This window comes from Furipterus horrens, unplaced genomic scaffold (genome assembly GCF_987537825.1).
Source record: "Furipterus horrens unplaced genomic scaffold, mFurHor1.1.pri manual_scaffold_2, whole genome shotgun sequence".
In the NCBI taxonomy this organism is placed as follows: domain Eukaryota; kingdom Metazoa; phylum Chordata; class Mammalia; order Chiroptera; family Furipteridae; genus Furipterus; species Furipterus horrens.
Genome location: NW_028327172.1, coordinates 31,927,490 through 32,063,374, shown reverse-complemented (window position 1 = coordinate 32,063,374; position 135,885 = coordinate 31,927,490). Strand labels below are relative to the sequence as shown.

Below are 135,885 nucleotides of genomic sequence, written 5' to 3'. Positions count from 1 at the left end.
ACTCTTACAGCCCCCAGTATATTTTCCTTTATAAAGCCTTCCACAGACACAATAGCTAACATATGAGGGAGGTTGCCCCCCCAAAAAAACCCTGGGATTATCTTCTGGAGGGCAGGTCCCTTGTAGTACAGGCTTCCTCCCCTGGTTAATGTTCTAGGAACCCATCTATATCAGTGTACCAGCTGGCATTGTTCAGAGGCTATGTTTGGCTTCAGTGAATTTTTTTTGAAGACTCAACCTGTTTGCTAGTTTCATAATGGGTGATTTAGGAGTGCACATGCTCACACAGCACTGAGCGTTCAGCAGTTTTTGACCCAAAATGGCATGAACCCCATGTCCCATCCTTCCTAGTCACCTGATCTTGCCCCAAGCAACTTTTTTTCCCCCCGAGATTAAAAAAAGTTCTCAAAGAGAAACATTTTGCCAATGTGGAAGAGGTGAAACAAAAAATGGCAGAAGCACCAAAAGGCATCAAAATCAATGAGTTCAAAAAGTTTTGAGCAGTGGAAAAATATCTCGCTAGGTATATTGCATCAAATGGAGATTACTTTGAAGGTGACTGAAGTTTAAACATGTAAGAATAAATACACAATTTTTTATAAATTAATTCCAGTTTTTTTAAGTCCCTCCCCCCCATATATTGAGCCCTTAATATATACTAAGTACTTGACATGGATCATATGATTTAATCATAGGTGCCTATAGTAAGGCACTTGTTACTATTTTATAAATGAAAAAAAACTGAGGCTTGAAGAGATAAAATAACTGGACTAGTATTGTACAGCTAGTGAATGGGAGAAACAAGACAAATCTTTGAGAGATTAGCCACCATACTAAATTGCCTCTTTATATTTCAATTAATCTATTTGAACTAGTATAAATGCATACACATAAAATTATAGATAATTTAAGAGAGCTTGGATTAGTTCGTTACTCAGAATCACTAAGAACAACCACTAGAGGAGGAAATGAGGTAAGAAAGAGGAGAAATTTTCCTGTAACCATATAAGAGAAAATTTATATCACTGAATTCATCAAATATTTCCTGAGAAACTACTGGACATACTGCGCTAGATACAATACAAAGAAAGGAAAGACCCAGCTCTTGCGTGGATATGAACACAAATAACAATGATGAAAGACAGAGAGTATTAACTGCATTAGGGGGTAAAATGTATTGAGGGGGTGTGGTTGCCAGATTAAGCAAATAAAATAAAATGTCCAGTTAAATTTTAATTTCAGATAAACAAAAAGACTAAAAATAATTAGTTGTTTATTTAAACTTAAGGTTTAATGGCTGTCCTGTATTTAATCAGTCAATCATAGAAGTGATGGAATTCCGGGTAAAACAATAACAAAGAAAGAATCTTAAAATCAGCAAGAGGAAAGAAGAGATTTATATACAAAAGAATTCCCATATGACTATCAGCTGATTTCTCAAAAGAAACTCTGCAGGCAAGAAGGGACTGGCAAGAAGTATTCAAAGTCATGAAAAGCAAGGACCGACAAGCAAGATGATTCTATCCAGCAAAGCTATCATTAGAATGGAAGGGCAGTTAAATTGCTTCCCAGACAAGGTAAGACTAAAGGAGTTCATCATCCCGAAGTCCTTATTATATGAAATGTTAAAGAGACTTATTTAAGAAAAAGAGGATCAAAACTATGAACATTAAAATGACAACAAACCCACAACTATCAACAACATAACCTAAAAAAATAAAAATAAAAACAAACCAAGTAAACAACCAGAATAGGAACAGAATCATAGATATAGGGATTATTTGGAGGGTTATCAGCTGGGAGGGTGAAGGGGAGAAATGAGGAAATGGTGCAGGGATTAAGAAGCATAATTGGTAGGTACAAAATAGATGGGGAGGTTAAGAATAATATAAGAAAAGGTGAAGCCAAAGAACTTATATGCATGACCCATGGACCTGAACTAAGGGTGGGTGGGATTGCTGGAGAGGAGGCGGGTAGTGGACAGACAGGAGAAAAGGGAAAAGAAATTGGGACAACTGTAACAGCATAATCAATAAATTATATTTAAAAAAAAAGTGACCAAGGAGGAGGGGACAACTTAATAGATCTAGGCTTCAAATATCAAATGCTACAAGGAGGTTCAGTAGGAATAAGAGGTCACTGAATTCAGCAATTGAATAACAATTATGAAAATTAAAACCACAATAAGATACCTTTTACGCCCATCAGACTGACGAAGTTCAAAAAGTTGGAAAATAAGCATTGTTGGTGATGGTCAGAGAAATAAGACACTATGGTAGGAACATAATTACTTTAACAAAAGTAACTTGACAAAATAATAAATTGATACAATAAAGGCTAATGCTATGTGTTTATTGCATGGCAGGCATTCTAATAGTTTTTGTATATTAACTCATCAAATTTTCATAGCAACCCTATGAGGGATGGAGTAACTGTGGCACGGAGTGATTAAGGGACTCTTCCAAGTTCACCCAATGAATAAGTGGCCACGCCAGCACTTGGCTCCAGACTGTGTTCTACTACAACGTACTGGCTTTATTCAGTCAAAACCTAAAATCCAATCCCTCTGACACAGAAATTCCTTTTCTAGGAATATGTTTTACCAGAGGATTCCACATGTGTGAAAAGACAATTGAACGAAGTTATTTACTGTAGCATGATTTGAAAAACAATCTGAATGTCTAGGAGACTAATTAAATACATTTGGTACAGCCTTAGAGTAGGAAATGATGCGAAGAATGAGGCAGAGCTACGTGTATGATACGGAATAATCTCTGAAATACATTAAGTAAAAAATGGCAAGACACAGAATGTGTGCTACTACTGGGGTAAACAAAAAAGTGAACATACATGTATATACACACATATATGCTTGCATATATAACATTATCTCTGAAAGAATGGGTGCCAAGAAGATGATATAGGAGATGGTTCCTTCTGTGGAGGAGAGAACTCAGTCACCTGTGAAAGGGAGGGTTACTTTTTACTGCATTTTCTTTGGTGCTATTTGAATGTTTTTCCTTGTGCATATACTGCCTTTTCAAAACAAAACAATTGTTTTAGTTTTAAAAAAAGAGATTATAACAGCCAACGGTATGCAGCGTTTTTCACTTTATAAATATGCACTCAACTTGCATGCATTTCTTTCATCTTCCAACAGTTTCGAGGAAAGCCTCATTTACCCTTTTCTGGGAAGTCATTGTACAGCCATGAAATACTCGTTCAGAGATATCCGTCTGGAATGGACTCTCTAGAGCGTCAGAGCTGCTGCAGTGGAGTTTTATTATCGTTAGTGACAGGAATGGGCCTGGGCATGGCAAGCCTGAGTGTTTAGCTGTCTCAGCACTCAGAGGTCCTCCGGTAATTAAGCAGCCCAACCCTGAGGCCAGACTTTGTAAGCAGTTTTAACAATGTGACACTGGGAGGACAGAGCCACTTACAGGTTAATGGGGTGGGTGGAAAGCTGGGTGATTATGGCATTTGAAGATATTTGGTGATGAAGGAAAGGTGAGAGCCATGCAGTAATGAGGGTGGGGGGTTGGGGCTGTTTGGGAGAAAGGTAAACTCAGAGAGGTTGTGTGGACAGCGAATAATGGAATGAACTAGGTCTTTGCAGACAACAGCTCTAGGCTTTGATTTTAGTGCTGACGTGGAAGGGCTTTGTGTTCTTAGGCAAATTACTTTTCTTTTTTTCTTTTTTATCCTTGCTCAAAGACATGTTATTGGTTTTAGAGAGAGGGGAAAGGAGGGAGAAATAGAGAGAGAGAAACATGGGTGCAAGAGAGAAACGTATATCAGTTGCCTCTTGTACACGCCCCATCTGGGACGGAAACCACAACCAAGACATGTGCTCTGACCAGGAATCAAACTTGTGACCTTTTGGTTTACAAACCAACTATCCACACCAGCCAGGGCCTTTTTGGTCATTTTTTAAGTGTGTATTGAACAGTATTTGAATATAATGCCTGATGTAAAAAATTTGCAAGCAATACAAATAACGTAAGAGTCCCACTCAATTTCACTCCTCTCACCAGAGGAAAACTGCCATACCAGATTGCTATGTGTTCTTCTGAGGTGTTTCAATATGTACAGTTATGTCTAATGTACAATATACATGTAAGATACATAAGTAAAGGTACAATAAATGTATCTACATAGAGTAGCATATACAAATATTTGCATTAGCTATACAAATTTAGAATATTTATATTTGGAAACATAATTTGGTTTGTTTATAGAAATGAGATCATTATATATATATATATATATATGGATTTTTTTTTCAGTTTAAAATGTCTTGGAGCTCTTTTCATGTCAGTACATATTGATTCACTTTATTTTTTATAGCTGCTGTATCATATTCAATAGTATGTATTTAGCATAGATTATCTAACCACACTACTGTTAATGAGTTGCAAAGCTTCTTACAATTTTTTACTATCATGAATAGTGCTGCAATGAATAGCCTTATAAATACTGTTTTTGTGTGTGTGTAAGTAGTCCGTATGTTTTTCTGTGTTAGATTTTATATACCTAGAAATTGGATTGCTGGGATAAAGGATATTCACAATTAAGATTTTGATATCTACTACTTAACTGTCCTCCAAAAAGGGCCTACCAATCTAGATTCCCACCAGCAATATATTAGAGCACCCTTTTCTCTATACAACAGCTCTGGATAGTACTAAACTTAAATTTTTGTCTATTTGATAGGTGAAAAATATCTTATTGTCGTCTTATTTTTCTTGCCCTCAATTACTAGCCAGCATGAATTACTAGCCACTTTTCATATGCTAATTGTGATTTGTTGGTTTTTTTTTTTTTTTTTTCTTCTTCTGTAAATTGTTCACATCTGCAAGGGATATTTTGATTATTTTGCTGGTATCCATCCCACTCCCTGTCCCATTGTATAGCAGAAAATCCCATCTGGGTGGAATAAACCCTACTTCCAGCTCTAGTGAGTGTCATAATCTAATCAGCATAACCTCACTGACTTTCCAAGTGATTGAGTTAAAAACCCCAGTGGATTCCATTGTAAATAAATAAAGCAGGAATGAATATTCCTCAGGCATAGTAGGCACAGTGCCCAGGGTCCAAAATCTTTTTAAGGGCACGTGAAAATGCCTTAATTTCTTCTAAAATCAAAAGGAAAAAAAAAAAAACCTTTCAGGTTAAAGAAAATGCTTTAGTACATTGTGGATTGAATTGTGTCTTCCCCAAATTCCTATATTGAATCCTAATTCCCAATATGACTGTATTTGAGGATAGGGCCTTTAAGATTAAATTAGGTTTTAAGGTAATTCATGTTAAATGAAGTTTTAAGACTGAAGCCCTAATCCTCCGTCGTCGTCGGCAGCCGTTCGTCTCGAGAGACGATGGTGTAGCTTCTTAAGAGTCTATCTGCACCTCCGAGAATGGCTGTGCAGTCCGACTCGGGAGTGACACGGTATCTGTCTCCTCCCGTGTTGAATCGACATCTTGCGATGACGCTGGAGTGTCCTCTCCAGTGAAGCTGAAGCTACAGAGCCTGGGCAGGGTGATATGGAGGGTCTGCTGTTGCCCATGCAGCAGACCCCCCCTCTCTTCGCAGCTGAAGGGTCCAAGGGAAAGACGGAGTCAATACAGCTTGGCTTCAGGTGCGCCGCAGGAGTTGCCGGTGTTGACTACAACGTCAAACCGCCTTAGGGACTCCGGCTCCGGATTTTCTGTCGGGGTTTACTCCCTTAGCCTTTCCCCTGAAGAGGTATGCTGCAAGGCAGCGGAGGTTTTTTTGGAGTCAGAGTTTTCCTTCTCTAATGTGCCCTGACTGGAGGATCGAACCAGCGACACTTAGCTCGCAGGCCGACGCTCCATCCACTGAGCTAAACCAGCCAGGGCGAGCCCTAATCCTATATGACTGGTATTGACAAGGAGAGAATTCTGAGAAGTTCTAAATTGAATTATAGCCAGTTAACAACTGCAGGCCAGCTGACAAAGGACTGTTGGAATTCTTGTATGTCTGTTAGAAATTCAGATTAACTTCCAGGTGGCTATTTCCAAGATTATCCAAAAGAGAACAGCCAGGCACTTTCGAACCCCTGGAGCCTCCATTTCTTGTTTACACACAAATTTTCCACTCTGTTGAAGACAATCCACAGAAGCAAACACTTTTTCCTTCTCATTTGGACTCTGCATCTATCCCAGAACTAGCCCGATCCACCTCCTCCCACCCTGTAACTATAGCTAATGTAAATTCTTTCAGAATGGCTTACCTCTTTCTTCCTTCTACTTGATGTATAAAAAATGCTCCCCAACTACAGGCTGGCAGACATGCTTGCCTTTTTCACCCATGGTGCTGGTGGTTGAGACTACATGCCAGGACCTGGTCTTCTTTTTCTTGCACCAATAGTCTAATAAACCCTTTCTCTTAAAAAAGGTTTTCAGCTGTGGAAGTTAAAATTTTTGTTTCACAGTGCCCTTACAAGGAGAGGAAGATATACCAAAGAGTTTTCTCCCTGTCTGTCCACACTTAAGAAAGGCCACGTGAGGACACAGCTAGCAGGTGGCTGTCTGCAAGAGAGGCCTTACCAGAACTGCAAGAAAATAAATTTCTGTTGTTTAATCCACTCTGTGGTATTTTGTTACAGCTGCCTGAAGAGACACACAGTATATAGTATTAATATATTAATCTTTATCACCATTGCAGTCATAAAATATAATTTAATTTAAAAACTTTTTAGTATTTTTATTTTTATGGAGAAAGGGGCCCATGAAGGCAAAAGTGCCTAGTGCCCTTCAAAGTTATAAGGTGGCTCTGCAATCAGGCCCTAACATTCTTTAGGTCCGGGCCTTTAGACTAGTGGTAGGGAAAAGAGGCTGCTCTAGATGGTTACATCCGCTAATATGAGGCCTGGAATGGCTGCAGCTACTTTTTTTATTACAAGTGAAGCTGAGAGACATACTGAGAGAATAGAATAAAGACCACAGAAAAATGCAGAGTGCTGAGCCCTCATGCTTCTATGCTTAACAATCTTAAAATTTTTTTAACAAAGTCATGAATGCATGCTGACTTTGCTTGTAAAAGTGAAACAGCAAACTAATTTTTAAAAGAGTAGTCTTCTACCCCACTCCTTTCCTTACACCCCAGGATGTCTTCTGTGGACAAAAAAGGGGCCACATACTAATCCTGACAAGCTCAGGGGAAGCCTGGATGGCAGCCTTACAAACTCAGAGACTGAAAGTAACCACATAGGAGGGTCTGAAATTAAAACTTTCTGACTAAAAGCAAGTCATGGCAGGTAGTCATGTCCTAGGCTGGTACCTTCCCTGACAATGTTCAATCTTCACCTTAACTGAGCCTGTTTATTGTCTTTTTGCATCTAGAATAACATACCTTTGGAATGTCAGGGTAATCTCCCCTCCCCTTTTAGGGCACAGACACCAGAGCAGAGATGGCAAATCCCTTAATTGTTACTGGCTTTACCTACAAATGTAAAAGAAGTACGTGTTTGTTTGTTTTACTTTTTATTCAGTCTGAGAAATTTCCACATTTTGCTTTCTTCTGCCTCCCTAATCTATCACCAGTGAAGTTCATGTAACTTTCTTATGAATACATATTCCCCTTTTGAGGCCAGAGAGGGAGAAGCTAGGGAAATTACTTGACAAGTGGAATGAGGGAAATGGTGACAAAAATAATTAAACAAATGATCTGAGCAATTTACATCCAGCTAATGAATCCCCAACCAAAGACACATAGGAGGAGATGGTTTACACATTCCAGCCCATCCAGGGACAGAACAGCCTAGGTTCTGGCCCCTCTTCAACAATGTTCTTTAAAAATAAAACTAACCAGAAAATAACCCCTGACCCCCTTATATGGCATATTTTGATGAATCAACATATTGAAGAACCCACCTGAAAAGCTAATGAATATTCTGTTAAGACCCTCCCCTGTGACCTCCCCTAGGATTCCAGGTGCCCAGAGAAAGAGAAAAAGCCTCAAGACAAAGTGTTACTGGAGAAGCGCTGGTTTTTCTCACCGATGCAGTAAAGAATTACAGATCAGTGAGCCTACTGGTGTGCACGCAAAGTTTACCAGTGAATGGGAGAGCAAAAGCAAGGGTGGCCCTACAGTGACCAGAGGCCTGGGGGCCAGAGAGCCAAGAGGGCCAAGAGAATAAGTAAGTCCTTTGTTCTGAGGACATATATAGTTGGCTGGATGGGAGTGAAGAAGTTACATATTGATTGATGGATAAAGGTGGAGCCAGCTTTTCTTGGGGGGTACATGACTACCCAAACTTAGGTATGTGTGGGAGTCCGTTGGCCCAGATTCCTTACCTTGCTACAGACTCCATTTGTTCACCTTGTTGTAAAACACATAAGTGACAAAAGGCAGTTAATTAAAGTTGGGGCAGATACCCAAAGTTACTTATGGGCTCTTTCTTTGAGCATTAGGGGCTCCCTCATAAAACAGATAGCAACAGATAGTGACCACAGGTAGGTAATTAACCTAAGGTGTTTTATGGGCTTTTTCTTTGGGCACTGGGATGAAAGCACAGTTTCAAAAGACTTTCTTTCCCTGATAATGGAAATGATACATACAATTTCAAGGACTTTCCTCCTCCTATGCTAACATAGTGTTTTTTGTGATGTTGGAACACCCGGCAATATTATCAGGCCAGGCCCAGGACTGCTGAGTTAGTAGGTGAGACATGTGTCCCTTGGCTTCTAGCCTCCTCTATTAACTTCTTTGTTAGATTGCAACAGTGAGGGTCCTGCCTTTATTTTTGCTACTCATTCTACTGTAAAAAAGGACAAGGCGTGCTGTGCTCTCACTGGAGCACACCCAAGTCTTGTATCACTGCTGTTTTTCTCCTTAACTCTAAGGGACCCCATGAGACTTACAACTAGGGAAGCAGTGGGTAGCAGCAGCTTGTCCTGGGATTACCCCTTGAACCTGCCTCCAAGGACCCCCTTTTCGCTGATTTCCCAGTGAGCTCACTTTTACTGTGATTTCTATTTCTTAAGAGAGCCAAAGCAACCCTGCCTAGGCTCTCTCCTGTTGCTTCTTCTACCTTAAATCCTTCTTTGTTTCACTGTCCCCAGTTTTAATAAACATACATTAAAAAACACCTGGATTCATGTTGTGAAATCTTTCTTACACAAATTCAAGTACCCTACACATTACTGGCAGACCCAAGGCAGACCTACTCCAGGCCCAGACTCCATCGGGTAACACTTTGATTCTGATGTATAAAATAAATGACAAAACTGCCATTTCCCAGAGCATTTTCTCAATCTGTTGAGATTTTACTTCTTGGCAATTATCAGCAGTTTGGCTCACATAAACTTATAAAAAATTCTCTATAGGTTTGAAATTTTTTACATGACACTTCCCATTGGCAACAACCCTCAACTCTTCTAGATGCCTCCCCAGTGTTTGACTTTTATATGCCTAAAACATATCTTTATATTTGCTGTGTTCTTTTACTCTAATTGTAATAACAACAGGAACTGACACATGCAAAGTGCTTAGTGCTCAATAAATGGTAGCCTTAATGTTAGAAATCATCACCCTGGCTGGGTAGCTCAGTTGGTTAGAGAGTCATTCCCATATGCCATGGTTGAGGGTTTGATCCCCGGTCAAGGCACAATATAGGAATCAACATCGCCAGTCAAGGCACATACAAGAATCAGCCAATGAATACGTAGATGAGTGGAAAAACAAATTGATATATCTCTCTCTCTAAAATCAATCAATAATTAAACATTTTTACAAACTCATCAATACATCTTGGCTGCTGTGGCTCAGTGGATTGAGCGTCGGCCTGCAAGCCAAGTGTTGCTGGTTCCATTCTCAGTCAGAGCACATGACTAGGTTGCATGTCAGGTCCCCAGTTGGGAGTGCAAGTGAGAGGCAGCCACACAGTGATGTTTCTCTCCCTCTCTTTCTCCTTTCTCCCTCTCTAAAAAAAAAAAATAAATAAACAAACAAATAAATTATAAAAAAACAAAATAATCAAAACAACCAGTGAGGAAAATATTATATTATTCTTATTCTCCTGATGAGGAAAGAGACATGCCAGAGAGAATATTACTTACTTTCAAGAGATTTCACACTTCATAAATGGTCAGAACCAGGATTCAAATGTAGAATCAAGGTCTTAACCAATGTTCATTATCACCTGCAATTGCCACTTTGGAAACCACTGGGGTGGAACGTGGTACAATAGAACTGGCTGAGAGAAGAGGAGGTCTGGCATAGTGAGGGTGGGGACCTAGACTTACCCGAAAGCCTTGGAATAGGGTTTTGGGATAAATTACAGATACCCAGTTACATTTGGACTTTAGATAAACCATGAAAGATTTTTTAGTATAGTATGTACCAACTAGAAAGTTATTAACTTGAAATTTATAATAATATTTAACTGGAAGTTTTGTATTTTTATTTGCTAAACCAGGTACCTAGGACCTGATGGCATGATTCCAGCAGGGAGGTTAGCTCCAACAAGAGATAGAGAAACAGTGAGGGCCAGTGGTAAATCCAAGCCCTGTCACTAGGCGGCAGAAGAGGACAGAGCAGGACAAGGGGTGGGGCTGCCGGTGGGTAGAGGAGCGCGGGCCCTGGAAAGGGCTTTGTCAGAGAACCGCAAATCACAGCACAAAAGAAAGAACCAGCAGCTCACAGAAAAAGCACAGTTTATACATGACTAATAAACACATAAAGAAGCACAATTGCATTCATAATTAAATGAATAAGCTTAAAATTAGATATTTTCCACCTCTCATATTGGCAAAAATTAAAATATTATAAAGATTAATAATATTCAGTGTTGGGGTAGAGGTCGAAAAGCGTAAAGGGGAATAAATGGTGATGGGAGGACATCTGATTAGGGGTTGAGGCAGACTAGTAAAGCAGGCTAGTAATCCAGGGAAACTGAGACAGATAGTTAAACGTCCACGCAGTTTATAGCCATCTATCTAATAAATCGCAAAATCCTATCTTCCCTAACCAAGGACACTTAGGAAGAAATGGTTTAGCCCTGGCTGGTGTGGCTTAGTTGGGCGTCACCTGGCAAACTGAAAGATTGCTGGTTCAATTCCCAGTCAGGCCACATGCCCCCGTTGTGGGTTTGGTCCCCATCAGGGCACGTGCAACAGGCAAATGATCCATGTCTCTCTCTCACATTGATGATTTTCTCTCTCTCTTTCCTCCTCCCTTCCCCTCTCTCTAGAATCTATTTTTAAAAAGAAAAAAATAATAAAATAGAAACAAATAAATGATTTACATTTCTCCCCGACCAGAGGGTAAGTAGCTTAAATCACTTACTCAGGGAGATAGATGGCAGAAATCCAATTAGTGCCATTCATGTCAACCACACCCAAGGAGGAAAGAAGTTAAGGGAATAAATCTCATTTCAGTGTGTCAGTTTAAAGCTGATGAGTTGAGATCCTCCCTAAGACCTCCCCTAAACTCCCAGCCTTTAAAACCCTCATGATGAAAGACCCAGCCAGAGCTCTCCCTCCCAGGAACATGCCTGTGCCTTTCCCTTCCTCCTCGTTTTTACCCGCTTCTCCCCTCCCCCAGGCACATTACCTTTACCCTTTTCCCTCCTAAGCTCCAAGGACCCTTCCTTTGCCTCCGTAACTTTTTTCCTGAGCCTGTGCAGCCCAGCTGGCTCACTTCTACTACCTCTGTAACTTTCTAAATAAACTGTTCTAGTTTGAGTTTGGCTCTGAATTCTTAGCCAGAACTGAAGAACTAAGGTCCAACTTTGCTGGTAACAATGTAACAGTGGGGGAGGGGGCCCCCAAATCTCCACAGCTCATGGTTTTGGGGATGGGGAAAAGAGATAATAAAGCTTTTAAGGTACTTTGCTTATCTATGGGAATCTGATAGCTAGATAATAGCTGTGCTGTAGCCCAGGGCAAAAGGGCAGATGATAGGCTTAAGATACTTTTCATAACACTTAGCACTGTGCCTAGGACAGAGTATTAATAATGGTAACAATTGTTGAATCCTTGTTATACGCTAGACATTGTACCAAGCTTATGTAATCATCTTGTTTTCTAGGTGAGCTGAGGCACAGGTAGACTGAATTATTTGCTTAAGGTCAGGTAGTAATTTGATTTGTAAAATGTTAGTGGATCTCTGCCTTTTCGATCTTGATTTATGAATGGAAGACCCCAGAGGAGGGCGTATTCAATTTTGTTGGAGGTGGAAGGGATAGAGGACAGGTGGGACCTAGGGCAGCTTTCCAGTGCATCTGGAAGGTGAATAACCATGAAACCTGGTGAAGTGTTTAGATGACAAAGAGGGGAGAGTTGGAAACAATGGAGTCATGAGACAATGGTACTAAGAAGGTGTCCTAATCAGCTACAGCTTCTATAAAAAAAAAAAAATACCATAGACTGGGTGGCTTAAATAACAGACATTTATTTTTTCACAGTACTGGAAGCTGGAAGTCCAAGATCAGGGTACCAGCATGGTCAGCTTCTTGTGAGAGCTCTCCTCTCGGCTTGCAGACCTCATGCTTCTAGCTGTTTTCTAGTATGGTGGAGGGAGGGAAAGGGAGAGATCTTTTTCTTGTGTCTCTTCTTATATAGGCACCAATCGCAGTAATCCCATCAGAGAGCCTCACCCTCATGACCTCATCCAACCCTAAATACTTCCCAAAAGCCCCATCTCCAAACATCATCATACTTGTGGGGGCTAGGGCTTCAATATATGAATTTGAGGATGAACACAGTTTGGCCCATAGCAAAGGGGATGGACATGACCTATGGAACATATTGCCAGAATCTGGATCGAAAAAGCTTTTAGGATAATAAGAAAAATGCTAGGTGTTAAATTTAAATCCCCAAAATTGCTATGTCAAAATATGGAATAAAATATTTTGGATTTAATTAACTAAAAGTTTAGCCTGAACTCACAGGGCAATGTAGTCACCAGAAGAGCTGGCTCTTTCCTTCTAGTCAGATGCAGATATTCTTGAGCCAACATTATATCTGCCTCCCCTGCCCCCAGTCCCACTGTTTGAAAGTGCCTTAGAAAGCTTTAGTCTAGTGTCTCTCAGCCCCTGCCATCTCAAAGAAAATCATGCCATCTGCAACCTTCTATCCCAGGTATTTTATTTTTTTAAGTATATTTTATTGTTTATGCTGTTACAGTTGTCTCACTTTTTCCCCCTTTGCCCCCCTCTGCCCAGTACCCTTCTTCCCTCCAGCAATCCTCCCCTTAGTTCATGTCCATGGGTCCTGCATGTAAGTTATTACTATACTTTCCTATACTATTCTTAACATCCCCCTGTCTATTTTGTCTGTACCAATTATGTGTCTTAATCCCTATATCTTTCCCTCCATTCTCCCCCTTCCCCCTCCCACCTGATAATCCCCCAAATGACCTCCATACCTATGATTCTGTTCCTATTCTGGTTTGCTTAGTTGGATTTTGTTCTTATTTTCTAGATTCATTTGTTGATAGTTGTGAGTTTATTGTCATTTTAATGCTCATAATCCTGATCTTCTTTTTCTTAAGTAAGTCCCTTTGACATTTCATATAATAAGGGTTTGGTGATGATGAACTCCTTTATCTTTACCTTGTCTGGGAAGCACTTCATCTGCCCTTCCATTCTAAATGATAGCTTTGCTGGATAGAGTAATCTTGCTTGTAGGCCCTTGTTTTTCATCACATTGATTACTTCTTGCCAGTCCCATTTTGTCTGCAAAGTTTCTTTTGAGAAACCAGCTGATAGTTACATGGAAACTCCTTTGTAGGTAACTCTCTTCTTTTCTCTTGCTGCTTTTAAGCTTCTCTCTTTATCTTTAACCTTTGGCATTTTAATTATGATGTGTCTTGGTGTGGTCCTCTTTGGGTCTAGATTGTTTGGGACTCTCTGTGCTTCCTAGACTTGAATGTTTATTTCCTTCACCAAATTAGGGAAGTTTTCTTTCATTATTTTTTCAAAAAAAAAGCTCTCAATTTCTTGCACTCTCTCTTTTTCTTCTGGTAACCTTATGATTCGAATGTTGGTATGTTTAAAGTTGTCCCAGGAGTTCCTAAGCCTCTTCTCATATTTTTGCATTCTTGTTTCTTCTTTCTGTTTGGGTTGAATGTTTATTTCTTCCTTTTGTTCCAAATCACTGATCTGAATCTCAGCTTTCTTCCCTGTACTGTTGGTTTCCTGTATATTTTTCATTATTTCACTTAGTGTTACCTTCATTTCTTCCTTTATTTTGCGGCCATGCTCAATCATTTCTCTGAGCATCCTTATCACCAGTGTTTTAAACTCTGCATCTGATTGGCTGGCTATCTCCATTTTGTTTAGTTCTTTTTCTGGGGTTTTGTTATGTTCTTTCATTTGGGCCATATTTCTTTGTCTCCTCAATTTGGCAGCCTTCCTGTGTTTGTTTCTGTGTATCAGGTAGAGTTACTTTGACTCCTTATCTTAGTAGTGTGGCCTATGTAGCAAAGGCACCTTTAAATTGTGTGGGATGGAGACTTAGGTAATTGCCAGAGTAGGGTCACATGCTTCATTGCTTTGTGGCTCTGTTTGTGGTGGGAGGCTTGGAGAGGGGATGCTGCTGCCGCCTCGCTTCTGGCAACTTGCCCAGCACTTTCCCAGTTTCTAGTCACTTCTCCCACTTCAGGTATGTAATTGGTGCCCTTCCATTTGCTGCCCTGGGGTCTGCGTTCATTCTAAGACCATGTGGGCTCTTTAAGCAGCAAAAATCGGCAGTTTCTTCCACTGCCCCAAGCCCCACTGGTTTTTACAGTTGGAGGTAATGGGGGTTTATCTTCCTGGTGCAAGAGCCCTGGGCTGTGCAGTCTGGCCTCGGGCTGGGAACGCTTGCTCCCAGGGTATACCTCCCAATTTTTATCTACCACACATGAATGTGGACTGTCCATTCCACCACTGCCACTGCTGGTCCAAGCCATTCTAGATCTCTGCCTCATCTCGACAACTCTGCCCATCCAGCCTATCTGGATGAATGTGGCTTCTTTAAATCCATGGTTGTCAGACTTCCATGTAGTTCAATTTTCTGATGATTCTGGCTGTTACTTGTTTTTGAGATTTATAAGATCTGGTTGTAATTATTCCTATGGTTGTGCAAGGAAGTGGAACATGTCTCCCTACATCTCCATCTTGACTAGAAACCCCCTACTCTGGATATTTTTAAACAGGTGATCATGTAGACTTTAGGAAGCATGGATGTATTACTTTGAGGAAAGGAGTTTCCTCTTCTTTTTTTAAAACTAATTTATTGGAGTAACACTGGTTAACAATGTTATATAAATTTCAGATGTGGGAGAAGATAATCAAATAATCTAATTAATTGTGCTCATAATTTGATATTGAGATGACATCCATAAAAGAAGAAACTGATACAGGCACTGAAAGGGCAAATATCGAAGGCCATGGTTGTGGTGCCGTCCAACACACATGTTAAACGTCTTTATGAATAAAGTTATTTAATTAAGTCAGTAAAGTCATAGAGAGCTAATTATCACAAGTTGATGAGTGAGTTCAATCTCTTGTGATAAACATAGTATATAACTCTGAGTAAACAACCTTATTTCTTACAAATATTTAAATAGTAGTAGTTTCCCATAAAAATATTCATAGCTTTGTAGTAGGCAGTTAGACAGGCATGAGCAGAGTAAGACAATGGGCCAGGTGTGGAAGGCCACTAGGGCTGAAAGCCCCAGGCACCTAACAAGGGGCAAAACTGGGAAAACAAGGACCTTATCCCCAGAATAACTATCTTCCCTCCCCTAGCATATTGCTGGTCATACAGTTTAGACCCCCTGACCTTTCATATTGCTGGTCATGTGCTCAGACCTTCCCCTGACATTTCCTCCTCTGGCATGTTGCTAGCAATGCAGGTTAGATCTCCTTAGAGGGAGAACAAACAAAGGGGACAAAGAAGAGCCTGTAAGCATTAAGTACCCAGGACAATGAGGTTCTGACCCGCACCTAATACATCTGGGCCTCAGTTGTGTTTCATCTCTACGCCTGGAAAAACAGCAAAACCAGCCAACCAACGCCATGGCTGACATCAGGACCAGCTGCATTGACTAATGCCCCCCTACTCTGGTGCCAAACACTCAGTGGAGGCCATGTCCCTAAAAGGACTCACCTGGAAAGCTGATGAATAGGCTATTGAGATCCTCCCCTGGGACATCCTCTAAAATCCCCCCACACTTAAAAACCCTAAAGAGGAAGGACCCAGTGTGGCTCTCTCTATGGAGCACATCCGTGTTTTTTGCCACCCCCTTCCCCCAGGCATGTTTTCTTTTCCTCTCTTTATAACTTGTTTCCTGAGCCCATTTCTTCTATGGCTCATTGCTTCTACCCCTGTGACTTTTTTTATTTGTAAAATTTATTTACTGATTTTGAGAAAGAGAGAGACGCATTGACTTATTGTTCCACTTACTTATGCATTCATTGGTTGATTCTTGTATGAGCGTTGGCCAGAACCCAAATCCGCAGCCTCGGTGTGTTGGGATGATGCTCTAACCAACTGAGCTACTTGGTTAGGACTGTGACTTTCTAAATAAATTTTCTCTTAGAGTTTGAGCTTTGACTCTGAATTCTTTCATAGCCAGAACACAAGTACCGAGGTTCCTGAACCAAGATCAGGTCTGACTCTATTGATCTAAAATGTGATGCTGTTTTGTCACCAACATCTCAAGATTGTTAGTCAGCAGTCTTGGAAACCATTAAAATCAACCTGTCATATTACAAGGAAGGCCTTTGTCATTCTTAGTCAACAAACTTAGAAACTTGACTTCATAATGACAGGATGTAAATATATATATAGATTTAACATAAATTTGATGGTAACTATATGTAAATATTTTCTATTCTTTTCATTATATTGGAGATGTGAGGCCACCTGAGTAATTTATCTCCAAGCACCTATGTCAACAGTCATCTTATTCTTTTCAAGATTTCTCATTAAATGGGAAACTACAGCTTGTGGCCTCTGGCTTCAGACATAATTTCTAGCCAAGGCTTATGAAAGAATCTGAGGGAATTATAATTTTCTGTTTTCTCATATGTGACCTAGGTCAAGTCCCTTAGCTTCTCTGAGTCTCAAGTTGCTCATCTGTAAAATGGAGACAATAATAGTGACTCTTTTATAAAGATATTGTGAGAATTTAAAAACTATATACTGGATGGGCAAAAATAGGTTTACAGTTGTAAGTGGAACAGTTTATTCAAGTATTATTATTAATTATTGTATTATTTTCTATAGGAGCAACTATAAGCCTACTTTTCCCAACCCTGTATATAGGTAGAGCACCTAGCATGCTGTCCAGCATTTAGCAAACATTTATTATTAACACAGGAAACAGAGCCTCTAGAAAATTAATTTAAGAAGAAATGTGATCTTCACGTCATCCTTAAGAGTTTACATGTTTATTTACCAAGTGAACTAAATACTCTTCATAGCTCCCACAAAAACAGAAACTTTTTAAAGGGTAATTTGGCAATTTATTTGGAAAACAATTTTTGAATCATAAATATAATTCCCTTTGGTTTAATCATCCCACTTCTAAGAATTTTTCCTGAGAAAATAAAGACATGGGCAAAGATTTATGCAGAGTATGTTTATTACAGCATTATTTAAAATAGGAAAACAACATATTCAACAATATGAGAAACAAATAAATTATGGTGAATTTATATTTTTTAAAACTTGAAATATGCATGTAAAGCACTTGGAAGGAAATATACCAAAGCATTCAATGTGATATTTTTCTGGACTGTGGCATTATAGGGAATTCCTATTATATTTTGTATGCTTTTCTATTTTTTTTCCAAAATTTCCATAATAAATATGTTACTTTCACAGTCACAAAAGGTTCTTTTTAATAGCTTCATGGACACATTTCCCCCTAATCTTTGTAAAAGACCACACATATGACAGAATCACCAAATATGAAAAAACTATGTGAAAATTCTCTCACCACTACTACAGTTTGGATCTTTTCCAACCTCCTCATGGATTATTGCAATAGTTTCCTAATTGCTCTCCTTGCCTCCAGTATCGACTTTACCACCCCATTCTCCATACTGGTTGCTGCTAAAATGAGCTTTCTACAGTGAAAATCTGTTTGTTCACCACCAACCTACAAATCTTTATGATTCCCATGGGCTTTGTCATAAAGTTGAAACTGCTTAGCAGAACAGGTCAATCACAATCTAGTTCCCAAACACACACCACTTCCTGATTCACTTCCTATCCCTCTCCCTGGAATCCTATGTTCCAGACATACCTAGTTACATTGTCACACCTTCATGTCTTTACACACATCCACTACTTTGGCTGGTAAACCCAGCCTATCCTACAAGCTGGCAGATGTCCCCTGCACTAGGAAACTGGTGACATCTCCCTCTGTAGGCATATTTGTTACCCTTTCTTTGGTGCCCACTTTCATCAAAAGTCCTCGGGTCTGTTTAGTGGTCGATGTGCCAATGTACCCAACTGAACACACCTCCTTGAAAGCTATCATTTGATAACTATTTAACATGTGCTTTCTATGTGCCAGGTCCTGGACTAGGCATTGGCCTTTCAAAAAATATATTGTTTTCTTCTTTGCCTCTGCCCAGCACATGCTTATTGAATGAATGGCTGAATAAGTTTTTGTAGTACAGAGATCCTCAAACTTCAGCATGCATATGAATCACTTGAGGAGCTTGTAAAAATACAGATGCCTCATCCCAAAAGCTACTGAATCAGAACCCCTGGCAGAGTTCAGTCACTTGCGTGTTTAACAAGCTTCCCAAGGGATTCTGACGCACTCCAAAGTTCGTGATTGTTTAGAAGTCCCCCTTATCTTCAGAAAAGACTGTGCCTGAGTCATTCTAGGCAGATAAAAGCCCACTCTGAATTTGTTTCCTCAAAGGAAGAAAGACACTATTTACTGAGCATTTATTAAGTATCAGGTGACATATTTAGGTGCCCTATTTACTTTTCTTACTGAATTAGCACAAAAACTCTCTCAGGGAATTACTGGTTTCCCCACTTGAAAGGAAATTCAGGCTCAGAAAGATTCATTTGTTTGCTCAAGAGAAATTGGTGCTGGGACTCTAACCAGGAACTGCTGGCCTCCAAAGCTGTTTCCATGACACCCGGCCTCCTCCCCAAGCCTGCCACAGCCAGTGCCTCTCTCTGGGTGCCGCATTTTTCACATTTCCCAAATGCCCACCAGCAGACTGGTGCTGGTCCCTGATGATGGTTTCACCAGGTCTAGAATAAATGAGAAAAATAAAAGTAATACCACTCTTCTTGCTAAACTAAAGTCTATTTAAAAGATTGGCCTCAATTTTGAGATTCTTTTCTTTATTCTTAGGATTAAAATGTCTTTTCTTTTACCAAATGATGGTAATGGCAGTTGATTGTTTCTCCTTTCTTTTGAATTTTATTTTTCAATTACAGTTTACATTCAATATTTCAGATTTACAGCATAGTGGTTAGAAAATCATGCACTTTACAGAGTGGGCAAAATAAAAAATAGGTAACAGTTTGGGCTCCAGTTTTTAAAAATTTTAATTTCATTTTTTAATTATTAAAGAAAACATGCTTATTGTGCAGAACTTGGAAAAATATATCTAAGCAAAGAGAACAACATAGATACCTTTGTCTCTTTGTTCTATTTTACCAAGGGCCTCCCTCCATCCTACCTAGTTTTAACCCCACACACATATGAGAGTTGAGAGGTGAAATGACACAGGGATTTTACTTTTTCATTTACTGTTATATCCCAAGTACTTCTCCATGTCATGAATATCATTGTTAATGGCTATTTGATATTATATTGTAATTGATCAAACTATTTTTCTGCTGTTGGATAGAGTTAAGTGTTTAACAAGGTGTATGAGTCATGATTTTCTCCATGGACTCTGATGACTCTAGCTACCTTCCAAATGTTGATGTTACTTAAAAGTCTATCTTTGGCTCCTCTTCTTCTTTACCTTTCTCCTTCATTGATTTTATCCATTTTCATTTTTCCAAGCTCCTTCTATATGCTAGTGACTTCCTATATACTTTCCTGAGTCTAAAGCCCACATAAGAGAGTAACATGAAAATACTGAGGAGAGTCTTGACTGCCTGCCATATTGAAGAGTTGGGGTCCAACTTAAAAATAAAAATTAGACCAGTTCTGTAAATTCTAGAATGTGGTTAACTGCTAATTCAAAAGCAATCCCCCTTCTACAGTGTGAACCTGTTCCCTTGACTCTCCCTGGTGGAAGTGGAGATCACTCACAACATTTCCCTGTACAGGGAAGGTTTGATACTTATTGCAGAGTCGGGTGTGTGTGTGTGTGTGTGTGTGTGTGTGTGTGTGCGCGCGCGTGCGCGCGAGCGCATGTGTGTTAGTTATTGGGCTGGGGGCAGGGAGAGGAGTATGGTCACAATTCCAGCTCTTTTTCTTTGGCAGTTGAAATCCGATTGTAATATGTGAGTATTACACTCCCCCAAAGCCTGAACTTCTCAGGATGAGAGGCAGGAAGTCGAGCTGGAATAGCAAAGGATTTGGAGAGGGCTGAGATGACACAAATAGCTTTCCTGACCCCTGCACAGGGTGCCTTGGCCTCACCGTCTTTGCTCCATTTCCTGTGCGGTTGGAGGAAATTTCTGGAAAGTCCAGCCAGGCTAAGCTAGGCCCAGCCAGCCCTTTCTCTTCCTGCCCAGTTTTTGGGTCTTGGAAAATCTGAGGACAGGGAGGTGGGGTGGAAGCGGGGAGCTGAGGCCAAAGCGGTGGTGATTGTGTTGGCCTCTCCCACTGGATCATGAGCTCTATGAGGACAGGGAAGGTCTGTTTTATTTGTGTCTGTGTCCTAGATACAGCCTGGCCCATTGTAAGTGGTTAATAAATACTAGTTCAGGGATGAATGATTGCATTGAGAGAGGTAACTAGAGGAAGGATCTGTGCAGGGAAGATCATCTGTCTTGTCTGGGAAGATGGGGTCTTTGAGAGGAAGAGATAGGAGGGTCTGCTCTGGCCTATTACCAAAGACTGGTTCAGAAGAGGATCTTCTAGATTTTTTTCCCCTCAAAACCCTCCTCCTTCCCAACCTCCCAGTACTTCTCCTTTCTTAGTTCTACTTCCTCATACTAACTTCCCAATACCGAGGAAGGAGTAACCCAAAAAAGGCACAACCCAGAGATCTTAGGCTCTGAATGGAAGGGGTGGTCAGAGGGGGAACTGGGCTTGGTGAGACAACTGAACTTGGATGACACCAACACAAGGACTTACTAAAACACTTCAATTTCACAGAGTCTGGAATTCTAGAAACTTGGGTGTTGGAGGTCATCTAATCCCACATACTCCACCAAAATCAGGGATTCCTCCTAGGACACCCAGGTTTTGAATCTCATTAGAAGACCCTTCGTTTGACAGCTTTATAGTTAGAGATATCCACTTATGCTTCAAGATCTGATGATGCCCTTGTTGACAAAGGAAAGGAAAGAGGAGTAAAAATCCAGATGTGTCTGGCCCTAGAAGCCAAAGAAAGGCCCCAGAATATCAGTGTCCAGAAAGACACTGACCCGTGTATTATGTTAAGACAGCATTAAAATTTAGCCCGAACTGAGGGTCTAGAAAGAGAAGTTCTGCTAAAATCTGTTCTTTTCCTAAAGACCTTCAGGAGCTGACTCCATATCTTGGGTTACATTGGCCATCCAGGGCTCACCTACTTGGCCCAAAGCTACAGCACAACAGAGGCATTCTAGAATGAATGTCTTCAGAAGATGGGTGATACTGGGATATCGTTTTCCTAGGTTGAGTCCTGTGAGCAGACAGGGCAGGAGAGAATTGTAGCAATGCCCTAGACTGGGGTTGGGGGAATGGAGCCTCACACAGACCTTGAGCTGATGAAGCACACAGTCAGGAATGAAGATAGGTCATTGTCCTGTTTTCAAAGTTTCTAGCTTACCACAATGGGGAAGCAGAATTACCATCTGTCACCATCTGTCAAACACCTGCACTTGGTTGACTCACATTCAGCTTATCTCTATCAACTAAACATCTCACTCCCCATACTGCTATTGGAACACCTAAACTTGTCACGCCCTCCTTAACATTTCTTCACTGGTGTCTGATTTCCCTCCCCAGATCTATAGATGGGGCAGGGGTAGAATGGGGTGGGGTGACTCTGAGAGTTGGTTAAAAGTATACTGGATGTCTGTAACAAACAGAAATTATCTAACATCCAGCAGCAGGTCAGGAATAAGGTAAACAATTTAGAGCTGCATTACAATGCCAAGTGGGGCAAACTGTGTGAGGAGAAATTACCTTGTGGCAAAACTGCAGGGGTCAGAGGTGGAGGAGGCTACTGGGTAAGAAGTCCCACAGGAGGAAGCAAGGCAAGCCTAGCACGATGACTGGTCCCCTTTTCTATGTGTCATTCATGTATCTGGTGTGTGAAGATCAGGAACAACCAGAGAAGCGAAGGAACAGAAGATAACTAGCATACTGTCATCCACTAGGTCAAGTTCAAACTCCTTAGCAGAATATTCAGATCCTTTCTCACCTTGCTCATGCTTACTTCTTTAGTTTCATCTTTTTCACTCCTTAGTTCATCCCAGTACTAGAGGCATTTCCATGCATTTGGTGTGTCTCTTGTGCTTCTATGTATACACACAATTCCCTCTGCCTAGAACATCATTTCCATTGATGTCTACTCAGTAAAGACCAACTCATCGTTGCAGAGGAGCCCCAGATTTATCAGTGCTTTCAGGTACAGTGAGTAATTCTAATGTCACCTGAGATATACCTTTTTACCTCAGTTATTTCAATTGCTGCATTACATAATAATTGCTTATTTGCCTGCCTTAACTGAACAGTGTACTCCATGAGGACAGAGCCTATATATTACTGAATTTTTGAACCCTAGCACCTAACATAGTAACTGGTACATACTTGGTGCACCATAAACATTTGTTGGATGAGTAAGTGAATAGATGAATGGGCTCACATTGTCATAGGGGAGATAAGCAAGGGAAGAGAAAATTACAAAGCTGTGTGAAAGGGTCATGCTAATAGGTCATTCTGGGTACAGAGAGGAAGGAAAGACTAACTTTAGGCAACCCAACCCCACTTTATGCCCCTTGCAATATGCAATTTAATATAAAAACACTAAAGAGTAAAATACAATTTTATTTTTGAGACAAACAAGCCATCTTATTCACAGGAATGAAATTAAGCTCTTTCTTTTGGGGAAGCGGGCAGTGCCTGGCTTTGTTGGTGACTATCAGTTAGGGTGCAGGCACACTCAAGAAGGTAATCGAAGAGAATGAACTGACTTACTGGCAGAGATGTGGGCAGAGTTGAGGAAACCAGTCAGAGCTGAAGAGGCAGGAAGTTGTTGCCATACCTAAGCCAGAGGTCTAGGGTGGGAGCCTGAAGCTATAGAGCAAAGCTGCTGTCAGAATCTCAGCCTTGCCCAGCAAGCTGGTGATAGGGGAACCTCAACCATGCTCTTTTGACACAGTTGGATCTGCCTCTGCCTCTCATTAGCTGAACCCAATATGAAGCTAGAGGGCAAGTTAGCCCTGGTGATACAGTACACAGAGGTCAGACTCCAGGGACTGGGCGGAGAAGGGCCAAGAATAGATCCGGGTGTTAGGGGAGCAAACAGAATAATCAGCAACGAGGAAAGATGCCTCTACTCTGCCAATGATCTGTGTGTACAATTATTGCCTGTTGGGTAATTAAACATTAATTCGAGCCCATGGATGACAATTTTATGTCTCATGTTTTGTAGAGTTAGGTGTTTGTGTGTGCAAGCTTATTAAAATCTGTGCTTTAAAAAAAGCTTTACAAGTCATTTTGATAATCTTTGCTTTAAAAATTTTTTATTTATTGATTTGAGAGAGAGAGAGGAAAGGAGAGACAGAGAGAGAAACATTGATTTGTTGTTCCATTTATTTATACATTCATTCAAGAAATTCATTTAGGAATCCAGTCATGAGACTGATTAGAAAGTCCAGGTAAAATGGTTATAGAAATAATGGCAGTGTCATCTCAGAAAACTCATTTATATATCAAAATCTATTTTGATATCTGGCAATTTACAAAAAGGCCGAATTCTTCAAACTAATAATGCCTTCTGTAACTCAAGCACTCTTCTCTTGGCAAGAGCAAGCTAAAGCTTACCCATGAAGACAAAAGTGCTTAATGCTAAACTTTTCTTCAAAATTTAGATTTAGATGCTGAAGAAATGATACCCAAGAAACCAGCATGGTCTTTCTACATTTTTACTATCTTTTTTTTAAAAAACTTTAAAAAAAAAGATTTTATTTATTTATTTTTAGAGAGAGGGGAAGGGAGGGAGAAAGACAGTGAGAGAAACATAGCAGAGTGGTTGCTTCTTGCATGCTCCCCAACTGGGGACCTGGCCTGAAACCCAGGCATGTGTCCTGAATGGAAATTGAACCGGTGACCTTTCGGTTCACAGGCCAGCACTCAATCCACTGAACCTCACAAGCCAGGGCTACATTTTTACTATCTTAAGATTAGAACCCTATAAAGTTATTCTTCAGCTATCTTCCTTGCCTGTATCAGCCTTGGCACTCAGTTAAGACTGCTGAAGTCTATTGCATTTTGTACTTTCACATAGAATTCTTAACTTTTAAAAACCTTAATTTCTAGTGAAAACTAAAAAGTAAGCAACTGTGAACTGTTACTCAAATATTCTTTTAGATTAATAAATTTATGAACACATTTCATAATTTCTAAAAATATATTTTCCTCATAGCACAACTTTTCCAAATGTGGCACAAGACATATTTTCTAAAAGACTCAAATGTCCTTAGTTTCTCTATAATAAGAAGCAAAAAGTAGATAAACCTATGTTCAGTAATTAATGTTTCATTATTTTATCTTATTTGGAAATGATTTAACCATTCAATGAACTGAACTTGACTTATTTAACTTAGCAAAATGCTAAAATTTCAAATTGCCAGAAAGTTTTAGGAAACCATATTTAAGTACACATACAATACGGGTAGGTGTATAGTTGTTCGTATAGAAAGTAATACAATAATTAATAAATAATACAAGAATGGACTGTTTCACATACTCACAACTGTACTTAATGCCACACCCTGTACTTAATGTTGATAACTTTAAAGAAATGCCAAACTCAAGCTTTAATATCAAATATTTTCCTAGATCATGATATTCTGAAAAGCATTTGGGTTTCTATAATATTTTTGAGAATTCTTATGTAAGTGCTTATTTGTTTGAGCCAATTAAATAGAGCTCTTTTATAAATTAACAATACCATCCCAAGGTAGAAAAGACCACACAATACACAGTCCTTTAGGTCCTTAAGTATGTATGCTCAGGTCTGCCTGTGTGTCTGTCATTCCTGCTGTGCTCTTGTGTTTGTTACAGTCGTATCACAGCTGCGTGCAGCCCATTTGTGTCTCTGTTTTAAGTTGAAGGGTGTGTGTCAACTTGCAGTTGTTGGTTTTGTGTTTATGTACTTCTTTGCTGCCTACAGGTAATTGTGATTCTGTATGTGCTTGTGTATGTTCGGATTATGGGTCTATGGGCTGCTATGTACCTATTTATGTATTTCTTTTCATGTTAAAGTTGCATGTCTGCTGACCCTTGTGTGTCCACCTGGATATGTGTTTGTACACAGTCAAGGCTGTGGGTTTAACTGTGACCATGTGGACTGCATATGTTTCAAGGCTGAAGGGAACCTGTCTTTGCCTTTTATACTTGGGTTATGAGAAAATGTGTGTAGCCTTGTGTTCAGGACAAGAATGATGGTGACTCACCCAACCTCGGTCATCACACAGGAACTGGGGTAACGTTTTGTTCTGAGAGCCCTTGGCATCGCTTTCCCCCGCCCGAGGCCCCGCTGCCTGACTCCCCCTGGGAGCAAAAGCCCCTGAGGCTTGGCCCCGCCCACTGCCCACTCCAGCCACCTCATTGGCCAGGTCTGCGGTGACGTCCTGGGGATCGCAGACAGAACTCTCAACGCCCAGCGTGCGGGAGGTATTTTCCGTCACCCGGTCTTTGTTATCCCATCGCCTCCTCACCTGGCCACAGGCAAGTCCTGGCCACTGCAGCCCAGAGTTAGGTGCCAGCAGCCGCCGCCGCCATGGTGTCCCCGGTCACCGTGGTGAGTGAACGAGCAAGCGAGCGAGCCGATGTTCTGTGCTGCCGGAGCCCACCGGCCTGGAGACTGCACTGCGGCAGGCCAAGCCCCTGCGGGCCGAGGAAGGGCAGGGGGTCCCGCAGCGCCAGTGTACCTGGGCAGGAGGCGGCCGCTGTCAAGGCCTCCTGGCTCCCCAGACCCACTGCGCCCTTCCTCCGCGCGCCCCCCGCCGGTCCGCGGCAGGGACACAGATGGCACGTGACTCTGGAGCGTGACTTTGTTGATCTGTGTGTGTGTGTCTGGCGCGGGTCGGCAGGATTGCAGTCAGGGACAGGAAGGGTACAGGACTGTGCTGCTGGGTTCTGCGTGGGCTGACAACAGGGAGGTGTGGAAGTTGACGAGGAAGGGCGGGAGGATGACTTGGTCCTCCTGGGAATCCTGTCCCAGACTGGTTTCCTCCCCTTCCTCATTTTATAAACAAGTCTGGGGCGGAGGACTGGCCGGTGAGTCTAAGCATCCTTGATAGCAAGCTGGAGGAAGTGGGATCATTCTCGTTTGACACCTCTTCCTGTTCCGACTTTTTCAACGCTAACTTTTGTCTTTTCCCCACCTTTCCTGTAGTGCTGGGCTCTCTTTAACTGTCAGAGTATCCACAGCTACTATTGCCCATTTCTTCTAGGACATATGGGGCTGGGGGAGGGGTATGGAGCAGACGTTGGTGTTTCAGACGGCTGGCAGACAGATGCTGGGGAGTCTTGGGGACAGTGCGGGCTGTTCATCTCCTTCAGTCTCCTGTGCCTCTGCCCTGCCCTGCCCTGCGCTGCCTGGATGGGGGGATCTCCAGGGGAAGGACTTAGTCAACTCTTCTCCTGGCTTCCACCTGGGCAGAGCAAGGGCAGGCTTAGAACCTGGACCCATCCATCTTCTTCTTCCCAACCTCCATCACAGTCTGATCAGCCCCAGGTAACTGGTAGTCTGGGAATCTGAGTGTGTCCCCTGTGCCCTGTGCTGGACAGCTGACCCAGACAGAGGCACAGTCACTTTGAGCAGAGTGTGGGTATACAGGGCACCTCAGCTGCTCTGAATAACTCTTAGAGACTCTGTACCAGAAGCCCCAGGAAAGAAGTTTTAGGGGATCACATATTCAGAATTTCTGCAGCAGCCCCCGTCCCTCAGCTTGGAGAGTGCCTTCAGTGACCTTGGACACAACCTTTCTTTAGCTGCCCTCCCTGCCTAATCTGTCTGAGACCAAGTCAGCTGCTCTGACTTCCCTCTCTTAGTTCCCCATCTCCTCCCAGCCTATTTGCTGGCTTCGGATAAAAGATGGGAAGAGAACCCCCACCCCTTTCTGCCTCTCTCTCTTTGATGTGTCTTGAGTTGCTCTTGTTGGGAAATGAGACTGACACTTACCTGCAACCCTCAGATCCATGAAATTGCTAGTGTTTCAGAGACAGTTTTCTTGCTCCCAACTTCTGGGTCCATTTCTCTAGCTAATATCTCTATCTATTCTCTTTGCTCATGGTTGCCTTTATGCTGAAGCAGCTGGAGTGGAGGCTTAGCAGCAGACTGGCTGAGAGAGCCTGTAGGGCCTGAGGTGGTTGGCAGGACACCACCTCACACATTCCTGGCAGTCACCTGGTGTTGCCCAGGCCCTAAGCCTGTGCCCTGGCCCCACTGCGGAAGATCACGAGTTGGCCAGTTGTGGCGTCTCTGTGGTTTCCTGATGACTGCACTCCATTCAGACAGCTGAGGGCTGATGCTGGCAGACAGGGGCTAAAGGGGCTTTGGGAGGGAAAAGGAGGGGGCAGGAAGAGAGAAGCATTGGGGCTACAGGAGGGGACATTATCTCAAGGTCTGTTTTCTGCCCAGTAAGTGACCATTCTGGTTCTGCCCCAGGGCTGAGAATGGATATGGCCAGCAGGAATAGTGGAGCCCTACCCTTCCTAATGAATTAAGCCTCTGGGTAGTGATGGGCTTGTTCACGTTCTGCTGTTGGATTGGGACAGGCCTAACTGGTTTCTATGTGTCAGTCCTTTCCATTTGGGAGGTGGCCTGTCTCTGGGGTGAGTGTCTGGGCTGAAGGTACTGGATCTGATCTCTCCCATGGCCTTTTGAACTCCCAAGCTCTGAGTGCTGCCCTTGTCCTATGTTCTCCAGGTGAAGAGTGAGGGACCCAAGCTGGTGCCCTTCTTCAAGGCCACCTGTGTGTATTTTGTGCTCTGGCTGCCCTCGTCCAGCCCATCTTGGTTCAGCGCCCTCATCAAGTGCCTGCCCATCTTCTGCCTCTGGCTCTTCCTTCTGGCCCATGGCCTAGGATTCCTGCTGGCCCGCCCCAGTGCCATCCGCATCTTTGTGGGGCTTGTCTTCTCTGCCCTAGGTGATGCCTTCCTCATCTGGCAGGACCAGGGCTACTTTGTGCACGGTCAGTTGCTGCAGTAGCTACCTGGGAGGAATCCTCGGGTTGGGGGATAGGGATCCTAGAGGGCCAAGGGTTTGGGAGCTTTTGAACGAGAATATCGGAATCTGAGGGGTTCTGAGACCAATAACTGTGGGGCCCCTATTGGAGGATGCCTTTGCTGGTGATCTGGTGATCAGGTCTGGAGTTCCTCAGGGGAGTTGGGGTGGGGGGTGGATCTTTACCTTTGTGGATTTCTTCCCACCCCTCCTCTTCCCCAAACAAAGTTCCTGGGTTATTCCAAAGGCTCCACTCCCAACCCTAGCCCCTCTTACTCATTGCTCACCTGAGCCTACCCTCAGCACCCATCCCATTCTCTCGCTCCCAGGTCTACTGATGTTTGCTGTGACCCACATGCTCTACGCCTCGGCCTTTGGCATGCGGCCATTGGCTCTTCGGACAGGCCTGGTGATGGCAGTGCTGGCGGGCCTGTTCTATGGCTTCCTCTACCCAGGCCTCTCGGGTGCCTTCACCTACTCGGTGGGGGCCTATGTGGCCCTTATCAGTTTCATGGGCTGGCGGGCTGTAGCAGGGCTGCAGTGCGTCGGGGCAGCCTGGCGCTGGACTGAGCTGGCGGCGTGCAGTGGTGCAGTGCTCTTTATCATCTCAGATCTGACCATCGCTGTCAACAAGTTCTGCTTTCCCGTGCCCTACTCACAGGCACTCATCATGTCCACCTACTATGCTGCCCAGATGCTCATTGCCCTGTCAGCTGTCGAGAGCCGGGAGCCAGCAGAAGACTACAGAATGAGCAAGGCCAACTGAGGGCTAGGGTCTGGTCACCCCTCTCTCCTCCTGGGACTGGGGTCCAGAACCTGGGAACCTGCAAGAGCTGGTTCAGGATGGCTTTAGTTCCAGCCTGAGGCAGCAGGTACCACCTAGAAAATGTACAAGTTTGAGGGGGTGAGCAGGAATGGATCTCTAGCAAAGCTAGAGGCCCAGGACAATGCTTAGAGCTAAAAAGAGCCGGACTGATGCTCCTTGGTGGGGCCAGAAGCAGCCATCTCAACGCTACCCCATCGGGATTCTCAAAACCCCTCTGGCATTGCGATGGTGCTCAGCTTCTTGACCTCCTGCAATTTCTACTAGATGGAAGACTCTGGCTCACTCACTCCCCCTCTTTCTGATTTTTGTAGAGTTGAAGGCGAGGGGAGAAATCTGTGCCAGGGCTGGAAGCTCCTTTTGAAGATCCCTAGTTGGGAAAATTGGATTGGGGCAGAGTCTCCCTTTCCCTCATCTATCTTTATTACTTGAACAATCTCAGTTTCTATGTGATGAGTGGAAAGGTGTCTGTCCAGGTAGGCAAGAGGGGACTTCTTTGGCCAGGAGCTTGGGGTATCAAGGATTCAAGTTGGTCCTATCTCTCTCAAAGGTCAGCCCAGAGTTCAGGCCTCACATCATCACCCCCAGACCCTATCCCCAGGGCTAGGGTGGATCATGCCAAAGGAAGGGCCAGTCTGTGTGTGTCTGTATGTGTGTAATCTGTCTCCCAGCCAGTCTTCCTCTGCCATCTGTCTCTGTTTTGCTGTCTGTTAACGTCTTATAGGGAGAGGCCTCAGGGAGCTGTTGAAGGGGTGCTGAGCCTGGCTTGGAGAGCTGGGAACACCCCTCCCCCCTCCCCCCACCACTGCTTTCCTCCCTGCCACTCCTGCACTGTGAGCAAGGGTTGGGGGGACTCCAATGGCACTCTAGGGTCATAGACCCGAGGCACATTCAATGCAAGGTGAGCAAAGATGGGACACCTCTGTCCTTTATTGGTCATATGGAAAAATAAAAACAAAAACCAAGGGCCATTGGCTCTCTACTTGTCTGTCTGTGTGGCACATGCCTGTTCTGGAGAGAAGGGTGTAAGGGCATGGAGCCAGGGGCCCTGGATGTCCTCACAGTGTGGGTCACAGTACTGGCCAGTACATCTTGGTGCCAGACTGGCTCCCTGGCTCTGGTAACACTGCTGATTGGAATGGGTCTCACTTCCCTGGTCATGTGTGTGGGTGAGGATGTAGTTCAGGAGGATGGGGGATGGGTGGTGTTTGCCACTGTCCAAAATTGTCCTTGATGCCCTCGCCCGTGCACAGATGCCCAGCACCTTTGGTAATCCTTAGTTACCCAGTGTCCTGCTGCCCACCTCCCTGCCTCACCCCAGACCTGCTGCCTGCTCCACAATGATCCAGATTCCCTTCAATCTTCTCTCTTAGGTTCAGGCTCAGCTGAACAGCTGGGAGGAATGGAATTAGACTGGGTGATTCATACTTCTGATGTGAAGCTCTGGCAGAAGAATGTGTCCCCCACACTCCAGGGACATTTGCATCTTAATAGGCAGTGCTCTGACCCAGAATTCTAAAGGGAAGCCTTGGGTGGTGTTGAATACGCCATGAGTAGACGGGTTGTACAGTTGTGGGGATAAGATAGAAGGTGACTCAAAGTCCCTTGTGGGTGTTGGGTGAATCAATGCTTTTCAACAAAAGGTTTTTACAGTAATCTCTGTGGGAGATAGCAAAAGAATAAGTAGAGGAGGGAGGCTCAAAGTCCTTTATCCTTATTTCAAGCCCAGGAGCTTCCTAAGATTTTTTTTTAAAGGAAGGATTCCACTGCAAAAACATAAGTTTGAAACCTAGAGCTGGCTGAGGAATTCTTTCTAGCTCCGAGATGCTCCAGTTTTCAAACAGTGGGAACCCTGGACACCAAAGAGTCAAGGTCCTGATCCCTTTAAACCTCAGAACTCTGATGACAGGCCTACCTGGTGCAAAGATATGGGAGGGAGTGGGATGGAGAGGATGAATCAGGCAAGACTTGCCCACCTAAACTCGGGGGGAGGGGAAGGTACTGTGTGTCTGTGGAGGAGGGGAAGGCAAAGGCCCAGTCAAAAGGGGGCTCGTCACTCCCTATGTGGGTGGGTTTGGACTCTCAGCAGTCTGGGTTCTGTGCATCCCCATTCACTTCCAGCTCCTTGGTCCCTGCTGTACACCAGCTATACACCATCCTCAGGAACAGAAAAGGGTGAGTTTGGTGAGTGTATTGTACCATTCCTTCACTGAATGTTTACATTGACAAGCACCAGAGCGCAAACTGGGCTTCACTTACTGGGGCCACACAGAGGACAGGCCAAGAGGCCCCACATCACAGCATCCTGATGCCCGGACTGGGCTGGAGCTCACATAAGGTGCTTTGCTTTCTTCTGCAGACTCTCGATGATTGATGCGAGAATTGACTTGTCATCTTTGTCTGAAAGAGCAAAGCAAGTGTTTGTTAGTTTAGTGATGTCAAAGGCAAGGGAAACTACATTGCTGGACTTGCAGTTAATGTGCAGGAACCACGGGTTGGGACCCTGCCTGGGACTCTCAATTCTTCCCTGGGGCTGGGCCCCAGCTCCAGTCTCCCAAGGTCAGCTGAATTGTGTAGCCATGAGCTGTCAGTTATTCAGCACTTAATATTTGCCAGGCATTGTGCCAGGCACTTTCATGCACTATCTCATTTAAGCCTAAGAAGTAGATGAGAAAATAGGTGCAGAGTGGCTTGCCAAGGTCACATGGCTGGTTCGTGGTGGAGCCAGGGTCGTGGGTGCATGTGCTTACAACCAGAATTGAGTTGTTAGAAATCTCTCCAGCTGTGGTATGAAAGCTAGATATCTCCCACGGTGTCTTCCCTGCTCTAGTTTTGTCACACAGTTCAGCAGCCACTCTGAAGGCATCACCCCAGTGTGCCAGGCACTTAGCTGACTTGAGAGACGGAGCAACAGGACATGGTTCTTCCCCCAAGGAAAGGCATCTATAACAGGATGAAAAATGTCTGTAACCATGGAGACTGGACACCAGCGGAATGTCCTAGGGAGTACATGGGAAAGCCAGGAGGGGGTTTCACAAGAGGGAACAAGGCAGGTAAGTTTTGCTTTTAGAGTGTTCATGCTACTAGCTGTGTAGCTGTGAAGACAGTAGACTGTGTAGGAAGGAATAAAATATTTCCCTACATGTGTATGTGTGAGCAGAAACATGGCACATGTGTGTGGAGGGAGGGTCTCCACTAGTTAGCTTCCTTCGGTCCTCCCCTCACTTGTGCCTCCCATCTGCCCTTATCCTAGATCAGTAGTTTTCAATCTTGAATCACTTGCAAAAATTTGTAACATAAAGATTCCTTCCATGACCCTGCCAGAGAGATTGTGATTGGTGAGTCTGTTTTAGGCCTGTTCAGTGTCTTTTTCCAGGCAAGTCTAGGCTTACCAAGGGTTGCAAACTGATCTGAGGGTTTGCAAACTCCCTGGTCTGCAGCGGCCAGGAACGTAACAAATGATATTGAGGGTGGAGACTGGCACCAACTATGGCCAATGTTTACACCACCTGATGGCAGATTAAATAAAACATGTTGCCAGCCATAGGAAGGGCATCCACAACCCACAAGACCACCATTTTGTGCCTCTGCCCCAGATGGGAAGCAACCTATCTCCCACCCCCAACCCCACCCCGGCTGGTCCCACAGCCCTCTCACCATAGACGGTGAGCCTGCAGCTGCTGCGGTCCTTGCCCAGCTCATCCTCCATTAGCACGCTGTACTCGCCGCTGTCCTTGAGTGTGCATGTGGGGGTGACAATTGTGCACATGCCGCTGGTAGAGTTGTACCAGAACTTGGAGTTGGCTGTGATGTTAATGTCACCCTTGTAGAGGGTCACTGAGGGCTGCAAATTCTCCCCTAGGCTTCCTGACCTTCACTTCTCTGCTCATCTTCCCAACATTCACCTTCTCACCTCAATGGTTCTCTGGTTTTACCTCAAATCCTGGGTACCCCTTGCAACTCTTATGTCATTTCCAGCATCAGAGATCTTAGATGGAACCTGAACCCCCAAATACCCTGACTCACTCTTGCTCTTGTTGATGAGCCAAGTATCCTTGGAGTCCAGCAGATCACTGTCACCAATTTCATTCCAGGCCAACACTTGGAAGTAGTACTTCCTGCCAGGAAGCAACCCTGTCACTGTGTACTTGTTGCTGAAGGCGTGCTCTGCTGCTGTGAACCAGGTGGCAGAGTTGGCATCCCGTTTCAGGATGACATAGTGGGCCTCACCATCCTCCTGCATGTCTGGGCTATGGTTCCAGGTCAGTCACCATGCTGGGAACCTCCTCAAACAGCTGTAGGTTTGTGGGTGGCCTTGGAAAATCTGAAACGGTCAGAGGGTCCATCAATCATACCGGGGAGCCCCCACCCCAGGCACCTGCCAAGGCCTTTGAGTCTTAGGTAGCAGATGTCTTGGAGTCAGAAAGATGTTTCTGAAGTGTAGCTCTGCCACTTACTAGCCCCGTGAACTTGGCAAATTACTTATTTTTCTGAGACCCAATTCCTCATTTGCAAAGTAGGGCTAACAATAACTATCGGATAATTGTTGGGTAAAGTGCCTGGCATGTAGTAACTGTTCAATAGAAGTTCATCCCTTCATTCCTTGGGAGCTTAGGGCTTTAAAGCTTCCAATCCTCTGTAAGAGGTTGCCCCAATTTTTAATGAATTATCTTCATCTGTTTCTCCTCCCTGTCACTCATTCTTTACTCTTTTTTATTGGTCCTACTCTGCATATGTCCTGAAGCTCACCAGAGATGATTGCAGAAACTGAAATAAGGGCTTGGTCCTAGTTCAATGCCTCTGGGGCTTCAGGATGGAAAAAAAGCTGAAATAACCCTCCTCATTAAAGCAAAGGCTGATAAGTCTTACTTTGAGGCAACAAAGAAGCCTGCACTACTTTGAAGCATGACTTTTTAGTGGTAGGAGCTCAAGCAGTAGTGGGATCTATATTTTGGAGTGTGCAGTGATGCTCCCTGAGGCCTCTGCCCACTGTCATACCTGCCACTCATACATGGATGTCATAGTGTGCCTCTCCAAACTCATTCTGGAGCAAGATGTGATACACCCCCGAGTTGAAGTGCTTGGTGCTGTTGATGAGGACCTGGGAGTGGTTTTTGCTCTTGGTGATGGTTTCCCTGCCCTTGGTGGGGATGCCATCTTTCTGCCAGATCATGTTGGGTGGCGGTGAGCCCTGTAGTGATAGGAGATGGCACCAGATGTCATGCAGGTGGTATTTGGAGTCAGACCCTCCCCCAGTGCTGAGGAGCCTCCTGCCAGGCTCTAGTGTCAGGCGTCTGGCAAGGGGCAGAGTCAGAAGCAGAAACTATAAGAGCTACAGCAGCCATCTTGGCTAAATGGTGGGCATCTGGGGCCAGGGTCAGGAATGACTCATGGAGAAGGCAGCATGGATGCAGAGGGCTGTCCCCGCACGAACCACCATGTGACTCTTCAGCCGGGCACTGAGGTCAAACTTGGGGGCAGCTGAGACTGAGGAAAGAGAAGTTGGGGCATGGACCTCTCCTTCCAGAAGACTCAAGCCTCCCCTCCAAAGCCTCTCCCAGCCTCTGTTATAGGCCATACAGATATCTAACAGCTCTGCGTCACTACGACACATTTTTTTCTCATCTGTCCCCCTCTAATAGTATGTAAGACCCTTGAGGGCAGGTCCAGTGTCTTGTTTGTTTCTATATCCCTCACACTTAGATGCACACTGGATACTACTTGGCACATAATGACTCGGTGTGTGTGTGTATGTGTGTGTGTGTGTGTTTAGGGAGCCCCTGGGGTCACCCCTGGCTCTGTCCATGCACAATAAGTCTGGATGACTTTTTCTTTATTGCAGCATGATCCAAGTTTCTTCTGTGAAGTGAGGTCCCAGAGAGGAGCTGCCAGGCCCTAATGCATAGTGGAATTAGCTCAGGAGCTAGGACATTGGGGCCTAAAGCCCCAGCCCTCTGTGCCCTCACCTGGTGGTGGCATGGCCAGGACCCCCTCATGCAGCTCCACAGGCTCCCCAACCCCAGCCTCATTGACAGCCTGGATTCGGAAGAAGTACTTCTGCCCCTCAGTGAGGCCTCCCACTGTGTAGCAGGTGCCTGAGATGGGGATCTTTGTGCACTTGGATCACTCCTTGCTGTCTTCTGCCCGCACCTCCAGGATGTAGTCGGAGGGAGGATCACCCTCTTCAGGCTCCTGCCAGGCCAGGGCGATGCGAGATTTGGAGGAATCAGACACGCGCAGGCCCTGCACCAGGCCTGGGGGTCCTGGGGTTCAAGACACATCCAGTCAGCCCCCAAACTCATCTCCACTCAACCCCTTCCAGGCCCCGCACTCCAGCCCTGAAACCTAACTTCACAACTTCTAGCTCCAGCTCCCCCAGTTAACACCCTTCCCTCAATACCTGACCTTGCACACTCAATGAGCTCCAACTTCAGTTATCTCACTGATTCAACACTTACACCCTTGAAGTCAATATCCTCGAAATTCAACATATTCTACACATCCAACCCCTCTATATTCAAAACCCTAACCTTTAACCCCATCTATTTCCACCACTCCATTCACATGCAGAACCCCCACCTCAACTCCTAAACCCAGCACCCTCCCAACCATCTACCAAGCACCCCTGCTCCATCCTCAACCACATTTCTATTTTTTTCCAACCCATCTTTTGACTGTCCCTGGTTCTTGGTCTTTATTTGCTGGCTTTCTTATGTGTCTGACGTCTGTTCCTCCAGTAGGCTGGCAGCTCCCAGAAAGCGAAGACCCTTTGATACCACCCCTACTGCCCTGTTAGAATTTTCTAGAGAAGAAACCCTCTCTCTCTATTGTGAACGAGCTAATTCCACTATGCATTAGGGCCTGGCAGCTCCAAGCTCACCGACAGGGTCTTTGGCCACCACTGAGTTGGACGGCATACTGGGATGTCTGGGGCCTGCCTTATTCACAGCTATAACTCGGTATTCATACTCTGTATCCTCCAGGAGACAATGCATGGTGCACTTGGTGCCTGAAATGGGAATTTGAGGGATCATGAGGCCAGGAGATCCACAAGGGAAAAGGACTTGGAAGAGGGGGAAGTGGGATCCTGTTAAAATTCCCAAATGAGTTGGGGGAGGGTGTATGTTCAGAGCAGCAGGGGTACATGGTCCATCCAACAAGGCCTCCCTTAGTTCCTCCTGGGCCTCTGTCCCTAGGAACCTACCCCGGATGGGGTCCTTGTTGGCTGGCACCCACAGGTTACTGCCTTTCTTCCTCCATTCCACAATGTAGCCCTCCACGGGGGCTCCCCCATCCTGGTTGGGGGCATTTCATGTGATGGTCATGGCCTCTTTGGTCACCTCAGTCACTTGAGGCTGGGAGGCAAGACCAGGGGCCTCTATAGGGGATGGAGAGAGGGCAGAGGTTAGGAGAGAGGCACATAGACCATTGCCCACCCCCAAGCTGACCTCTGGCCCCCTCCTTGAAAAAAACTTAAATCCATGATTCCTAATTCTGGTTGCACATTAATATGAAGTGGGAAGTAAAAAGAAGAAGAAGATAAAAATATATAAACAATAAAATGGCAACAAAAACATATCTGTCAAGAATTTAATCTGAAAAGCAAAATAAACAAGCAGAACGGAAACAGACTCATAGACACAGAGAACATTTTGATGGTTGCCAGATGGGAGCAGGGTTCAGGGATGGACGAAAAAAGTAAGAGATTAAAAAGTACAAATTGGTTGTTAAAGAATAGTAGTCATGGTGATGTAAAGTACAGCATATGGAATATAGCCAATAGTCGTCGTCGTCGGCAGCCGTCCGTCTCGAGAGACGATGGTGTAGCTTCTTAAGAGTCTATCTGCACCGCCGAGAAAGGCTGTGCAGTCCGACTCGGGAGTGACACGGTATCTGTCTCCTCCAGTGTTGAATCGACATCTTGCGATGACGCTGGAGTGTCCTCTCCAGTGAAGCTGAAGCTACAGAGCCTGGGCAGGGTGATATGGAGGGTCTGCTGTTGCCCAAGCAGCAGACCCCCCCTCTCTTCGCAGCTGAAGGGTCCAAGGGAAAGATGGAGTCAATACAGCTTGGCTTCAGGTGCGCCGCAGGAGTTGCCGGTGTTGACTACAACGTCAAACCGCCTTAGGGACTCCGGCTCCGGATTTTCTGTCGGGGTTTACTCCCTTAGCCTTTCCCCTGAAGAGGTATGCCGCAAGGCAGCGGAGGTTTTTTGGAGTCAGAGTTTTCCTTCTCTGATGTGCCCTGACTGGAAGATCGAACCAGCGACACTTAGCTCGCAGGCCGACGCTCAATCCACTGAGCCAAACCAGCCAGGGCAAAAAAAAAAAGAATAGTATGCACATAGAAATTAAACAAAAGAAGTGCAAAACTTATATTCTAAAAACTATATAGCATAGTGGAAAGAAAATAAGCAAGACCCAAATAAATAGGAAAATATCCTATGTTCATGGATTGAAAAACTTAATGTTTTAAGATGGTAAGATTCCAAAATTGATCTACAAATTCAGTGCAGTCCTTATCAAAATCACAGCTAGCTACTTTGCAGAAAATGGCAAAGTGATCCTAAATTTCATACAGAAATTGAAGGGAACTTGAATAATCCAAACAATATTGAAACAAAAAGAATGGAGATAGGCTTATGCTTTCTGACTTCAAAATTTATTACAAAAGTAAAATAACTAAGATAGTATGATTCCAGCATAAGGATAGACAAATAGAACAATAGAACAAAATTGAGAATTCAGAATAAACTCTCACATCTATGGCCAGCTGATTTTTTAAGGTGACACCAGATCATTCAATGGTGGAAATAATAGTTTTCTTTTCTTTTTTTTTTTAAACAAATAGTCTTAATACAACTGGATATCCACATGCAAGAAAGTTGGATCCTTATCTGATACCATATACAAAAATTAAATAAAAAATGGATCAAAGACCTAAACGTAAGTGCTAGAACGAGACAACTCTTGGAAGAAAACATAGGCATAAATCTTTGTAATTTTGAACTAGGCAATGGTTTCTTAGATATGACATCAAAAGCACAAATAACAAAAGAAAAAAGAAATAAACTGGATTTCATCAACATTTAAAAGTTTGTACTTCAGGTGGGGAGAAGATGGCGGATGAGTAATCAGAAGCTGAGCCCACTTGCTGGCGCCCCCAGAATGGATTTTCAGCTGATCTTCTGACAAGTGATCTGAATACTCAATGGAATTTTAACTGGTATGAATTTTTGAAGCCAAGGAGTACAGAGAATGCTCTACACTTTCCAGTAAATGAGAGGGGAAATAACCTACATGAGGTGCCTGCAGCAAAAGACAGAACGGACAGAAAATGCAGCTAAGTAGCTCCCAGCCCTCCTTGAGTGAGGGGCCCTGGTTCCACACAGGGAACCCCTAACCCTAACTGGGAGAGGCTTGGGAAAATATGCAGAATCTGGGAGGCTCAGTCTGTGCAATAGAGCGAGAAGCACATCCATAGCTGCAGTACCAGCTGCGAGAGTTCAAGAGAGAAATTCTATCTCCTGAAACTATCCGGGGCATGGGCAGGCTGTGGCTGGCCTTGACCGAGAAGGACTGACCGCTCACGACAACGCCAGCGCGGATGTGGCCGCGCCTTGCTAACGGTAATGTCACCGCGGACGTGATTCCGCAGACCCGCTCACACACACGCCAGCGCGGACGTGACAGCGGATCCCCGCTCACCCAAATGCCAGCATAAACGTGACCACACCGCCCAGCTCACTCTGGCGCCAGCGCTGATATGACAGCGGGTCCCCGCTCACCCACACGCCAGCGCAGACGTGACCGCATAGCACCGCTAACCCAGGCGCCAGCGCGGACGTGATTCCCCGGCACCGCTGCCCCGCACACCAGCGCTGACATGACCGGGTAGCCCTGCTCACCCAGGCGCCCGCGCTGATGTGACAGCGGGGCCCCAATAACACACACGCCAGCGCGGACGTGACCGTGAGGCCCCGCTCATGCGGACACAAGCGCGGACTTGAGCGTGCGGCTAGACCCGCGCACGACGATGCCAGCGCGAATGTGGCCGCGCGGCCTTGCCAACGGAAATGCCACGGCGGACGTGATTCCCCAGACCCGCTCACTCACACGCCAGCGCGGACGTGACAGCGGGTCCCCGCTCACCCAAATGCCAGCACAAACGTGACCGCCCCGCCCCGCTCACTCTGGCGCCAGCGCTGATATGACAGTGGGGCCCCGCTCACCCACACCCCAGCGCAGAGGTGACCGCCAGCGCTGACATGACCGGGTAGCCCTGCTTACCCAGGCGCCAGCGCGGATGTGACAGCGGGGCCCCGCTAACCCACACGCCAGCGCGGATGTGACCGGGTAGCCCTTCTCACTCAGGCGCCAGCGCGGATGTGACAGCGGGGCCCCGCTCACCCAAACGCCAGCGTAGACGTGACCGCACAGCACCGCTCACCCAGGCGCCAGCCCGGACGTGATTCCCCGGCACCGCTGCCCCACACGCCAGCGCTGACATAACCGGGTATCCCTGCTCACCCAGGCGCCAGCTCGGATGTGACAGCGGGGCCCCGCTAACACACACGCCAGCGCGGACGTGACCGGGTAGCCCTGCTCACCCAGGCGCCAGCGTGGATGTGACAGTGGGGCCCCGCTAACCCACACGCCAGCGCTGACGTGACCGGGTAGCCCTGCTCACCCAGGCGCCAGCGTGGATGTGACAGCGGGGCCCCGCTAACACACACGCCAGCGCGGAAGTGACCGCGCAACCCCGCTTACCACCCACACGCCAGTGCAGATGTGACTGGGCAGCCCGGTTCACCCACAGGAAGCGCGGATCTGACAGAACAGCCCCGCTCACCCACACGACAGCTCGGACGTGACCGTGAGGCCCCGCTCATGCGGACGTGAGCGGGGACTTGAGCGCGCGGCCAGACCCGCTCACGACGACGCCAGCGCGGATGTGGCCGCGCGGCCTTGCTAACGGAAATGCCACCGCGGACGTGATTCCCCAGACCCGCTCACACACACGCCAGCGCGGACGTGACAGCGGATCACCGCTCACCCAAATGCCAGCATAAACGTGACCGCACCGCCCCGCTCACTCTGGCGCCAGCGCTGATATGACAGCGGGTCCCCGCTCACCCACACCCCAGCGCAGACGTGACCGCATAGCACCGCTAACCCAGGCGCCAGCGCGGACGTGATTCCCCGGCACCGCTGCCCCACACGCCAGCGCTGACATAACCGGGTATCCCTGCTCACCCAGGCGCCAGCTCGGATGTGACAGCGGGGCCCCGCTAACACACACGCCAGCGCGGACGTGACCGGGTAGCCCTGCTCACCCAGGCGCCAGCGTGGATGTGACAGTGGGGCCCCGCTAACCCACACGCCAGCGCTGACGTGACCGGGTAGCCCTGCTCACCCAGGCGCCAGCGTGGATGTGACAGCGGGGCCCCGCTAACACACACGCCAGCGCGGAAGTGACCGCGCAACCCCGCTTACCACCCACACGCCAGTGCAGATGTGACTGGGCAGCCCGGTTCACCCACAGGAAGCGCGGATCTGACAGAACAGCCCCGCTCACCCACACGACAGCTCGGACGTGACCGTGAGGCCCCGCTCATGCGGACGTGAGCGGGGACTTGAGCGCGCGGCCAGACCCGCTCACGACGACGCCAGCGCGGATGTGGCCGCGCGGCCTTGCTAACGGAAATGCCACGGCGGACGTGATTCCCCAGACCCGCTCACTCACACGCCGGCGCGGACGTGACAGCGGGTCCCCGCTCACCCAAATGCCAGCACAAACGTGACCGCCCCGCCCCGCTCACTCTGGCGCCAGCGCTGATATGACAGTGGGGCCCCGCTCACCCACACCCCAGCGCAGAGGTGACCGCCAGCGCTGACATGACCGGGTAGCCCTGCTTACCCAGGCGCCAGCGCAGATGTGACAGCGGGGCCCCGCTAACCCACACGCCAGCGCGGATGTGACCGGGTAGCCCTTCTCACTCAGGCGCCAGCGCGGATGTGACAGCGGGGCCCCGCTAACCCACACGCCAGCGTAGACGTGACCGCACAGCACCGCTCACCCAGGCGCCAGCCCGGACGTGATTCCCCGGCACCGCTGCCCCACACGCCAGCGCTGACATAACCGGGTATCCCTGCTCACCCAGGCGCCAGCTCGGATGTGACAGCGGGGCCCCGCTAACACACACGCCAGCGCGGACGTGACCGTGCAACCCCACTTACCACCCACACGCCAGTGCCGATGTGACTGGGCAGCCTGGTTCACCCACAGGAAGCGCGGATCTGACAGAGCGGCCCCGCTCACCGACACGCCAGCTCGGACGCGACCGGGTAGCCCTGCTCACCCAGGCGCCAGCGCGGATGTGACAGCGGGGTCCCGCTAACCCACACATCAGCGCTGACGTGACCGCGCAACCCCACTTACCACCCACACGCCAGTGCAGATGTGACTGGGCAGCCTGGTTCACCCACAGGAAGCGCGGATCTGACAGAGCGGCCCCGCTCACCCACACGCCAGCTCGGACGCGACCGGGTAGCCCTGCTCACCCAGGCGCCAGCGCGGATGTGACAGCGGGGTCCCGCTAACCCACACATCAGCGCTGACGTGACCGCGCAACCCCACTTACCACCCACACGCCAGTGCAGATGTGACTGGGCAGCCCGGTTCACCCACAGGAAGCGCGGATCTGACAGAGCAGCCCCGCTCACCCACACGCCAGCTCGGACATGACCGTGAGGCCCCGCTCATGCGGACGCAAGCGCGGACTTGAGCCCGCGGCTAGACCCGCGCACGACGACGCCAGCGCGGATGTGGCCGCGCGGCCTTGCTAACGGAAATGCCACCGCGGACGTGATTCCCCAGACCCGCTCACACACACGCCAGCGCGGACGTGACAGCGGGTCCCCGCTCACCCAAATGCCAGCACAAACGTGACCGCCCCGCCCCGCTCACTCTGGCGCCAGCGCTGATATGACAGCGGGTCCCCGCTCACCCACACGCCAGCGCAGACGTAACCGCATATCACCGCTAACCCAGGCGCCAGCGCGGACGTGATTCCCCGGCACCGCTGCCCCGCACGCCAGCGCTGACATGACCGGGTAGCCCTGCTCACCCAGGCGCCAGCGCTGATGTGACAGCGGGGCCCCAATAACACACACGCCAGAGCGGACGTGACCGCGCTACCCCGCTTACCACAAGCAAGCGCGAACTCTACCCGCCAGCCCCGCTCACCCAGGCGCCCGCGCGGATGTGACAGCGGGGCCCCGCTCACCCAAACGCCAGCGTAGACGTGACCGCACAGCACCGCTCACCCAGGCGCCAGCCCGGACGTGATTCCCCGGCACCGCTGCCCCACACGCCAGCGCTGACATAACCGGGTATCCCTGCTCACCCAGGCGCCAGCTCGGATGTGACAGCGGGGCCCCGCTAACACACACGCCAGCGCGGACGTGACCGGGTAGCCCTGCTCACCCAGGCGCCAGCGTGGATGTGACAGTGGGGCCCCGCTAACCCACACGCCAGCGCTGACGTGACCGGGTAGCCCTGCTCACCCAGGCGCCAGCGTGGATGTGACAGCGGGGCCCCGCTAACACACACGCCAGCGCGGAAGTGACCGCGCAACCCCGCTTACCACCCACACGCCAGTGCAGATGTGACTGGGCAGCCCGGTTCACCCACAGGAAGCGCGGATCTGACAGAACAGCCCCGCTCACCCACACGACAGCTCGGACGTGACCGTGAGGCCCCGCTCATGCGGACGTGAGCGGGGACTTGAGCGCGCGGCCAGACCCGCTCACGACGACGCCAGCGCGGATGTGGCCGCGCGGCCTTGCTAACGGAAATGCCACCGCGGACGTGATTCCCCAGACCCGCTCACACACACGCCAGCGCGGACGTGACAGCGGATCCCCGCTCACCCAAATGCCAGCATAAACGTGACCGCACCGCCCCGCTCACTCTGGCGCCAGCGCTGATATGACAGCGGGTCCCCGCTCACCCACACCCCAGCGCAGACGTGACCGCATAGCACCGCTAACCCAGGCGCCAGCGCGGACGTGATTCCCTGGCACCGCTGCCCCGCACGCCAGCGCTGACATGACCGGGTAGCCCTGCTCACCCAGGCGCCCGCGCTGATGTGACAGCGGGGCCCCAATAACACACACGCCAGCGCGGACGTGACCACGCTACCCAGCTTACCACCAGCAAGCGCAAACTCGACCCGGCAGCCCCGCTCACCCAGGCGCCAGCGCGGATGTGACAGCGGGGCCCCGCTCACCCAAACGCCAGCGCAGACGTGACCTCACAGCACCGCTCACCCAGGCGCCAGCCCGGACGTGATTCCCCGGCACCGCTGCCCCACACGCCAGCGCTGACATAACCGGGTATCCCTGCTCACCCAGGCGCCAGCGTGGATGTGACAGCGGGGCCCCGCTAACCCACACGCCAGCGCCGACGTGACCGCGCAAGCCCGCTTACCACAAGCAAGCACGAACTTGACCGGGCAGCCCCGCTCACCCAGGCGCCAGCGCCGATGTGACAGCGGGGTCCCGCTAACCCACACATCAGCGCTGACGTGACCGCGCAACCCCTCTTACCACCCACACGCCAGTGCAGATGTGACTGGGCAGCCCGGTTCACCCACAGAAAGCGCGGATCTGACAGAGCAGCCCCGCTCACCCACACGCCAGCTCGGACATGACCGTGAGGCCCCGCTCATACGGACGCAAGCGCGGACTTGAGCGCGCGGCTAGACCCGCGCACGACGCCGCCAGCGCGGACGTGACAGCGGGTCCCCGCTCACCCAAATGCCAGCACAAACGTGACCGCACCGCCCCGCTCACTCTGGCGCCAGCGCTGATATGACAGTGGGGCCCCGCTCACCCACACCCCAGCGCAGAGGTGACCGCCAGCGCTGACATGACCGGGTAGCCCCGCTCACCCAGGCGCCAGCGCGGATGTGACAGCGAGGCCCCGCTAACACACACGCCAGCGCGGACGTGACCGCGCAACCCCACTTACCACCCACACGCCAGTGCCGATGTGACTGGGCAGCCTGGTTCACCCACAGGAAGCGCGGATCTGACAGAGCGGCCCCGCTCACCCACACGCCAGCTCGGACGCGACCGGGTAGCCCTGCTCACCCAGGCGCCAGCGTGGATGTGACAGCGGGGCCCCGTTAACACACACGCCAGCTCGGACGTGACTGCGCAACCCCGCTTACCACAAACAAGCACGAACTTGACGGGGCAGCCCCGTTCACCCAGGAGCCAGCGCGGATGTGACAGCGGGGTCCTGCTAACCCACACGTCAGCGCTGACGTGACCGCGCAACCCCACTTACCACCCACACGCCAGTGCAGATGTGACTGGGCAGCCCGGTTCACCCACAGGAAGCGCGGATCTGACAGAGCAGCCCCGCTCACCAATATATAGCCAATAGTAGTCTAATAGTTATGTATAGTGTCAGGTGGGCAGGAGATTTATCGGGATGATCACTCACTGAGTTGTGTAATGTCTGGTCACTGGGTATACACCTGAAACTAATATAATGATGCATGTCATCTGTAATTGAAAGTAAACTGATATTTTTCAAAAAACCGTGATTCTCAACTCTGGTTGCATATTAATATGAAGTGGGAAGAAAAAAATAACTAGTGTCCAGGTCCTACCTCCATATTTTAATTTAATTGGCCTGGGGTGGAGGCCAGGCACAAGTGTTTTAAAAAAAGACTTAGCTGATTCTAATGTGTAGCCAAGATTGAGAATCACCAACTTAAACCTTCCAACCTGTGTCACCCTCAGTGTCCCAGTTGTCAAGGTATTATCTTGACACATTAGGACATGAAGATCAGTAAGAAGAAGTGTAGAGAGTACTTAATTACTAATCATAATTAAGATATAGATGTTGTCAAGGATTTTCTTTGGAAAAAAACAGCATAGATTCAAGGTTATCTCTAAAGTAACATCACTCTCACTTGGTGTCGGGATGATTTCTGGAACAGGGAAACGTGGAGTCAGGCTTCTGGAATCATGCACAGTTTGGGTATACACATAGGAGTAAGTTGTGCATGTGATTTGACCAGAGAAAGTTGAGAATTCCTACCCCAAATGGTGCATGGCTCTTACTCTGGAATCCAGCTGTCTCATGGGGTGGCTAGAGAAATGACCCCAGGAAATTCCCCCCCAGATCAGCATTCCTCACTGGCTAAAGGCCCCATCCTGACCCCTGAGTTCCCCACTGAGCATGGGGCTATCTCACTGACTGATAGGATTTCCTGCAAACACTTCATCTGTCTTCAAGGGGTCGCTCACTCCTTCCGAATTGATGGCTAGGATATGAACCTGGTAGGCTTTTCCCTCTTCCACTTTGTTGGTGGAGAACTTGGTGACTTTGCTGTCCATATCACCTATTTTAATCCAGGACTTCTTGCCAACTGCCCTCCATTCCACTATGAACTGTGTCGCAGGCTGCCCACCATTGTCCTTTGGGGCCTTCCACTTCATGTGCACACTATTTATTACCTGACAGCTCCAGGAACTCCACTCGGCCCTGGGGAGGCTTGGGGCGGTCTGAGGATAGAAGATGGGGTCAGAATGGGGCTTTGGAGCCAAGGGTCAGAGGTCTAGCCAGATTGAAACATAGCTAGATTCTGAACTTTCTGGATCCCTCGCCCTTCCCTGGGTCCACTGCCTCTCCTAAGATATGTCCAAAGAGTTTGATCCTTGTTCCCTGAGACTCCTGTCTGCCTAGGAGTGGGTGGACTGAAGACCTGAGGGGCCTTGGCAGATCCCACCTCATCCCTCTCCAGACAAGATCTCTCCCTCTTCTGAGCTTCCAGAATTCCAGCGTTCTCTGGTAATACAGTCTGCTTTATGTTATAATTACACATCTACCAGTTTCTGTCCCTTTAGTGTTGAGGGACTGCTGGGGATACTTCACCTCTGTGTCCTCAGGACTGAGAGCACAGAGAAGGTGCTAAGTCTTGCTGCTAAATCAAACCCAAGTTCAAACCTTCCCACCCCACAGTTTGATGGAGATGCAGGAGGAGGTGGTGGTGATGGTGTGCGTGTGTTGCATGTTAAATATGAGTTCACTAAGGCCAGCTTCTCATTTATTTCCTTAACTTTATGTTCAGACCCATCTCAAATCCCATTCCCACCCACCCTTATTCCATTTTTTTCTCCAACCTCCTTTTATCCACAGCCTTATATCACATCCCTTCATTTTTTCACTTCCAATCCCAATGCTCTTCCCAACCAACCTCACTTTCACCCCTAAAATCTCACCTCTTTTTTACCTCATCTCCACCATATATCCAACCATGTCCTCATCTCCAAGTCAATAACAATACTTAAGTAACATGTGAAGGTTCATTATGTGCTATGCACTCTACTATGTGCTTTATTCACTTGAAACAGATATTAAAAAAATAAAAATCACCCTGTTCCACAAGAGAAACTGAGACTTAGGAAGATTAATTGATTTGCCCAGGGCTACCAGTTAGGAAGTGTGGCTTCCGGCTATAAAGCCAGCACTCCAATCCCATTTTCAACCCAAACTCCAACTCTGTCTCCAGTCTGCCTCCTACCCTGAGCACTGGGCAGCAGGTGCCCTCAGCACAGCCCAGCCAGGGTCCTGCCCTCACCCAGCACGCAGAGGTGCAGAGTGGCTGTGGCTGACCCATGGTCATTCTTGAGCTTGAGCAAGGTAAGGCCGCTGTCTTCCCGCACGCAGTTGGAAATGGTGAGCAGTGCCTGGTCTTCCTTGCACTCCACAAACACGTGTTCCTCCTCTGCCACCTCTATACCGTCCTTGTACCATGTCACTTTGGGAAGTGGCTTTGCCTGGAAGGGAACCTTGATGTCTGCAGTGTGGCTCACCTTCACAATCACGCAGTGTGCAGCGAGGGCCTCCAGAACAGAGGGGTTGATGGTGGGAGGATCTGCAGGGAGGGACGGTAGGGAAGGGTGGCCCAATAGAAATAGGGGATGAGTCGAGGATGGAGGAGGAGCTATGAGTATGTGGGCGGGGCACGCATGGTTGGGGCTCATCTATGGTGGGCGGCAACCTTACCTGCAATGAGTACCGAGGCTTCGCTCTCTGCGCCCTTGGCCCGGAATGTGTACTTGCCCTTGTGCTCGGGGCTCATGTTGGGGAAGATGAGCTTGTGCACGGAACCCTGCTTCACGATCTGCACTCCTGGCAAGTCCGTGATCTGGGGGGCATGGGGTGGGCATGAGTGCGAGTGTATGTCCGCTGAACCCTTTCCTCCTTAGTCCCCTTCTCTAGCTCCTGCTCCAACCTCCTTCAGTCACACACCCTCCACCTTCTCGTCGTTCAGTACTACGCAGAGCTCAGCCGGGCTGCCGGTGGCCGCATGCACGTCAGACATCCCGCTCTTCACCGTGGCCAGATGCTCTGGGGAGATAGGGGTCGGGGGGCTTTGGGAAGGGGCAGGTGTGCCACGTCTGTCAAAATCATTTATGATGAGCGGGAGGTTTGGAAATGGTCATTGGGCGATTGGGGAATGGTCAGTGTGGGGACTGGAGTAAGTATGTGAGGGGTTGGGGGAAAGTCAGTGGCTTTGGGAAATGGCGACAGGAAGAATAGAAGGTGACTAATGGAGAGGTGGGAGTAGCTGATTATCATAGAGTGGTCAACGGGCACTTAGGATGCTCAAAGAAGGGGAATAGATGGTGGGATACAGGTGGTCTGTGGAGTTGGGATGTTGAGTTGTGGTTTTGCTGGTCTGTGGGATGCGCAGGGTTATTGGGAATTGAGGGTGGTAAGGGTCACAGGGGAATGGTCAGGGCTAGTGAGTAGGGGCTGGTCAGGGTCAAGGGGTGTGGGATGATCACGGTTGCTGGGGACAGTCAAAGGCTGGAAGTAAAGGATGGAAGTCAAGGGATTTTGGATAGAGTTCAAGAGATAGGGGATGATTGGGGTCCAGGACAGTGATTTTCAACCTTTTTCATCTCATGGGACACATAAACTAATTAATAAAATTCTGCAACACACCAAAGCATATATTTTGTGACAATCTGACAAAACAGGTGTAGTTTTGATTCATTTACACTGAATAGCTATTGTTGTCATTTAAAAAATTTGGCTATCTAAGGGAAAAGAGATCAGTGTCCCTGACTAAATAGTTGGGTATTGCATGTTTTAAAAATTCTTCCGACACACTGGTTGAAAATCACTGGTCTGGGAGGTAGAGGTGTTCCGGGTCTGGGAGGTCAGAGGTGGTCAGAATTTGGGAGATTGGGGTGGTCAGAGAGGGGAGGTAGAAATTGATCATGGTCTGGGGAGGGTTGGAGTCAGTAGGGGTGCAGAATAGGGAACTGTTAGGATCAGGGGGTTGGTCAGTACCCTCCACAGTAGCCATGGCTGTACTGCAGTATTCAGTAGGGTCCCCATTTTGCATGGCCACCACTGTGTACTTGCCACCGCCACTGAGCTGTGCATCCTCAATGGTAAGCTCTGCCCACTTGCCCTCATGGCTCATGCTGTACTTGGTGCCACGCTCCAGCAGCTGCCTGTCCTTCTGCCAGCGCAGTGTCAGAGCCTTGGATGTCAGCTCGCACTCAAGGCATGTCCGGCTCCTCTCTTTCATGCGTACATTCTTGAGGGTGCTCACAAACTTGATGGGGATGCCTGTGGACAGATAAACACTTGGACCTGCTCCCAACCTCCTACTGCTTTTCTGCAGCTACATGCTGCCCTGCTCCTCTTTTTGGCCCCAGAAAACACAAGGACTTGTGACATGTAGTGTGTTTGCATGCAACATGTGATCCATAGAGGCATGTGGCAGGGAGAGCCCCTTACTTGTTAGCTGACTGTATGCAATGCATTCATTTTCTGAAGTCTCACTTTCCTCATATATAAAGTGGGATAAATGCCCCCTTGTAACTCCAGCCATAATTGCATTGTCTCTCTGGTGTCTGGGTCTTTATGCATGCTATTCCCTCTACTGAAAATGTCCTCTCCTCTTCCCCCTTCTCTGAAAGCTGAGCTGCTTTTCATTCTTCTTGGTAAAGCTTGGCCATCACCTCATCATATTATTTCTGACATTGCCAGGTGGTGCCTCTTCTTCAGCCTCCTACAGCTTTTGTGTCTTCCTCCATCACAATAATGATAATTCCATGTCACATGTGTCAAGTGTGGTTCACATGAGACATGCCTCTTGGTGTACCCACCATCATGTGCAATTCTCCAAGCAAGTTATAAGAATGTGAGTATTTAGGAGTAATGTGTTGTATGTAATATGTGATATTAGAGCCATAAAGTCTGATAATTTCTCAGCCCATTATTTCCCAGCTGACAATAAGGCCCCGGTGTATCTTGACTCCTTGCTTAAGAACTTTTGTTCTAATTCCATTTCCACATGTGCCTTTCCAACCAGACTAGGAGTTAGTGGAGAGGTGAACCCTTTCTCTTTCTAGGACCCATCACAGGGCCTTGCAAAGAGAAGGGGGATGGGTGGATGGGTGGGTGGGTGGATGAATGGGTGGATGAATGACTACCCATATGGAGGTTGCTGTGGCATAAAGCCCACCCCTCAAGAACTGGTTCAACCACTCATGGCCAATAGTGATCTGGGCCTTCTGTACCAGGTTCCCACCTCGGCAGAGAACTTGCCGCTGTCACTGAGTCTGGCATCCTTAATCTTAAGTGTGTGGGTCAGACCATCCTTGGACACTGATTGCATACTTTTCATCCCTCTTCAGCTCCTTCCCATTGAACTTCCACAGAAAATCAGGTACTTTCTTGGAGAGGTGGATCTCAAATACAGCTGTCTGGCACTCTGTCACCTTCATGGGCTTCATCTCTCCCAGGAACTTCAGTGGCTCATCTGCAGCAAAAAGTAGGAGGGGTAGTCATTGGACTGCAGCCCTGGTCTCTCTTGAGGAGTGGGATGGTGAAGGGGACGTGGAGAGCCAGATGTCATTGGCCTTCTGCAGCCCATAGTTGGGGAAGGTATCCTTCCTTCCATTCTGCTCATAAATCCTGGCGTCCCCTCTCATGGTGTTTATATGGTCTCTCCCCCAAGGATCTTAACAGCAATTTTAAAAGCACCTGCGTAGTCTTAGATATGTGCCAGGCACTATTTTACCCAATGGGAACATAGTAAGGCATCCAATTCCCACACAGGTAGATTCTGTTATTATTCCTCATTTTACAGTTGGGGAAACGGAGGCAAAGAGAAGCTAAATAACTTGCCCCAAGTCACACAGCTCACAAATGACAGAAGCTGGGATTTAAGCCCCAGTAGTCTAATTCCAGAGACTGTGCTCTTAACCACTCTACTACACTGGCCCATAGCACTTGTCTCTCTGCTCCATGAACTCCCATTCCCATGCAGTCCTTTCCTACAAAGCCCCACGGTCCTCTCTTCCATATCCCCATGGACCCCATCCCTGGCTACTCCTCTCCCTGCCCCTCACCATGTCCCCTTGTGCCCCCTGATGCCCACACTCAAACCCAGTACCTTGAGCTCTGCACTCATCTGCTTGTCGCCCACATTCAGGGTGTAGGTGCCTGCATCGTTCGTGTTCACGTTGGTAATAACCAGCATGAATTTGGTGTCCACCTGCTTCACATCATACTTGCCCAGGGAGTACTGGATCCTCCATGGTTCACTACCCTGCCTCAGGAAACAGGTAGAAAAGTTGACGAAGTGGTTTAGGATACTTTCAGAAGTCCCCATTCCCCAAGGCTAGTCTGAGCTGGAAGGTGCCGTGTCTACCTTTCTAAGATCTAACACACACCTAGAGGCCCCTAAGATCTCTCCAGCCTCATCATCTGGCTCAGTGGGACCCAGGGTCCCTGCCTTCCCTAAGGTCTGAACTCTTAATATGCATGACGTCATTAGATGCTTTCTGTTAGGGGCACAGATCTTCAGTGACTTTGAGGGTCATCCAATCCTGTCTTTTCAGATGGGTAGACTGAGGCATAGAGAGAGAAGAGTAACTATCTCAAATTAAACAGCAAAGTGGTAGAACAGCTAAGAACAGAGCCCAACTTCCAGGCAGATTCAATGGGGTGTAAGAGAGGACATGGCTGATGGATAATGAGAGAGTCTGCAAAGGGAGGGGGTGCAGAGAGGAAATGATATTGCCAGCATGGGCCCCGACTAGGTGCTCCCCCACCTTGACCCATGTCATCCTGGTATTGGGATCCTTCAGCTCCATGATGCAGTCAAAGGTCACCATGGTGTCAATCTTGGTCTCTATATCTTCCAGGGGCTTCAGAATCCGGATGGCCTGAGAGATTGTGATAACAAAATGGCAGTGTCAGGGGCACCTGAAGCCTGTCCAGCCTGTGTCCCCAGTCCTGGAGAAGCCACCCCCCCCAAGGGTGTGGGGAGAAACAACTAGACTGATTAGAGAGCCATATTTCCCCCTACCTCCTGCCACTGATCAACTGGAAGATTTAGGGGGGGCGGGGGACAGATATACTAGGGCATGAGAAAAGCACCATCATTCATAGGACAGCCACTATGGACCCGGGCCCATTACATACATTTTCTAATTCCAATGTAGATGTTTAATAATGACAAGTTGGTTGAGTCAATGAATGACAATAATAACACAAAAACAAATGAAAGAGGAAATTATAATATTCATTTGGCAGTTGAGGAAACTGAGGTTCAGAGAGACATCCAAGTTCACATAGATAATAAGGCAGTAGATAGAACTGGGATTTGAACCCAGGTCTGTCTGAATCCAAGTTCATGCACATATATTAGGGAGCCGTGAAGAGAGGAGAGGTAGAAGAAAGGTGACTTGAGTTCCTTTCCCGCTTTCACTGTAGAGAATATATGCTTTGGAGTCTGTGTGTGTGGGCCAGGAGACACAGGCACCAGCACGCTTGGCGAGACCCGGGCCCATCCTGCAGACAGACCCCTGTCCCCAATGGGCACTGACCTCCACCTCTACTTTTTTCATCCCTTTAAGCTTCTTGAGCAACCCCCGGAAGTCGGTGAAACCGTACTCCATGCAGACTTTCTCAAAGTCCTTCTTGGGCACATTGGACAAAATCTCCAGCATCTTCTTATCTGTCACCTTCTGCTTTTTCTTGGGAGCAGGGGGAGTTCTGAGAGGAGGTGGGTGCTAAGCTTGGACTCAGCAGCTCCCTCCAAAGATGGAGGAAGCCCCTCCTAACCTTGAGATGCCCCTCCCCACTCCATGGACTCTTGGAGCCTAGACCATGTAATCAGAGCCCTGTTGAAAAGCCTTCGACAAGCTCTAGCCTGGAGGGTGGGGGGACAGCACCCTGAGCAGAGGAGCCTCCTTCCAGCCTCACCTCTTCTTCAACATCTTTTTGAAATCCATTTTTATCTTGCCCTGAAGACAGAGGGAGTGACAGGGTCAGAGCAGGGGAGTTTGGCCCTTAAGAAGAAATGCCAGGAGGAGGGGGATGGCCTACCCTCTGTCACCAGCAAGGACACAATATAGATGGCATCTACATGGTCATTGCTTGCAATGCACTTGTAGTTGTCAGAGTCACCCGAAGTCAGTGGCTCCAGCTGGATCAGAGTCAGGTCATTAGTAAGGGGCAGAGGAGGGGTCCACAAAGAGGCTTTCTGTGGGAAAGGAGGGTATATTTGGGAAGATGAGGGTGGAGCTGAGTGATGGGTATATGTGTGGAGGGTCGAACAGCCCCTAATTCTGGTCCTCTGCTCATTCTGGGAAAGACCTAGCTCCTGAATAGACTCTCTTACCCTGCCCCTCCTCTAGGGCAATGATAGCCTCTCTTCCCATCTCCCATTTCTGGGGTCTTGCTGTGACTCTTGTGGGTGAGAAGACCCACAGCTTGCCCTGGGGAGAGGTGGGGTCCCTGCTTCCGCCCTCATGGGTGACTGGATCTCAGGCTCAGGCCCCTGCACCTTCAGCACGTGCTCCTTGTAAATGCTGTCATAGAACATCTTGGCGGACTCCTTGGTGGGGATGCCGCTTTCCCTCTTCCAGGGGATGTTGAGTTTGGGGTTTCCCTGCACCTGGGCTCGGAACACAGCCTTATCCCCTGCAGTGGGCACAGGACGCAGGTTTACCTTTTAGCCTCCAGGCTGTACCTGCTGCCTGGGCCCCGCCTCCTCCCAGGGATCTGAGCCCAGCCCAGGCAGGAGAGGGACCCTTGGCCTGGCTCTGCCAGTGTTTGTGTATCAAGGGACGGTGGTGGTGGTGGTGGTGGTGGTGTGGTGTCTGGGACACTGGGGAAGAAAGGGAGGCACCCAGGGGCCTGAGGAGACATGATTGTGTGGATGACACACCCTCGGAAGTGGTGACTGGATGAGACTTCTTCACAAACTCTGCGGTGCTCTTGCCTTCAGGGATGTTGGAACTCTGGGTCACCAGACTGAAGAACTCCACAGTGCTCGACAACTTCCTCATCACAACTTCCTCTGTAGTGGCAGGTTAGAGGTCAGATGAGCTCCAGGCAGAGCTCACCCTGGGACTGGAGGGCTGGTCTTTTCTTGGGGGGATGGTGGGGCACTTTAGGCCAGCGTGGACAGGACCAGCTTTGGCCAAGAAAGGAGGCCCTTGGAGTCCGTGGGTCGTTGTATTGTACTATGGCAATTTTCAACCACCACCAGGGGGAGCCAACATCTCTCCCATTCCTCAATAGTCAAGCACCCTTTTTGGACCAAAGCCCTGAATCCTATTTTTAATTTTTTTTATTTTTAAGGAGACTTTTCTTTTGGGAAATGTATTTATTTATTTTTTAAAGAGAGGGGAAGGGAGGGAGAAAGAGAGGGAGAGAACCATCGATGTGGGAAAGAAACGCCAATTGGTTGCCTCTTGCGCGCCCTAGCCAGGGCCATGGCCTGCAATCCAGGCACGTGCCCTGACCAGGAATCAAACCAATGACCTTTCAATTTGCAGAAGGATGCCCAACCCACTAAGCCACACCAGTCAGGCGTGTTTCGGAATTTCTTGATCTTTTGTGCTTCTCTCTTGGAAGTCCCCCAGTAGCATTAGGAGAGGCTGGCCTACTCCTGCTTGGGAGGCCTGGTAGCTTAGCTGAGTTCTGCTGTGGACCTACTGCCTGCCGTTGTGTGGGTTCAGCATTCATTGCCTTGCAGTAGTGATTCCCGAGTGAGGGACAAGAAGCATTCCCAGTCCAGTGCGACTATATGTGGGAATCTCATTATCTGAAAGATCATATTCAATGTGTTAATATAAGTTTATATTTGGGAAACAAAAAGTTGTTCTTTCAATATAAGCTACACTACACAAAATCTGTTTGGCTAGTGAGTTAATAACAATTGCTCTGAATCACAGAGTCCTTTTCTTATGTCAGGAACTATGCTAAGCACATTTCAGAGATTATTTTATTTAATCCTTACAGTGACCCAGTGAAGAAGGTGCCTTTATTATCCCACTAATCTGAATGACTGAGAAGAGAAAAATGTGTTAAGAAGTCCTGTGGCCTGCTGTGACATAGTGATCAGAGGTCTCAAACAAGCAGTGTGCAGGCTGCACCTGGCCTGCACAGGTGTTTTGTTTGACCTCTACAAACAAAATGTAGCCCTATATATAACAATTGTGAGATTGCACAAAAAAACTCAGACTTGTGGATTCTCGTATTTCCATATGGTAACCACCAGTGGGAGGTGAATATGGCTGCCGCTGTAGATGGGGGGTGTCCTCTCTGATTCACCTCAGTTTTTTTCACGTATTTATGTTCCCTGTCTGGACCCTGTTGGTCAGTGGTTTTAAACCCTGGCTGCATATTAGAATCTCTGGAGGGTTTTGGAAACAAACACACACCTGGTTTAACAGCTGGGTGAGATTCAGGTATTGCTATTTCTTTTTGCTCCTCTCCTGCTCACCCCCAACTGAGATGGCTCTAACATGCAGTCATCACTCAAATTGCAACTTCTGGTCTCAAGTTCCAGTCGTCTATTTGCTCTGCCTCACTGAGCAGGAGGGGCTGGTATAGAGCATGTTTATCTGGCTTTGACCTCTGTGCACAGAGGACTTAGAAGGACAGCCTCCCTAGGACTTCAAGGGAGGGGCAATGACTAAGAGCACGGATATTCAATATCCTGGCCCTTGGCCATCTTTTAATCACTTTTCTCTAGAGACATGACTGAAACAATCTGTTCCGCTCTGAGACCATTTCTCAGCTTTCCCCTGGATCTGCCCTCCCCCAGGCCTGGTTCCCCAAGAACGAGAGCCTGGAAGCTTAGGTCACTTGTTTTTCTGTTCATCCTCTCTACACTGGCAGCTCAAAATTTCCTATCTCTTAAGGGGAGCAGTGTCAGCATTACTCATATGTAGTCAAGGTAGCTACCTCCCTAACCTCCTCAATGCTGAAATTCTACCATTGGAGATACATGTGTTTATCTATGGCTCTGATCTGCTCAAGAAATTAAGAGTTCATCAGTCACTCACACAGAGCCATGTAAGGGATTTTTCCCAAGCTATTTTCCTGCAGAGCAGATCTATGGGTGAACATCCAGCTGGCTGAAGCTTTATCAAAGCACAGATTAGAAGCACAGGATGGGAGAGAGTGGATCTTGGTATCTTGGGTTCTTCAGAGGCCCAGTCGTCACAGAGACTGAGGCCACCCAGGAGGTAGGTGTGGAGGAAGAAAAGCTGCCCCTTCCTGCCCTCCTCTGTCCCCCGCATTCTACTTGCCTCCCACCATCTTGGTTGTCTGGGAGAAGGTCTGCACGTGGGTGGGAGCTGGAGAACTACATGGACACATGCTCCTGCAGCATCTGCTGGTGGTGAATGGTTGTCATGGTGACAGCAGGCGTGGGTACTCACCTGGGAGGACAGGGAGAGAATGAGGCCACAAAGGACAAGGAAGGGAGTAGGAGAGAGATGCAGAGATGTGTGTGTGTGTGTGTGTATGTGTGTAAGGGACGGGCAGGTGGACACAACAGACAATGACGGTGCATGGGAGAGGGTGAGAAGTCGGGCAGCAAGCCTCTTCTCTCTGGCCCCTTTTTCCCTTTATATCTCCCTTTCCCAGCCTGGTTACAAGGACCAATGGGCTTGCCTCCCACTGAATAATCCCAAACCATTCTGAATTCTGGGAGGAGAGGATGTAGGGCTCAGGTTTATCTGGTGAACCAAGTGAGTTGAGGATACCTCTTGACAGCTACATGGAACTAGGCAAGCGGTGCTGGTGGTCTCCTCAGAAGGAAATGAAGTCACACCTAAGAAGGAACTTCCTGGCTAAGCCATACTGAAGCAGGCCTTGGAAGGAAGCTGTGGATTTACTTCCTGGGCCCTGGGGACCCCTGGCATTGGTGGGATGCTGAGACAGATGACAGCTCACTTTTGCAGCTCTTCTGTTTGTAAAAAAGTAAAGACAGAGGTGGAGCTTTTCTTATACTTCTTTTTTGAATTGGTAATTCAATCATGAACAATAACACAGTTTAAACATCTCTATGAAGAGACTCCCTTCCACTCTCGAGCCCTGCCATCTCCAACAAGCACTGGTGGCCTCTAGACTCCTTCATGAAAATACGAATGTCTTTGTCCTTGTCCCCCTGCCCCCTTTGTTTTACATGTAAGGTCTCCTATTATACACACTTTTTAGTTCCTTTCTTTTTCACTTCGTGCATTTTGGAGGTCTCTCCATACCAGTTCATAACATTTCCTCTTTCTTTTTAACAGCTACACAGTATTTCAATGAATGCATGTACCTACCATCTTTGATCTAACTAGCATGGTAGTTTTAAAACCTCTCCTTTGTACAGGAGGAAATTGATGTCTGAGAGATATAACATGTCCAAGGTCATTCATGCTGGAGTCCTGGGCTCCTGACTCCCCAGTCCAGTGCCCTTCCAGGGACCCCAAGAGCACTGTTATGAGCCAGGCAGTTTGAGGCTAAACTTTATCTCCTGCCCCACTTCGATGTGTCTCTGCCTGATCTATTTCTCCCTCTAGGGTCTGAGACCACCTCTGTCCCAGCTCCTGCTGTCCCTCTCTGGGCTCAGAAGGTAGGAGGCTCTGCCCCTTCTTGAGGGACAAGGGACGTCTTACATTCGTGTGACCAGTGTCTCCTAACACACAAGTGCTGTGTCCACGGCTTTGGAGGCAAGGCTGGTGCTGGGGCTGTAGACTGGCCTGTCTCCTTCTTCCTTTGCCTTAATAGTGAGGCTGCCAGAAGTCACCTGTTCCTTAAATGTCTGGCCCCTGGGGGCAACTCCCTAATCAGGTCCTGCAGGTGCCCCAGCTAGGTGACATACGCTTTGGGGTGGGGGGGACTTGAGGCTGGAGCTAAGGCTGGAGGAAAAGCTGGGCATGGGTGAGAGGGAGGTTGAGGGTGGTGGTCCAGGGTGCTTTACCCTCGAGGCAGAGGTTTTGTTCTCACTGCTGCTGGGTGGGAACCCTCTGAGCTGAGGGGCTCAGGGTGGTGTGTGCGTGCGTGCATGTGCACACACAGTCCAATGGGAAGGTCAAGGGGGTCTGCCATTTTGCACAAATCCAGGGAGCACAGTTTATCTCTGTATCGAGTCACCCAGCCTGGGGGAGGAGATGGAAATGTTAGCGCTCCCCTCCTCTAGCCTAATCCCCCAGTCTGGATGGAAGGGTAGGAGGCCCATCCTGCTGTTGGAGGGTGGCTGGACAGCACTGCGCCTACCCCCAACCTCCAGCCCAGCAGTTCAAGCCACTTCCTGTTGTTCCCTCCATGTCTGCAGTATACCTGCATGGCTAGACCTGTGACCAGCCCACACAAGGTTCTGGTACCTGTGAGGACGGGCCAGGTGATCAGCAGCACTGCCCTGGGCCCCTTCCTGCCCGGAAATGACCTCCGCCTGCCAGCCTTGGTATCACAGCTCCTTTTGCTGCATCCCCAGGGGCAGGGGCAAGAATACAGCATGAGTGTCCAGAATCTGAGCCCATGGGGAGATTCTCCAGGCCCCTTGGGAGGGGCTGCTCTCAGCCCAGGCCTTAAAAGGGAAATTGCTGGGTTGCAGCCTCTGTTGTGACCTGTAGGGGAAACGCGGGGTAAGTGTGCTGGCCAACGGGGAGGGGCCTGGGAGGGTGACCCAAATGTTCCCCTGACCCCTCTGCCACAGGCTGGGCTTCTCTGGCCCAGCTGTCAGAACTGGTGCCCTGCCAGCCCCTTTGCCTTCTGCAAAGCCTTCCACTCCTGTTCTTGAGGCTGCCCATGTCCCAGGGCTTCCGGCTGCCCTGGGGTGAGGGAGTGTGAGAATTCTGTCTAATGGACTTCTGACTTTGCAGATCTGGATTCGCTTCATACTACCAGTCTCCACAAGGGGGTGTTAGGGAGATCAAGGGCCAGGCTGTGTTGTGTGTGTGCGCACACACGTATGCACACACACGTGCATGTGTGTACACTAGGAGGAGGATACTGGTACAGGGAAGCAGGGAGTGGAGGGGAGAGACAATCACACAGATGCAGGAGGCTAGTTTTGCTCAAAATGCTCTGTTTATTGCTCTATTCAATGACCACGAGCAAATTATAAAAAGACAGCCAATGTCTCTGTCTGCCGTGGAATAAATATTTAAAGTCAGCAATAAAAACACGTGGCTCCAAGATAACACATGTTGCCGAAGAGTCATGCATGCCCTGCTGATGGGCTCTCAACACGCAGGGACACAGGAACACACGCAGAGCTACACGCAGCAAAACTTCTGTGAAGGCTTCCCCCAGTGACAGAGAAATGTTCCACACAGATCTGGGGCTGAGTCCCCACCCCACCCCTGGAGTTCCCCTTCTTCCCCCAACCCCACAAGGGCCCAGGTCCTCTGGGTTCACAGCCCCCATCTGTCCCCAATCTTCCCAATGCCTCCCAGGCTGGTCACTGCCTCCTGAGGGCGCCTGACACCCAGAGGCCATCCAGGCTGTGACACTCCTCTCTCCCATCCCAACCCAGAGACCTCCCCTAGGTGAGACCTTCCTCCCCACGCAGGACCTCCCAATGCCTGACCTCCAGGTCCTCAGGCCCTTCTCCCCACTCTGATCCCAATAACTGGGGGCAAAATGCTACCTGCTGGTTGGGAGAAGTGGGGCGGGGGCCCAAGCCAGGCACCTCTGGCTGGGCTACTTAGGGGCTGGAGCTCATTTCCCCTTTCCCAGGCTGAGGAGACACAGTGTCCGGTACAAACAGCAGAGATGGATGGACAGACAGAACACGCTGTGGCAGGACACTTGGGGTGCAGTACAGAAACATTTTGAATCAAGTAGCAATGTGACCATCGTTAAAAACTGAGGCCCCAGGTCTGTGTGGTGTGGGTCAGGTCCCGGAGCCCCAGGCCTGGCCTGGCACATCCCTCCCCCACCCAGCCCCACCCCCAGTATATACAGTAGGAAGAGCTATGTTGGGGGGCAGGGGCCAGGCTGGAGAGAAGGAAGCAGGAGGGGCAGGGCAGGGAGCAGGCCAGGACCCCAGGCAGGGCCCTGGGGGTGTGGCTGGGGTGAGGGCCCAGACTCAGGCTGGGTGGTGCCCAGATGACCTCAGGGGAGCAGTGAGGTCACTCTGGGGACTGGCGGGACAGCTGCTTCTCATAGAGGCTCATGACATGATGTACAAACTGGTACTGCTCGCACGTCTGGATCATGCCGCCCCTGCCCAGCAGAGAGGCACAGTGGAGATGGGGTCGTTGAGGGCTGGGCTGTGGGAGGGTGCCTGTCACCCCCCCCCCCCAACCCATGGAGTACTGACCATCCGTGAGGGGTCTTGTCTTTGTGCAGCCACCCCTAGCCAGCCATTCCCCCTCTGCTCCTCCTTGTCCCTCCCAGCTCTGGCACAGACAGCAGGGACAGAGATGGCATGTCCCACCACTCTCAGGCCCTGTCCTTCTGGTCACCGGCTGTTTCTCTCTCCTCTTCATTCGGCCACCAGCTGCTTAGATCCATACCCTCTACTGACCTGTCTTCCCTACCCCATCAGCCAGGTCCCTACCCAGTGTCCCCCTGCCCCTCATCCCAAGCATGTATCAGTCTCTCCTCCTGCCCCTAGTGCTCAAGCTCTCCAAGTGCCCCTGCCCTGCCCGTAGGCTGACCTGTCCTGACGGAGCTGGCACGTGGTCTTCAGGATGTCCACCATGCCCTCCTGCCGCAGCTGCTGGCAGCAGATGCTGGTGGCAATGAAGCAGCCAGTCCTCCCAATCCCTGCGCTGAGGGCCGAGGGGATGGGTGGGGTGAGGCAGCGGGGCAGCGGAGGTGGGGCTGCCCTGCCCTGGAGGGTGGCTGGGAGGACCCACCTGCAGTGGACAATGATGGGGGCGCAGTGGGGCCCCTCCTGCTGGGCAGCCTCCTCCACTTCCTGCACCAGGTGCAGGAGTGGGGGGGCTCGGTCCGGGGTCTTCTGGTCGGGCCAGGACGTAAACCAGTAATGCTTCAGGCCTCGCTCTTCGGTCCCGCTCTGTCCAGGAGACAGAGGCCCACCCCAGATACATGTGAGGTCTCTGAGCCCACAAAGCAGCCCAGAGATGGGGAGGGGACGGGAGGAAGAACACAGGAGGGAGGACATGGAGTGGGACCTTTGGCCTCCGCCTTCTACACCGTGTTGCTCAGTGGCACGAGACAGAGACCCAGAGCCAGTCTGGCAGTGGGGGCTGGTCAGCGGTGTCTGCATTGGTTTTCACCTCAGTTCTGTCCCAGCAACTCCAGCATCATCCAAGAGAGGCATGCTTCCCAGTTCCCTATCTTACCAAACAGCCTAGTCACCCCTCTGTCACATAACCAGAGCTCCGGACCCTTCCTCTTGCCTCACTGCTTGGCCTGCCCTGCCCCGCCCCCAGTGGTGTTGTTTCCCTGCTGTCCCTGCCCCGTCCCGCCCCCCCACTTCTTCCCCTTTAGCTTTCAGCATCTCTTCCCTGTGCAGGCCTCCCCCTCCCCCAAGACTGCCCCATCTCCACTCCAGTCAAAAACGTCTGTCTGCAGCACAGATCCGGACATGCTTCTCCCCTTGCTCCGTGAACGAAACCTGCTTTCCTCAGTCTTCTGCCAGGCAAACAGGACACGCTTTGCAGGGCCGACCTTTCCAGGCCTGTTTCCTGCCCCCACGTGCTTGTCCTTGATGCTCCCTCATCCCAAATGGTTTGTAGATAAAACCTCTGCTACACACACACACACACACACACACACACACACACACACACACACACAGATGTTCTATCTTCCATTCCCCTACTTTTTTCTCTGCTTGGAATGCAGAGAAAAAAAAAAACCTCTCTGCCCCTTGGCCAACTCTTACTCATCCTTCAAAACTCCATTCAGCATCACCACTTCCAGGAAGCCTTCAGGAAGAACAAAGGGGTGAGGACACAGGGAGCATCAGGCTGGCAGCGTGCACTTCTGTGTCCTTACCTATCTCTAGCTCAGTGCTTACCATCTTATGGGTGCTCCTTGAGGAGAGTACAGGCTTTAGTCAGCTCTGTTCCCAGTATGCAACCCAGAACCAGGTGCGTGCAGGTGCTTATAAACGTTTATGGACAGAAGTAAATGCCTCCGAGCCCCCAGCTACCCTGGTTCTTCCCTAACCAGTCCTGTGGCACCGAGAGGATGAGGCAGCCCTGCCTCTCCCAACCTCTCTTTCTGGGGAAATGAGAAGCTAGTTCCTTGGGTCCCCGAGTTATCGGGCTGTGACAGCTACCACAGCCTCTGCCCCCCACCTCCTGGCCCTTTCTGCCCTTCAGCCAGGCCTATGTCTCAGAGCTGTTCAGGTGGGCACTGCCCTGTGGGGGCTGAGTGCCCTCCGACACTCCACTTTGCATCTTCTCCACTGGGAGAGGGGGCAACTCAGAGGGACAAGTCTCAGGCCTTGAACTGGACCCTGTGGCTGCCAGCACCACAGGACTTCCCACGCTGTTTCTGGATGGGCCCTCATTTTCCTGGTGCCCAGTTCACCTCTTCCAGCCTTTGGGGTTACTAGAGTGGTTCCACCTTCCCCAAACGTGGCTCTTATCATTTTTCAAAAAGACAACTCACTAACCCTCATGATTCCAAAGGAACAGTCTCCTCTATTATGCCGCTCTTGGAAGAAGCACAACTTCAGGGTGGGAGGATGCCTTCCCCCACTCTTCTGGGCTGTTTTGTATTGCTCATATTTTGTGTCTCTTCCCCCCTGCCCCCTTCCTATAGTCACAGCTTCCTTGCGCCACCAAAACGCAGCAAGGAGTGCCTGCTCTCTGGTGGACATATTGGGCACTACAGGCCAGAAGGCCAGTATCCCAGGTGAAAGGGAAGCTTCTAGCCAGGATCTCAAAGTCACCACCCATGGTCTTTCAGTAATAAGGACAGTACTGGAGGCAGCTGGAGATTCCTAAGCCAGACAGTCCTGAATTTGGGTGCACTTGAAGCAGAGCTGGAAGGCATTATGAATAACAGTGTAGACACAGAGAGCCCAGCAGCATGAAATACAGCTGAGGTCTGGGCCTACTTCTGTCCCCCAAGCCCATTCACCGCTTCCTCATCACTGCTTATTAGTAAATCCTGGAAGACACAGGACTTGATTTCAGCGAGAGTGGACTTGGGAACACTGCTCTCTGTGATGTCCTCAATAAAGCCCTTGTCCCCTATCCTCCCAGCCCAGCCCAGCCCAGCCCAGCCCCAGGCCTCACCCTGAGGGAGATGAGTCGCAGCCGGTAATCCTCAGTGTGAATGACTTTCCGAACGGTGATCTCAACACCGTCATATACCATCTGCTCCTCCGGCCAATACTCTGTGCACTTCTGTAGGGGGTCAAGATCAGATTGCGGTACCCTCCTTGTTCCCCAACGGTACTCTTCCCCAGTGCCCCTCCATGGCCAGTGGGGAGAGACATAAAATGGCAACAGGTTTGCAGTTAGAGCATCCTGGATTCAAATCTCAGCTTCGTTACCTTTCAGTTACTTCCCTTTTCTGAGCCTGTTTCCTTATCTGGGAAATGGGAATAATACCCATTTTGAAGAACTTTTCTAGGGATTCAGTTAAATGGGCTGTTATGGGTATGGAAGTAGCCAGTACCAGCCCTGGCAGCCTTGGAGGCAGCAGAGCATCCTGGTTAAGATCAGGGCACTGGAGGAAGAGAAGCTGGCTCCAGGCTCTGCCTCTGACCATCTGTGCAGCCCTGAACAAAGGACTTAACCTTGCTGAGCCTCCTCCTTCCTCACCTCGATAGCAGAGCGAACACTACTGACCTCACGAGAATGTTGTGAGAATATGGAAACCAGAGGCCCAGCGAGGGCACAAGCAGCAGACGCCTGGTGGTGGTGCAGGGGTGCCTACCTCGTTCATCTCCTCAATGTTGGTGATCATGACAATGATGGGCGTGTGCTCCTGCCATACCATGCGCCAGAAGTCGCCGACCGTGCTGACGATGGGTCCCTGAGTGGCGATGTACACCTTCTCCTCCCCACCGTAGCCCTGCAGCCAACCAAGTCCGGGCTGTCAGGGTCAGGTGCGGTGTTCCTGGGGCCCAATCCCCACACTCAGACTCTTCCCGGGGGGCTGACAGCAGCTACACTGACTTAGGAACAAGCCTAGAGGAAGGATCCCACCTGTGTGGGCATCCTTTTTGGGGAGAGGCTGGCATGATGGGGTTACGTACCCGGATGTAGTTGGCGTTGATGTAGGAACTCAGAGGGTCGTCAGGGTCTGGCGAGGTCAGACACACTCTGCTGTGAGGGTCTGGGGTCGGAGAGACAGGTAAGACTGGGATCTGATGTGTGCAATCGCTCTGGGGCAGGGCCTACCTTGCCTGGCCTGCTCAGGGCACCCACATTTCTTCTGGGACTCAAAGTTCCTCCTTCCTCTGCCCAGTAGCAAAACACTGACCCTTCCCATGGCCCACTGAGGCAGCCCAGGCTGAAGAGGAGGGTGGAGGGCAAGGTCATAGGTCTCCACCTCCATAGCATCAATGCCTACCCCTTGCCCATGTCCCTTAAATGGCTCCGTCTCACTGTTCTGAAGAGAAGAAAGCTTAGGGTCCACACCCTGGACAGCAGGGGCGGCAGGAGCTGGAGTATCTACTCTCACCAGCCTGCTGTGTATGCTTGTAAAGCACATGGCCTTCCTCAGCCTCAGTTTTCCTGTCTATAAAACGGGGATAAAGATACCCGCTTCTGAGGATGGGTGGGAGGATAAATGAGAAAACACCATGAAAGTGCTATGTAAACTGTAAAGTCCTTTTTAACTAGAAAGGGCTATTATGATTTGGGGTATGAATCCTAAGGAAGAATATTGGGATCAGAGGAGTAAAAGCCTTCCACGTCTGAGATGAGACTGTTGGGTTTCAGCCACAGACACGTGTGCATACAGGTTTTTTATTTTTTCCCTTTGCAATCCATTCACAGGTCAAATCCCATAGTAACGGGTTCTCCTGACATCCTGCTCTTCTTCCTGGAGTAGAGTCTGCTTTGTTCCAGCTCTAGCCTCCCTGTATCGACTGCTCTGTCAGCCCGCAGAGGCTGGGACTGAGATGGAGACGGCATGTGGGGGGGCGGGGGGCAGGAAGCGGGTGGGGCCCGGGGTCCTGGTGGTGGTCTAGCTTTGTCACCAGCTCACCGCCTTACGCCTTCGCTGGGCCCCAGTTTTTCTCCTGTATAGGGAGGGCTGGACTAAAGTTACTTCAGGTGTGCACAGCACGTGCTCTCAAAGTATAGGGGAGCGGTTAAGAGTCTATACCTCTGAGCCCGACAGCCAGGGTTCACATCCTGGCTCTGACATACTAGCTGTGTAACCGTGGGCCACTTACTTAATCTCCCTTGTGCCTTATCTGTAAGCTGGGGACAACCCTTTCACCATAACCTTACCAAGCTTGTCAAGGTTAAAGGAATGAACATTCTCAAGTCCTAGTCCAGTAACTTAGCCCCGCGTACAGAACACACGATACAGAAAGTTGCTGCTGTTATTACTGCCATTATTACAAGTGTTAGCATAAGCAAACAGGTAAAACAAGGGTGTCACACCTGGCAGGACAAAAGGCATGAGCCTCTGTTCTCCAGCCCCAGTATGTATGCCCCAGCCCCAGGGCCTGCAGTTTGGCAGGTGATATGAGGATGGGAGCAAGGTGGGGGAGTGGCAGCTCTGTGGACACAGGCGTAGAAGGATGTCAGAAGTGGAGCAGAGGATAAGCAGAGAGGGGCTCTGGTGACCACCAGCACAGAGCAGCAGGGCCTGCTGCATGGGCCGTCTCCCTTCTTGCCAGCACCTGCTTGGATCAGGTGACCCCTCTGGCCAGAGTTAAAGAACCACTGTGGGAATGGCAATGGTCCTGTGGCCCTACTGACACTGCTTCTGTGCCTGGCACTGTGCTGGAGAGTAGAAACGTCCCGATAAACAAGACATAGTCCCTGCCCCACAGTGTTGGGCAGGAAGACAAGTAGCGTGTGGCCGGTGAGGACTGGGGCTGAGGGACACAGAGGGGGCTGCTGACTTGGAAAGGGTGTGACACTAGTTTCTTGGGAGAGGTGGCACCTGGGCCAGGTTTGAGGGTGCACAGGGCATGGTGGGGGGCTGGTGAGAGATGAGAACCTGTTGACGAAGGGTCTTATAAACCATGCTCATCAGGCTGGACCTAAACCCGCGGATTACACAGGACCCGCAACAGTGTTTAAGGAGAGGAAAGGCATGGCTGGATCTCAGTTTTGCATCGTCCTGGTGACAATGGCTGAAGACGGACAGGAAGGTAGGATGTGAGACTACTGCAATGATCCAAGGAAAAGGAGTCAGGGGTCAGAGGACTGTCCTGCCCTACACAACTCCAGGGGGCATTGTCAGTGCAGTCTATGTAAATGGCACCCCCTGAAACTGGGCAACTACCCCCTAACCCTAAAAAGTCACTCACAGTGAGAATGGAGAAGGAGAGCTAGATTTGAGAGATATTCATTCATTCACTCACTCATTCACCCATTCATTCACTCAGAAGGGTGGAGTGTCTTGTGATGTGCCAGGCACTACTGATGTTCGGGACACAGTGGCGAAATGGACAGAAGTTGCTCTCCTGTACCTTGTTCTCAGGGCTGACTGCTAGGTTACTGGTCACTCTGCACTGTCACCATCCACGTCTGTCTCTCTCACTAGCCTGTGAGCTCCCTGTGCACAGAGCCTGCATCTCATTCATGTCTGAATTCTCAGCCCCGGGGGCAGGGGCTCAGGAACCATGAGCAGAATGAATGCAAGAACAAACCTGGACCTGAGGGGGGGCCTCTGCCAAGCCTGGCCTGCTTCTGCCGTTGCTCCCCATCCCAGTCCCTGAGGGCACGGGGTGGCTCAAGGCCTTTTGGCAACCAGGACCAGGTGGTGTGATGGCCTCATGCCCATTCTCCCTTAGTGGCCATGCTGAGCAGCCAGCAAAGGCCTAGGTTCTGGGGTACCTGAGCCCCTCCCACCAGGTGGGGCTAGGTGGGTGTGGGGGAGCAAGATGAGGGAAGAGGTGAGCAGCCTGAACAGTGCATTCTGGCCTTACATGGTGCTTTGTTTAACCGGAACTACCTAGAGACTGTGTCACCATAGCAACCAAAGTTGCTATTTTAAAAGTTAAAAATAAGTCATGACATCTTATATATTGTTGAGGATGCTGATGGCAAAAGTGCTTTTTTAAAGCCTCCTCACTCCATAAACTGAGTGGAGTAGGTTTGTGGGGATTCACTTTCAACAAGTCACCCCCCTATCCCTGACAATCCAGCCCTGGAGCCTGGGGCCAGAACTTGGCAGGGTGACAGACAGGTGATTGATTACAGTTCCTGCTCTACTTGAAAATGACACCCCAGGGCCAAAAGAGAAACATCAGGTCACCTGGTCTAACCACCCCCAAAGAGGGGAAATCCCTGCGCAGCTGTGCTCGAGCCTTGAGTGATGGGGCGCGTACCCTGACGGGCTCACTGCCTTGTGGCGTTGCTCTGCCTGTGAGAGCATGCACAGTCTGGATGGACAAACAAACCTGAGGTAGACAGAAGAGCCCCCTTCTGGGGTCACAGAGGCCTGCTTTGAAACTCAGTTCTGTGCTTCCTAGCCTTGTGAGTGTGGGGGAGCCGATAACCTCCCTGAGCCTTAACCACTGCTGCTTAAAATCTGCCCACATGGAAGAGACAAAGGATGGGAAAACACCTTGTGTCATCGCGCACTGTGTAGGAGCTGCTGCTATCGTCACCCCTTCTCTCTGGGTCAGTCGAGCCCAACACAACGCCTGGCTGGGGCAAGGGTCCGAGAGTGCTCTGTGAAGGAATGAACTAACCTCTGCCTCACTGCAGGGAGGGAGGCCTTTACTGGGCATTGCTGCCCCCCATCCCTACTTGTGACCTTGGAGGCCCAGCTATGGGGTTAATCTTCCAGGGATGGGGCAGTGGGTACTCACTGGGAAGGATGGTTTTGTACCGGTTCTTCCGTACCAGCCCAGGGATGTCATACTCTTTCGGATCCACGAAGTTCATGGGAATTTCCTGCAGGAGGAGGACAGGGAGTGTGAGCAGCTGTGTGCTATCCCTCACACACGTGTGAATCCAGGGGCTGCTGTACCCCAACTTCTAGTCCAGGGGCTGGCTGGAGTGTATGCGTTCATTCACCACTTACTATTAAATGAGTTAGAAAAGCATCTGGCACATGTTGAGTGCATAATAAACATTATCATTACTGTCTATTGAGGGCCAGTCTGGCACATAGTAGACACTTAATAAATGGTTGATGAATAAGAAGAATGAGTTTGAAAAGCAACCTAGCCATTCACCACCATCTCTCTCACTCCCTGTGCTGCAACCAAACTGAGTGGCTTTGCTGATTCGTGTTCCTGCCCCAGACATCCCCATGTCAGGACCTTGGGTTGTGCTGCTCGCTGTATGATGCACCCCATCCTCATCTTCTAATGTCTTATCTTAAATGCCACCTCCTCTGGGAAGTCTTCCCTAATTGTCTAGCAGGAAACGGGCCGCCTGAGCTCCCAGGGCTGTGTTTGCACGTTCCAGTCACTCTCTGTGTCAAGAGACCCAAGTCTGAACTTCTCTACCTAGAATGTGAGGTCTTCTGGGATCTTTCTTTACCACCAGCTGCTCTCAAGAGACTCGCCCTCCAGTTGCGCCCACCTCTTCTTGTTGCCGATACGCCGTTCTCCACCTTGTTTCTAGGTCTGAGCTTGTGGCATTCCACTTGAAGGGCACACCCCTCAACTCTCCACATCATTCTCACCCTTTAGGGTTCCCCTCTAGCCTCTCCCCTCCCCGTGTCCTCTGGGATGACTCCCCAGTGCCTCTCGTCTCTTCACTCCCCTTCTGTCTGTCCACACTTGGCCATATATGGTTCTATAGTGTTCCTGTATTTGAACGTACTAAGTATGTGCTTTGTAAAATGAGGATCATAATACTGATGTTCTAGGATTGTTGTGAGACTCAAAAGAATAAAAAAACGTGCAAAAGCACCCGTGGAATGGGTGCGCAGACTGTGTTCCTTGCTCTCTGGGCAAAATCAACAAGGATTTACCGACTAGGAAATGACAGAGAACACAAGTCCCTTCTTCAAGGGGAGGTAGTGGTGGTGGGGACTCGGAGAGCGAGCGGGGCTGGGTGGTCCAGGAAGGCTTTCAGAAACATCGAGGGTGGGGGATGATGTGGGAAAAGGCCCGGGAGGAGAAAGACACAGGAGTGGGGATCTGGCCTAGTGTGAAGTGGGCAGTCCCTACAGGGGCTGGGGCCCATAAGGCTAGAAAAGGGGGCTGGGGCTAGTCCAGCTCAGATAATGCAGGCCATGCAGGTTCTGCAGAATTAGGAGCAGTGGGGCACAGGGTGATGGAGGTCTTCTCAGAGAGCCATCGGTCCAGAAAGGGAGCAGGGTGGCTGGAGGCCAAGGCAGTTGTGAGGGATGCACATGAGTTTGTTCCCCATCCCTCTTGCTTATCCCAGGGGGGCATCTCCTCAAATACTCATGTCCCCTCTCTCATCCTGCCCACAGAGCTGGGTGAGTAACCCGATGGGCCTTCCTGCCGAGAAAGAATTATAGGGATGTCCCAGGGGCCCAGGATATGCCAGTAGAAAGGTTAATTCTGGGGGTTGGTATTAGGAAGCTCACTCTTGCTACACACCTAAGCTTCATCTTAAATCTAGTCTTTATTGACAAAAATAAAGACACTATTGTGATCTCCTAGGTCTTAGCTCTTAACTGGTTGAGTGTGCAGGCAGGTAAAAGAGAGGTGTCACTTCCTGGGTCCCTCCAAGTCTACCAGGCAGCTGGAGGCTGTTGCAGAAGTCTAGAGAGAAGGTAATTAGGATGACCTTAAGATACAGCCAGAGGTGGAAAGATTTCGATGGGGGACAAACCATCCTTGGTGATGTGGGACAGGAAGAGGGCAAGAAAGCAGCAGCCAGAAGAGAAGGCTTTCTACGGCCCTCAAAGCACAGGACTGGGCACTGAAGACTTGGGAACACCACTGAACACCAATTGCCTGGATGGGTGCTCTGCACACCTTAAGTGTTTTCCTTTAATCCTTGCAATAACCCCATTGTTTTTATCCCTGTTTTCTAGATGAGGAAACTGAGGCCTGGAGGGGAAGCAGCTTGCTCAAGACTGTAGAAGAGGTGATAATGATGTTCATCTATCAGATGCTGAATTCTGGGCATGCCCCTCCACTGCCTGGCTAGTCAGGTGACGTGAACAGAGAGGTCTGCCCACTGGGGGGGCAGCGACTCAGGGGACTCACAAAGAATTCCGCCTGTAGCAGGAAGGGGTCCAGGGCCTTTTCATGGAGCTCCTCAGCCTGAAGGACGCGGGAGGCGCTGAGCAGGTACTCGCGGGCTGACTCCTCATGTGGGGACATCAGGTAGCCGAAGCCCTCCTCGTTGCAGCCGGGCGTGCACATGTCCAGGGTCAGGGAAACGTTGGAGCCCCTCCTGGAAGGGGAGGGAAAGGGGGAGTGAGTCTCAGGAGCAGGAAGGGACATCAGCAATGGACCTTAGAGTGGGAAGACGAAGGACAGAGAGATCGGGGTGGGACCCGAGTGGGCTCCCAGAAGCGAAGTGGGGGTGTGACCGCACTCCTGACATAAGGAGCACAAGTCTCAGCCCCAGGGCTCAGGCCTGACTCCCCACCTCTTGCAGTGGAATCGCTACCTGAGTGGGGGGTGGAGGCTCCAATTCCAAAGGTTCCATCTGAGGCAACCTTAACACAGCCCTTCCCTGGACTCTCCTCTGTCACTACTGGAGGCAGTGCCGAGTCCTGTGGAAGCTCCCAGAGAGAGGGGGCCTGCCTAGCTTGGAGAAGCATTGCTCGACTGCCTGTATCACGGTCCTGGTCCCGGCAGTCTGGGATGAGGTTGCCAATGAGTCACGGCCTTCTCATCTGGGAGAGGCCAGGACCCTTGGCTGTCAGGGAAAGAGGGAGGTCCAAGGGCAGCACTGGGGGGCGAGAATATCTACCCTAGACAATCTCTACTGTGTTCAGGGAGGGCCCTCTTGATGCAGAAAAGGAAACCAAGTCCCACAGAGGGGACACGAACTTCCCAGGCTTGTGCAGTCAGCACGCAGCAAGAGCTGAAACGAAATGCTGGGTTTACCGACTCCTCGTTCAGTGCTCTGTCCGTGGCATGGCATGGGGAACCCCAAGCTGGTGTGATCGGGCTTACCCGGCTAGTCTCTGAAAAGAGGGTCCCAACACCTCCCGAAGTGGGATCTGTGGTTCAGTGGCTTTGAGGAATGCCACACACCACCCCCTTGGGGTTGACAATGAACACTAGCAGTTTAGAAGCCCTGACAAGTCCTGCAGGAGAGAAACCTACCTACACTCACTTGAGCCCGGGAATGTACATATGAGTGTGTTCATGTACACACCTGGGTAGGCCTGTTTGCTCGTGTACAGTAACGGGATTTGTCAGCACTCACCTTGGGGCATTCTGATGCATGCGCACCAGACCTCAAGGGCAAGCATCTCCCCTGGCTAGGCTAGGTCAGCTCGGTCAGGGCACTGGGAGTTAGTCAGGCGCCTGCCCTTCCGACTGGGAGCGGAGAGCTCCAGGGCCCACAGAGTCCACCCCTCCTGCACCCCTCCCACCTCTCCTGCAGACCCATGGACTTGACGGTCAGTGAGGCGGGATCGGCCTCAGGCTTGATGTCCATCGTGCAGTCAAACACAGGGGTCTCCGGGACGGGGTCCAGGTCCAGGAAGTCGTCCTCGAGCTTCTCTTCCATCCACTCCGAGTAGGTGAAGGAGGGCTGGCGGCTCACCGACTGGCGCCTGTCCTCAGGGGGCACCGGGGTGGGTGGCTCTGGGGGAGCCCTCAACAGGTGCCACACCTGGGTGGAGGCACATGGCATCATGGACCCTGGACCACGCTGCTGCCCCCTCATTGATGGGCTGCCCATGGGATTAACCCCTTGCCCCCCAGTATGTCTAGAGCAGCCCTGCTCTCCTGGGGGCTATCTGCATGGCACTGCCCCTCACACAGATGGGAGGCTCCAGTCCCACCTTGACCTCCTTGACCCCTCCCTCCCCCTGACCCCCCAGTTTCTTGTGGACCAAGGAAGGGCTTCTTGGTGGGGAGTGGGGGTTTCTGCTTTGGTCTTCTCCCTGCCTAGAACACTGTAATCAGTTTCGAAGGTGCTCTCACCCCATGCTGGGCACAGTGGTGGGAGGAGCCGGCTACCCCGTCCTTGGCCCTACCCGGAACGTCTAATGGGAGCTGGTGGAGATCTGGCCTCAGGGCCAGAGGAGGGGAGCACCGTGGTCAGATCGGGAGGCGCCTTACCAGGGTGGTAATGAGGAGCACGGACGCAGAGACCAGCAGCAGACTGGGGACTTCCCAGGTCCCAACGCCCAGCCAGGCCTGGGGAACGCCAGACGAACAGGTCAGGGTGGGGAGCAGGGAGAAGCTTCGTGGGGGCGGGAGTGTCTTCGGAACTCAGAGAAGCCCCACGTGGGGGTGGTGGGATGGGAGGCCCCCACCTGCTCCCTCCTACCCTGGAGGCCCCGGAGCTTACTCACCCTGGGTCCCAGCTGTTCCAGGAGCGTGGCGTTCTGCAACCAGACGGGGCCATAGCCGCTGAGCCAGAGCATCCCGCAGGCAAGCTGGGACAGGGGACTGAGTTCAGAGCCTGGGCTCTTTGCCGCTCTTCCCCTCCCAGCAGAGCTCACCTCAACCTGGGCCCCCAAGGTCCAGACCGCACAGCGAGGGAAGGGTCCCGGTACTGTGTGCCCCAAGAAGGCCTGAGACTGTCTGGAGAAAAGCTGACTAAAGGGAGCCAAGAGCAAGCCCTTCCTGGGGACCTCTTCGCTACATACATAAAGAGGGAAGTCTCCCAGAGATGCCTCCATAGGCAGGAAGTCCTCAGAGAGACCCCAGTAGGGCCAGAGGCTTTGAGGGGGCTGTGCCCCTGCTTCTGGGGTTACGGAGGGCAGGGTGTGAGGAGCTTAGCTATCGAGGGTGTAGCTCTGAACTCCAGCCTTCTCGCCACGCCAGCCTGAGGGCCGGGAGTCACGGAGGGACACCAAGAAGTCCCCTCATGTCTCCGCATCCCCAGGCGGCCAGCTTGGGGAGGACGCGGAGGGCTGTCCCTCAGCCCGCACTCCCTGCAGGCCCTCACGAGGCCTGCCGCGTCCTTACCAGGAACTGGGAGGCAGCTACCAGGCACAGGCTGCTCTTGACAGTGAGGGAGTGGCTGCTGGTGCCTTGAGGTGGCGGCTTCTGAGCTGGCTCTGAGGGCGGCGAAGGAGGGGGCGGTGGCGGCATTTCTCTCTGAGAGTCCGTGAGTCCTTCAGCCTGGTCCGGGGCCTCCATCACTACCGGCTGGGGGGCACCTGTGGAAGGCGGACAGCGGCCGCTGCCCCGGGGCCTGCGACCCGCGCGGGCCGCTCCTCCCCGGGCTGCCTGTGGCTTCCTCTCAATCCAGGATCAGTCAGCGTGGCTCCACTTCCAGCAGTCACCCTCGATTAGCAAAGCAATATTCACCTACCTTCGTCAGAAACAGCTAAGTGTGGGTGGACAAATTATTTCTCTTTTATTTCTCCAGTAACAGAGTTAAAATGGCAGGAGGTTTTTCAGGGAGTTAACATCGTTGTGTTTACGCAGCTTCATTCTTTTCCATTTCTTAAGGAAACAAAAACAACCACCTCAAACTCAATTAAGAGAGAGAGAGAGAGAGAGAGAGAGAGAGAAAGAGAGAGAGAGAGAAAAGGCACGGCACAACCAGGTCGTGAACGCGAACAACCCACCCACCCACACCTGCCCTCTGGGTTTCTGACTCTTGAGCTCTGGGCCCTGACGGGGGCTGGAGGCTGGACACGTGGCGCGATCACAGCCACAAGCCCTTCCCCAACCTCGAGACTCCAGACTGAGCAGTGGGGGCAGTCAGGATGGCGTCGAGAAAAATCTGCGTGTTGTAAAATCAATAGCGAATGTCTGGAATTCAGTTCTGGGTCTGTCCCTAGTTGTGTGACCTTGGGAGAGTCACCCACTCTCTGGACCTCAGTTTCTGCACCTGGAAAATGAGAGTTGGGTTCAACTCTTGGTTTTCTAACTGTGCTTTATGGAGCCCTTGTATTTTCTCAGGTTCACCAGGTATTACTAAGTGCCTGGAGTCCCTGTGCCTGTGGCTCAACCATAGACGCTCTGCCTGTCCCGTTCCACACAGATTTCCTTTAAGATCTTTCAACACAGGGTTCCACTACTAAAATAGTCTGAACACCACTGGCGCAGATATGAGGCCCTGACTGCAGTGTAGGGATTCCAGCAGCAGCTACTTTGGCGAGTCTTGGATGTTGAAGGTTCCCATCTAAACCTATATGTTTCATTCTACTGTCAAAAAGAGAGGGACCAGCAAAAGGGATGTGTACCACTTGACAGTGGGAATGGAACTGTCCACACATAACTGTGTATATGGGACAGTCAACTCCTTTTATGGTTGGGTGACAACAGAAGACCCACAGCCAAGGCCACGTGAGGGCAACGTAGTCGTCTGTCCACATGCTTGCATTGACCAAGCATCTCCCATGGGCTGGGTCAACAGTGCGGTGCAGAGTCCAGGTCCTGGAAACAGCTGCATTTCCATCCTACGCTCCTCTTTTCCAGATCCTGACCCTGGATGGCTCCCTACCTGCTGTGTTCCAGCCACACTCCATGCATTTCCTCAGGTGAGCCCACCCTCTGTACTTTGCACACGCTGCTTCCTCTGCCTGGAACATCCCTCCAACACTCTGCTCTCCCGCCCCTGTCACCCTCCACACTTTGACAAGTTAACTTCTACTCATCTTATAGAACTCAATCAGATGCCACCAGATGAAGGTCCTGCCCTATCATCTGCACCTGGCACCCTATGACTCTCCTTCATTCCACAAGCAGCAACACTCCTGGAATGTGCAAGGCCCTGCTTTGAGTGCTTTATGTTTGCTCATTTACTCCCTCCTCATAGCACCCCTGTGAAGTTGGTACTATGATTATCTTCTTTTTGCAGAAGACCAAGAGGAGGTGCAGAGAGTTTAATAGACCTGCACAAGGTCAGTCAGCTCATAAGTGGGTGGGTTTAAACTGAGGCAGTTGGAAGGGCTCTGGGCTACATCACACTCACCACAGTTTGTAAAATTATTTGTTGAATATCACCTCCCCCACTTGTCTGCAAGTTCCATAAGAGCACGAGTGGTATCAGTTTTGTCCATCATGACTGTCCACAGCATTAAACACAAGTCCTGGCATGTACACCTACAATACTTATTGAATGAATGATGATGGGTTAGTGATAATCTTTTACTCCGTTTTCTTACTCATATATGGGTATACTCATCCATATTTTGAAAAGCTGTTATAAAGACTATAGATAAACACCCAGGATGGCACCTGGCATCTAGGAGGTGCTTGATAAATGTCAGATTATAATAATAATTACACATGATTCCTAGTCTCTTGGGTAAACAAGACCAGTGGGTACATGTTTACATTAAGTGAAAGATCTAAGTGCTACTGCAGTCCCTGGGGGCTGCTGGAGGGCATCCACCTTTTGCACATAAAGGCTACAGTTACTAACCACAGGACTGCACAGTTCAGATGCTGGCCAGCAAGGTGAAAAAAAAAAAAAAAGCTGCTATTAAGAGATGGATCATGAAGGAAGCCAAGAGTTTCCACTATTGACAAGCAGAGGGTTAATTACTAAAGCGGCAAGGTCTCTACCCACATCCTTTGAGAAAGCAGTGGAGGGATGCTGACAAATGTGGAAGGCTGGGAGGGGTAGGGCCAGGGTCATGTGGCTTGGCTTTGCAACACACACTGTGGACTTTGGACAGTCCCTTCTCCGTGGGTCTCAGGTACCTTATCTGTAAAAAAAGGGTCTTGAACTAGAACTCAGAGCTTCTCAGATGTTCCTGCCATCGTAGAAGGACAGGCGACTTGCATCTTTGGGGAATAACAACAAGCTCACACAATTTTGAACTTGGCTTCTTTGTTTTAAAATTCATGGGTGCTCTTTGTTTTATACTATGGTATATATGCACTTGTTTTGATATTATAATAATGTGTTCTTTTTCCCTCCCAAAGCTTCGAAGCAAATTTATGCTTCAGGAGAATATGCTACATTTATCCTGTGGCTTTGCCCTCAGGGGTACATGCACCCCAGTCTGAGAAGCACAGAACTTGCCTGCAATAAAACATCATGCTGCTGTTATAAATGACTCTGTAGATGAATATTTAATAACATGGGAAGAAATTTTAATGCTATGGAGAAAGACAAGGTTACAAAATGGTATGATTCCCTTGGCCTGAAAAATTAAGAAAGTATAAATGTGCATATAAAAAGGTGGAGTAGACCCAATGCAAGACAAGAGATTAACATGAGATGGTACTTGTAGAGTGCACAGCAGTGCATGCCTGGCACACAGGATGTGCTCCACAGATGTCCCACATGGTTAATGGGAACAACAGAAGCCAGATATTAACAACAGTTCTTTGGAGGAGGGTGAAATTAGAGGTGATTTTTTTCATTGTTTATATATTTTAGATTTCTTCCAATAAACAAACACATATATACATATGTCTATACTCATACACATATACTTATTTTTAGTGAGAAACAATATTTTTTAAAAAAGATCACCGTTTTGAGTTTAGTTACCATGAGGCTTACTCAGTAACCCCAGGCTCTGGGCCCTGATTCCCACCTGTCACATCTCAATGGGTAGAAACCAACCAAAGGGATGGTTACCAGAAGAGAGGGAGTGAGGGGTGGGTAAAAAGGGAAAGGGAAATATAGTAAAAAATATTGTGATAAGTATGAACGGTGACAGATAATTACTAGATTAAGTGGAGTGATCACATTGTAAGGTATAAAAATGTTGAACCCCTATATTATATACCTGAAACTAATATAACCAATATAAGATTGTATATTGATACTTAAATTTAAAAATAAGCTCAAAATAATTAATGCACTTGGTAGGATATAAGAGAGAGTGTGTATGGCTGTCTGAGACCAACCCTGCTGTAGAACAGCCCCTTGGAAGACAGGCCCCTGATGATGTATGATCATGACTTTTGCATATGAAAGATGGCAGGTAACTAACTTGCAGAACTGCAGGCTGGTGGGGCCCTGTGTGCACACCTCAGAGACACAGATGGAGGCTTTTCTGTGGCAGTCCCAGGGGCTCAAAATAGTCCCTGCCTGCATGGACCACCGAGGTCCTGGGCTCACCTGTCCTGCTAGTCTCTGGTCCCACACCCAGAGATGACATCAGTGCTTCTCCTTGCCCTGCTTACCATTCCCCTCACTACTGTGTTTTGGGAATGACAATGCCACCGTGCTGGGCAGGCCCTGTGCAACCCGCAAGGCATTTCTGCACACACAGTTGCATTTGCTTCTCTCAGAAGCCCTGTGAGGTAGGTATTATCATCATCAGCCCTGTTTTGTCGGTGAGAGGCGGTTGCTTGTGTCAAGGACTGGCTTTTCAACAGTTCACAGCGAGGTAGCTGCTTTGCCATGCATGAAACCCTGACTCAGAGGCAGCTTGCTGACAGAGATTGCACATCGCGCCAGCTCCTCATGCGTTTGCCTCTTGCGCACAGTGAAGGGGATTTTCCAGGCATGGGAATCGAGGCTTAGCGAGGTTAAGTGGCTTGCTGGAGTAAGTGCAGACCTGACATTCGAACCCATGGCTTCCTGACACCAAGGGGTCTTTCCATTCAGCCACATTGCTTCTCAGGAAAGGGTCACTGCAGCAAAGGCAGGGAGATGGTGAGAGCCTGGGAGGGAGGGTGGGAGGGCGGTCCCTGTATCTGGGGGAACCTTGAACCATAACCAGCTGGGTGGGGGTGGGAGAGCTTTTGTCCTTGACCTCCAGCTGACGGCTCCTCAAAGGCCACAGTGTATGGAGGGGCGAAGTCCTGGAAGGCAGGAGCTCCAGATCCTACGTCAAAGCCCTTGGAGATGCTGCGTAAGGCCTGCAGGTAAACATGCTACAGGTTTACCTGGGACTTGTGGAAATACTATGATCCCTGTGCTGTCGCCTAGCACCTGAACCCCACCATTAAACTCTGCAGCTACTGTGTGCCCGGGCCTGGCACCCCCTGAGCTGGAGAACCCGTGGTTGCTCCCGTCAGTGACTCATCCCTGGAGCTGCCAGCTGCCAGCCCACCGGCACACCGGAACTGGAGCAGAAGGCGACTCAGCCTCTTCCTGTTTATATGAGCTGGGAGGTTGGTTCGGTCCCATTCAGCTTTTCTTACCATCCCAAACATGGTCAGGGTGACCTCTTGGTATTGCCTACATAGTCACAGGGGACCCAGACCAACAGAACCTCACAGTCAGTCCTGCCTGGGCTTCTAGAACAATGATGCCAGAGCCTTACAGGCCCTGAGGGGTATCTGGGCTAGTCTGCTAATTTCTTAGATGGGGAAACTGAGGTCCAGAGATGGGGAGTGGGTTGTTCAAGGTCAAGAGCCAACCAATGGCAGAACTAGGACGTTGGCCAGTCTTATGACCACTATTAGCTAACACATAATGAGTGCTTACCACAGGCTGGGTGCCGCTCTAAGCGCTTTTCCTATATTAACACGTTTAGTATTTACAACAATCCTAGAAGGTAGGTGCTACTGTTACTCCCATTTTATAGATGAAGAAACTGAGGCACACAGAAGTCAAGTCATTTGGCCAAGGTCAGCTAATAAATGGGTAAACTGACTAGAACTCGGGCAGTCTGTCTTCAGAGCCCATACCATTAACCAACACACAAGATGACTAACTCAGGTATTCTGCTCTCTACTTCACAGCACCTTTAAGAAATCTGCAACACTCCACCCCTCAATGTTTCAGAAGGTGGCCTCCTCTATCTGGGAGACGGTGCTGGGCTTCACAGCCTATCACTGGGTCTGAGGTCCCACCATTAGACATGGACACTTATCTACAGGATTATTGCTCCTGTCTCACGGTGGGGATGAAGGGAGTGTGGAAGGGATGAATGGAAGGCCGGAGGGGTTTTCTGATGGTTCCCACCTTCGTGAGGGGGGTTAACCAACAGGGAAGACTCACCTTCCCATATACTCCCCCTCTGCCAGCTCTGAGCCAGCCATATGCTGAGCCTTATGCTATTCAACAACCAGAACATGCTTTGAGCTGACGTTATTGTCCAATCTCACACGTGGAGCCACAGAGGTACAGAGAAGTTAAGTCACTTGCCCAGGGTCACAGAGCCAGAAGTGTCAGAATTGGGATTTGAACCTAGGTCTGTGGGCCTCCACAGTTCATGATCTTTCTGCTGTTCCACAGAAAGATCTGGAAAGCTAGGGTGGGGCAGGCTAACTCGGCCTATTTTGAACTTCTGCTTGGGTAGGCCCCGAATGCAGAACCAAGGTGTTGCCAGAGGGACGGAGAAGGGGTGGAAGAGTCTAAAGGAATAGTCCCAATCAGCCATTTCCACCATCACAATCACCACACCTGTCAGCGCTGCCCCGGGCTCTGAGGGGACAGCCTGGCCTTGCTAGCCCCGCACTGCTGTGGACCCTGTCCTCACTGGGAGAGGCTGCAGGAGTGGCCCCCTATTTTCTGCTATCTTCTGGGGAGCACAGAGCAGGCAAACTAGGAGCCAGAGGGGATGTGTTGGGGTGACAGAAGATTCCTTGAAACGATGTTTTCACTGGGCAAACACTTCCTGAGCCCCAGCTCTGTGCCCTCGGGATGTTCTGTATCACAGTACTCACGCTGACCAGCAGGACTCCTAGGAGCGAGGACAGCCCTGGCAGGAAAAAATTTCTAGCTCCTCTGGGCAGAGGCAAACTGATGGGGGCTGCTGGGTTCTGAGAGTTTGCCCGAGCTTCCCACAACCCTTCCAGCTCCTCAGTGAGCAACCCAGCTGACAAATCCACAGAAGGAGGCGGTGAGAGGACAAGGACCTGGGCTGGAAGTGAGTCGGTGTCTGGTCCCTTTGGACGGTACGCTGGCTGAGGGCAGGGCCCACGTCTTGCTCATCTCTGCCTTCCCCGGGCAGGCAGGGTGGCACGGGCAAGGGAAACTGGGTTCCGGACTAGAACATAGGAGCTCACCACTTATAAACTAGCTGATTGGGCAAGCTGTTGAACCTCTCTGCAACTCGATTCCTGTGGTGGTCTTCAAACCTGTCTGGGCATCTTCAGCACCAGCAGGTGGGGCCTACGTCCCTTACCCCTTGACCTGGGTGACTACTTAAAGATGGGAATATGGCAGGAGGGATGCCGTAGGACGGTGGAGGCGGGGTTACAGAGGTCCACATGGCCTCTGCCAACTCTCTCAGGACTCCTGCTCTGGAAACCTCAGCAGCCGCGTAAGAAACCTGGGTACCCTGAGGCTGCCTTATGGAGACAGAGAGAGGAGAAGGGAGAAGAGAGAGAGAATGGGAGCGGGGGCACTAGACACAACGGACGCTCTGGAAATTTTGAATTCTGAATCAAAGTCATCAGTCCTGACACTGAGCAGACAGGCGATGAAGCAGGAGGATAGCTGCGCTTTAGGCGCATGCGGACGGTCAGAAAATCATTGGTACGGGACTTTTGTGCGGTGTGTTTAAAGTCATTGTCCTGGGAACCCACCTCAAGCGAGGTGAGAAAGTCGGACAACAAAGGGAGGGCAAGGGGGCAGCTGTAGTGCTCTCCCTTCTGTCCGACACAGAGCCCTCCTCAGCGACTTTCTTCGGGCTGGAGGCCCTGGTTCCCAGACTGACACAGGGTGCAAACCTGCGGGTCTGAGGCTTGGGCTAAGCAAGCTCTGCCTCCTTCAGGCTGTAGAATCCTACACTGTCCTTTCTCTTAACAAGCCTAGCAAGGCACAGTGCTAAGTGCACCAGTGACTGTACCAATATTGTCTCACTCTGTTCCTATAACTGTCGCATAAGGTAGGTAAGAGGACCGTCCTCATTTTATAGACAGAAAAACAGAAGTCTGAGAGGTTAAGTGACTTGCCCAAGGCCATCATGGCTTGTGTGGAGAAGAGCTGGGACTCAGACCCAGGCAGCTGGATCTCTCCTCTTAACTGGACTCTGTGCGGTCCACCCCAGGCTAGGTCTCTGCTGCTTCCTCCTCCTCCTTGTTGAGAGGAAGTCAGGCTGAGAAGGAGCTTCAGCCCACCCAGGATGGAGCATACCCTGACACGCAGGGACAGAGAAAAGCAAGACTGGGACCAAGATGATGGGAGGGTCTGGGAATCAAGGGTGTCGGCTGCTTAGTCTGGAGAGGGAGAGGCTGGGGGTGGGTGGTGAATGCTGTCTGCAGACACCTGAGAGGCTGTGCTAGAGAAGGGGGCAGGTCAAGAGGCAAGAACGGGACCTGTTTGTAGATGCTCTCGGTAGGCACATTTCCAAGTCACAGGAAATAGTTCCAGGACCTCACCCTACAAGGCTGTGCTGCAGCTTCTCCTGTCCCCACAAGTGCCTTTGTTTCCAGGGAGTGGCTTCTTGTAATGGCTCACAGCAAAAGCTTCGGAGTCACACAGACTTCGGTTGGAGGCCTGCCTTTGCCATTGACCACCTATGTGACTTTGGGTAAGTGACTTACTCTCTCCTCTGGACAATAAAGATACGACTTGCTTCTTGGATTCTCAGAATGCCATAAGGTAAAACATGCGAAGAGCTGAGCCTGGTGCCTGGCACATGTGAATACAGAATAAATTGTAGCCAGAATTTAGAGAGAAGGGGAATGAGGGGAAGGGAGCTGAGGCAAGAGGCAGCTGTAAGGACTTCCCTTTCATATGCCAGGTGGGCCCCCAGGAGGACCCTGGGTCCCTGCCCCTACGTGGGTAGGGGCTTTGAGGCTGCTGGCAGCAACTGCAGTGGGCATGGATTGGGGGTGGCAGAAGTGGGGCAGCTTTGTCTCTGCCAGTTATTTAAAACCAGAATGCTAACAAGCTTTCAAAACAAAATGCAACTCAAGTTCTATTTTGATGGGATATAACAAAATGGTTCTATCTGAAACAGAACCAAACAGCTTTGTTGCTGCAAACAAAGGCCCAGTTCTTTGTGCTTCTCTGGAGTGCAGGCCCAGAAGTACAAGGGTGAAGGGGGTCAATGAAACTCTGAGGGTGCAGCACCCCCCCCACACTAAAAACTAAAAGAACCCACAGAGAGGCAGGACCTGGTGCAATGAGGTGCCAGAGGCCTCAAGCTCTTGAGACTTAAGCACAAATGCATAGGGAGGAAGGGACAGACTTGAGAGGGCAGCTTGTTCCATCCTCCTATTTCACAGATGAGGAAACTGAGGTCCACAGAGTAAGCCCCAAGATTAGCATGCAGATCCTTCACCCTCTGGGTCAGTTCTTGCCCATGAGGGCAGAATGGGAAGCTTCACAGTGGGGATCTGCAGGTCTGAGTCTGATGGCAACAGAAGGCTGGGTCCCGGCTTGGGGTTCTTTGTGGGTCCTGGTAAGTGCCCTCAGAGGTGTAGGAGAGTCCAGGCAACAATGACCTGAGAACCCCCAGAAGAGCAGTAGCAACCAATCCCAAGCCTCCAGAGGCTGCCACCCTTGATGGCCCTTTATAACCCAGAGCCTCACGACACTGGTGAAGTGGCAGCTCAGTTCTTCCCCTGAAGGGCTGAGTAACCCTGGGCATCTCCCTGCCTTCGTGGACTTCAGAGACCTTCTGTAAATTGAGTGTGACAGAGGGTCTTTAAGGGCCCTTCAAGTACTAAACACCACTTAAAAAATATGAGCCCCAGCTTTAGTTCCCCTTGTTCTTAGGATAAAGACCAAAAGTCTTTCCATGGCCAACAAGGAAGGCCCAGCATGCTTGGACTCCTGCTTATCTCCCCAGCTTCTACCCACACCACTTCTTTTTGGTTTTCTCTGTTTTAGCTTCTTCCAGATCCTCTCCTTGAACCAGTGTGAGAAGTAGAAAAGTCTGGAAACTGGGGTTTTCTGGTCAAGATGGAGTGTAAACATGCTTTGCCTCCTCACACAACTACAGCAAAAATTACAGCTAGACTACAAAACAAATATCACACAGATTCATCAGAAAATTGAGCTGTATGGAAGTCTGACAACCAAGGATTTAAAGAAGCCACATTCATACAGATGGGTAGGAGGGGCAGTCGCAGAGAGGCACAGAGAGGTGTGGAGACATGGAATGGGCGGTCCTGCACCCATGCGTGATGGATAAAACCCAGGAGGGAAACCTCAGACGTGAGGGATCCCAGCCCCAGGCCAGACCACCTAGCCTAGGGTTCCATTGCCAGGAAGGTAAGTCTCTATAACTTCTAGCTGTAAAACCCTGTGGGGGGTGGGGCGGCAGAAGAAACTGTGGGATTCTCAAGAGATTCCTCTTAAAGGGCCCACAGCAGATTTAGGACTTAGGCAGACGCACCCTTCTGGGGTTCAGCACCAAGGCAACAGCTGAAAGGGCACAGTGGCATATGGGGAGACTGGCAACAGGGTGAGTGCTGGGAGATAGCTCCCTCGCAGGCAAAAGTCCAGAGGACAGGCAGTGACAATGTCCCCTCTCTGAGCCCTTCTACACACAGAGCTAGAGAGCAGCAACATGGGTTGCTTCCCCCTGGTGATCACCTAAGACCCCACCCCATACAATTTACAGGTGTGCTTTTCTACAATAGGCCAGGCTACTAAGACAGGGAGTAAAAGCAGCTCTACCTGATACACAGAAACAAACACAGGAGGGCTGCCAAATTGAGGAGACAAAGAATATGGCCCAAATGAAAGAACAGAACAAAATCCCAGGAAAAGAACTAGATGAAATGGAGATAAGCAAAAGAGTTCAAAACACTGGTTATCAGGATGCTCAAGGAACTCACTGGGTACTTCAATGGCATAAAAAAGACCCAGGCAAAAATGAAGTTTACATTAAGTGAAGTAAAGAAAAGTCTACAGGGAACCAACAGGGAGGGGATGAAGCCAAGAATCAAATCAATGATTTGGAACATAAGGAAGAAAAAAACATTCCATCAGAACAGCAAGAAGACAAAAAGAATAAAAAAAAAAAACAAAAAAATAAACAAGGATAGGTTAAGGAGCCTCCAAGGCATTTTCAAACACATCAACATCTGAATCATAGGGATGCCAGAAGGAGAAGAGGAAGAGCAAGAGCAAGAAATTGAAAATGTATTTGAAAAAATAATGAAAGAAAACTTCCCTAATTTGTTGAAGGAAATAAGACATGCAAGTCCAGGAAGAACAGTGTTCCAAACAAGTTGGATCCAAAGAGGACCAAGACATCATAATTAAAATGCCAAAGGTTAAAGATAAAGAGAGAATCTTAAAAGCAGCAAGAGAAAAGCAGAGAGTTACCTACAAAGGAGTTCCTATAAGACTGTCAGCCTGATTTCTTGCAGGCATGAAGGGACTGGCAAAAAGTATTTCAAGGTGGTGAAAAGCAAGGGCCTACAACCAAGACTACTGTATCCAGTAAAGCCATCATTTAGAATGGAAGGGCAGATGAAGCGCTTCCCAGACAAGGTAAAACTAAAGGCGTTCATCATCACCAAGCCATTATTATATGAAATGTTAAAATAAATTATAAATGAAAAAGAAGATCAAAACTATGAACATTAAAATGGCAACAAATGCACAACAATCAACAATTGAATCTAAAAAACAAACTAAGCAAACAAGCAGCACAGGAACAGAATCATAGGTATGAAGTTCATATGAAGGGTTATCCGCTGGGAGGAGGAAGGAGGAGAATGGGGGAAATGGTGCAGGAATTAAGAAGCATAATTGAAAGGTACAGAATAGACAGGGGGAAGTTAAGAATAATACAGGAAAGGGTGAAGCCAAAGAACTTTTATGCACGATCCATGGACATGAACTAAGGGGGGGTGATTGCTGGAGGGAATGGGGTACTGGGTGGATGGGGCAAAGGGGGAAAATTGGGACAACTGTACCAGCATAATCAATAAAATATATTAAAAAAGGAGAAAAGCCTGGAAACTGGTGGTTCTGCACAAAGAAGTTCTCACACAGTCCCTAAGAGGGCATATCAGTGGAGATCCCCTTCCTTGCTATCTGTGGTGGGGGTGAGGGGAGTGGAGGCTTCAGCAGGCCCGTCACCTGGGGGAGCTCATAGGCCAAGTGTGTAGGGACACACTGGGGAACACTGTGCAGCCCTTAGGAGCAAAGGATCCAAGGACATATGGCACCATGGAGGGAGCCCAGAGACAGAGTGCTCAGGGGAAGGAATGAGATCTAACAGAACACAGTATTTACAAATTAAAAATACATGCACATATAGCTTCCTAAGTTACAGAAGTGTCTAACCACTGCATTGTACACCTAAAACTAATATAATACTGTATGTCAACTGCAATGGAAAAGCAAAAATATTATTTGAAAAAAGAAAGAATGGAAACAATATACGAACATAAAAACTGTAGCAAAATGTAACTTATAGAAACAGTTTGATCCATTCCTCGGGTAATGAGGACTTTCACAGCAGACCAGGGTTCCCACTAGGGAGAGGCAGGCCTGAGAGGCCGGGAGTGGCTGAGGGGCGACCTTGGTGTGGATGCAAAAATAACTGGGTGGGCGGCTCTAGTTGGCAGAGGGTGAGCTGGGGCTGGGTGGAGGGCAGACGCATGCTCCAGATGATCTTGTTTGTGATGGAGAAATGGTCTGTCTTAAGCTAAGTGATGTTCAGCAGGGATGTGGGCAAAAACGACTGAAAGGATGTAACGGTCCTACTTAGTTAGCCACGTGCCGAATGGGTCAGGGTTGGTTTTGGGAACCACCTCCCGGTGTTAGTACTTATAGCAAAGAAAAGCCAGGCTGAGAGGTGGGGGGACTGAAGGGAGGGGAGGCCGATGCTTGGTGCTTAGAAGAGGGGTGCTATATGCAAAGCCTCATCTTTGTTTAGGATTAGGTGGAGGGCAGTTGGGGGCAGGTGTCTCAGTTTTTGTTTGAAAAGGCAAAGGGGCTCCAGCTGATGTCTGCATATGCTTGGTTAAATAGCCTAGTTCCTTCCTTAAGGAGGACTTTCCCTGGTCCCTTAGATCCTCCAGGTTTTAATCACCCAGGATTAAAAAAGAAACAGCACTGGGGTCCTAATAAGCAGCCCCACCTGTCTCATGGCGTCATGTTTGTGTGTGTGTGCGTAGGTGAAGTTCCAAAGTTTGGAGACGTCAAGCGGTTCACACAAGACCTCAAGTTCAGAAGAAACAGAGCTCCAATTCACTACCGTCCAGGGCTTCTCAATCCAACAAAAAGAAACCATAAAAAACGCCCTGTGACTGAGACAGCATGGCATACAAGCCCCCTTCCACATCCCTTATCTCACCCATCCTCACGACTTCCATGCGAAGACTGCGTTTCCCACTTCACAGGGGCGGTGTCAGGGGGACCGTGGAGGGCTGGGGCACCACGGGGGCTTATCCAAGCCCACCTGTGGAAGGTGCTGCCCAGTGCAGGGGCAGACACATCCAGTCCTGTCCTCACACTCAGGAAAATGCCCCTCACGCTGGCCTCACACTTGAGGTGGGGGCCTGTTTCGATCCCTCACAGGCATGCTCCTCTTCATGGTGAGAAGTCATGGAGCCAGAGCCAAAGGGACATTCCTTTCTTTAGACCAGGTACCAGGCAACACAAACCCCAGATGCCCCTGCCCAAACAGTGACGAGCCTGATACCTGGGCCTGTGTGACTCTCTTCCCTGACTGCTGTGCTGCTGTGCATCCCTAGGACTGGCCAAGAAGTGACTGTTGGCAGAAGGTGTGTTGAACCTTGGATGTATGGGCTGGGGACCCATCTACAAAGATGCACATGGGGGCCCTGGTGAGGGTGGACAGAGTTAGGGGAGGCAGGAACTGCCTTTTCTTGGGGTCCAGCAGACTGAGGAGTCAGAATTCTAAATCTGAACCTGGCTTTCAAGCTCCTTACAAAGGACTACTTGTCAGGGGAGAAGGATAGAATATATTTCATTTAAAGGCTTGCTAGCTTGACTTCTAATTTTTAACTATTTAGACACAGACATAATACAGATAGGCTCTACAAACATTAGGGGTGGGCCTGCACGTGGCTGTGCTCGCTGAAGACTTAAACTGTTGTGTAGAGGGTGAGTAGCTTAAGTAATGGAAGGCTGGAGCAGGAAGGGAGGAGAATGGGACATGAGATGGAGTTGGAAGGAAGGAAGATTCAGGGCAGGAAGAAGCTAGGATTAGGAGGAATGTGACAGTTTATAAAGAGGAAGAGCTAGTGCATTGCAGATGTCCACTGATGCTCTGCACTTCTCTTGTGAAAAGCTGAAACTGATTTCCCTCCCTTGAATCCCAGCCCGTCCTGTGAAGTGACACCATGTAACTTCTGGGCCTCCTGAAGCTGCTGTCTTTGCCCCCATTCCTTAGAAATCAGCTGCCGTATGAGAAGTCTACCTTGAGACCACCATGCCGTGAGGAAGCCCAAGGGTGCTGCATGGAGAGAAAGGCCTCATGAAGAAGCATTGAGGTGCCACACATGTGAGAAAAATGTTTTCGGACCTTCTATCCCAGCCTAGTGCCAGGTGCATACAGCTAAGTGAATGACCTCAGCTGATGCCACACGGAACAGAACTGCCCAGCTGGACCCTGTGTGACTCTCCAAATTGTGAGCAAATAAAATGATTTTTTTAAGCCACTAAGATCTGATATGGTTTGTTAGATCGCTACAGAGAGCCAAAACAGGAGACCTGGAAAGGAGAAATAAGCTTAAATGGAAGGCTGAACTTTTTAAAGGTATAAACAACTTCTTGAGAGCTGGGATGATTAGTCCCTGGCCAGGCCAAAGAGAAGGGTGACAGCATTGTCACTGCATGTCTCGGGAATACGATGGATGCTCATTCGTCTCAAAGGGATTTAGCATCAACCTGTGTGGAAGGAAGAGACTGGACCAGGTGGCCTTTCTTCCAGTTGCGAAGATTTTCTTTCCTGTTTCCTCACACATCCAGGTATCTCCTTCCTAGAACAGCAGACCTGTTTCTACCCTGGTGAAGGAATGACTGCCCTTGTCCTGCAACTGTGGCTCCCCTTCCTGTCTGACTTTGCAGGGAGACAGTACTCCCGTGTGTGTGTGTGCTGGTTCTCTGAGGTCCCAGGGCTGTGATGGGGAGTCACGATAGCGTCACAAGGCTACACTGTGCACTCCACTGCTGAAGGAATGGCCTGGGACTTGATACCTGGGCTCTGGGAACAGTCACAGGTTTTTGTGTTTATACCTCAGATGCCCACCTCCATGTTATCACTCTCATTATGACCTACTATTTATCAAGCACTGCGCAATGAGTACTTTACATGCATTAACTCATTTAATCTTCACAAAACCTCTCTGAAGATCTTATCCTATTATCAACCTCATTTTAGAGTGAAGAGTTTGGAGCTCAAAGCAGTCAGATAGTTTGCCTAAGGTCAAGCTGCTGGTTGTGGCAGAGCTGGGATTTGAACCCAGGTCTACCTCCCCACAGCACCCTAAGACTCAGCTACCTGGGCTGCTGCCTCCATAACTGTCCTGGAGTCTGAGAACAGTTAACCTCTACCATTCCTGACCGGTGAGTACCTGGCTTGGTACTGCTCTCTCAGTACAATGGTGTCATTACAGAATGCTTTTCGACTAGGATTCTTAGCACCTCCAAATGGTGTGCTGTTCTTTAAACTCCACTCCAAAGACTCAAGTCAAAGACAATTCAGTGTATGATCAGCCACAATAAACACCCCTAAATGCATTAAAAGTCTTGAGTGAAAATAAAACCATCCATTAAATAAAGAAATAAAAGTCAGTAGAACTCAAGCTGCTGAGTATTGACAGACACAAATGACAGCCCAGCAATATTACTATGTCCAGGTCTGTCTTCTCTACATGTGTCCTCCTGGGCTCTTGCACCTGCCTCCAGACCATTTTGATTAGTCCTAGGCACCAGACTGGGGGGCTTTGTGAGAACAGAGGTTGGCAGATGAGGGATGAGGGCCGTTACAAGGTTAACTTGTTCCTTGAAATGCTTTGATAGTCAGTTCCCCAAAGTATGAACCAGGGACCCTACTCCTCCTTCAGGTCACAGTTTAAAGGTTGCTTCTTCCAGGAAGACTTTCATGGTCCCCTGATATAGGGTTACGTTACTGTTGCACCCTTCCATGGAGTCCTGTCCTCTTTGGGAGCAGGGCCCAGGTCTGTCTCGCTCTTCGTTCTACCACCAGTGCTTGGCACAGCTTTGGGCACAGAGTAGATGCTCAATAAAAACTTGTCAAATCAATAGAAGGGTCATGCTGCCTTTTCAATTGGCCCTTGTTGGGTTCTGGCCTAAGACCTTATCTGTGCGGTAGTGGTACAGTCATGAAAGCCGTGACCTCCTCTCCCTGATGGCCGGGAGAGTGGCTGCAGGATTAGAAGAGCAAAGGGTTCCTCAATACGGGCCTGCTCTCGACTTTACAGAAGGCTACCCATGCTGGGCAGTGGCATCCTGCAGACCTCACGCCCGTTAGAGCAGGGTCCAGTGGATACCTGTGATGACACAGAGCCTTCCCTTCAAGGCACTGGGACTTAGGTAGGGAGTGGGTGTCAGGGCCACTGGCTCAAGAAACCAGTTGCTCCTACCAAATGGGCAATGGCCTACTCAGGCCTCAGTGTCTACTCACAGCCTTGCATACAGCCAGCTAATCATGACATATTAATGTCTCCGGGTGGCAGTAACATCATGGCTCCGGCCAGCTGCCAGACCCAGGAGGGCTGTGGGAACACCCTGTTCCCTAGAGCAGTGTTGTCTTTAGACTTGGGGTCCCTCTTCTCTGGCTGTGCTACTCCCTATGGGCGCAGGAGGTGTACCCAGGCCCCCTTTTCAGGTCATGCTCTGGCTACTAGCACTCCAGAGCTGCCTGCCCAACTGGCCTGAAGACTGCATGGGTGCAGGTGCACCCTTCTGAGGGTGGGCACAGCCTCCTGTTCAGAGATCTTTAGGTTTGAGGGGTGGCGAAGGAACAGTTGTTGGGCCGAGGTGTGGACCACGCTTAGACACACAGACTGACATGCTCGCGTACATACACACAAGGGCCCTTGCAGTACAGGACCGAGCAGCAGAGTGAGGCACCACTCGGGGCCCCATCTGCAGTCTGGCTTCAGTCCCAGGAGCTTTGCCCACTGGGGACACAGAACAACGTCGTGCCATCACTAGTACCTGCTGTTTATCTACCTCCCTCCTCTGCCCTGTACCCCTGAAGAAGCTGCTGATTCCTAGCTAGGCCCACAGTGGTGCTGGCTGGGGAAGGAGCGGAGGCCCCAGCATCAGCAGGGTTGCTGGTTTCTTGCGAATGTGAACACCTACGCGCAGAAGAGGGGGAGTGTGAGCTGGAATGTATAACTCCGTTTGGGTGACTGTGAGCAAATAAGTGAGCAAGCAACGGAGAGTGAAGAAGAAGAAAAGGAGGGTGACCACGTGAAAAAGAATGTGTGCCTGTGGGGAGAAGAAAAAGAAATGTGTGCATGTGCGTGGAGTGGAGGCAGGTACACAGGTACACACCCAAGTGCCTGGGACAGTACCTGGGAACCAAGTATGACCAAGGGCCTGGGAATAGGGCAGGGAATGAGAGGGAAGGCATGTGCCTGCTTGTCTGTATGTGTGCTGGAGAGTTGGCGTGGTGTGGGAGAGAAAGAGACCTACAGGGGGAAGGAAAGAGCAAGCAAGTCTGTCCATCTCTAAAGGTCTGTCTAGTGGGAGGGGGTACATGATGGAGCCATGGACCTAAGACAGCCTGAGTGTGCAAGAGGAAGAAGACGAGCAGGTGTGTGAGCTTGAGGGTGGGTGTGCGTGCCTCCACAGGGCTCCATGAGACAGAGAGACAGGGCACGTGCCTGGGTGATGGTGTGTGGGCATGTGCACGTGAGTACGTGAGCATGAAGCTCTGACAAGTGAGAACATGGACAAGTATGTGAGCACATGCGTGGCGTGCCCCAGGGCTGGGAGCTAGCATGCCTGTCCCTGGGGCAGCTGTGGGTTGCCTGGGGTATGGGCGATGCCTGAGGGTGTTTTCACCTGGAAATCTCAATCTGAGAGGGCTGCCGACCTGCTTGGCGATGGCTCAGGTCCAGGCGACTGTGGCTGGGAGTGCTGGCCATTTTGCCCCAGCCTGGCAGTGCGGTGTGTGTAGGAATAAGTGAGTCACCAGGCATGGCTGGCCCCCTCTCTGCCTTGCCTCTGGTCTTGCCCAGCAGGGAAGACAGCTGGGAGGGGAAGAGATTACTCAAGGGCTGTATTTTTAACCATCATTATGCAATCACTTGCCCTGCCCATAGGCTCATTCTAAAGGGCCAGCACCCCAATTCTCTTGGCCTTGACACTGCCATCTCCTCTTATGGTCAAGTTGAAGTTCAGGTCAGTGGTTTCAGTTAATGCACCTTTGTGGAAATCTACTCCTTACCAGGTTCCAGAACCACCCTCCATTCCTTTCCCATCCCCTGCCTCTTGGCCTTAATTTTCTCCAGAGTGCTTGTGACTATCTACCACACTATATATTTTACTTATTTTATTTATCTATTTTCCCTTTATTGCAAATGCCTGTTCAGTACTTGCTATGTACCAAATGTTATTCTAATTTCTCTATTAATTCATTTAATCCTCCAACAGCTCTCCATGGCAGTGTATACTATTCTTGCCATATTGTAAAGGTTAAATAACTTGTTCATGATCATCCCATGGTACATGGTGGAACCAAGCCTGGTTAAGGGTCCATCCCTGCTGTTAACCAGTACACAACATTGTTCTGTGAGGATGGAAATTTTCTCACTTTGAATCTTCAGTGCTTACAAGAGTGTTCAGCACATGTAGGTGCTCAATGAATAACCAGTGAATGAATGAAGAAATGAGTGCATGAATGTTAGATATGGAGGATGAAATAGAGGTACTAGCCTTCAAGGAGTTCATGGTCCCATCGAGGAAACACAAGAAGTTACTTCAATAAACACACCAAGATGGCACTGTGGGGTCTAGAGGGCAAACAACTTGCCTGGCCTCTGGAAGGCAGGGTGCTCCGGAGGAAGGACACAGATGGGGACATGCACAGTGACACCACCCACCTCCTCCAAACTCCTCTCTGGGAACAGACGGCCCTTAGCTCTTCTGACCTCAATCTATAGGGCTGCAGAAGAGGGTGGTGGCTCCGTGGTTACAATGGAAGCACAGTAGGGCAGTGGCCAGCAGCATGAGCTCTGAAGATACTGTCTATAGTCAATTCTTACTCTACTAGCTAAGTGACCTGGACAGATCCCCTAACCTCCCTGGGCCTTGGTCCTCCATGTATAAGATGGGGATAGCTGACGATGCTGACTTCCTAGGTTAGTGGAGAGGATTACATGACATAACCATGTAACAGTGTTTGGCATAGTGTGCAGAGCACAAGGAAGGCAACGTGCCAGCACCAATGGAGATAACCAATGAATGCTCCTCTCCCATTTTACATTGCTTTCTGGCTTTCAGGGAGGAATGGAAGAGAAGGGTGGAATTAAACATCCTTATTATCCTGCTGTGGTGCCATCTCATCTTCCAGAAGCAACTCAAAGCAGGGCAGGAACTATGTCTGCTTTATTCATCGCTATTATCCCTAGCACCTACCACAGTACCTGACACATAGTAGGTGCTCAGTAAGTATTTGTTAAATAAGCACTATATGATTATATTTATTTAATCTTTGTGAGAATAAATATTCATTTTGTTGTTTCCACTTAGAGGTACTAGAGGCCCAGCAAAGTTAAGCAACTTGTCCATTAACAAACAGCCTGTAAACAGAACAGCCAGACTCAAAGGCCAAACCGCGTGCTCTTTTGTCTTCCCCATGCTACTCTTTGGACTCCTGCACATCGTGCCCTGTTTTCCGTGGGTTTTTTCCTAGCCAGTGGGGCCATCCCTGGTTGTAGAGTCATCTCCGAATTCTATGACTCATAGCTGAGTCACAGAACTGTTTAGTAGTTAAAAGGGACTTCTGATGTCATCTCGACCTCCCACCCTTGTGGAAATTTCCTCTCCAATGTCTATCCAGAAAACACTTGAATGCCTCCAGTGATGAAACACTCATTTTTTATTTCTCTTGAATTATCAAGTTCTATGATTGGACACCTTTTAGAGTCAGAAAGAAAGTTCTGCATCCTGTGGGCCAACAGGCCTCTCTTTAGTTTCTGTGTGTTGGGTTTATGCTGTCTTTCTAAGATACACACAGAATGAATCAATTGGCTGCCCCTTCACAAGACAGTCGTTCAGATAGTCACAGACAGCTCTCACATCCCTTTGAAGAGTTCTCTTCTCCAAGCTAGATGTTTCAAGTCCCCACGAACAACAACTGGGCAGTGGGCACCCATCCTAGACCATCTCAACAGGCTGTCCAACATATTTTGAGCAATGTCACCCCTACTGGATAAAGTGTGAATTGCACTATGGGGCTTAACGCTCATCTGAGGAGCTTCAGCAGTAGCTGGGGCACTCACTGGCTCATGGCGTGAATAAAACAACTGCTTACTTTATTTTTTTATCCTCACCTGAGGACATTTTTTCATTGCTTTTTAGAGAGTGAGGAAGGGGGTGGGGGGAGAGAGCAGGGAGAGAGAGAAGCATTGATGTAAGAGAGAAGCATCAATCGGTTGCCTCCTGTATGCACCCAGACTGGGAACAGAACCTGCACCCTAGGTGTGTACCCAGACCAGGAATTGAACCCGTGACCTTTTGGTTACTGGATGAAGCTCCAACCCACTGAGCCAAACTGGCCAGGATTAAAATAACTGCTTATTTTAAAGGGCCATCGCTTTAGAGGCACACAAAGTTGTTTCAAATGTCTATCTTAAAGAGTGTCAATGAAGACTCCATTCTAACATTCCTAGCCAATCATGAGGCTTTTGACAAGCTACAGGTTTGGAATTTCAACATTAGAATTCAAATGGCTATGTCTTTCTTTTTTTAAACATAAAGGTCTGGAAGGAGAGATATGAAAATGTATGCTGTGTTATAGGATTATGGTAATTTTTCTTTTTTTTCTAATATTTCTACAATGGATTTGTTATAAGAAGAAAAAAAAGTTTCTAAAAAGAAAAGAAACACAAGACTCTTCCCCCACCTTCCCTCTCTCTATTCCTTCCAAGGCTGTTTGTCACAATTTGGGTATCTGGTCTACAACTGGGACATTTGCCCCCACGGCAGGAGTGTCTCGGTAATATCTCTGTGGTGACATGGCCTGTGGTTCAGACAGCCAGGCTCCCCTCAAATGTGGTCAACCAGACAGAAGCAGCACAATTTCACACCCACAACCAGGCTTCTCAACAGGTAGTTTCTCCACATTCTCCACCTCACCTTGGGTTCATGCCTCAGCCAGGTTTTGTTTCCTGATCTTACCTGCTGAAATCAGCCCAGCACACTAGTGGTCAGTGGTCATATCCTGATCAGCCCTGGGCTCCCCAGCTCTTCACCCTTCTCTCCACCCTCCCAGCACACTCTCAGCTACCTGCTCTTCCCTCCATGAGAGCCTAGAGCAGCTCCAAAGGACAACAGGTCAGAAAGACCTCAGGGATTAGAAAAACAAATCCCCATTTAAATGAAGATCCATGGACCAGCTGAGTCACACATCTGAAGCACATTCACAGCTAAGCAGGCTTTACTCCAGCCCCAGGGTCATCTGGGGCTCTTTCCCTCCATCTGGAACTTGGGGAAGACTCACCCGGCAGCCTCTCACTGCAGCACATGTCCAGGGCCCCTGCCTCGGAGTCATCAGCAGCGTGGTTCTCTCTCTCCCTCCTGCAGCAGGATGAAAAACAGATGATGCTCTTGAGCTGGGATCAAGACAAAACCCTGAGCAAAGACAAAAAGCCTTCCTTTCTGGTACTGCGTCCCTTCGAATAACCCCATCCCGCCCCATCAGAGGGACCTTAGGAAAAGACCAACCTACAGGAGGGTCAGGCTGCAGAGACAGGAGAATTCTGCAGGTATCTTCCAGGTGAAATCAGTAACAGCAGCATTACTGCAACCACCATCATCATCATCACCATCTCTCCCATGTAAGGAGGGCTTACCATGTGCAAAGCACTTTACAAATTTTATCACACTGAGTCTTCACTGTGACCTCATGAATTAGGAATCATTAAACAGGCTCTGAGAAGTTAAATAACTTGTTCAAGGTCACTTGGCTCATTAGAGTGGAGCTGGGTATGAAATGACAGTCTAGGTGAGACTCCAGGCTCATGCTCACTGCTGTGTTGTTCTGCCCCTTAGTCCCTGTGTGTTTAAAAGTTGAAAGCATGGGTGAGCAAGTAGAGGGGTCTGGGTAACGCAGTCTGTGCCCAGCTCCCCAAGGACTGCAGATGCCCTGTGCCTCAGGCAGTGGACAGTGGCATGCAAAACTCTTCCCCAGAAATAGCTAGAAAAAGTAGTTATGTGCATTTCTTGCATATTCTAAATATTCTTTCTGAAATCAGAAAACCCTCTTTCTAGACTAGCAGGGCACCTTCCAGAACTATAGTGGGGTCTACCTTTTCTCTTTTATGCAGTAAACTGGAAAAATGTTGCTGTGGATCAGGCAGACCCCTTGAAGGGTCTGTAGATAGACATACTCTAAGGGCAATTGCAAAGCTCACAGCGGTCCCAATTCAGAATAGCCTGAAATGTGGTGGGCTCTGAAGGTCTCACCTGCCCTCCTTGTCCCTGACTGCTGTGGTAGATTGCTGGACATGCCAACCAGGCTGGGTCGATCAGACGCACTCCGGAGCATGTGCGGTTGCTGGGGCTGAATCATGGTAGCCACAGTGCCTGGGAGAAAAGGGCTGAGACATCTGTGGCTGGGGGCCTCAAAACTGCTGCATTTCTGCCTGTCCTGAGTCTTGACAGGGCAACATGTCCATCAAAGCCACAAGATGCCCCAGAATCCTTCCAAAAAATTCCAATATTTTTGCTTAAGCTAAATGGATTTCTGACACTGGCAACCAAAAGAAACTTTAACAGAGCCTCACTAGCATGCTTTTGGGTTGGCCAAAAAGTTTGTTTGTTTTCCCCCTGAGATGACTCTAGTCGCTCTTAGCTGTCTTTAACTTCATTTGAAACAATTTTGTTAGAGTGTATTGCAGCAGCTGTCATATCAGCGTGCATTTAAAAAATAAAACATCAAAATTGGTGAATTTTTGTGTAGTCATTTTAATATTGAAGATGGAAGAAAGCATGCAACATTTTTGGCACATTATGCTTTATTGTTTCAAGAAAGGTAAAAATGCAACTGAAACGCAAAATGCTAAGTTGCATGCTGGAGATTTTCGCTGGACGATGCTCCATGGCCGGGTAGACCCGCTAAAGTTGATAGTGATCAAATTGAGAGATGAACTGAGAACAATCAGTGTTATACCGTGCGGGAGACAGCCAACATACTCAAAATATCCCAATCAATAAAGTTATTGGTAAAAATGAAAAAATGTGTCTTTTATTTTATGGATAAAACCATATGGACTCTTTGGCCAAGGCAATCCTTTCAAGAAGTGCAACAGGTCCGTTGCCTCTCTGCCCAGCAGTCCTGCAGTCCTGCCTCTCGGACTGGTCCTGAGGCTGATTTCAGGCCAGGCTGCAGAGCTAAAATAGTTAAGGGCAGACAAGCTGGGTTAAGGTGCTCACAACTGGTGTTGCATTATTTTATTTTTTCCTTTGCCATTTTTCCTCACTGAACCCCCCAAATTTCAGAGCTGAGCTCTCCTGCAGAGAGGGCCTTTAAATGTCTCCTGAGTCCCTGCACATTTTTCCCTGTCCACCACCTCCACCTTGGTCCACGCCCAATACCTCCTGCCTAGATTACCCAGGCAGCCTTTTAACTGGTCTCTGGCAACCACTCTGGCTGGCCTCCAAAACAGTCTCCACATGTTCCAATGCACGCGCAGGGCTGTACAGGCTGTGCAGCTGACGCAACTGCACGGCTGAATGGGGCAGGTTTGAGCTGGGATCAACTCTTCCCAAACTCGACATTTATCATGTAACCTTCCTTGAAAAACTGCTTTCATGGCATCATACTACACTTAGAACAAAGATAAAAATCCTTTACCCAAGTTTACTAGATCTAGCATGGTCTGAACCTTGTTTATCCTTCTGACCTTACTTCATGCCTCTGTTCCTCTTGACCTCTGCACTTGGACAGGCTCCTTTTTTCATGATGAATTTATACATGTTCTCCTCTCTACCTGGAGAGCTCCCCCAGCTCTGCTTCTCAGTTCTTTTTACTCATAGTACTTAACACAGTTTGAAATTTCATTTTGATTTGTGCCGTTATTTGATTAACATCTATCTTAGCCGCTGGACCATGAGTTACATGAGGGCAGGGACCACCATTTCTGCTTTAAAGTCTCACACAGTGCCTGGCTTATAGCAGGTGTTCACAAAACAAATACTTGTTGAATAAATAAATGTTTTCCTGACCATCTTGAAAAAAACACCAGGAACCTCAAACAGGTTATAATCTGAGCTGCCTGGTGGGCATGTCTTTTTTATTTAAAAAAATTTTTTTTCATTTATTGATTTTAGAGAGAGATGGAGGGAGAAACATTAATTTTTGTTTCACTTAGTTATGCATTCATTGGTTGAGACCTTTAAATTAATTACTAATTTTTAGAGAGACAGTGAGGGAGGGAGAAAGAGAGTGAAACATCAATGTGCGAGAGATACGTAGATCAGCTGCCTCTCGCACGCCCCCAACTGGGGACCTGGCCTGCAACCCAGGCATGAGCCCTGACTGGGAATTGAACCAGTGACCTTTTGGTTCTCAGGCTGGCGATCAGTTCTCTGAGCCTCACCAGCTAGGGCAGATTCTTGTATGTGTCCTGAGTAGATTGAACCTGCAACCTTAGCGTATTGGGATGACGTGCTAATCAACTGAGCTACCCAGCCAAGGCCTGGTGGGCAGATCTTTGTTGAGTCACCTGCAATCCTGTCTCCAGGGTTGTTGTCAAAAACGGTCACAGAATCACATTTGGAGGAGTGATTTTGCAGAGGAGGAAACTGAGGCACAAAATGGAGGTCTGACTTGCCCCAGGTTGTACATTGTGGCCATGGAAGTTGGGATTAAGAATGCCTATCCCTAATCTCCCAATCCTGAGAAAGAGCCTTTTCTTCATCCTAAAGAGCACCCAAGCCTCGGGACAACCCATGAGGGCTGGCCTCTGGCTGGGTGTGGAAAGGTAACCAAGGTACCCAGATACCTCTCGAAGGAGCCCCAGGATGCTTTTACACCTTAAGCCTCCCTGGCCCCAAGATGCTTTTACACCTTAAGCCTCCCTGGCCCCAAGCCGTGTTCAGAATAGCTTGGTGCTGCATGCGTGCAGAGAACTCTATAAATAAGCTTCCTAGAAAATGACTAATTTCATAATCAGAAAAGCAGAAAGAGTAGCACCTCGAGTTTGTAGAGGAAAACGGAGCAAGAACCTGCTGCTCAGTCCTGCAGTCAAAGGACTTCAGGTAACTTTAGCCCTGGGGAGTGGTGTTAATTAGATTCCCAAAAAGAAGAGATGGTCCATTCAGGTTACTCGGAGAAGCCCAAGTCTCTGGGCACTGCCCTCCTTCCTCCTCACCAAGAACAGAAACAGCTGCTTGCAGTGGATCACTGCAGGCTCATTCTACCTCCTTCTCCATTTCTGTCAGTGGGCAAAGGAGCAGAAAACTGGCCAAGATGCAGGCAGCAACTTGCTGGAGTGGCTCCCACTGTTGCTCTTCGAACCAGAAAACCCTAGAGATGAAGGGACATCATGTAGCCTGTCCCTCCCTCAGTGATGGGAGGATGTCTGGGAGGAAAGAGAACCTTCCCAAGGCCATTGCTTCATTCAACAAGCATTTGCTGAACGTCTCCTATGAACGAGGCACCAGAGTTGTTTTAGAATACAGTAACATGCCAGGCCCCGCCCTCCATAGCTCCCAATCCTCCTGGGGAGACACACGTGCAAACATGATGCACCCACATCCTCTTTAACTGGCTTATGCATATGTGACACCTTGGGAAGGGCTCAGCTCAGCTTGTGGAGAGGGGGCCAGGGGAGGAGGAAGTCTCCTCCAAGGGAAGATAGGAGCTGGTTCCTAAAGGATATTTCAAGGTGGAAGAGGGGTCACAAGGGAAAGACCCTCCTGGGTAGTGCACATAGGAAGAGCCAGACACAGAGGCCTGAGAGGTATGAAATGTTTGGCACTAATTGGAAGCAGGCTGGCTAGTGGGATGGGGAGGTGACAGGTGCTAGGCCTCAGCAGAAGACACAGCAAGATGCAGGCCTGGCTGCTGGGAATCCTGGCTCCTGGGATGACGGGAGCCCTTTTCCACTTGACCATGGGCTCCCCCACAGTGAGAGGTGCCACAGGCTCCTCCACCGATGGCCTGGGCTGGGGAGGCCTGTAACAGGAAGTGGGGCCAGCAGCTGTGTTTGAAGAATAGACATTAGGCCCAGCTAATGGCATCTTCTCTGGTCCCAAATACCAACCCCCCCCTTTTTTTTTATTGTGGCAAAATTCACATAACGTAGAAGTCATCATTTTAACCATTTTAAAGTGTACACTACAGTGGCATTCAATACATTCACAATGTTGTGCAACCACCACAACTATCTAGTTCCAGACATTTCATCGGCCCGAAAGGAAACCCCATACCTATTAGTGATTACTCATTCTCCTCTCTCCCAGCCCCTGACAACCACCAATCTGCTTCGTATCTCTATGTATTTGCCTATTCTAGACATTTCATATAAATGGAATTATAAATAGTGTGTGGCCTTTTGTGTCTGGCTTCTTTTGCTCAGCATGTTTTCAAAGTTCGTCTACTTGTAACAGTACTTCATTCCTTGTTTGGATGAATATTCGACTGTATGAATATACTATATTTTATTTCTCCATTCAGCAGACGATGGATATTTGCACTGTTCCCACCTTTTGGCTATTGTGAACAGTGCTGCTATGAACCAAAAGTCTCCTTCAAATTCTCAATGTGCTTATGACCTTGGGCAATCCTCTCTCACCCTAGACCCCTGAGGTCTCATCTATAAAATAAATGGTCAGACTCTAAGTCTATTTCAGCTTGAATATCATCACCATCATCTGTTCATTCGTATGTGTGAAGGGAGTGTGTACCACTTGGCTACTCCACCTGTGCTGGGTGCTGGAGGCCAGCCTGAACCAGCCTGCCCCATCTTCTCAGAGTTTGTGGCTGGTGGGGGAGGGAGACAGAACAGGTAACTGCTGTGGGCTGAGTGATGTGTTCTATCAGATGTCTGTCCAAGATGGGCTGGGAGTACCTTACCTCTACCTGGGGTTGGAAAGGGATGGTGGGTGCTATTAGTAGGCATCCTGGAGTGGGTGTCAACTGTGCCCAGGTCTTATGCAGACAGTTTTGGGGATGGAACTGGGGTGCTAAGGCCAGGATTCCTGCATGGGAGGCTGAGCCCCCAGGATCCTCCTGACATAACCCCAGGCTACCTTTCCCTTCATACTCTTGAGGCTGCTGGGACCCTCTAGACATCCCTGTTAATATGGAGCTCCTGCCACCCTCCTAAAGCTCTGACCCCAGCAGACTCCTCCAGTCCTTGAATAAGTCTTATTCATGCTCAACATCACCTCTTCCATGGAGCACTCCCTGATCTCCCAAGAAGAATCAAGCTCTCCCATCTCTGGGTTCCCCCACACCCCTATCTCACACTTCTGTCTCTTACTTTGTTTTGATGCTATAGTTAGCTGTCTATGCACCTGCCTCCTCCATTGGGCTTCCAGTGACTTGGAGCATCCCCACCCCCCTCAGCTCCCTCTGCACCCCAGGTGTTCAGCACAGGGCTTGAGTCTGTAAGTGTATGTGTTAAAGATCAAATGGAGGGCATGGTAGGGTCTTGGGGTTGGGGGTTCTGTGGACACTGGAAGGGCAGACTCTAGCTAGGAGCTTCGCAACCTGGAGAAGGTGGACTGACCACAGAGAGAAAGAGCTCATATGCCACCCAGATTTTCATCAGTGTGGTCAGTGTGTACGGGCAGAGGACTTGCTGGTTCCATGCTGATCACCTCAAGCAAATGAGTCACAGGTCCCAGAGCATACACGTGGAGAGGGCTTGCCCTTCTTAATGGGATGAGCTGCAGGGGACCACAAACCCCCTCACTCACTTCGCTCCCTCATAATTCATTCCCAAGATGGGGAAAGGTGCCACCTGGGACTAGGACAGGAAGCTTTCTCAGCAGAAAGCACACTGGAAACGTTAATGGACAGGAGAGGCCAGCTTTAGAATACCCAGGTAGGGAAATTGAGGCAAGAGAGGTTAAGTGACTTGCCTCAGGTCACACAGCAGGGGAACAACTATTTTCAGGTAGTTAAGAAAATCCTGATTTTGTTTTAAGAGTTATCTCTCTCTTCCTCTAGCGCCCTGTCTGTCCTTGTCAGAGGAAGAACCCAAGACCTGAGGTCAGTTACCTGTCCTTCTGTGTCACACCCCAAAGCTTTCTGATAAGTAGCTTTGCTGCCTGTTACTAAGAGTCAGTTTCTGTGGCTGCCAACCAAAGGACACAGACTGATACGTGCAGCAAACTTGTAGAACAGATAGGCTCTGAGCCCAGGACTCCCAATGCTTAGTTCACTGCTACTTGCTATTTCTATCCTGCCAAGCTGCCTACCCTCCCTGCCCAGCTGTCCACTGTCCAGCCATCTGTCCCCACATCTGAGCAGACTGCAAACTTGGAATGTTCTGCATCCCAAACACAGGGTCTGAGTGTTCTCTGCTTGGGATGTGCCCAGATAAATGATGACTTCTCCTCTGTTGTGCTCTGTTGATGGGAGGTGGGGGCAAAAAGGGTGGCAGAGACCCAAGGGAAGGGAAGATGGAACTGTGCCAGAAAGGCCCAGCCTACCGAGGGGCTAGAGGATGACCTTTCCTTAAGATGAAGCTTCAATTCTGGGGCTGTCAAGGTTTAATAAAGTGGATGGTGGTGGAGCAGCAGGAAACCAGCAGAGGGCGCTCCCAGCACCAGGGAAACGAGGTCTTGGGCGGTGGAGCCTGGGCAAAGGCTGCCCTGTGTTCAAGTGTGGAGGTAAGGCCCCACCCCAGCCAGTTATTGATCGAGGCCTGTTCAGCTGTAACGATGAGTATTGGCCATGGATAGGCATACCTATGTTGTGGACAGAAGCCTATAATAAGATCAATTGAAGAGCAGGATTTCAGAGTTCAAAGGTCATCTGGTTTAACTGTTCTCCAAGACTCTAAAAACACTGCATTTTGCTCCCTCTCTCTACAGCCCCTTTATCCCCAAGGTATATAGTTTAATTTATGAGGAAAAATCAGGCAATCACACACGTGAAGGTGCGATCACACCTCTTGTGGAGGTGTTCTGGTATTTCCATTTAGTTAGATGCTCGCTCTTATCTATAATGACTTGGAGTGCACTTTTTCTTCACCAGAAAAGCCCCTTTTCCCACCTGTCCTTGGAAAACTCTTTAAGACCCTTCTAAGACCCTGTTGAAATGTCACCTCCTCAGCAGAACCCTCCCTGACTCCCTTAGGAAGACCTGGGTATGCCCTTTTCCGTTCTCACCTCTCTGGTAGTTACTTATTGATACCTGCATCCCTGCCTCACACCATGGTTAATAATCCCTGTGACCTCTTTTTACTGAGTGCTTTACTGTGTGCTGGGTACCGTGCCAAGCACCGTGCATGACATCATTCATTTCTCACTATACTCTGTGAGCTAAACCCAGGTATCACCCCCTCCTGCACATGTGAGATTGGGACCTGGAGAGACTGAGTCACTTGCTCAAGGTCACACAGTTGGAAAGTGGCAGAAGCAGACTTCAAACTGAATTTGTCTCAACTCTAGGCCTAGCTTTTATTTAATCCTTTAGGTTTACAACCTCTTAGAGGGACTTTCCTGTTTCCCATGCTTAATATTCTACCTGGCACCAGGCAGATATTCAAGACACAGTTCTTAGAAAAATAAATGAAAAGTGGGCTAGAATTTGAGTATGTGTAAATAGCTCATTAAAAACCACCTCAAAGCACAGGCTTTGGGATTGGACTGCCAGAGCATGAACCAAGGTCCTCCATTGGCTTCCTGATTTTGAGGAAGATACTTGACTTCTCCGTGCCTCGGTTTTCCCATCTGCAAAATGGACCGGCACAAGTACCTAACCCATAATATCGTTGTGTGAGTAAACAGGGTGCTCTTAGAAGACTGCCTCACACAGAGTACACTGTGTTAACTAGTATTATTGTGGCTAAGGGTTCTAACAACACTCAGTCTCACTGTTGCTTGTCTGGCACTGACTCCAGCCCAGTCCTAGCACTTGGCCTTCTGCCTTCTGCCCTGGCAGGCACAGTCCCTGCCGTGGTCATCTGCCTTCTAGGACGGAGGCCTGCCCACTCTTGCCGCTCTCACCCTTCCACCTGGAACTAGAATTCCAACTGAGCCTGTACTGGTTACATACCCACCCTGACCACAAATGATTTTGTGCTCTGGTCTCTACCTGCCTCTGATTTCATTCCTAGATGTCCCTGATGCCAAGCCTTGGCCTGGACTGCCAGAGCCACCTGTGCCTTGTTCCAGATCTCCCAGAATGATCCCTTTTGACATGTGCTCTGAGCTTCACTGCTTAAAAAACTACTTCTCATGGGGCTTGTTGCACTCACATAGGGGAAAGCTGGAGTTCAGAGCTTGGTGTGCTCCCACCTGCAGCTAGGGAGACCCCTAGCTCCTGCCACACCCCACTGAGGGGTCTAGTCCACTGTCAGGGCCCCTCCCTCAACTTCTGATTTAACCTTTCGGTGCTCAGGCCCAGCTAAGCTGTTGGCAGCACAGACTGGGGAGATCCGGGCACTTTATAGTTTGGTGGAAGAGTCAGGTAAACCAATTCAGAAGCAGGGCCTGGCAGAGGCTCCTTGGCCAGGAGAAAGAAGAGTGTGATCCAGGAAGTCAAATAAAATGGGAAAGGGAAAAACAACAACAACAACAACAAAAAACCTCAGATGGGAGCAGGAGCCAAGGTTGAAATGGTCTGAATTCAGATAGACTAAAAGTCAGCTGCATACCTACTATGTGCCACGTACTTTCCAATCTCTTGTTTCATTAGACCCTCGTGACAACGTTGTGAAGAAGACATCATTCTTCCACTTTGTACAGGGGCTAACTCAGAAGGGCTAAGGACCAGCATGAGAGCAAATAAGCGGTCACTCTGGTCCTGCTCAGGTGCCCAATGGAGGAGACAGGATGGAGCCTGGTCCTGGGCCATGGATGACTGATGCTCTTACTGCCTTGTGCCAGTGGACAGTTGGAAACCTAGGGCCTAGGATGGGCTGGCACTAGAGGTCCTCAGTCAAGGGTGGAATCCCTCAAAACAGACTGGCTATTCGGAGGTCACACACCTTAAGGCAACCTCTACCCTCTGGAAAAAGGATGGATTTGGAAGCAGAGAGAACTGGTTGAAAGCTATGCTGCCATCTTCTCCCCCCAGGTCCTCAGGCCAGTGTCTGAAGCTCTCTGAGCCTCAGTTTCTTCCTCTGGGACATGGGAGTAACAAGGGCTGCCTGCTGGGGGACAGTGGTAAAGACCACTATTGTGGTGTCTTCCTAGAATGCTTTTATTCCCTGAGGTCTCCTCCTCACTTCATTCAGGTCTTGATCCAAATATCGCCTCCTTAAAGACAATTCTATTTAAAGGCAAATTTCTTCCTCCACTCTTGTCCTCCAGTCACTCCTCATCCCGTTTAATTTTCCTCCAGAGCACTGCTCATTCCCTTGAAATGTTGTATCTTTGCTTATATTTTATTTTCTGTCTACCTTGGTAGAGCTTGCTCAGGAAGTTCATCTTTCTCACCAATGTGTCCCTAGAGCCTAGAACTACCTGACATGTAACAGATGTTTATATGCATTTGGAGAATGAGAGAATGAATGAACGAACCAGACCTTAGCAGTCTGGGGTGCTCAGTGGGCCAGCTTTGCAGGAAGATGTTTTATGGTTCCCCGTCAGATCCGTGGCCTCCACTCCTAAGCCTCCCGACTCTTCCCCATTGGGCTCTTTCTGTGAATGGCATCCTTAGCCACGCAGGGTCAAAACCTTGTCATCACTTCTCATTCCTTCCTCCCTCTAGCACACATACCCACTTAGCTGTCGATTTTGGTGACACAGTAGCCTCCTGCATCCACTCCATTTTCTCTTCGTTCTTACAACCACCCCCAGTCCAGACCCTCTATATCTCTCACCTAGACCACTGACATTATTTCCTACCTGGGCCACCTGCAAGCAGGTTCTCTCTCACCAATCTGTTTCTAGGGCGTGTGTGTGTGGGCCAGTCAGAGTGAGTTTCCTAATGGCTAGGTTTGATCATGTCTCTCTCATACTCAAAAACTAAAGACCGATCCCTTAGTTCAGCACCCAATGCCCCCAGACTTCCTTCTCACTGATCCTCTTTTAACCTTTTGGCACCAGTTGGAATGAACGCCCTAGAACCCCTACCCCCCATCCCCATCACGCCAACTGCCTATTCTCTGCTCATTCTATTCCTACTACTTGCAATATTTCCCTTGCTTTCTTCTATGGCACAAATCATTTAGACCCAGCTCAAACGCTACCTGGCTTCTCCAAGAAGCCATTCCTGATCTTTCCAAAGAATAAAAACCCCTCTTTCTTCTCAACTCTCTCTGAGGGGTTATCAATCTCTCTTTCAGGGCAGGTCTGGGAAAAGGACAGGCAATGTGACATGGAAGAAAGAGTTCAGAATCTGGAGTCAGATGATCTGAGCAGGAAGCACAGCTTTCTGGCTGAGACTTTTACCATATGCCCAGGGGTCTTAATGTCCCCGTCTATAAAATGGCAACAATAATACAATTGATCCTGTGTGAGTGCGCACGCGTGCGCATGCACGTGATGAAGGTACACTGACAGAGAATTAAATGCTTTGACACTATATAATAAATTTGTTCACAATTAGGTGTGAAATACCTGATAAACAAAAATGTGACTTCTCACGTGAAAGCTGCATGAATGACTATGCTGGCTGAGCCCTAAATCCAGGGACAGGTCAGTGGGAGAGGGACTTTGAGGCTCTAAAATCTCATGTCCCTGGACAATCTGTAAAAGTGAAGAAGTGGAGGGTATAGCCATAAAGCTGAGGTCCTAAAGCTACCAATTCCTGAGCTTTTTCTGTGCCCCAGGCACTGTGCTAAGTACCCTACATAAATTATCTCATCTCATTTTACTCCTTCACAGAGTAATAGAAGAGGACAATCAGACCCACAGCAGTTTTATAAATAAGTGCCCCCCCCCCAACAGCTCAGACCTGAAGATACCCTGAAACTCTTCAATCCAAAGATCTTATTTTTTGGATGGAGGAATTGAGACCCAGAGAGGTCAGGAGCATTTACTGAAACTGTCCAGCCAGGGAGGAGGAGACTGGGCCTGGAACCCAGATTTTGTCCCTCTCACGATAGGAGCCACTGCATTGCAAAAACCCAGGGGCCACCACTCATTATGAAGTCTATGCCAATGGTGCTTCTGGAGCCCTATGCCCTTTAGGTGGACTACAATGTAAATGGTGGATCCTGGAGTGACGTCACCTGGTCCCCCTGGCTCTGATCCATGCCAGGCTGCTCATCTCACTCAAGAAGGAAGCTCTTGAGACAAGAGCCTCAGATCCCTAGAGAATGAACATTGCCCTCCTTGCCATCCATGGAGTCACCTCAAAGGTGACTGACTTTATCCAGTCACCATCCAGCTTGCAACCCTTCACCTTATCTCTTGGGGCATCCTTTCTGTGCCAGCTCTCGGGAAACCCAGCTGCCCTTGAGGGAGCCCTGCCCTGAGCTGCCACCAGAACGTGGTAAGGCTGCAACTCAGGCTTCCTTGGCAGCTTTGTCAGCAACACTCAACAGACACGAAGGACTTAAGGGCCTCCACAAAGGGAAGATGAAAGGGTCCTGGCTGATTAAAGACCTGTGCCTTCACACAGGAGGGACAAATGACTGGGAACGCACACAGTCAAGTCAAGGTGGGGGGGAGGGGATGAGTCCTTCGATGCTGCATCACCTGGTCCAACTGAGGACACAGGCTCAGTCATTCCTGGGAGAACCAGGATGAATATCCTGGTATCTGATCTCCCGTCCAGGACTAATTCATTCTCCCAAACTAAATCCCAAACCTGGAGTGCTTGCATAAGACAGCTCTCCTCTGAGGCCAAATGAGGCAAATTAAAGGGTAACTTTTATTTTTTTTAACAGTAAGGATGGTAGCAAATGAATGGTACCTGATGTTTCAAGTCGGGGCGGGGCAGCGCAGGAATTACAAAGACTTCCCCAGTACACTTAGATGAATTTGGGAGCTCTGGGGCTTCAACGGGAATAGGATAATATTGTACAGGGGGAAACAAGTTCGAAAGCCGGGGACCCTAGATTCTAACGCAGGCTTTGCCACTAACTCTCCAGTGACCTTGGTCAAGCATCCCACTGGTCCTCAGTTTCCCCACTTGTAAAATGAGGGGGTTAAATGAGTTCCAAAGGTTCATCTGGTCCTCACCTTCTAAGCCACATGATCCTTGGTGAGGGCTATCTGCAGGTTTTGCAGGAGTCTGGGCCTCATCTAGGAAAAAGGGGCATGCTGGGGGAGGGGAACGCACTGGGCTTTTATTTTGGTGGTGGTGGGAAGCGGGTGGTTTCAGCTGCATGGTCCGGGGGTGGTGGAGCGAGGGGAAGGCTGGGAGCCGCAGTTTACAAGCCAACAGGCTAGCGGCGTTTTCCAGTCTCCCTGTGGAGCTGCAAGACCCTGGAGAGGCGATGCGGCCAGCAGCCGCGCACCAGCCTCGGCCGCAGAGGCTCGGACCCGGGACCACTATCCCGATCCCTCCCCGAAACCGCGTCCGAGCTCCGTGGGGAGTGGCTGCTGCCTCTAGCCGACTCCCCAGCGTTCGGCTTCCTCCCCAGGGTGGGGACCCCTCCCCCAGTCCGGGGGCGCCGGGAGCCCCATGGGGGCGTGGCGGGGGCGGGCGCCGGCTTTGCTGCCCTGGGGGCTAGAGGAGGTTTCAGTTGCGAGGCCGCCCCAGGAACGACCCCGCGCCCTCCGCCTTCCGGCTCCCCACACAAAGGCGCCGACGGAAACGCCACACTTACCGACCAGAGCGGGCTCCGGACGCCGGCGAGCGGGCGGGCAGGCTGGCTGGCGGGAGGATGTGCGCGCGCGAGTGTGCGTGTATCTGCGTGTGTCCCTGTAAGTGCGCGAGTGTGTCTGTGTGTGTGACTGGGGCCGCGCCGAGCTCTGTGCGTCTGCGTGTGCGGGGGCGTCCGTCCGTCGGTCTGTCGGCCAGACGCTTCGTCCCGTGCTCCGTGCGCGCTGCTTAGCCGGACCGCAGCACCAAATGCACCTCGGCTGCGGAGTCGCAGGCGCAGTCGCCGGGTGGGTTCTGCACCTCCAGCCCAGCCCCGGCTCCGCCCCGCCTCCGGGCAGGCTTGCGCCGCTCCCGGGAATTGCGGGGCTGGCAGACGGGGAGCTACAACGGCGCCCAGGGCCCGAGCAGGGCCGGGTCTCAGACCCTTAATCCCTGATCCAGGTCTCGGGAGCCCCCTCTCTCTGATTCGGCTTTCGGAGTCCCCCCAGGCACCGCCCCCGCGCTGAGGTTGCCTGGACAGGGAGGGCGGGGGAACGGGAGCACCGCATCCATTTCATTCATGATTTTCTCCTCTCGGGAGCCCTGGGCCCGGGCTGCGCCGCTACGGCTACCGCCAGAAGGATCGCGACGGAGCCGTGAGCACCGAAACCTGTGGGGACGGACAGGCAGAACGATGGAGTAGGGGAAAGTGAGACAACGGGGTCGGAGTTGGGGGGAAGATTTGCACGGAAGGGGTGAGTGGAGCTCCCCGCAGGATGCTTACAGGATTCCCACACCTATACAAGGAGGAGGAGAGGCTGCATACCGGGGCGCACACAGTGCCGGGTGGCAGGACCCTCTCTAGGGCTGGGAGGGGGCACCCTCCTTTCCATTTTTCTCTGTTCCGTCTCTAGGGAGCAAGACATCTCTCAGTCAGTTCTGCCCTCTTGACGCGTTGCGGGGCGCGCACCAGTCTTGGCTTTTTCCGGGGCACCAGGGGCCGGGCTAACAAAGGGCTGCCCATAATCCCACAGTCCCCAGGCTGGCACGTCGTTGGCCCGTGGTTCCTGAGAGAGAGAGAGAGAAAGAGAGAGAGAGAGAGAGAGAGAGAGAGAGAGAGAGAGAGAGAGAGAGAGAGAGTGAGAGTTGGGCTGCACACAGTGTGAGGATCCTGAGCTCCATTTTAACCTGAGGAAACCTCCAGTCACCATCCTCCTTTGCCTGGTTGTTGCAGTAACCTCCTAACTGAACTGGTCTCCCAGCTTCCACCCTTGGCTCCTTGCAATTGATCCTCTATACAGCAGTCAGAGCCAGTTTTTAAAACGTGAGTCAGATCACGGTGCTAGAAATTCTACGGTGCTCTCCAGTTCATCCAAGTGAAAGCGCAAGCCTCTATAAAGGCCTGCAAGGCCTCTCATGAGCTGCTCCTTTTAAACTTTATAAGCTTCTTACCACCCCAGTAACACTAACCTTTTTCTTTTTCTTTTTTTTCACACCAGCCTTTTTAATTCATTACCAACATGGCAACCACCCTGTGGCCTCAGGACCTTTGCACTACTATTTTCTCTGCCTGAAAACTTCCCCCAGGTAGTTTGACTTGCTTCTTACTCTCTTAAATGAGTCACTTCAAAGAGCCTTTCTGTGACCATCCTATTTTAAATCACGGACCCATCCCCACCTCCAATTTTCTCTATGGTAGTCATGATCTTTATTTTGTGTTCCCTGCCCTTCAGTCTCACTGGCCCTTCACTGCTGGCTCTCACCTCAGCCCTCTGGCTTCTCAGCCTGCTTGCCTTACCAGACTACTCTGTCTCTAAACAAACCCCACATTTCTAGCCTTTGTTCATGTTGTGCTTTCAGCCTGGAATTCTTTCCCTCCATGCCACCCTCCCCCATGTCTTACCTAATTTGTAAGGTCCAGTTCAAATACCTCTTTCTCCGTGGAGCCTTCCTGATCTTCCCAGGGCCACTCTGCCCTCATTCCTTCCTGTTTGCTGTAATAGGAGTTCCTTGCATTTTCTCCCAAGTGTACTGTGAACTCTTGGGATAGGGCTGGATCTTCTCTCCCTAGGTTCCGGCACAGAAGGGACCTGTATATATTTCTGAGTCAAGGGCAGTGAATGGGAGGCCCTGGCCTGAGCATAGATGAGTCTTTTTTCCTAGGAGGGGCACAGAGCCCAGCTAAATCTTGTTCTTCCCAGGTGGTTTCCTGTGGGGCTAGAGGAAGAATCAAATGTCAGATAACCAGGCCACAATGCTTAGCCTGTATGGATGTGTGGGTAGACATGTCACCTGGTGCTCAGGGACACGGTCTCCCCCCTTGACAGTGTCATCTCTGTGGTTCTGTTAAGGGTAGACAGTCTGGAGTGCTGGGGAGTCTCCATCATTGGCCAAGATGGCAGCAGGAGAGGCTTTACATTGAGTGAAGAAAGCTAGAAATATCAATGGATAGGGCCTGAGGGTGAAACTAGTAAGAAAAAAAGCACACCCCCCCTTTCTGGTACCATTTTGGGGGTGGGACCAGGGGAAGGGAGATACATATGCCATAGAAGTCAAAATGGCACAAGAGGAAGTGGTGGACCAATGAGGCTGTTGGTCTAGCCTGGGGAAAGAAGGGATTGATTGGGAGGTGGACCCACCTAAAGTGTGCAAAAGTTTGGAAATTAGTCATTTTGAGAAAGCACCAGGCCTGTCCTACATGTAAGCTAATGTAATCCCAGGAAACAAAGAAGTCCCTCCCACCCCCACCTCCACCCTGGAATTGTGCCGTGTTCTCTTCGTGGCTATGTGGCCTTAGCAGCCACGTAGCCCATAGCCTCCAGGAGGGAATCTCTCTCTCTCTCTCTCTCATCCACCTGGTGATGCATAGCATGGTGTTTGCGTGCTCTCTCACCTGGGAGCATGCGACTCTGTGGCACCAGCAGCCACATGGCCCATGGCCACACAAGCTCCACACGCAGGCTTCAGGAGGGAGCCTGAAATGAACAGCAGCCAGGAACAAGCCAAGCTATCTGAGGGGGACTGTGACCACTTAGCAGCTGCCTGTGGGCTCCAAAGGACTGTACTTTAAATTAGAGCAGGAACTCTGGACACTGGCTGTTGTCTTGGTCTTGCTGAGGAGACGGGTTTGAGACAGGAGTCTGCCATTCTCCCAGGTCACAGAGCGCCTGAATAAAACCTCTCCTTTTGCACCAGCATCTGCCTCATGAGTTTGGCTTTTGTGGCAACAGGCAACTGAACCTCTTTTTGTTGTTGTTGTTGTTGTTCAGTTATAGCCAGCATAAACTGATTCTTCCCCAGACAGCATCAGGGTAACGATAGCAGCTACCATAAACAGTGGATTGAGCGTCGGCCTGCGAGCTAAGTGTCGCTGGTTCGATCTTCCAGTCAGGGTACATCAGAGAAGGAAAACTCTGACTCCAAAAAACCTCCGCTGCCTTGCGGCATACCTCTTCAGGGGAAAGGCTAAGGGAGTAAACCCCGACAGAAAATCCGGAGCCGGAGTCCCTAAGGCGGTTTGATGTTGTAGTCAACACCGGCAACTCCTGCGGCGCACCTGAACCCAAGCTGTATTGACTCCGTCTTTCCCTTGGACCCTTCAGCTGCGAAGAGGGGGGGTCTGCTGCATGGGCAACAGCAGACCCTCCATATTACCCTGCCCAGGCTCTGTAGCTTCAGCGTCATCGCAAGATGTCGATTCAACACGGGAGGAGACAGATACCATGTCACTCCCAAGTCGGACTGCACGCCATTCTCGGCGGTGCAGATAGACTCTTGAGAAGCTACACCATCGTCTCTCGAGACGGACGGCTGCCGCCGCCGACTGTTGTTACTGACAAGGAAACCGGGGTCCAGAGAGGTCCAGGGACTTCCCCATGGCCACATTGCTCACTAATTAATGACCATCATGAGATTCTAACCTACATCTGACTGTGCATGGAGGCAGCACCCAGTTCCTGAGCCCCATCACCATGGAAAGCAACCCCATTGAGTTCCTTCCTCTTCTCTAATGGGGAAGAAGGAGAGTTCTCTGAAACTCATGGTGATAAAATAGTTCTGAGGTTGGGAGTATCTAGGCTTATTGGGGTCATTTTGTGTGACTCATTTACCCTCTATTGTTGGAGGGAGGGAGAGGGGTTTGGGAAAGAGAAGGATGGTCTGGTAACCAGTGTCATGATGGGAGTGGGTGTTGATGGATGGTTGGGGATTAGAGTCAATATATTTTGCTTTTGGCCTCACTTGCAATTCAATCTATTATAATGAAACATTTCGCTTTGGTGAAAATGTTTCTCTATCTAGATTTTTATTTATTTACTTACTTATTTATAACCCACCCCAATCCACAAAGGGTTTGAGGTAGCTTACCACAAGAGCAGAAACCATAAAACAATTTTAAAATATCAATAAAGATAGAGAATGAGGACCAAGGAAATTGTAAATTTACTTTGAGAGACAAGACCAAGGCTTAATAATTACAGCTGATTTTTATTGAATTCTTCTTGTGTGCAAAGGAATTTGTGAAAATTATTTCCTTTAATCCTTAAAAGAGCCCTGTAAAGTGGGTGCTATTATTATCTTCGTTTGGAGGTATAGGGAACTAAGTCTCAGATGAAATAAGATGCCCAAAGTCACATATGTAGTAAATGGTAGAGCCAGTAATTGAATTCAGTTTGATTTTGGAACCCATATCCTTAACCATTGCCTTGTCCTGCCTCTTCAAGGGACAAAAGACCACAAATTTGCAGACCACAGGGGCCTCTAGAGGACTGAGCTTCAATTTGGTTCTGATCTTGGATGCAAAAGAGGAAGGGAAAAAGTCAGTTACATAGAACTAATGCCCTCACCTCCTTCAAGTCTTTGCTGAAGCATCACTTTGTCAATGAGACCTACCCTGACCACTCTCTTAATTGCTAATTAATTAATTAGCAATCTCAACCTCCCTTTATCTTTTCTTTTATAGTACATTTTATCTTCTAACATATTGGATGGTTTCTAAACTATATTATATATAAAACATGAGACATTCTATAATACCTTCTGTATTACTAAATTTATCTCGTATTTATAAATTAGATAATTTATCTACTTACTATGTCCACTGTTTATTTTATTTTTAAAGTATATTTTATAGATTATGTTGTTACAGTAGTCACGATTTTTCCCCTTGGCTCCCCTCTGCCCAGTACCCCGCCTTCCCCCCAGCAACCCCACCACCCTTACTTCATGTCCATGGGTTGTGCATATAAGTTCTTTGGCTTCACCCTTTCCTGTATTATTCTTAACTTCCTCCTGTCTATTTTGCACCAACCAATTATGCTTCTTAATCCCTACATCATATTCCCATTTCTTCCCCTTCCCCCTCACAGCTGATAACCCTCCAAATGATCCCCATACCTATGATTCTGTTCCTATTCTGGTTTGCTTAGTTGGATTTTGTTTTTATTTTTTAGATTCAGTTGTTTATAGCTGTGAGTTTGTTGTCATTTTAATGTCCATAGGTCTGATCTTCTTTTTCTTAAGTAAGTCCCTTTGACATTTCGTATAATAATGGCTTGCTGATGATGAACTCCTTTAGCTTTCCCTTGTCAGGGAAGCACTTTATCTGCCCTTCCATTGTAAATGACAGCTTTGCTGGATAAGAGTAATCTTGGTTGTAGGTCCTTGCTTTTCATCACATTGAATACTTCTTGCCAGTCCCTTCTTGCCTACAAAGTTTCTTTTGAGAAATCAGCTGGTAGTCTTATAGACACCCCTTTGTGGGTAACTCTCTGCTTTTCTCTTGCTGCTTTTAAGATTCTATCTTTATCTTGAACCTTTGGCATTTTAATTATGATGTGTCCTGCTGTGGGCCTCTTTGGGTCTAGCTTGTTTGAGACTCTGTACTTCCTGGACTTGTATGTCTATTTCCTTTGCCAAATTTGGGAAGTTTTCCTTCATTATTTTTTCACATAAGTTTTCAATTTCTTGCTCTTCCTCTTCTCCTTCTGGCACCCTTATGATTCGGATGTTGGCACATTTAAAATGGTCCCAGAGGTTCCTAAGCCTCTTCTGATATTTTTTCAATTCTTGTTTCCTCATTCTGTATTGATTGACTGTTTTTCTCCTTATGTTCCAAATCATTGATTTGAACCCTGGTTTCCTTCCCTTCTCCATTGGTTTTGTGTGGATTTTTCTTCATTTCATTTAGCATAGCCTTCACTTCTCTTATACATTTGCCATACTTAAGCATCTGTTAAGCCTGTGAGCATGTTTATCACCAGCATTTTGAACTCTACATCTGTTAGGTTGGCTATCTCCTCATCTGTTAGGTTGGCTCTCTCCTCATCGCTTAGTTCTCCCACTGGAACCTTGATCCATTCCCCCTTTTGGGTCATATTTCTCTGTCTCCTCATCTTGACAGGCTCCTGTGTTTGTTTGCCTCCACGTCCCAGGTAGAGCTGTCGCAGCTGTTATGTTGTAAGGGGCAGAGCCTTAGCTATTTGTCAGTATGGGTGACCCGTTTCACCACGTTGTGGCACTGTATATGGGGGAGGGGTCTGAGAGGGAACAGTGCCGCTTGCTCAGCACTCACCCCTTTTCCAGGCACTTCTCCCACTTCTGTATGGGACTGGCGCCTCTCTAGCTGTTGCCCTGGCTGTCGTTCTCAGAGTGGGTGGGTCTGTGGATGTTCCAGGGATGTCCGTGGGAGCCCTTTAAACAAGTGGACTCTGCTGAGAGAAATCTTTTTATTTCTTTTTCACCTTCTCATTTCCATAAAGAATTTGAGGTAGCTCTAGCTCTTAGCTCTCCGAGCAAGTCTTCAGGAGGTTTTCTGAGGGTAGAACGTTTGGGTCCTTGTGGCCGATGACCTTAGTATCATTGTTTCTCAAAGCATAGGTGGGATTCATGAAGCTGATTTGGGTGGTGTCCCCACACCTAAATCGGCAAAGTTAATTCTTCTTCGGGGGTCTAGGAATACTGTCCAAGTATGATTCTCAAGGATTTGGGATTTGGAGTAGGTGCTATGGGGGTGAAGATGGGAAGATAAAAAGCAGAGCTTTTGTGTGAGACAGTTAATTTAAAGGGAGAGAGTATCCTTGTGTTCCTGAAAGTTCATCTCCGGAGTCGTATTTCCTGGCTGCAAGCCTGAAGAGTGAAAAGCCAAGGACGTTAGCAAGGTTTATCAGGAGAAAAATTTGAGCTGAGACCAATTGCTGGGCTGTATGCAGGCGGGGGGTGTGATGTGATCTTGCTTAGGAGCTCGCTTGCCACAGATCCAGACCAGGCCTCTGGGGGCCAGAGACACCAGTCTGTCAGCTCAAGGTGAAGGCCAAGGGCACCTGGCTGCTGATCCCAGGGAGAAACATCAGAAATACTTGACTCAGGAGGAATGGGAGTCAGAAGTTAGCCTCGCCCATGGGCACTGCTCTGGGCTCCTGCAAAGCAGTCATTCAACTGATATTTTCTCAAGAGCCTACTGTGAGGTAGCCATTGTTCCTGAAGCTGAGTTTGCATTAGAGAGCAAGACAGTATCTCTTTTCTCGTGGAACTTATATTCTAGAGGGGACACCCTGCCAATGAACCAGGTTAAAGCAATGACTAAAAGGATCATTTCAGACAGCAGTAAGTGCCATGAAGAAAGAGAGAAGAGGGTGGGGTGATGACAGAAGGTGGAGGGGTCACTTTTGGTTGGGTGTTCAGAGATGGCCTCTCAGAGGACAGAACATTTGAACAGGGCCTTGAGTGACTAGAAGGAACCATTCATGCAGTGTAGGGAGAGAGCTCCAGGCGGAACTTTCTCTTCTAGCCACAGAAGGAAGGCAGAGTGAGAGGAGGTGGGAGAAGCAGGCAGGAGCCAGGCTGCACCGGGCCTTGAAAGCTGTGGATGAGTTTTATTCTAATATACACAGAAGCTACGGGAGGTGTCTCAGTGGGAAGAATGACAGATCTGGGCTTGAACTGTGGGGACCTAGAGAGCAGCAGCATCCCAGAAGCAGGTCATCTCAGCTCTTCTGCTCTCAAAGGGCCCCAAGAGGCTGTGCAGCCAGCCCAGTGCATCCCAGAATACCCACACCAGAAACTTGGGGTAGAAATCAGACTCCAGAAGGGCTCTGGTTGGCTTGCAACCAATTCAAATTAGTTGCCACTGTTGAAAAAACAACGAGGACATTTCAAGTACAAATCCATATTAAAATAAATAACAGAAGATCTGGCAACTTTAGGCTCATAAGCCCACATGATAGTGGCTGATGAGCTGGGTTGCAGTTACTCCTTCAAGGCAGGGCACATCCATTTTGCCACAGTCCCCATTCTTATCCCCATTACTGAGGGCATGTGTTATTTGCCATTTGTCAAGACGCTTGCCCTGTTGTTTTTTTCTGGAAGGGGAAAGTGACATATTTCTTGTGACACATCTAAAATATCTCTTTTCTGACCCAGCTTGCTTCATTTACCTGGCCTGTGAAAGCATTTGAGTTATGACCCTATCTCTTCCCCTCTGTGAATTGCACATTCCTCCTTTGTGAAAAAATGTGGTATTTGAATACGGAGATTCCAAGGCCCCTTCTGGTTCTGGCTTCCAAGACTCTCAGAGTCTGCACTTCAGAAGAGAGTCATGCTATTGATAATGCTTAATTGTTCTGCAGATGGTTTTTGAGGGATTGCTCACCCTTGCCACTTTTGCCCTTGAATTATGATTTATCTGAGCCCTTGGAAGGAAAATGCCTTTTGTTTTGGGAGTTTATCCTTCAGCTTTTTCTTTTGAAAAGAAATGAGTACTCAGAAAATGCAGCAAAGCTGCAGTTGCTAGGAAGAGAGCAGCAGCAGAGGCCATTTGGAGACAAGGCTGACAGAAAACTTGTCTCCTCCTTTACTTTCCATTCTCTTCCCTTTGTTTTTTTCTCTATCCTCTTTTGGGGAAAAATATTATAGTCAATAGCCCCTTCTAAAACATTGATTTTAATCTCGGATAGAGTTAAAGTTGCCCTGAATCCGAAGGCTTATTTCTAAAGAATACCCCCATCAGCCAAACTACTCTCAGTGAAATGACCTCCTGGGTTTTAATTATGGCTCTGCCACTAGATAGTCATTTGACCTTAGGCAAGTAATTTATTTTCCTCTGGGCCTCAGTTTCCTTATCTGTAAAATAGAAGGCTAGAGGGAATGCTTGTGTGCTATCATATGTACAGTAGTTCCTTCTAGCCCTAACATCTCAGGAGACTGCCAGAGATTTAGAGAATAAAGTAGCATCAACAGGTAGTCTCCATGACTGTCCTTCCATTTCAGCAAGGCCCTGGAGCCCCTTCACCTTGAAGCCATAATATTTCCCCAAAGGTCTTTGGCTTGCTCTCATCTGGCTATTTAATCAGTGGTAAAGGTGGAATTTCTATCCACCCTTCTCAGTAGATGTGATGTGCCCTGGTATATGCCTTGCCAGGTAATATTACTTTTAGCATTGTTCCTTTGTTGTAGAAAGGGCCAGTGACAGGACCTAAAAGTCTCTGATTATTGGTTCAAGTCCAGTATCGCTCTGGGATTCTGCTGGTCCCCAGCCGCAGAGATGATTAAATGAAGATTTAAGCAACAAGTGCGCCCCCTAGTGACTAATATAAAAATTGCAGAGAGACGCAGCCATTTAACAAATACTATTCATTGAATTTAAATCCTGTCTGCCTAACCCTCAAGATAAGATAAAAGAAGTGTGCATAAATGTCCGGTAAAGTAATATACAGACTAAAGATGGAAAGGTTATTGTCTCAAAGCTTGTACTTCCACTCAGAGCCAACTTTTGCCCACTTAGCATGTCCACTTCTTGCCCCTCAATTCTTTAAAAATTTTTAAAAAATTGATTCTAGAGAAAAGGGAAGGGAGGGAGAAAGAGAGGGAGAGAAACAACGATCGGTTGCCTCTTGCATGTGCCCAGACTGGGGACCAAGCCCATAACCCAGGCATGTGCTCTGACTTGGAATCAAACCTGCAACCTTTCGGTTTGCAGGATGACGCCTAACCAACTGAGTCCCATCAACCAGGGCTTGCCGCTCAGTTCTTGACTTAGCAATTGGGATAGAGCAACGACTTCCAACCTTTTTTTTTTCAGTCTCATGGCATAAACTGATTACTAAAATTCTGCAGCACACTAAAAAATATTTTTTTTTGTCTGACAAAATCGAGATAAAAAAATTATACCTATTGTTGTGCTGACTGTTGTCATTTTTTAATTTGATAATGCGAGAAAAAAGAGGTCAGTGCTCTTGACTAAATGGTTAGATATTGCATGTTTTAAAAATTCTTGTGGTAAACCAGTGTGCCGTGGCACGCCTGCTAAAAATCGCTGGTGTAGATGATATATTAAGTTTGACACTGCCTTCCTTAACTTACACCTGTCTCTCAGTGCAGCAGTGGAATTGGTTATTTCAGAAGGTAATCAGCTCTCAGTGGTTGCAGATGCACAAGCAGATGTTGCAGGAGTCCTTGGGAATGCTAGAAAAGGGCAGAAATAAGGTTAGATTCACTTATTCAAATGATCAAAAGCTTATTGAGTACTACTACTTAGAAACTTCCTAAGTGATAAGGTGTACAAGTTATGAAAAAAATAAAGTCCTTGTTTTATGAGCTTACATTTTATTGGGGGGGAAACAACCCCCAATGTTCATTTTAACCAGAGGGCTAAGATTCATCAATTTCAAATAATGCCAGTCTGATTTGACAAAAAGTTAAAACAATGATTCGACAGGGACACGGGGCACGTAGGGGACTTGTATATCAGAGTGAAAGCACTTGAGGCCTCTGGACATCACCCCGACAGACAGGAGCCCTACCACTGGCGGCTGTTCTGGATCATGAAAGTGGAATCTGAGGGAGGCTGGTTCAAGGTCTTTATTCTCCAAGGTGCAGTTGGTCCTGGGTGTTGCCTGTGGATAAGAGGCGAGGAGAAAAGGAACAGATGCAGGCATCTGAAGTTGCATAAATGCACAAGTTATCAGAGGTGGAAGGCATCTTAGAGATGATCTCTCCTAACATCCTCATTTTAGAGATGAGGTAACTGGGATGCAGAGAGAAGTGCCTTGCCTGAAGTCACAATTAATGATAATTAGCAAATGGTAATTTAACATTGAATTTGTATATATTGATAATGAGAACAAGCATATAACAAATAAAAGCATGAATAGTATGATTAATTCCAATATAATTATAGATTAAAAATCACATGTGGTTATTGTTTGGAGATGACATTGCAAAGGTTTAACATTTTTTGGCAGACAGCAGTCCCTTCTACATCATTCAATAAATTGGTTGGAGCAGTATCTCCCAAGGTGAAATATTCTGCTTCCAAAATACGAAGAGGCTTCCCAAACCTTGGGCTTCTTTCTTGGTGGCAGGAGGTATAAGGTCTTTTACTTTGAAGGGATGTCCCAACATATCTAAAACCACCAAATACCTAAAAAGTTCACAGTTGGGGCAGGCAGGGCCCTGGAGTTTTGAAATATTTATCTCCCGGAGAGCCAGAGTCATTGCCTCTTTTTGGTCATCAAATCAGACTAAAATGATGTCATCAATACAGTGGACCAATATGGTATTTTCTGGAATGTACAGATGGTCTATATCCCTTCATAATATTTTGTGACAGAGAGTATAATTGTGGCATACTCTTGCCCATCCCACCCCAAGCAAACTTCTTCTGATTATCCTTCTTGTTGGCTATTAAACATAGTACATTTGCCAGATCAAGAAGAACACCATAGAGCAGAGGCCACGTTACTCTGTTCTAGTAAGGATGCCCAATGTAGCACAGCAGCTGCACTAGTACTGCTGCTTGGTAGACGTCAGTAGTTAGTCCACTGTCATCTGCCACTGTCAGTCTGCTTTTTATAAGGGCCAGGCTCATGAACTGAATAGAACATGATCGAGACAGCCACTCCTGCATCATTTAAATCTTTGAGGGCAGTACCAATCTCTGTCATTCCCCCTGTTGTTCTTTATTTATTATTTTGCTAGAAGAGGGTATAGTGTCAGGGACTTCCACTTGATCTTTAATTTGGAGCCAATAGGGGCTTTTGCTAACTGCTAGGTAAGGCCATTCCAATTATATACTTAAGAGCTGGGAAAATGACTACCAGTTGGTCTGTGGACTCAGCAGGTTCACTGTGAGAGGGACCTGGCCCAGGACTCCATTTATTGCTTGACTCTCATGTGCCACTTCTCTAACAGGGACAATGATGGAATTTGGGTCCCTGGGTCTCTGTGTCAGCTCAGACCTTGTACATCACAGTCCTCAAAAGATTTAGGTATTTCCCTTTTCCCCAAATATTAGCACTATAGTTACCCAAAGTGTGGAAGATTCACTATTATACATACTGTGGTATTCCAGGGTACTTCTCCAAGGGGACTTGGCCTTTCCTTTAAAAAAATTAAAATATTGTTTTTTTTTTTTAAATAGGATTTTGAAACAATTTTAAACTTACAGGAATATTGCAAGAATAGTATGAAGAAGTCTTGTCTACCCCTCCCAGAAATCCCATTTAGTCTCATCAAAAATGTCCTTTATAGCAAAAGGATCTAGTCAAGTACAACATGATTCGTTCACATGTTCTCTCCCTATGGACTCCTTCAACCTGCAACATTTCCTCTGTCTTTTTTAAATTTCAGGACTTGGACATTTTTTTTTTTTTACCATGGGCCAGTCATTTTGTGGAATGTGCATCACCATGATGTGTTCAATATTTCCACATGAGTAGACCTAGGTTACATTTCATCCAGAATACCATGGATGTGGTGCTGTGTCCCTCTCATTGCAGTCTTACATCATGAGGATTTGTCCTTTCACTGTGGTATTAATTTGGTCACTTGATCAAAGTCATGTCCACCATGTTTCTCCACTAATAGCTACTTTTCTCCTTTTTGTAAATAGTAAGAATTTTGTGGGAGAAATACTTTGAGGTTATATCAAATGCCATTCCTCATCCCATTTTAATCCACTAGTTTCAGCATCCATTGATACTTTTTGCCTGAATTAATTATTATATTAATGGTTGCCAAATGTTGATTTCCTAATTCTATCCATTTTCAGTTGGAAGTCTACCATAAGGACACACTTTTTCTTCTCTCCATTTATTCCCCTCCCCCATTTGTATATTTATGCCATTGTGGACTCATTGATTCCTATTATTCAATGAGTTATAATCTGGTACTCTCATTATTTATTTTGGTGCTCATATTGTCCCAGATTTTTCAAAAGGTCCCTTTAAGCTGGTTTCTGTGTTTGTTTTATATCTCCACTATTCTTTGAGCCCTTCCTTACTTTCTAGAATAATAAGATTTTTTTCAGGGTCCCCTTGTTCTTTTCCTGCCCTGGTCCTGGAATCAGCCATTTCTTTATTTTTTATTTTTTAAGTATATTTTATTGATTATGCTATTACAGTCAGCCCAATCCCCCCCCCCCCCCCGCCTGGTACCTCCATTCCCTCCAGCAATGCTTCCCCACCCCCACTTAGTTCATGTCTATGGGTCATGCATATAAGTTCTTTGGCTTCTCCATTTACTTTACTATTCTTAACATCCCCCATCTATTTTGTACCTACCAGTTATACTTCTTGATCCCTGCACCTTTTCCCCCATTCTCCCCTTCCCCTCCCCACCGATAACCTTCCATATGATCTCTGTATCTAAGGTTCTGTTCCTGTTCTACATGTTTGCTTAGTTTGTTCTTGTTTTTTAGATTCATTTGTTCATAGTTGTGAGTTTGTTGTCATTTTACTGTTCATGGTTGTGATCTTCTTTTTCTTAAATATGTCCCTTTAACATTTCATATAATAAAGGCTTGGTTATGATGAACTCTTTTAGCTTTGTCTGGGAAGCACTTTATCTGCTCTTCCATTCTAAATGGTAGCTTTGCTGGGTAGAGTAATATTGGTTGTAGGTCCTTGCTTTTCATCACTTGAATACTTTTTGCCTTCAGAGTTTCTTTTGAGAAATCTGCTGACAGTCTTATGGGAACTCCTTTGTAGGTAATGCTCTGCTTTTCTCTTGCTGCTTTTAAGATTCTTTATCTTTCACCTTTGGCATTTTAATTATGATGTGCCTTGGTGTGGTCCTCTTTGAGTCTAGCTTGTTTGGGACTCTGTGCTTCCTGGACTTGTATGTCTATTTCCTTTGCCAAATTAGGAAAGTTTTTCTTCATCATTTTTTAAAAGTAGTCTTACTTTCTTTAAATGGAGAATACTATTTAGAAACTAAGATCTATTGGAATATTGCTGTTTCCAGCTCCACCCCATATGTATTTGTGTGCATATGCATGTACATTGAGATAAATATGAGTAGTTCTGTATGTGTGTGTTGAAAACCATTAGCTTACATATGTATTTGCAATTCCAATTTAGCACCAGTTCAACAGGGTTCACAGCTTTTCCTGTATTTATTTGTATTTACCTTTCCCAACTGGGGGAAATGTGGCTCCCATTATACTCTCTATATTTACTTATTTGCTCAATCGCCCTGAATATGACCAATAACCTGACCCCACTAGACCAGTGCTCTGCTTGGACACACTCCTCATGTGGGCCCTGATCCAACTGCTTTGCATCACCCCCCTGCTGTGATGTGATGTCCTTGCATGGGGTCATCAGACTTCGTTTCAGTTGATGGATCCTGGGTCTGAGACCTGGCTCAGATCTGAAGACTGGGTAAAGCATCCTGGCTGACCTCAATCTTCTGTTCATTCACTCTTGATTTCTATTGATTATACATGTCTCTTGCATGCCTGTAAATCTTTATTGCCCTGAGGAATACTGTGCTCTATTTTCCATTTCCATAGAGTCCTCTAGGTCAAGACCCCAGGCTACTGATGTTGCTGTCCATTGCGGTAATTAAGGTCAACCTGGCTCCGATGAGAATCCTCTCATCCCTATTGAAACCAGGAAGCCCAGCTCTGTAACAGTATCTTTTACTGCCAGCTCCGTTCTGCAGAGAACACCACCACTGAGCTTCCAAGGCATTTCTTTGCATCTTGGTAGAGGTAGCATCCTCTGGGCTATTCTGAGGAGCAGAGCCTGAATTGGGGATCCCTGTGTAAGTGCTTAGTTAATGGAGTGTCCAGCAGAAACCTGTGAGAAAGTGAGAAAAGCAGAATAGGGAAGGGGTGGGGCTAAGCATGGGAATTGTTTTAGGTAAAGTCAAGTTTCATTTTGTTCTTGAGTATACATTGTGTTATGGAGTCTGTCCCATCTTGAGGCAAGAGTGCAGGGTTTTTGTAACTTCTCCCTTAGCCAAGCATCTCAGGGTGATCCACTGGAGACAAGCCTTTGGAGAAGGTTACAGATTTGAGCCATTATCAGTGGCACTTGTACCAGCTGGTAGATGAACAAATGGAATCAAAATAATAAAAGGAGTCTCAGGGGATCTGGACCAGCAGTTTCTTCTATACCTGGACAGATCTCATCCCTAGTTGACTCTGAATCTTCTTATTTTGTGTCTGCATCCTGAGAGCTGACCATGGCTGGGGAAGGAGCCCAAGAGTGGTATCACTTTAAAAATGACCAACAGCTTCTATAAATATACAGTAGAATATAACTTGGCCTGGAAAAAGAATGAAATCTTACCATTTGTGGCAGCATGGATGGACTGGAGAGTATTATGCTAAGTGAAATAAGTCAGACAGAAAAAGACAAATACTATATAATTTTACATATATGTGGAATCTAAAGAGCAAAATAAATGAACACACAAAATAGAAACAGACTCATAGATATAGAGAACAGACTGATGGTTATCAGAGGGGAGGGAGGTTAAGGGATGGGGTGAAAAAGGTGAGGGGATTGGGAACTACAGATTGGTAGTTACAAATGGTCCCAGGGCTGTAGAGTATACTATAGGGAATATAGTCAATAATACTGTAATAATTATATATGGTGTCAGGTGCATACCTGAAGTATTGAGGAGACCACTTTGTAAAGTATATGATTGTCTAACCATGATGCTGTACACCTGAAATTAAAAATAATTTTGAATGTAATTGAAAAATAAAATAAAACAAAAAAAATGATCAATAGCTTCAAGCAAATCCTTAGTACTGCGAGGCAGCTATGGTACATTTCCCTAATCTGTTCATCTCTGTTCTCCTGTGACTATTTTATGACTTCCTCTTTCCTTAAGCCTCTGACTCCTTCTCCATCATCTCCATTGTCAACTGATGACCTTAACTGGTACAATGGAAACAATGGTAAGAGAAATTCCTCGAAACTCCACTTCTACATCTATTACCTACTAAAGAACATCTTTAACTACGTACATTCTCTTCCTTACTCTTACTGTAGGTGAACTATCACCATTCCTGCTGTTAACCCCATGTAGTAGGAGAGTGGATTGTTGGAGGGTGAAGCCCCCCCCAGATGGCACTGTGGGCCCAGCAGGGGCCACCCCTTACTCAAGTCTAAGGGTGGTACTACCCGCAGCCGGAAGGGAGCAAAGGAAAAAATATCTTGGCCACTTTCCTGTTGGTACCTCCCATTGACTGAACCAAGGAAGCCCATAACTTTAGTCAGTAGAAGGTAGTCTTCTGGGGCACAGAGAAAGGGAAAGAGGGTGGAAAATTGGTGAGGTGGGGGCAAATGGGCAATAGCCAGCACAAACGGTATCTATATACTGATGATTTCCACATTTTTATCGCCACAAGAACCTCTTAATTCCAGACTCATATATCTACTTGCCAATTGTATTAGTTAATCTGTTGCTCCTAAGAAATTACCATGAATACAGGATTCTGGGCTGTTTCGCCCTATGCTTAGGGAGGCTTCCAAGGAGTCACAAGGGAAAAGAAGAGGCATTGCCTCCCGCCCTCTCCCCTGTTTCCCCTCCCCAGTGTGACTGCAGCTGTCCCTCCGATTGTGGGACAGGTATGGTCATTCTTCACACACATTTGCTGTGATGCTGAACCTCAGGTTTTCCAGAAGGGGGAGCTGAGGGAATAAGTGTATGGGCAAACAAGAGGAGTAAAAGGTTATGAAAACGATCCTGATTTTTCATTTTACTTCTTAGGGTCACAGGGGTCTCACATATCTGGGTGGACAGGCCCTACAATTTGGCATGACCAAATGAATAGAAAAAAATTTTCACTCTGGCAACTAGAGAAAACAATGTCTATTCAACTAAACCTTCTAGACCCTGTGACTTTTAACCTTCTGACTTTTACTTTCCTTTCCATCCTCATTTACTATTCCTTGTCTCCTATTTTCTGGCATTGTCCTCCAAAACCCCTGCCATGGAAGACATGGGGAATGGGTCCCACAACCCTGCCACACTGAGTCTGGCTGGAGTTGAGAAATCCTATGAAGGCAGCACTCCGCAGAATTTATCAGCCTATTGGTATTAAGCAGAGAGGAAACCTCCACATGGTTCAATGCTTTGTAAGTAGTTTTTGTTCCTTTCTTGAAATTACCCTGTGTCTGCTTGCTTTCCCTGTTGCCATCTCTTTGGGTCAAAAATTGTGTCTTAAACTTAGGCACCTCCTGGGATTATTATGAATATCAAAAAAGGCAGGAAAAATAGCTGTTAGGAATTGGCTTTGTAAATGAAGGGCTCTATAAAGGTAAGAGCTTCTGCTCTCCAATGCCAGCCCTTTCCTGAAGCTGCCCCAAGTTTGCACCTCCACCCCGTAGAGTCCTAATCGAGCTCAGCTAGCTCTGGGGTGGTAGTTACTGGTAGCCAACATGTCTGCCCTCAGAACACCCTGTACTGCTATATCTTGTCCATTTCTGCAACTCTCAGAGAGTCAGTCAGAGTGCTTTACCAATATTGATGCCCCATGCTTATTAATCAACTGAGGATAAGACAGAAATGGCTGTCCACCCAGCAGTACGCACCATGTGGTGTCAGTCCAAATTCCATCCGGCTCTGAATAACAGGACAGGGCAGATAGGTCTGAACAAAACCACCACGATTCAACACTAGTTTGTGTGGCTGGCTGGCCCACACATCCTTCATTGTTCATGTTTAGAACTACAACACTTCCCTTTTTGCTGGTGACATATGCTACTTTCCTGAAAAAGGATATTGGTTGTGAGTAAACGATTTGAGAATGTCCCACACCCCGTCTCTAGCGATTGATCCAGTGGGGTCACGTGACCCCAGCAGGGCCAATGTGCAAGCCCTCTGAGGTTTTTCTAACCGGAGGTGGCAAATAAGTTTCCTTTTCACTAGGAGCCTTTAGGAAGGGTTAGGGGAGAACGTTGTATCTGCAGAGATCATGATTATGAGAGCTACTCCTATCAGCTCCAGGGGACTCTAAAAAAAAAAAAAAAAGCCAAAATGCCATGGCCCTCAATATAATATTGAATGTCAACTGTAATTGAAAGAAAAAAAAAAACTTTAAAAAGTCTTTTATTCATTTTAAAATGAGTTGATTGGTTTCTTGTTATTCAGTTGCGAGTTCATATATTCTGGGTATGTCATTTAATAAATCTATGTTTACAAAACAAAAAATGCTGTGGCTAATGGAATTTATGTTTCTGAAAAAACCTGTCTTTATGTGGGCTCTATGCTTACCTAGGGGATAAAATGTGAAGCAGCTCCCCAGTGGGCAGAAATCTTTGTCTTAATTTTAAGCCCTGTACCTGGCTTAAGTTGCCTGATCAATAGGAGTCACTCAACTTGCTTCTGGATTTCTCTCAGAGGGAAGTAATCCTCTGTGGCAGGGAGGCAAGTTAGGAGCCTCCTATACAGCCATCTTGCTCTCAATTAGGTTTCTGTACTCTAGCAATGAACAATCACAAGATTAAGAAAAAAGATATTGTGTTCAATAGCATCAGAAAACATACTAATTTGGCAAAAGGTATGGAAGACTTGTGGAGTAGAAACTACAAAAAGTTGCCGAGAAAAATAAAGGAAGACCTCAATAAATAACAGGATATACTATGTTTATGAACTCAAAGTCCCTTTATCCTAAGATGTCAATTGTCTGCAAATTAATTAATAGATTCAAAAACAACCAGTCAAAATTTCATCAGAAGTTTTATAGCTGTTTGAGAAGCTTCCCCCCTAAAATTTGTATAGCAATGTAAAAAGACTTAGTTAGCTAAAATAATCCTGAAGAAGAAAAACAAAGTTAGAGGATATATACTACCTGATAGACTTACCACAAAGCTACAGTCATCACAACAGTGGGTGTTGGTTTAAGAATACACCAGAGATAAGCAAACTTATTTTGTAAACGGCTAGGTAGTAAATATTTTAGTCCTGTAACAGCTACTCAGTCCTGCTGTGGTAGCATGAAAGTGGCCACAGACAATATGTAAACAAATGGGCATGGTTATTTTCCAATAAAACTTTATTTACAAAAACAGGCAGTGAGCTGGATTTGGCCCATAGGCTGACTCCTGGAATAGACTGATAGGACAGATCAGAATGTCCAGAAATATTTCCATGCTTATAAGGATAGTTTTTGACATGGGAGCTAAATTATTCAATGGAGCTGGTGTCTTTTCAACAGTGTGCTGGACAACTGGGTAACTGTATGGGAAAAAAAAAACCTTGACCCCTACCTCAAACTGCACAAAAATGAATTTGAAATGGATCATACATCTAGAAGTAATTCTGCTTTTTGCAGAAAGCAAAAATTATAACACTGTTATAAGAAAACACTGGAGAATACCTTTGTTTCCTTTGGAGTAAGCAAAGATTTCTTAGAATGTATAAAGTACAAACCATAAAAAAATGAATAAATTGGATTTCATAAAAAGACAATAACTTCTGCCCATCAAAAGATAATTTAAAAACGAATAAGCAAGTCCCAGACTGGGAAAAAGTATTTGCAATGCATAAATCTGTCAAAGGATTTTTATTTAAAGTACATAAAGAGCTGCAACAAAATCAATGTAAAGAGACTAACAACCCATTAAAAAATGGATAGCAAACTTGAACAATCACTTCAAAAACAGATATACAAATAGTCAAATGCACAGGAAGATATGTATCCTCTTTAGGGGACAAGTTGGGATGTTTCAGGTGTAGGTGAAATAGGTATGTCACGTTAAGGAGAGGGGTGACTTTGCCTTATTAGCTTTATTTGGAATTAATTATGGCTTGATGAAGTGTTTATGGGTGCCGAGTTAATAAGGGGTAGACTATGATGGGTTTGAAAGTGTCAACTTGTCAACTTGGCTAGGTTGAACTATGTTTCCTAGAATTCCTTTTCTTTCCATGTATGTTTCTGGTTAAGGTGGACATCAAGAGACAATTTGCACAAGATTAGTGGTTGGAAGTGAAGCAGCAGCCATATTGTTTTTATGCATGAAAGATGAGTGCAGGGCACCAGGTGCACGCTCATCGCATTGGGATGAGGCAGCAGCTGGGTCTGCAGCGGCTCCACCCTCCTTCGGATCCTCCTTCAGTGTCTCTGACTCTGGACAAGGCATGTGTTTAGCTCCATGAAGAAGGCAACCAACTTCTCCTGAAGAACTCTCATAGCATAAAAATGCAGGCACTGAGAGAGACTGGCATAAATTCTGCTCATTTATCTTGGGTTTTAACTCATGCTCCTGGGTTCTTGTTTGCCCTTCAGACTTTGAGTTCTAGAATCAGAGAAGCAGCAGCCTTACAGTGTAACCACATTCATTTTTTAAACCCGTGAATGTATTGCATTTTCAAAACTAAAATTTTAAACAAGGCATATATATTTAACAATATAACCAAGAAAAGGAAAATAGAGATATAAAAAGATGAAAGAAGAGGAGGGAGAGAGGGAGAGGAGGAAGAGGAGAGTAAGATATGGAGATAGAGATAAAGATAGACATAAAGAAGGGGAGGGATGGGGAGGAGTTGGAGGAGAGAGAGAGAGAGAGAGAGACAGAGATGGAGATAGAAATAGAGAAGGGGAAAGGAATGGAGAGGAGCTCCCCATCTCTAGCCATTAAGGAAATACAGAATGAAAACCATGATGAGATAGCAGTATATACTTCTATGAATGGCTTAGTATAAAAAAATACCAATGATTTCAAATATTGGCAAGGCTTTAGAAAAACTGGATCTTCTATACATTGCCGGCAGGAAAATAAAATGGTACAGCCATGCTGGAAAACAGTTTGCATTTTCTATTAAAAAAAAAGGTTGAACATACACTTACCATACAAACCTGCAATCTACTCCTGGCACTTATTTTAGAGGATGGCAAACTTACATTCACATGAAAACCTCTATACAAATATTCACAGCAGCTTTATTTATAATAAACTGGAAAAAACCAAATGTCTTTCCACTTGTGAACGGTGAAATAAAAGGCGGTACAGCCATACCATAGAATACAACATAGCAATTCAAAAAAACATCAACAACAAACTATTGATACATGCAACAACTGGGCAGATGTCGAGATCACTGAGCTGAATGAAAAAAGTCAAACTGAAAAGGCCAAATACTGTATGATTCCATTTATACAACATTTTGAAATGACAATATTGTAGAGATGGAGAAGAGGTCAGTGGTTGCCAGGGGTTTGCAATGAGTCCAGGTTGGGTATGTCTACAAAAGATTGTCCAAGGGGGTTCTTTTGTGATAAAGAAACAGTTTCATATCCTGAATATGGCTGTAATTACATGAGTCAATGCATATGAAAAAATGTTCTAGAATTATATACAATAAAAATGAATGCATGCAAAAACAGGTGAGATCTGAGTAAGATGTATAGTGTAGACAACTGGATTCTACTCAGGTCATTTTCTTGATTTTCATAATGTTCTATATTTGTGTAAGATGTCACCATTGACAGACACTGGGTGATGGGCATACAGGAACTCTCTGCACTGATTTTGCAGCTCCTTGCAGGTCTATAATTAATTGTTGGATTGACTACCTACATGGATATTGCACTAACCACAAATGAGGACATGGTTCCCCTGGCTGCTCTGGCTCAGTGGATTGAGCATCGGCCTGCAAGCCAAGTGTCGCTGGTTAGATTCCCAGTCAGGGCACATTACTAGGTTGCACGTCAGGTCTCCAGTTGGGGGCACAAGTGAGAGGCAACCACACAGTGATGTTTCTCTCCCTCTTGTTCTTCTTTCCCCTCTCTCTAAAAATAAAATAAACAAACAAATAAATAAATTATTAAAAAAAAAAAAAGAATGAGGACATGGTTTATGCTGGAAAGAAGTGTGTGAACCAAGCCCGCAGGCCAAGAGACAATATAATAAGCATTCACACAACCATAATTAAAATTAAGCATATATTAAAATTTTGACATATTTGCTTCTTGTCTGTCTTTAAAAATGAATAAATAAAATTTTACAGAAAGAACTAAAGCCTCAACTTTCACTCACAGATCTCATCAGAGAACCTGATGTTGATATGCATTATTCTCCCATTCGTGTAACAGGATGTTAAAAATAGTTGGATCTAAACATCAAGATACTATAGATATTACATTTCGAAAGAGGTAGGAGATGTGCATAATTTAAATACGAGATTTCCAATAAAGGGTTAGCAAGTCTTAAGTCATCATCTATATCAAAGCTATAAACAATTGGAGTTGAATTTTTATGTGAGGCATAAAACATTGAGTTTAATTTAAAGATCAACCATCTCTCTTGCACCCAATGTGGACTTTTGCAGGCAAAAAGACTTTAACCCAGAAGAAGATGCACTCTTTTGTTTCTCCTTCCCCCCACCCCCTCACCCTTGTCCTTGTTCCACCTGTTTGTTGTTTGTAGCTGTGGTTTCTCATCCTATTGAGTTGGGTGTAGCTCAGAGTAAGTGTCGGGAGGTCAGGAATTTCCTCTTTTGCTTGTCCTGCTTTGGTGACCTTGCAGACTTTGTGTGTCTTGACAGTATTGTAGAGTTGACTCCAGCTCATTCTAGAAACCTTATGCGAACCTCTGTCACTTCAAGGTCGCGATGGAAATTGCTCATTGCTCACCACAATTCAACCTATGATCCTTCTTAAGGGGGACCTAGCAACCATGACCATATATTGGGATTGTCACAGGAAATGAAGCTTATTTGCATACTGATCATCAGTTTCTCATTGTTTTATTAATAAAAAAATTTATTCCTCATCTGAGGACATTTTTTCATTGCTTTTAGAGAGAGAGGAAGAGGAGTGAGAGAGAGAGAGATGAAAAAACATTGATATGGGAAACATTGATTGGTTGCCTCCCATACACACTCTGATTGCGGATAGAACCCACAACCTAGTATGTGCCCTGACCAGGAATTGAATGCCCAACATTTTCGTGTATGGGACGATGCTCCAAACAACTAAACTACACCAGCTAAGGCTTGATCACCATTTTCTAAACAACACTTGTACTTTTATTTTATTTTAAGTATATTTTATTGATTATGTTGTTACTGTAGTTCCAATTTTTTCCCCCTGTGCTCCCCTCTGCCCAGTACCGCCCTTTCCTCCAGCAATCCCACTCCCCTTAGTTCATGTCCATGGGTTGTGCATATAAGTTCTTTGGCTTCACCCTTTCCTATATTATTCTTAACTTCCCCTGGTCTATTTTGTACCAACCAATTATGCTTCTTAATCCCTGCATCATTTCCCCATTTCTCCCCTTTCCCTCTCCCAGCTGATAACCCTCCAAATGATCCCCATACCTATGATTCTGTTCCTATTTGGTTTGCTTAGTTGGATTTTGTTTTTATTTTTTAGATTCAGTTGTCGATAGTTGTGAGTTTGTTATCATTTCAGTGTTCATAGTTTTGATCTTCTTTTTCTGAAGTAAGTCACTTTGACATTTCATATAATAATGGCTTGGTGATGATGAACTCCTTTAGTTTTATCTGTCTGGGAAGCACTTTATCTGCTCTTCCACTCCAAATGATAGCTTTGCTGGATAGAGTAATCCTGGTTGCTGGTTGCCTTTCATCACATTGAATACTGCTTGCCAGTCCCTTCCTGCCTGCAGTGTCCTCTGAGAAATCAGCTGATAGTCCTATAAGCACCCTCCTGTAGGCAACTCTCTGCCTCTCTCTTGCTGCCCCCTGGACTCCCTCTTTATCTTTCCTCTTTGGCATCTCAATCATGATGCATCCTGGTGTGGTCCCCTCTGGGTCCAGCTTGCCCAGGACCCTCTATGCTTCGTGGACCTGTATGTCTATCTCCTTCACAAATTTGTGAAGTTTTCCTCATTTTTTTCAATTATTGCTTCTTCATTCTGCACTGGTTGACTGTTTTTTTCTTCCTTATGTTCCAAATCATTGATATGAACCCCAGTTTTCTTCCCTTCACCATTTGTTTTGCGTGGATTTTCCATCATTTCATTTAGCATAGCCTTCATTTCTCTTATGCGTTTGCCATACTTAAGCATATCTGTCTAGCCTGTGAGCATCTTTATCGCTAGTATTTTGAATTCTGCATCTGTTAGGTTGGCTATTTCCTTGCCACTTAGTTCTCCCACTGGAACCTTGATCTGTTTCCCCTTTTGGGCCATACTTCTCTGTCTCCTCATTCTGACAGGCTCCTGTGTTTGTTTGCCTCTGCGTCCCAGGTAGAGCTGTCGCTCCTGTTACATTGTAAGTGGCAGAGCCTTAGGGATTCGTCAGTACAGGGCGACCTGTTTCACCACGTTGTGGTGCTGTATGTGGGGGAGGGGTCCGAGAGGGAACAATGCCACCTGCCCAGAACTCATCCCTTTTCAGGCACCTCTCCCACTTCCACGCCAGACTGGCGCCCAGCCAGCTGCTGCCCTGGCCATTGTTCCTGGAGTGGGTGGGTTGCAGACATTCTAGGATCATGGGGACCCTTTAAACAAGCAGACTCTGCTGAGAGACCGGCAGTTTCTGTCTCCATCCCAACCCCCACTGGTCTGCACAGTCAGAAGCAATGAGGCTTGATTTTCCCCAGTGCTGGGACTGTGAGCTGCTAGGTCCGGTGAGGAACTGGAAATGTTCCCCAGGTATCCCTCCTGACTTTTTAAAATGTGTGACTATGCTTTCTGCCAGCCTGCCTCTGTCACTGCTGCTGCCGCTATTGCCACCACCACACAGTGTCCCCTCTGCCCTGACTCCGCCCCTTCTACCTGTCTGGATGAGTATTTCTTCTTTATAACTTTGTTTGCTGTACTTCCCTGCAGTTTGATTTTCTGGAACTTCTGGCTGTTTCTAGCTTTGAGGTAGTTGTATACCTTCTTAGTTGTGGAGGGAGGTTCAGCGTGTCTGTCTACGCCTCCATCTTGGCCAGAAGTTCTCTGTACTTTTATTAACAATGCTACTGTGAATTGTCTCTTCTCCCATTTTCATTTGTTCAGTTCCTCTTTATCTTTCCTTGCTGTCTCAGAATATTGGTGTGGCTGCCCAAAGTGACACAGGGTACTTGCTTGGCAAATGTTGAAGCATCTGTTCAAATTCCAAGTATTTCAAGAGGTCTTTCCTGATCCACTTGCCATGACATACACACTTAGCAATGAGACATTCCCCCTCTCTACTCCCACCTATGAGTTTGCATCCTGGAAGGATTCAGAAGTAATTTACCAATATGATAGGCATATGTAAGGAGATCTCTTCTTCCACACTCTACTATAAGCTTTTGGAGAATAGAAATGAAATCTTATCTATTTTAATAACATTGAAAGTATGGGTGCCCAATACCTATTTTACTGTCACACAGAAAGAGCATCAGGCAACCTCTCTGAATTCCAGGTAGCTGCAAAATATAGGTTCAGGTGAGAAGAGTATATGCTCATTATTATAGTCAGGTGTAAACACACAAACTTCTGAGGCTGCCTGACTTGCAACAAAGGTTACCTCCAGTCACCATCTCTGGTAATGTCAAACCCTACCACCTTATTCTGAAAATTGGTACCTGACCACAAATGGCATATGATTCAGACCAGGGCAATCTCATAATCTCACTATCTGCTTTGATTGCCTAGACTGGGCTTTGTGACCTAGGTTGCTGATGGAGTCCTCATGAGATTGGGTTCCCTGAATCCAGGTGCAGTACTTCAAAGTTAGCACTGGCAAGTTCTGCACTCCTGCATATGCCAGGATTTCTGGATGCTCAAGTGGGCTAGGTAGAGGCAGGACTTCCTCTGCTGGAACACAGGGTTTGGACACAGGTAGTGGGCCAATGGCTGTGATCTAAGCACCTGCAGGCACTCTTCTTGAAAAGTGTTTCCATGAATTGCATATGTCAGAGTGCAGCCAAGATGACAAGGAATGTCACTGATATCAAATTAACCAGTTTCCCAGGTGAAACCCAACAGTCTTTGTTTCAAAAATGAGGCAATTTTCCCTAAAGGATTCCTCAAAGCTGTACGATTGAAAGAATCGTAAGACTCACAGGGCTGAATCTCCTAAGAACCCTCAGTCTAAGTTGGTGGCATCACATCAAAGTCCCTTGCCTGGTGCACAGGCCACATGTGCTGTTTCCCTGCCCTCTTCCACCACCCTGCAGTTGAGCTGAGGAAGACCTTACCTACAACCAAGTTCCACTCCCCCCTTTGGAAATGAAGGGGTACATGTAGAATGCAACATCAGTCAAGGGCTATACAGGGAAGAGCATTGAATCAAGGGGTAGGCAACCTAGCTCTGATGGATTATTTGGTCTGAGAAAGTGAAAACTGTAGTTAGTATCATTTTTCATAGCTACCTGTGGTGTCTCCTGACTAAAAGTCATAGCCAGAAAAGTTGGTACAAAATCCTGAGGCTTACAGTGTGTTCCAAAAACTAGTATCTCTGTGTTAATAATAAATGGCTTTCAAGATTTCTATTTTAAAATCAACACTGAGGTTTCAATGGCCAAATTGGAATTGGTAGGACATAGTTCTAGAGTCTACACTGGTTGAGGTGAGAACTGTAAACAATTCATCATTTCTTAAAGGGAAAGGCCATGGTTTTCTTTACTACAACCCAAGACCAACTTGTCACTGTGCTGCGGACAATTGCCACCAGAGGACTTTTCATGAGCCTAATTTGGACTATTCTTATGCAGGGAAATAGTCTCTCTCTAGGAATACCATTTTCCCAAGGAATCCAAATGAGTTTAGCAGTAAGCCAACTCATTTATTCAAGCTTTTTACTTGTAGAATGCCTCCATCACAGGATTAAACATGAATCTTAAGGGACTATATATTCTGAGAAAAAAAAAAGGCATCTATTTTTCCTATCTGATCAGGTAAAAAACAATTCTGAACAAGGGTTCATGGTTTTGAACAAGGATTCTTCCATTACCATTAAAACTATAAAGAAAAAAGATTCAATAAAGAGATTCATAGTAAGATTACATGAGAAATTTATTGGTAATGTCCAGAAAGCTGGAGAGGTATAACTTTCGAACTAATGTTCTTTCTGAGAAAAACTAGAAAACCCAGATTTAAAATAACCTACTTGAAGCATTGGGGAATAACTGAAGCATTCTGAGGCATGAGGCTGAGAGAAGACTAGATAATTTCCAAGCCTGGTGGGGCAGCATTGAGTCTCATTCCACTTCTGACCGATCAGGGCAGAGGCTCTCCATCACTGCCCCAATCTGCTCCCTGACATCTCCAGGGCTTCCTGAGGAAGGCTTCCTCCGTGTTCACCCTCCTCAGGAGTGTCCTGCAGAGCCCTCTGGAGAACTTGCCTCAGGGTCTGACGCCGCTTCCACCATCGCTGCCTAAAGGAGCCAACGAAGAAGTAAATGATGGGGTTGGCACAGCTGTTGACAGTGGACAGAAGAAAAAAAGTCATGTAAAGAGGAAGGAAGACCATAATATCTTTTAGAAGCCAGACTAAGAGGAACTGGCTGATGCCCAAGGGCAGGCCACAGAGGAGGAAGACCAGCACCGTGAGCATGATGGTCACATATAACCTGGTGGGCTGCGCCCGCTGGGAGCCACACAGCAGTCTGGTCAGCAGGGCCAGGCTGGACCCAGAGAGAAGCACAAATAGCAAAATCAGCCAAGCAACAATGATGAAATCAAATGCTTGACACGAAGTTTGGTCATGATCACTCATCAGGAAGCCGCAGTAGTTCCCTTTCAGGATGCTCAGCAACAGGGACATGGTCCAGGGCAGGGCACACATGACAGCAGACACATGTCTGGGGCGGCGGCAGCGGTACCAGATGGGCCACAGGACAGAGAGACAGCGCTCTGTGCTGATGGTGCTGAGAAAGCTCAGGCCTGTAATGTAGGCACAGAATGACACATGGCTGTAAATGTGCAGGATGATTTC

At 48.0% G+C, this 135,885-nt stretch overlaps 4 protein-coding genes and 1 long non-coding RNA gene across 6 annotated transcripts in view; 2 read left to right on the top strand and 3 right to left on the bottom strand.

Moving 5' to 3' along the window:
• The first annotated feature begins 25,968 nt into the window (after window positions 1-25,968).
• On the top strand, window positions 25,969-30,373 carry TMEM86A (transmembrane protein 86A). Its single transcript, XM_090263282.1, has 3 exons — window positions 25,969-26,132; window positions 28,266-28,530; window positions 28,892-30,373. The coding sequence occupies exons 1-3, from the start codon at window positions 26,112-26,114 to the stop codon at window positions 29,326-29,328; spliced, it is 723 nt and encodes a 240-aa protein (XP_090119408.1). The 5' UTR covers window positions 25,969-26,111; the 3' UTR covers window positions 29,329-30,373.
• A 1,341-nt stretch (window positions 30,374-31,714) lies between these two features.
• IGSF22 (immunoglobulin superfamily member 22) lies at window positions 31,715-56,155 on the bottom strand. Its single transcript, XM_090263270.1, is given in 27 exon segments — window positions 31,715-31,785; window positions 33,043-33,248; window positions 33,291-33,650; window positions 33,652-33,709; window positions 34,384-34,577; window positions 34,779-34,866; window positions 35,352-35,648; window positions 36,266-36,394; window positions 36,590-36,763; window positions 45,665-45,920; window positions 45,922-45,971; window positions 47,048-47,344; window positions 47,476-47,617; window positions 47,705-47,820; window positions 48,772-49,056; window positions 49,985-50,023; window positions 50,026-50,102; window positions 50,104-50,254; window positions 50,884-51,046; window positions 51,552-51,665; window positions 52,329-52,497; window positions 52,708-52,740; window positions 52,824-52,930; window positions 53,291-53,427; window positions 53,675-53,806; window positions 56,049-56,092; window positions 56,094-56,155. Coding segments are annotated over 27 exon segments (3,951 nt in total).
• Window positions 56,156-58,799: 2,644 nt separating this feature from the next.
• Window positions 58,800-107,845, bottom strand: PTPN5 (protein tyrosine phosphatase non-receptor type 5). Of its 2 annotated transcripts, XM_090263252.1 has the most exons (14): window positions 107,792-107,845; window positions 94,387-94,463; window positions 72,899-73,092; window positions 72,280-72,363; window positions 72,044-72,121; window positions 71,350-71,591; window positions 70,004-70,193; window positions 67,676-67,760; window positions 63,929-64,008; window positions 63,607-63,744; window positions 62,961-63,071; window positions 60,600-60,760; window positions 60,399-60,512; window positions 58,800-59,961 (listed from the first exon to the last, which is right to left on the bottom strand). In XM_090263252.1, the coding sequence occupies exons 2-14, from the start codon at window positions 94,409-94,411 to the stop codon at window positions 59,868-59,870; spliced, it is 1,596 nt and encodes a 531-aa protein (XP_090119378.1). In that variant the 5' UTR covers window positions 94,412-94,463; window positions 107,792-107,845; the 3' UTR covers window positions 58,800-59,867. The 2 variants fall into 2 exon arrangements, with proteins under 2 accessions (XP_090119378.1, XP_090119384.1); XM_090263258.1 differs by lacking the exon at window positions 62,961-63,071.
• Window positions 81,187-87,416, top strand: LOC150018092 (uncharacterized). The gene is made up of 4 exons (XR_016509191.1): window positions 81,187-81,279; window positions 82,587-82,970; window positions 86,304-86,446; window positions 87,008-87,416. It is a non-coding gene; the product is annotated as an uncharacterized LOC150018092 (long non-coding RNA).
• Window positions 107,846-135,042: 27,197 nt separating the features above from the next.
• LOC150018090 (mas-related G protein-coupled receptor member X2-like) overlaps window positions 135,043-135,885 on the bottom strand; it is a 3,258-nt gene continuing 2,415 nt past the window's right edge. Inside the window, exon 2 of the mRNA XM_090267631.1 lies at window positions 135,043-135,885. This exon is cut by the window's right edge and continues 307 nt beyond it. Coding sequence (XP_090123757.1) covers window positions 135,187-135,885 — 699 coding nt within the window. The 3' untranslated portion in view covers window positions 135,043-135,186.

What these genes read in the sequence shown, in the direction of transcription:
- PTPN5 (XM_090263252.1), bottom strand. Translation starts at nt 94,411, where the DNA reads ATGTGCTGCAGTGAGAGGCTGCCGG. An exon ending in TCAACGCCAACTACATCCGG is followed by an intron (nt 63,745 to 63,928) that starts GTACGTAACCCC and finishes GGTTGGCTGCAG; the next exon opens with GGCTACGGTGGGGAGGAGAA. An exon ending in ACATTGAGGAGATGAACGAG is followed by an intron (nt 63,072 to 63,606) that starts GTAGGCACCCCT and finishes GACCCCCTACAG; the next exon opens with AAGTGCACAGAGTATTGGCC.
- TMEM86A (XM_090263282.1), top strand. Translation starts at nt 26,112, where the DNA reads ATGGTGTCCCCGGTCACCGTG. An exon ending in TGGTGTCCCCGGTCACCGTG is followed by an intron (nt 26,133 to 28,265) that starts GTGAGTGAACGA and finishes TATGTTCTCCAG; the next exon opens with GTGAAGAGTGAGGGACCCAA. An exon ending in CCAGGGCTACTTTGTGCACG is followed by an intron (nt 28,531 to 28,891) that starts GTCAGTTGCTGC and finishes TCTCGCTCCCAG; the next exon opens with GTCTACTGATGTTTGCTGTG.